Source organism: Rhamphochromis sp. 'chilingali' (assembly GCF_963969265.1).
Source record: "Rhamphochromis sp. 'chilingali' genome assembly, chromosome: 14".
In the NCBI taxonomy this organism is placed as follows: Eukaryota; Metazoa; Chordata; class Actinopteri; order Cichliformes; family Cichlidae; genus Rhamphochromis; species Rhamphochromis sp. 'chilingali'.
Window position 1 is genome coordinate 21,207,887 of NC_137941.1, and position 141,921 is coordinate 21,349,807.

General features: G+C 40.6%; 10 protein-coding genes across 14 annotated transcripts; 7 read left to right on the top strand and 3 right to left on the bottom strand.

Moving 5' to 3' along the window:
• Nucleotides 1–4,546: 4,546 nt before the first annotated feature.
• On the top strand, nt 4,547–7,832 carry creg2 (cellular repressor of E1A-stimulated genes 2). The gene is made up of 4 exons (XM_080903332.1): nt 4,547–5,241; nt 6,040–6,209; nt 7,008–7,121; nt 7,445–7,832. The coding sequence occupies exons 1-4, from the start codon at nt 4,828–4,830 to the stop codon at nt 7,584–7,586; spliced, it is 840 nt and encodes a 279-aa protein (XP_080759458.1). The 5' UTR covers nt 4,547–4,827; the 3' UTR covers nt 7,587–7,832.
• An 860-nt stretch (nt 7,833–8,692) lies between these two features.
• mgat4a (alpha-1,3-mannosyl-glycoprotein 4-beta-N-acetylglucosaminyltransferase A) lies at nt 8,693–39,614 on the top strand. The gene is made up of 16 exons (XM_080902362.1): nt 8,693–9,681; nt 24,532–24,699; nt 25,978–26,118; nt 31,440–31,573; nt 31,688–31,734; nt 31,875–31,988; nt 32,858–32,933; nt 34,169–34,283; nt 34,760–34,890; nt 34,983–35,090; nt 35,168–35,242; nt 35,366–35,484; nt 36,473–36,551; nt 36,873–36,933; nt 37,099–37,211; nt 37,306–39,614. Exons 1-16 carry the CDS (start codon nt 9,588–9,590, stop codon nt 37,330–37,332), a joined length of 1,602 nt encoding a protein of 533 aa, XP_080758488.1. The 5' UTR covers nt 8,693–9,587; the 3' UTR covers nt 37,333–39,614.
• Nucleotides 39,615–39,815: 201 nt separating this feature from the next.
• On the top strand, nt 39,816–42,192 carry coa5 (cytochrome C oxidase assembly factor 5). Its single transcript, XM_080902514.1, has 3 exons — nt 39,816–40,055; nt 41,249–41,332; nt 41,448–42,192. Exons 1-3 carry the CDS (start codon nt 39,954–39,956, stop codon nt 41,487–41,489), a joined length of 228 nt encoding a protein of 75 aa, XP_080758640.1. The 5' UTR covers nt 39,816–39,953; the 3' UTR covers nt 41,490–42,192.
• On the bottom strand, nt 41,783–46,822 carry LOC308409622 (inosine-uridine preferring nucleoside hydrolase). Of its 2 annotated transcripts, XM_080902511.1 has the most exons (8): nt 46,717–46,812; nt 46,523–46,583; nt 46,312–46,391; nt 45,955–46,142; nt 44,068–44,250; nt 43,667–43,778; nt 43,124–43,260; nt 41,783–43,017 (listed from the first exon to the last, which is right to left on the bottom strand). In XM_080902511.1, exons 1-8 carry the CDS (start codon nt 46,739–46,741, stop codon nt 42,670–42,672), a joined length of 1,134 nt encoding a protein of 377 aa, XP_080758637.1. In that variant the 5' UTR covers nt 46,742–46,812; the 3' UTR covers nt 41,783–42,669. The 2 variants fall into 2 exon arrangements, with proteins under 2 accessions (XP_080758637.1, XP_080758638.1); XM_080902512.1 differs by lacking the exon at nt 46,523–46,583 and having other exon boundaries at nt 46,717–46,822.
• A 1,068-nt stretch (nt 46,823–47,890) lies between these two features.
• inpp4aa (inositol polyphosphate-4-phosphatase type I Aa) lies at nt 47,891–72,261 on the bottom strand. Its single transcript, XM_080903667.1, has 24 exons — nt 72,183–72,261; nt 62,831–63,089; nt 62,691–62,735; nt 60,993–61,111; nt 60,792–60,908; nt 60,543–60,622; nt 60,318–60,435; nt 59,903–59,993; nt 59,634–59,781; nt 55,944–56,074; nt 55,554–55,658; nt 55,339–55,447; nt 55,234–55,251; nt 54,945–55,116; nt 53,707–53,985; nt 53,468–53,615; nt 53,163–53,195; nt 52,315–52,487; nt 52,074–52,197; nt 51,410–51,677; nt 50,909–51,006; nt 50,702–50,814; nt 50,457–50,611; nt 47,891–50,366 (listed from the first exon to the last, which is right to left on the bottom strand). Exons 2-24 carry the CDS (start codon nt 62,928–62,930, stop codon nt 50,234–50,236), a joined length of 2,877 nt encoding a protein of 958 aa, XP_080759793.1. The 5' UTR covers nt 62,931–63,089; nt 72,183–72,261; the 3' UTR covers nt 47,891–50,233.
• LOC308410288 (phospholipase A and acyltransferase 2-like) lies at nt 66,341–70,286 on the top strand. The gene is made up of 4 exons (XM_080903530.1): nt 66,341–66,435; nt 67,504–67,624; nt 67,709–68,007; nt 69,476–70,286. The coding sequence occupies exons 1-4, from the start codon at nt 66,418–66,420 to the stop codon at nt 69,557–69,559; spliced, it is 522 nt and encodes a 173-aa protein (XP_080759656.1). The 5' UTR covers nt 66,341–66,417; the 3' UTR covers nt 69,560–70,286.
• Nucleotides 72,262–73,138: 877 nt separating the features above from the next.
• slc9a2 (solute carrier family 9 member 2) lies at nt 73,139–85,104 on the top strand. 2 transcript variants are annotated; one of them, XM_080903062.1, is made up of 13 exons: nt 73,139–73,541; nt 73,624–73,838; nt 73,923–74,171; nt 75,479–75,729; nt 75,836–76,053; nt 76,497–76,696; nt 78,950–79,039; nt 79,117–79,187; nt 79,887–80,054; nt 80,154–80,259; nt 81,998–82,114; nt 82,345–82,432; nt 84,087–85,104. In XM_080903062.1, exons 1-13 carry the CDS (start codon nt 73,214–73,216, stop codon nt 84,503–84,505), a joined length of 2,520 nt encoding a protein of 839 aa, XP_080759188.1. In that variant the 5' UTR covers nt 73,139–73,213; the 3' UTR covers nt 84,506–85,104. The 2 variants fall into 2 exon arrangements, with proteins under 2 accessions (XP_080759188.1, XP_080759189.1); XM_080903063.1 differs by having other exon boundaries at nt 82,733–84,177.
• Nucleotides 85,105–86,125: 1,021 nt separating this feature from the next.
• mfsd9 (major facilitator superfamily domain containing 9) lies at nt 86,126–92,837 on the bottom strand. 3 transcript variants are annotated; one of them, XM_080903281.1, is made up of 6 exons: nt 92,683–92,837; nt 91,495–91,582; nt 90,027–90,070; nt 89,014–89,138; nt 87,557–87,783; nt 86,126–87,471 (listed from the first exon to the last, which is right to left on the bottom strand). In XM_080903281.1, exons 1-6 carry the CDS (start codon nt 92,767–92,769, stop codon nt 86,597–86,599), a joined length of 1,446 nt encoding a protein of 481 aa, XP_080759407.1. In that variant the 5' UTR covers nt 92,770–92,837; the 3' UTR covers nt 86,126–86,596. The 3 variants fall into 3 exon arrangements, with proteins under 3 accessions (XP_080759407.1, XP_080759408.1, XP_080759409.1); XM_080903282.1 differs by having other exon boundaries at nt 87,557–87,766; nt 89,014–89,143; XM_080903283.1 differs by having other exon boundaries at nt 89,014–89,143.
• Nucleotides 92,838–95,041: 2,204 nt separating this feature from the next.
• Nucleotides 95,042–101,958, top strand: tmem182a (transmembrane protein 182a). The gene is made up of 5 exons (XM_080903643.1): nt 95,042–95,578; nt 97,314–97,440; nt 99,195–99,293; nt 99,379–99,516; nt 99,914–101,958. The coding sequence occupies exons 1-5, from the start codon at nt 95,420–95,422 to the stop codon at nt 100,135–100,137; spliced, it is 747 nt and encodes a 248-aa protein (XP_080759769.1). The 5' UTR covers nt 95,042–95,419; the 3' UTR covers nt 100,138–101,958.
• A 34,404-nt stretch (nt 101,959–136,362) lies between these two features.
• Nucleotides 136,363–138,142, top strand: pou3f3a (POU class 3 homeobox 3a). Its single transcript, XM_080903166.1, has one exon. It carries the CDS (start codon nt 136,852–136,854, stop codon nt 138,118–138,120), a length of 1,269 nt encoding a protein of 422 aa, XP_080759292.1. The 5' UTR covers nt 136,363–136,851; the 3' UTR covers nt 138,121–138,142.
• The last annotated feature ends 3,779 nt before the right edge of the window (nt 138,143–141,921 follow it).

The window sequence follows — 141,921 nt, forward strand, 5'->3', positions numbered from 1 at the left end:
CTGGATTAAGGCCATTTAAGTACAATGAGCTCACTGTCTGAGATGATCTAAAACAAAAGCAGCCATTAGAAGATGGGTAAACTGCTCATACAGGGATGGACACAATCAGCAACAATCAGAAGTGCAGCTTGCCACCAGAGGAGGCAGACAACATCTTGGGACCCCAGGTTAGTGGGTTTGACTTTAAACGTCAGCAGTGGCAACATGTAAAGTTTCCAAGGACAGTAGAAAAGACCTTAAGTGGGTTGAACAAAAAGATTGCATAAAAGTGTGAAGAACTAGTTTTGTCTTCAACAAGTGAAATGCATATTCAATTGGGTTAAGATCAGGTGACTGGTCTGGCCATTCAAGAATATTCCACTTTAATAAACTCCTGGGTTGCTTTGGCTGTATGTTTTGGGTCATTGTCAGTCTGTATTATGAAATGGCATCCAGTCAATTTGACTGCATTTAAAAACCTCAGAATTCATCTGGCTGGTTCTGTCCTGTGCCACATCATCATAAATACTAGTGTCTCAGTGCCAGTGGCAGCCATGCATGCCCAAGCCACCACACTGCCTCTGCCATGTTTTACAGATGTTTTGGTATGCCTTGGATCATGAGCTGTTCCATGCATGCTTTTTTCTTGCCATCATTCTGGTAGAGGTTGATCTTGCTTTCATTTGTCCAATGAATTTCTGTTTTCCCATCTTAAGGATGGCTTGTTTCACCTGCATAAAGAACTCCTTTAACCACATTTTTCACAAAATCTTCCAAATGCAAGCACCACACCTCAAATCAACTCCAGGCCATTTAGTTGTTTAATAGATAATGACATACCCTCAAATCAAAGCTGAGAGTCTACACATTATGTCCATTTGTTTTAGCATGTATTTAATGTTTTGGCTGCTCTAGGACAGTAATAATAAGGCATATTTTATTTCATTCATTTATTGTAGTGTGTACCATTTATGCACGCATGTACAGTAGATGATTCTGTGGAAAATTAAGTTGGAAAAAAGTTTGAATTCAATTCCTACTATGCTACATTTCTTTGTACAAACCTCAGTATCTTCAGTTACATTTGGTTAGACAAGTACAACTACAGAGAGCTGAAAGCCACTTCTCTCTGTCATATTTTCAGCAAACCTGCCTATGCATGCCCACAGTGGCCAGGTGTGGATGGGTTTTATGGGCAGGGCAAAGCCAAGTTGTCCCTCGCAGACCACAAATGGGTGTGCCCACACACAGCCCAGGGGTTTGTGTGGTTTTGGAGCCCCTGTGTAGGTTTTCTGTGGGCGCAAGTCAATATAGGCTAGGTCATGTTTTCCTCAATTTATTATGTTAAGATTAAAATGTTGTATTTATGTTAAGACCAACTTAAATTACACTATAACATAAATAATAACTGCAGCCAGATGCCTCTGGAATATTTTTACATTGTTGTAATATGAATGATCTGAGAACTTCTTCCACCACAGGCTTCAGTTTTGATTGAGAACAGTTGAGAAATACAGTGGGGCTTTTCAAAACAGTCCTCTCTGGTGACATCTGGTGGCCAAAAATATGAAGAACCGCTTGAATCCACAAAATAAAACCAACTGCTTCATTAAGATTGCCCGCTGTACAGAGTGGAATTCTATCTGATATTGGGCCGCCGTTGTGTTGCTTTGAACGTGTATTTATTTTTTTTTTTTTTGGTGGTTAAAAAAAAAAAGGTTTATTTGTTTAATAAATAATTTTGACCAGTAAACTCTCCTTGTTTAAACATGCACCATTGTGTGGTCTTTCTTTGCTTGAGACTTCTTGATGTTGGTAAATACAATAATTGAAAAATACCACGTTACATATGATAATGTACAACACATTATGGAGTATGCTTCTGCTGTGAGGTCCTGCCTCCATGCACTTATGCAATTAACCGCTAGACGGGTATATATATAAATAATATTATATTAGGGAAATTTTCCCAGACATATTTTTGACCTGGGGGTAGAATTGATTGTGAAATGGAAATTGCTTATGAACTTGCAAATGAAAAACATGATGCATTTAAAGTAGCCCTTTTTCATTTTTATTTAAGAAGAGAATTTGTTCCACTGTGCGATGGCCGAACCTGTTCCTTTTCGTGGCGATAATTTCTCCTGCCTTAAGGAAAATCCCTTCACATGGCCCAGAGGAGGCTGGAGCGCACAGAAACTGGTAGAGATGCAGTTATACAGTCTAACTGGGCCCCACCAACTATTAGCTAAAGAGAATAAATAAATTCAATCGCTGCACATTTGGCAGACTAACATTTTCAGATTAATTAAACAATAAAATATATATTTTACAACATTACATGTAAAGAGTCAAGTGAAAGTTTTTCTACCGAAGCAGTTAGGTTCTAAATGAAGCTTCGGACGTCACTGATCACATGACTCTGGCCAAACGAAGCAAGCTTCGACACAGTGCTTCTGAAGCAGTGTGCTGATTTTTTTGACACACGCACCGGAGCTTCAAGCGGGCCATCACTACCTCAAACAGTCAGACTCCAAACTCTGCCATGGCCAAGACCAAAGAGCTTTCGAAGGACACCAGGAAAAGTATTGTAGACCTGCACCAGACTGGGAAGAGTGAATCTACAATAGGCAAGCAGCTTGGTGTGAAAAAATCAACTGTGGGAGCAATCATCAGAAAATGGAAGACATACAAGACCACTGATAATCTCCCTCGATCTGGGGCTCCACGCAAGATCTCATCCCGTGGGGTCAAAATGATCATGAGAACGGTGAGCAAAGATCCCAGAACCACACGGGGGGACCTGGTGAATGACCTGCAGAGAGCTGGGACCAAAGTAACAAAGGTCACCATCAGTAACACACTACAACGGCAGGGAATCAAATCCCGCAGTGCCAGACGTGTTCCGCTGCTGAAGCCAGTGCATGTCCAGGCCCGTCCGAAGTTTGCCAGAGAGCACATGGATGATACAGCAGAGGATTGGGAGAATGTCATGTGGTCAGATGAAACCAAAGTAGAACTTTTTGGTATAAACTCAACTCGTCGTGTTTGGAGGAAGAAGAATACTGAGTTGCATCCCAAGAACACCATACCTACTGTGAAGCATGGGGGTGGAAACATCATGCTATGGGGCTGTTTTTCTGCCAAGGGGACAGGACGACTGATCCGTGTTAAGGACAGAATGAATGGGGCCATGTATCGTGAGATTTTGAGCCAAAACCTCCTTCCATCAGTGAGAACTTTGAAGATGAAACGAGGCTGGGTCTTCCAACATGACAATGATCCAAAACACACCGCCCGGGCAACAAAGGAGTGGCTCCGTAAGAAGCATTTGAAAGTCCTGGAGTGGCCTAGCCAGTCTCCAGACCTCAACCCCATAGAAAATCTGTGGTGGGAGTTGAAAGTCCGTGTTGCTCGGCGACAGCCCCAAAACATCACTGCTCTCGAGAAGATCTGCATGGAGGAATGGGCCAAAATACCAGCTACTGTGTGTGCAAACCTGGTAAAGACCTATAGTAAACGTTTGACCTCTGTTATTGCCAACAAAGGTTATGTTACAAAGTATTGAGTTGTATTTTTGTTATTGACCAAATACTTATTTTCCACCCTGATTTACGAATAAATTCTTTACAAATCCTACCATGTGGATTCATGGATTTTTTTTTTCACATTCTGTCTCTCACAGTTGAAGTGTACCTCTGGTGCAAATTACTGACCTCTGTCATCATTTTAGGTGGGGGAACTTGCACAATCGGTGGCTGACTAAATACTTTTTTGCCCCACTGTAGCTTTGCATTTGTTATAAGAAAGGAGGAAGAATAGAAGAATTGTCCGCTCGTTCACCTTGACATAAACAGATCACAATGTTCAGTTTGACTCAGTAACACCTCAACAGCTTCTAGACCAAAATGAACAATCTTGGACGCTATGGACAGGAGACACCTGGAACAGTTAGGGAAATATCCCCACCATCAGACTAGGGATTTTAGATTGCTTCCAGCTTATTAGAACTATTAGTTACAGAGTAAATAACACTGATTCTAAAAATCAACCATATTTGAGCTGACATATATTCTGCAGGACAGCAGCTTGATTTTTTACTTCTTTCACCATGACAACCTTCAAAAAAAATGACAAAAGGTGTTTCAGTGATGAACACATACCAGAAAACATGGATCTGTAGGGCAGAAACTGTTTAATGTATGAGCTATTGAGTTTGACTATAAGTATTGGGACCAATGAATGTACTACTTAAGCCTTTTATTTTTTAGCCAGCTGCTTATACTTTGGTGGAAAAAGTGACTCATATACAATAATGGATGCACAGCAGGAACAGGAAATAACAAGCTTATGGCAAATCTTATAATATTTGTCATTTGTTGTGAGAAGAACAAAAACACCATCTACATATTATTATTATTATTATAAACAGTTTATTGTCTTCTTTTACTAACAAATTGTCATTATTATTGCTTTTAATCATATTTTTTTTGCTATGTGTCCTTATAAGATACTGTATAAATAAAGGTTGTGCTGCATGATCCTTATATGACTTTTACACAGTCTCTGTGGGAATGACAGGCCACACATGAGTGATATCACTACAGTTAAACACAAACATATAGTATGCAGTAGTTACTCGGTTATTTAGCACACGGAGCGTCTTCTCTGCAGTCCCTTCTGCTGAGCGTTGATTGTAAAATTGCCTTATGGTGAATCAGCAGGGGTCGCTGTGGAAATTGCTCTCTGTGGCAAAGTATCCCCGTGTTATGAAAGCACACACGTGAGTTTGTAAACACGAGATAGAGAGAGAGTGGAGGAGGACGGCCATTCTCCCAGCTCAGTAATATGAGGCCTTCTTACTTTCCTTTGGCGCTGTTTGCCAACATCCTGTGTCTGTGTGAGAGCTACACCCTCAGGAGCTCCGTGTCCTGGGTGGTGTCCTCCAACGATGTGGTGGAGGACGGAGACTTGTCGGAGGAGGTCGCCCCGGCGCTGCTGGTGGACAGTGCGGGGCTGTGGAAGCAGGCGTATCCGTCCTCCAACGTCCTCGGAGACAGCGTGGAGACCGGAGAGCTGGTCAAGCCCGAGGGCGACAGTGCCGCACAGCTTTCCTCTCGCCTGTTTTCATATCGGTTAGAGAAGGTGAAGAAGTCCGCCAGCAGCACTCCTCCCCCGCACCAAGACACAGCAAAGACTGCCAGATACATATCTCATTACAGTGACTGGGGGTACCTGGCCACCATTTCCACTCAAGAAAAGGTAACGCACACAGAGGGGATAGTGGTCCCGGTTCAGGATTTCTTTGCGCATTTAAGCGTAATGGGACAAGCTGAGGAACACGCCCATGTTCTCACCATATTATGAAAAAGATACCCCTCTACCTTTGTGCGTGGACCCTTTGATTTTACACGAAACACGATCAGCTTTTTAAATACACTGATGAAGATTTGAAGAAAATTCACCAGTGAAAATCAAACGCATATGCAGGAAATCACACCGAGTGACAAGTACTGAAAATAGCCTTAAAAAAATCTCCTTACGCAAGACCAGAACTGAGATCAGCCCGAAGTGCCCTTGGGATACACCCTGCGTATGTAATGTGAATTTAACTGAGAAATAGCTTCAGTCTAATGGGTGAAGCTCTGCATGGATGGGTGTCCTTCTCGAGCTTCTCCCATCTCAACAAACGAGCTCCATCTGTTTGTTATTTTAAAATGGAGCTCATGAATTTGCTGTTGCACTAAAAACTCTTCCGAGTGATCTCAAATATCAAAGCTGAAGGCATAGCTGTTCTGTTAAGCTTTTGGAAACTGCTGATTTCTGGAACTGATTGGTTGTCATTGGGATATTTCATGTAAAAACTTCATTACATTTTTTAGGATCACGTTTATTTCATTTTAGTGTAATTTTATTGGTTTTATGCGCTAAAATTTACTTACTTAAAACAAGCACAAAGGATCTGTGTTGCTTAAAACCTATGTCTTTATAAATGCATAAAAATATAAGTTTCTATATACTGTAAAAATATAGCACATTTTTTTATGTGTGTGTGTACAGATCAAAGGTCTTCCTTTTGGAAACATCTTCTCAGTGAGTGATGGACCACTGGACAACAGCACTGGAGTCATCTATTTTTATGTGACTCCAATGGACAACACTGTGGCAGACCTGAAAAGCAACCCCTATGCTTCTCTCACCTTCTCAGAGGCTGAGGGGGAATTCTGCAGGTAATCTAAATGTTGTTCTGTGGGGGGGAAAAACACCCATCTATCTGATTATTGAGATTCTCTAGCCAGATGCTCTTAGGTGTTGATTTAGACACAGAGGGGATTGGCCTTTTTTCACTCACAGCCTCTAGACTGGCACTTGATAATCGTACTGCACAGTCTATGCAGTCTTTAAAGTCCCATATTAAAGCTCACATTTTTACCTTGGCTGTTAATTTCAGTTAACTTTGAGTCTCATTAGGTATTCTTGTGTTGTTGCTTCTGTCAGTTTGTTTTTAGTCACATTTTATTGTATTTGTTTTTTTTTATGAGTTATTTTATTGTATTTATTTTATTGATCGCAGTTTTTGTCTCGTTTGCATTTGTAAAGCATGTTGGTCAACCTTGTCGCTTTTAAATGTGCTGTAGAAATAAAATTGACATTATTGCTCATTTAATAAAACACAAAGTGAAATAACAGTTTTAGATATGAAAGAAGCTTTCTTAAAAATATGCCCTAATTACTTCAAGAGAAAGATCATGGATGTAGTGAAGCAGGACATGCAGAGGAGGATGGAGAGGTATAGAGTGGCAACCCTTAAAGAGAGCTGCTGAAAGAAGATGTTTTGAGCTTCAAACAGTTTCCACAAACTAGTTGACACAGTAATCTTGGGGATTTTGGGACAGTTTGCTTGTTTGGTCTAACCTCAGCTAAATCACTGCTGTAGCTTTCTGAAACACTACATACAGCTGTGTGTCTTGCAATGTTGAATGCTCTCCTGTGTGTGTGTGTGTGTGTGTGTGTGTGTTCTTTTTAAGGCAAATGGTGTACGATCCAGAGGATCCCAGATGTGCTCGACTCACGCTCACGGGCAAGATGATCGAGGTGGCCCCGGAGGAGCTTGCGTTTGCGAAGGAGGCAGTGTTCTCAAGGTAACAGAGCATGTAGAACAGGGGTGCCCAATCCCGGTCCTCGAGAGCTACTATCCTGCAGCTTTTAGATGCATCCCTACTCCGACACAGCTGAATCAAATGGTTTGATCTCTTCAGCATGCCATCATGTTTGGCAAAGGCCTGATAACAAGCCATTCATGTGATTCAGGTGTGTGGGAACAAGGATGCATCTAAAAGCTGCAGGACGGTAGCTCTCGAGGACCGGGATTGGGCACCCCTGATGTAGAAGATGTATTTTCCTTAGGGAAACACCATTTGGCATGCGTGACATGTATCCTGATATTTTGCACAATGTTTCAAAGGCATCCTGTTATGGCAAAGTGGCCAGTGGGACACAAGTGGTTCTTCATGAAGCTGGAGTTGATTCAGATCTGGCTGCAAGACTGGGTCGGGGGTACAACGCTCATTCCGCTGGAGGACTACTTTAAAGCTACTCCTTTCTGAGAATATCCCTCACAAATGCTATCTGCCCCACAGATATCACTCCAGTAAGGTGTTCGCAAATTCACAAAGCAGAATGTGCAAAGAATGTTTTACATCTTGTTTAAAATCCTGTTTCAATTCATCTGTAAGGCAGGGGTTGTTCTTCATGCCTACATTTTCTCTTCTTTCATATCTTTGTTTGTCACACAAGATCAGTTACTTGTGTTTGATGCGTGAATGTATTTATAGTCAATAAATGACTTAAACTCCTCACATCTGTGAATGCAGTTTGTATGAAACATAGATTGTTTGTTGATTGCATCTTGGGTTCACACTAAGATGCGTTTTCTTTAAAGAAATAAAATTAATATTGTGCATATTATTTAAAGTAAATATAAATTTGTTGTCTATTGTTAGTATTAACTGATTCACACTCCTAAACCTGTCATTTTCATTTTTAAACAAATATGGTGATTGTGTTATTAACAACAGAACATAGAAAACAAATCTAATGTTTAAATTGAGATATTTTACTGCTGCATGAAAAAAACCAACTCATTTTGAATTTGACAGCAACTTGTTTCAAAAAACATTGGGCAGCTACTTTTTGCACAGTTAAACCCTTTTAAATTTCATATTCGAATATGAATATGCTTCTTGTAGTTTAAGTCTTATTATTTGCTTGCATTATGTTCTGCGTTGAGAGGGTGCCAGCTGAGGTTGCATACAAATACAAGCTAAAGTTTTGGGCACTAGATGGTGCACTTAATGCGTGTTGGGGGGAAAAAATAGCCGGTTGGTGGAAAAAGCACAAGTTTGACATTATAGAGTTTTCTAGTAATTTCACAACAATTCCCACGTCAATAATGCTGGTTTATTTTATGTTTTAGGTTTCATCTACAGTGGGGGGTTTGAAACTTAAAAATGATTGTGTTAAAGTTGGAGTGAGAATTTAACAGATTTTTTTTCCAGGTGCAGCAATGATAGCTTTAAACAAAGATATGAAAATACCAGTCCTTTCAAACGCCTGGAATGACTGCATGCTCGTCCCGTCGTGAGTTGCACCACTGTTGTCGACCACAACAGTGAGTCGAGTGAGTGCTTTATTTTGAAGGTTCTTACCGGAAGCCCAGTTTGCATATACTACCGTATGGGGCACGTTAATTTCCCTAAAAAAGCACCCAAGGTAGACTGGTTTATTTATATAACATGTAAAAAAAAAAATCATTTGCGCTTGGTTAATTTTAGGGGTTGTGTTAATTGAGGTGTGCCGTAGAACTCCTCCGCGACAGTCAGCGCAGAATGAGCCCCCTGTCCGCTTGGCTTTAGTTTACCCGGGTGGTTTCAACTTCGTGTTAGCTCGTCAGCTAAGTAGCTAACAGACGTTCTGTCGCAGTATGCGGGTCGACTAGCAGTGACGGTTAAAACTTGGTTGTTTTGTGGAAGAGGCTCAGTGAGTTAGCCGCACTCTACCGTGTTTATTTGTGTATGTTTTAACCCTGCTCTCCGTTAAAGCGAAATCAACGTGATTCGAGGCGTAGCCTTTAGGACACCGTCAGCGACCCACCAGCCTATCCCGGACGATCAGTAGTCACACTGTTGAGATGACATCTACTTGTAACTTGTAGCTTAACGGCTGGCTTTGAAAACACTATGGATTGTATTGGCAACTAGTTCGTTCTTTTTAAACCCACAATGTAAGCTATATTGTCTCACAAACAAAGCAGCCGACTGATAACCGATAGGCTAGGTTAGCACGTATGTTTTTTTTAGTCCCGCGAACAACGAAAAGAGAAGACGCTCCGACAGGGCTACAGCAGCGCCCTTGTTTCCGTGCGGAGAACTCGGTGTTCACCCTCCCCGTTAAGCGGAGCGTTTTTACGGGTTGAAGCACCCTATGCCCGTGCCTACGCCCGTCTCCACATCCTGAAGCCAGAGAGAGAGAGAGAGACGGAGGGAGGGAGGCAGTGGCAGCTCCGGGGTCCCCGACACTCAGCCGAGGAGAGGCATCGCTGAAATGAGATGAGGCTCAGAAATGGAACTGTGGCCACTGCACTTATCTTCTTCACGTCTTTCCTTAGTCTCTCTTGGTATACAGCGTGGCAGAATGGCAAAGGTAAGTTGGACATTTATGTCATCTCGGTTATCCCCCCCACCCCGTATAAAAAAATGTCAGAAGGATCGACGGTCTCTAGACGAGGCCTGGTTAACAAGCTGGCAGGCAGAAAGCTGAAGCATGACCAGCAAGCAGCATGTCTTAAGACACAGCAGGTGAAGTCACCCATCCCGTGGAACTGGTTTCAACGTGGTAATGCGTAATAACCCGTGTTATTGCTATAATAAATGGATGGAGTTCTTTTGTTTTAAGCTTTATTGTGCCCCATCTCCTGTCCCAGTTAATCATACCCAAAGTGCTGTTTCCAGCCATCCTCACTAACTTAGGGATAATCTAGTTTGCCCCTGCCAGGCAAAACCTCTAGATAACTACGCCATTCACTAACATTAGGTTTCTGCATACACGTCTTTTAATGACTCTCATCTGAGCATTACATGTCAGGCATCTGTGCCTGAGCTTATTACACAAGTGTGGCTGTGTTACAGTACACAGCTTATGGCTGAGTGCTTACTTTCCAGTGTGGTGTGGGCAGGAATATGGGCCTTGGTCTTGTTACCAGCAGGGTGTAAATAATTGCAGCCCGTATATAAATTTCAAACCAGGGATTCAGGTTGTGATTACTGCAGATCGTATCAGCTTGATGAAATGTTTTCTTTTAAATGGAGCAGGCTCAGACTGGTGATTATATGAAAGTGGGCGTATGGGGGGGTAGAGGTTATGAGATGATGCCACCATAAATGTTGCACCTGTTGATACAGTTAGTAAGTCTGTATGGGATAAAGCTATGGCAGGTCAGTCTGTTCAATTTGACAGTTGTCACAAGCCAACAAAATTATAATACTGGCTCCTGGTCTTTATATAAATCCTTAACATGTACTGTTTAATTGTGGCTCACAATGTAGATGATGTGCTCACCTGTACAAATTATAAACCATTAAGGTTGCCATTAAAAATACAGTGCATGTGTCCAACCATGGTTATCCAGTAGCAAGTGTATGAGACAATTTGTTATTTTAAATTTGACTTCACACTTGTCCACAAACCATCTCCACATCTCATCCCTGTGAACACAATAACTCAGCTGCTCTGTGAGGATATTTCCTCAAACTTGGCAGAAATAGTCTTGTATGCATGGATGAAGTGATTGAATATTTGTGCTTTGACAGAATAAAATAATGAAGTCACAACTTTTTATCCCAAAAGGTCACCTTCAATTTGACATAATCATACCCTGTATGAATACGTATCTGGACATTATACAACGGCGTAACTCAGGAAGACAAAGGTTGACTGTAAATAAATGTAGCCTGGGGTGGGCGGTTTAATTTGTTCAAACTTAAAATAAATTTTTTGCTTCTCAATTGGCTAAAATAACAGAAAAATACACAGATTTATTTTAGATAGTTAAAAATAGTTTTAGTTAAAATGACATTTTCCCTTCCCATTATCACCAACTGCGTACATTTAGGTGTTTGTCTGATTGTTGGAGTTTCACTTTTTATTTGTTATTCCAGGATTTTTACTGTACAATGAAAAGCGATTTGAGATGACCGTTGCTGTGATTTGGTGCTATATAAATAATTAAAATCCCAAATAACTATTTTGAACCTGGTAAATCTGTGATTGCTGCCAATAGTCTTCAGTTGTAACACTGAAATTGTGGTAATTGAGTATTTGGTTGCGAGCCAGGTGTGCTTTAGAATTTGTAGCTTCCTTGCAGCAACACTCAAATCTGACATTTTTTATACTGTTATTGCCACAACTAAGTGTTCACACTGGGCTTTATTTGTGAAGCTTGTAAATACCTGCAAGGAATTTGACTTTTGTGTTACTCACAATAAAATCACTCCCTAATTGTAGACATACAATTAGAACAAGAAAAAAAAGCTCAGCAAAGTTATTTCCGGTGATTGTTCCTGTTTCACACATTAAAGTCTTAATATACAGTCAACGTCTGTAATGAAACAGAAAAATACAGATATGAAAATGTGACCTGTCTGGCAAGTTGAGCTGATAGTTCTGTTTTTCCTAGAGTCTTGTGGTAATGAAATCCAAACATTGCTCAGTATGGAGTTATTATAACATAGATTTGATCTTGTCCTAGAAGGAGAAGAACTGGTGTCACTTAAAACACAAACCATTAACTTAAGGGCGATCGTGGCTCAAGAGTTGGGAGTTCGCCTTGTAATCGGAAGGTTGCCGGTTCGAGCCCTGGCTTGGACAGTCTCGGTCGTTGTGTCCTTGGGCGAGACACTTCACCCGTTGCCTACTGGTGGTGGTCAGAGGGCCCGGTGGCGCCAGTGTCCGGCAGCCTCGCCTCTGTCAGTGCGCCCCAGGGTGGCTGTGGCTACAATGTAGCTTACCATCACCAGTGTGTGTGAATGGGTGGATGACTGGATATGTAAAGCGCTTTGGGGTCCTTAGGGACTAGTAAAGCGCTATATAAATACAGGCCATTTACCATTTTATTGTATTCAGCTCGGCCTTCGCAGCGGCAGTTAAAGCTCTATGCTCAAAACAAGGATCCTGAAACTGACCTGAACTCCGCTGTTGTCAGTTTTATTACAGCGCTTGTGACTTTCTTAGTGTGAAAACATCTTTGTAGACGAGGGCTACACAGACAGATGCAGTAATGCTGCTATTTAAAGAAAAATGCTTTGAGCTGAAAGATCTCAACATGCTAGAGCTTAAAGGATCCCTGTGGAGCATTTGACCTCTGTGCTTTTTTTTCTTCTTCTTCTGAGTGGCTCCCTGTTTTTGTTTGTCACATGCACGAGCACGAGTGTGTATGTGCAAGACCTCTCATGCACAGTGTCAAATACAATTCACACAAGTCCACTCATCTATGGTTGCAGGAAGATGCCAGGAATGTGCCAACAAAGGCTGGGAAAAACAAGATTGCCAGCTAATAGACGTGCATGTAAACGGATGTTGGTTTTTAAGCTTTATTTGTGCCGTGGTGGCCTGGGGTTTGTGTGTTTGCTTGCAGTTTTGTATATGAAACAAGCTCTTCTTTATGCTTTGTTGGCAAATTGGCCTTTAATGTGATTGTGCTTTTATTATTTGGAGCATTCCTTTCCTAAATGCCGTCTTTGTGTTGAAGTTTTGTTTATGTCTGCATATGCTAAGCTACAGCGCAATAACATGATCCTGAAATAGGGGGGAAAAAATGCATATTTTAAAGAAAATTAGCCGTGACTTTGTTGTTTGTGTGCATCTGTCTCTCGTGTTCTATCTATTGTTAAAAACACCAAACTGTGGGAGTGGGACAGATAAAAGCTATTTAGTTAGAATTAATAAAAATAAATTGTAATTAAAAGCTATATAGCACTTACATGTACACTTAGATTTTTTATTTTTAGAAAGTGATCTAATCACTCAGGCTGTATAATATTTATCAGATCTGTTCCTATAGTGCATTTCATAGTATTAATTCTCCTGATTAGTGTGTGGCTTTTACACGTGTCTTTAGGTATTTTATCTTGTGTTTCACTGGCTCATGGTCTCTGTCCTTTTTCTTATCTTAACACGTGATGCTTTAGCACAGATTGCTTTTCTGTTTTTAATCATATTTTTTATATCATATTATTTCTTACTGTGGGAATAAATGGCTTTTACTCTTAACTCTGGCCAATGTGAGCACTTCTAGTGTTGAACATGAACTCAGGCAGTGAATAATTTTAAAAATGTAAATGTTCAAAACCTCTTTAAGTACCGGTAAGTGTTTTTCAGTGGACTGGGTTGTATAGATAAATATTTGTAGCTCAAAGAGCAATTTCTTTATTGGAGTAGAAAGATTACCTATCAGTTGTTTTTTTTTTCCCTCTTTTTGTTTTGCATTAACCTTTGCTTCTGATAGCCTGTTCTGTTGCTGGTCACTTGACTGCTGTGAATGAGCACTGTGCCAGTCAGCTGTCCAAACACTCTACGGTGAATGACTCTCCAGAATGTGTACTTCTCTGTCAGTCTCCTTCTTTCCCTAGTGAGAAGCTGCTCTCTACTATCTTTTTGGTTATATCTCAAGTAGATCAAAACAACAAGAACAAGCTAGATAAAGGCGAATAATATAGGTGAGCTTTGAGTTGCTCAAACAGTATGGTGAGGTCCTCTCTTTTTGTGTCAAAGAAGAAATGCGTATCCACATTTCTGTGTATTTCCTCACAATGAGCATGTCATTGTCGTTTGTTATCATAAATGGGTAGGGCTTTGCAAATATATATCATTTCCTTTCCATCCACAGCAAAGTTCACACACATTAATAACAACCTTGTTTGTCATGAACCTTAGATATGATACCATCATTGTGATTGCCCCCACATGTTGCTTTAAACATTTTTTTCCATTTAGTATTTTTTTTCCTTCAGGCATAGTCAAATCAAGGGGCCTTTGTATTCAAAAACTTTACATTTAGGGTGTTTATATAGTTTAATGCAGTTTTAAATACTGTTGGAAGAAAGGAAAATTAAAATCCTACTGATCTCTGTAAATGATTTAATTAATTCTGCTTGGAATATCTATGGAGGGAAAAAAACAAGTGATTTTTATAGTCTTTATAACTTTGTCTTGCATTTCATTCCTATTATTCATTCTTGTAGTATGTGACAGCAGTCTCCTTGTGTTAAGACATCACATGAGGAACTTTAAAAGCCATCTTTCAGAACCATCTGATCAGTGTTGTTCTCTTTGAAGGAAGTTGAGTGTCTTGGCTGCTTTTACACAGTTGAAGTTACAAAAATTATGTGTTGCAGATGTTTTAAAAGCACTCAGTGTTTCATACAGTTGTTTAGGACGTAGTCCGTTATTTTGAGACTAGGATAGTGCCAGTTCTGTGCTTATAGTTTCAGCAGATTCGGTCAATCTTCAGTGTCACGCACAAAACACCCTTTAGTTATGGAAATGTCACTTCCTTCTTGCCTTCCCTGAGTGCATTCCCCTCCCCTCCTCATTGTTTAAAGGCATGACTTCTTCCATCATTGCATCAGTCCAAACACAATGGGACAAAAATAGCTTGTGCTAAAGGAGAAAAAAGCAGGCAGATTCTATAAGGTGGGCTAGCGATGTAGTTTATTAGTTTGATTGGGAGAAGATACGGCTTGCACATTTTGGTTCTTCTTTGTGATATCTGGCTGTGTGTGCAATTGTGTGTGTTTGCTTTTTGGCTTTTGGACTTTGTGAGGTAGGGCTGTCTGCCAGACAAAAGTAGCCTGGAAGGAAGAAGAGTATAAAGACTAAATCTTAAAAGAGGGAATAGAAAAGCCTGAGGTGGGCTCTTATTGTGGAGAGAAAAGGCAGATAGTGCTGACATAGCAGAGAAACAGTAAGATGCTTTTTTTTGTGGAAAGTTGAGTGTTTCTTGGGGGGGGTTGAGCCTACAACTAACTTTCAAGATCACAAAACAGGCCTTTATATTTCTGAGGTACATAGTAGAGCAGGGCGATATGGCCAAAAATATTTATCACGATATATATTTGAAAATTTGCGATAACGATATAACCGACGATATAATTGATGCGAGACAAAATACAACTCCACAACATTACTAGTGCAAAAAGACAACCTTCCATTTATTTTCACTTAAACAAGAAGCTGGTTTTTATGTACATTAAAGCTTTATAAAAATGTAACAGTGCAAATGCAAATTCCTTGCTGAAAGTTTAACCAAAAGGCATTTCCAGTAGAAATGGGCTGACATATCCTGAGCATAACCATGTATAATATCCACTGAAGTTAAAAAGAGGTGCTTTGCAACATTAAACTGCAGTGTGCAGTACACATTTTTCGGACCATAAGGTGCACAGGATTATAAGGCACAATAAGCGAAACAAAGCAGTCAGATAAATCAAACTTTATTAAACTCATTCTTCTTGCTTCCTCCACTTCTGTAACATTGATTCATTAATGTTGAATTCTCTGCAGCTGCTCTATTCCCATGTTGTTGCAGTATATTAATAACTAACCTCGTATTGTGGATGGATTATCTCAGTTGTTCTCCTGACTGAAGTTTGGTCCGTTTACAGCATCCTGCCATGCGATTGCATTTGTCTCTAACCATGAAGAACCTTCACATTAACTTTTAGAAGTGGAAAAGTGTTAGTGTTCGTCCTCCAGCTTCACTGCTTATGTTATGCTAACATAGCTGTGTCGCTAGCGATCACGTAGCACATCATTATATACCAGCTAGCCCAACTTCAGTAACCCTACAAACGTCACTGCTGTTTAGTTTCCTGTCTTCATTTATGTTGGAAGTGATAGCAGAGCTGTACATTTGAATTTTTTCAGAAATCTCTCAGTCAGAACATGCTATATCATGCTTAGGTAACTAGCGAAACTAGCGAGCTAACTTCCGCTAGCTTCCTGCTAACTTCTAACTCCGTTAAATGTAATAACTTTTGTTTTCATGGATGCCTGGAAGTTAAACTTTATAGTTACACCTGGTAAAGCAGCAATGCTGATCGTTTTATTAAAGATGAAAGAATTTAGACAGTTTTTAACTCTAAGTGATGCTGCAGTGTTGTTTGACATGAAGCATACGGAGCTTAGGACCCAGATTACTCCCAGATTTAAGAGCATCTTAGTCCGACAAATACGACAATAACGATGGCCGCTTGCATGTTCTGCAAAAAAATGTGCTTTGTTGTGTATCTGATGGACAAACACCAAACCAGTTCCACTTCACTGAAGTTGCACCATTTTTACAAACCAATTCTGGTTCATCTGTTTCACTCAACGACCGGCCATGTGCGTATGAAAACAAAGGCACTGCGCATGCGCGTTTTACTCCCATTCTATCGCGATATTTCATTTTCCTATCGTTGCCTAACATTATACCGGTATTATCGTGAACGGTATAATATGGCCCAGCCCTAGTACATAGCATTTTATTTTTTAGATATTGCAAATCCCCGATTGTCCTTAACTATAACATACACGTAATTTAAGCGTTGAGCTCACCCTGAAAGCACGACTCACAAGCACGACTGCAGTGTTTGCTACAGTCATCTTGATATCTTTCCACTTCACCCTGTAGTCCACTGATTACTGGTCAGACTACTTTATCAGATGCATTATAATATAAAATACACTATCATTTACCGTTGCCAAAGGCGGTGTTTTCAGACTAAATCTTTTGCAGTGCCAAGCTCGTTCAGTTTATTGTCATGTCGACTGTAGCACTGAATCTTAATAACATTTGAGAAGAGGTTCCAGTAAACATTTGCTTGAAAAATGAATTGATTAGACAGCAGAGTGTTTTATGTTAGTCAACTAATCTGTATATCAACATATTCTTTCAGCCCCCCAAAAAGCTTTTAATTGACTCGAAGCTTCAAGTCCCAATGGATATCATTAAAAAATTGATTGGACACGACTCTGAAAGTGGAGTTTCCAAAAAAGAGCGCTAGCCTTGGCTGAACGTGGCCTTACAGCAGCCAAGAGGAGGCAGAGGAGTGGAAGTGAGCCGAGTAAGGCTGTGCTCTGAGTTCAACGCTGTCAGACAGCACGATCTTCCATTAAGAGAAACGACCGGCTGCCAGAGTTTGTCATGACTTTTAGCACAATGGAGGGAGAATAGTGGGTGGAGGTCAGGAGCAACTATGAGGCCATGGCGAGGAAGCAGAATTGAAAATATGGGTGGGAAAGTTGCCAAGGGGGCAAACATTTGTCTGGCTTTTTCAGATACTAATTCCCTACAACTTTTTTTTTCTTTTAATCCTTCATTTTAGTGAAGTGAAATGGGCTGTGGTATTAAAAAAACACACACACCAAAAGGATTAGAGCTGTGCCTTCTTTTTGTCTTCTAACATTTGAAAACTGCTCAGGTAGTATCACTTGCCTACTCAAGGCTTGACTTGCAATTCTTGTCAGAAAAATACTGCAAAAAATCTATACTACAACTTTGTGTTTGTGTGCCAAGTATTTTTTGTGTGGCTGTGTGTGTGTGTGGATGTGCACAAACTGTTTAACCCAAAGATGTTTTAACTGGTGTTAACTAGTGTCACTTGAAAGTAACATCTGTTTGATCTGTTATTACCCTGGTATATATAAAAACAGAGCAGACCAGCAACCCACATATCATGCCTAATATGAATGTGGTCAAAACCTAAATACTCATAAGTTGTGCCAACATTCGGATCGCGTTTAAGCAAAGCCACAAAATTTTGTAATGTTGCCTCTCATGGCATCTGCCTCAGTGGATTTGAATTAAAGCAATCAAAATGAGATTTAAGTGTCGAGTTTTAACTTTATTTCAATGGGATTGACAGAAGTACTGTATTAAGTGTTTAAAAATGTGCTTTCTGTATTGTCCCCAAGTCCTCAAACTAACATTTTAGTATTAGTACATGGCTTGTTTCCTACACTCGTGAGCAAATTCTTTGCCATCAGTGGCTCATATCTTGAACTTGTGCAAATCACCAGATGTCAGGTTTCCTCCCCTGAGAGTATGCCAGGCATCTTATGCTGCTATGTTTTAGCCTAATGTAGGTAACTATGTAAGTAACTATGTATAATCAACACAAAAACACTCGGTCACCAGATTGATTTGGGTATTCATTTGTTTGTACACAAATCATCTTTTGATCCTGTTGACATGCGTATTTGTCATGTAGAAGGAGAGCCGTTAAGTTTGCTTTGACGATTTATCACACTGCTGTATTATCAGACATAGACTGCGTGTAATTTACAATTTGACCATATTCAGTTACTGATGGCAACAATCATGCCAGGTTTTAGTGACAATCTTTGTCGTGCTTGACAGTTTAGTTTTCCACTACAACTTCAGAATTTATGAACAACTTAAGTGGGCTAATGTTATCTTATTGGATAAAACGGTTGTTGACAGTTTAAATTTTAGAAGGATAATTTGAAGTTGAATAAAAAGTAATAAATTACAGTAATTGTTATTGCAAAACTCACCGAACCGCTAAACGTTAAAAATTGCAGTATTATGGTATTATGAGTAAAGTATTGTGATAATATTGTGTCGTGGGGTGTCTGGTGAGTCCCACCACATCACTGTTCAGATCTGGCTAAGTCCTTTGTCTTGCACACAGCAGCTGCAGTATAGAACCACATGGCTGACAGGTGCACCACTGCAGGGGCTTCATACATGCATAATGCAAGTAGACATGCTTTTCCCAAAGACTCTTCAGTTTGTTATGGTTGTTGGTTGTATAGCAAAATATGAATGAAAGCTAAAGTGCTTTTAAGGTAAATTAGCAACTGTGTAGAGACTGAATGGCCTGTGGGATGCTGCCCTTGGTTTTGTGGCATATGTGGATAGCCTATAATTGTACGCTGCTCTGTGGTTGGTATGGCACTTGTATACTAATGCTATACTGGTTATTCACCATTTTGTATTGCATGTAACTTAATAAGGGCTATACTTTCAAGGGAATTTTTGTTTTTTAGGAAGCAGTTCCAATGAAAACGGTTGATGGATGGATCCGTTTTAACAACTTTGGACAAGGCCAGACATGTTCACAATACTGGCAGCACTCAATGTTTAGACCAGGAAGGTGACTAGATAGAGCATGTTGAAGGCAGCCCATTTCGCCTACTTGCTAGCAATACATGCATCTAACTATTAGCTGTGCTATTTGCACCTCGACACAATCTGTCATCACAGTCTTTGTGCTAGGGAGCTGTCAGTGTTATCCAATCTCAGGAACTGACGTGTCGGGTAAAGGTTGTGATTTTGTATATAAAAATGGTTTCGTTTTGAACATTAGTAGCAGGGAAGCTGCTTTTGTACTTTTGGTCCACAACCATATTTCTTTTTCCATTTCATTGGAAAGGGTTATATCCCTAAACTGCAGAAAATAAATCCAAACCATTACTATAGTGGGATATTGTGATGTGTGTGTGTATGTGTGTGTGTGTGTGTGTGGGGGGGGGGGGGGTCTAACTGCACACACATGTGTAACTGTGTTAAATTACCCTTTAAACACAATTTCCTCTTAACAGCTGTTGTATCATCCTCTAGCTGAGCTTGTTTTGAGCAGAATGATTCACGACAAGCCTTTCAGTATTTCGCAGAGTCAGTTTCCACAGTTTTCCAAAGCTCCTTTTATCAGCACAGAGTTTATCCTGTGTATGGATTTCTTGATTATTCCTTTATAAATGGTAAATGGCCTGTATTTATATAGCGCTTTACTAGTCCCTAAGGACCCCAAAGCGCTTTACATATCCAGTCATCCACCCATTCACACACACATTCACACACTGGTGATGGCACCAGTTTATACATGATTGCTGTTATTAAGTGCTGAACTGGGCTGCTGTGCCTTTCACAGTAAAAATATGCTTTAACAGGTGCATCTACATATAATGCACTGCAGTTCTCGTACTGGTGTGGACATAAACTGGACAGTCTCCTCATCAGCACTCCTGAATTCGCTGTTGGCAGCATACATCAGCAAGGGAAAATCAGGTCAAGGACAGCATCACTGTGAGGGCTTTTGATGAGCTAATAGACAGGCTGATAAAACTCTTTAACACTGCAGTGAGCTCAGGGATGGGTTTTTATGAAGTGTTTCTTAGCACTAAGATCATCCTTGCCCTCACTTAAACTGATATGTGCAGGAGTTCTCTCTCTTCCTCATGAATTTAGTCAGATGCTTAAATTACTGATGGCAAGATAAGTAACAGCACTGTCACAATAAATTCAACAATTATCATGTCATGACTGTGACTCGCTAAGTGCTGCTAAACATTGTTTCCAAAAGAGAGTTTTGAGGGTTTTTTAAAAAAGAAATATAATAAACTGCAACCTTGATGTAACTACTGATATTCCTTCATTAAACTGTAGTTATTCCTACAGAACCAACAGTATGTTCCTCTTTCTTGGTTAAAAATAAAAATTAATAAAGTTTAACATTTTTGCTGCTTGACATTTTCTTTACTTAACTTCTTAAACCCCATGTGGTTTAACGGGATGTTATTTAACCTCCTAGGACCTGGCGTCCACATATGTGGACATCACATTTTGGGTTATTTAGACCAAAATACTCAATTTTGCTCTACAAGGGCCTGATATCCACTTACGAGGACATTATACTGCTACTGTTCTATCAAAATTTTAAGCGAATATCCTCATATGTGGCTCTCATTTTTCTTAGAAACAAAAATTAGGTTAAAAAAATCTGGTAATTCTTTGTTTTTACATTTATCAGGTCCCAATCAGCCGAAATATCAAAGAGAAATGAAAAATACATGCCGTGTAAGAGTTCGGGTCTTAGGAGGTTAAATATAGTTGTCAAAATTTCAGCTTAAAGCTCACAAAAACCATTTCTATGTCCACCAAACACAGCTAAATAAACAATTAAAGTAGCAGGTAAACAAATTGCACAAATGGGTGTAAACACAAAGCACCGATTCCCCTGTTCGCTCAACAGCATGCACGCAGACAAACGATGCCGCTGCTCTCTGAGGTTTCATCACGCTCCAACCAAAACATATTGAACCAACAGCAAAAAGAGACCAACTCTTCACATTTGAAAAAGCGTAACATGAATTCTGTCCTGCCTCAAAATTATTATTATTTTTGCCTTATTTGCTTGTTTACATACTTGAAGCATTACTCACTAGACTACTGTTGTGCATAATGTTGGCCTCCAAAAAGAGAGGCTATTTCTTGTTACCTAAGAAAGTTCAGCTTTCACAGGTGGTGTTAAATTGCAAAATGCCTAGCTACATTATTAAAAAACCTCTGTAATTTTGCTCTGTTTCACTTCAGCAGCATCAGTCTTTCCACAGTAAATGCCCATGTGTTCATTTGTAGTTTTCTTGAGTTTACTTTGTGTTACTTTAACACAATGGCACCTGCTGTGAAGCTTACACGTCTTATGAAGTCTCACAAGTGTTAGCTTTACTTTGATAGCAAGATGGTTTACACACTTTGTAATTGCTGAAAAATACTCAATTTTATGCATATCATTTTCCAGCAGAAAGACCCTTGGGGCTTAAGAGGACAACTCATCACAGAGCATGGCTGTAGAAATTTGCAGCGCTGTCAGTTTTGGCATGAAGTTTGAAGTCTGAACTGTCTTTTCTCTTTTAATTCATTTTAACACAGGGTCCTTTTTGTGTGTCTGTCTGTGAATGTGAGGGCTTGATTGAGTTAGTTTTAAAGAGTAGTTGCCAAATTTACATACACCTATGATTCATCCAGCATTTCTCATTAATAAATAATATAAACCAAGCAAAGGAATCTAGGATGACAAATCAAGACGATATCTCACAGGAAAGGCCATTACAAGATACTGAAATATGAAAAAAATTGTATCAAAACATGAGGCAGGAATAAGAAAACAGAAAAAGGAGATCTTATTTAGTTCTCAGGCAGAGCGTAGCCCTACCCCCACTACCCATGATGCTAGAGAGCAGAGAGGAATAATGAGATTTTATAGCTGTACTCCAGACCCCAGGTAGGTCTAATTATTTAATGCATCTTGTGCACCCGTCCTTCATCCAAAGGCTCTGTAGCATGGCTGTGAAGTATGTCAACCATTAACCCTGTAGACCATTTGACCAGAAAAAAAATTAAAGTCCTTTCTATAGATTAGGCAACATTTTTGAAGCCGGGGCTAAATTTTCTTTAACAGTAATGAGATGTGTAATGAAATGTCAAGAGGGTTGTGTGAAAACTGTCTGGCGTATATATGCGTTACCTACTAGGTAATGTACTTCCAAATAAAAAAAGACCCATAGTTTTACCACCTAATACAACTGTGGATGAATAATCCAGTTAAATAGAAACCTTATCCACACCTTGTCCCCCTTTCTGAGGTATTTGGTGTATCTTTTGTCTGCACTGTGGGATTACAGGTGTGGTTTCACCTCAGCAGACCTGGAGTCCTCCAGTCAAAGAACTGATGTGAAGATGAAAGTCTTGTTTTAGTTTGAAGCTGCCCTATTCAGGAGTATTGGACCAAATGACAGCATCTGTCTGTGTGTCTTAGAGATCAACATTCAGGAGGAACAACATGGTTCTGTGCAACAGAGTAGCCAGGCCAGAGTGGATGGACAATAGCTCAGTGAGAGAGAGAGCGATGGAAAGGGAAAGATAAAGGCAGGGGTTTTCTTTTTTGTTGAAAGGGCACGCTAAACCTATGAGAAGAAGAAGATCAGAGACTAGCCGACGCACGCACGCACGCGCGCGCGCACACACACACACACACACACAAACATGTTGGGTGTTGCTATCCTTTGACATAATGCTTTCCCTAGCCTCTTACCCTAACCATCAAAAATGAATGCCTAACCATAACCCACATTTTGAGTCTGAAAAATGCCTTCAAACTTGTGGGGACCTGGATTTTGGTCACTGTGAGGCACAAATATAGTCAATTTCAGATTTTTGGTCCCCACCAAGAAAGGAAAAACCGGTACACACACACGCCAGATATTTTCTTTGTAGCCTCTCTCTAATCTTATAAATTTTGAAACAAAGTAAAGTCTTTACTGCTGCTTATACCAAACTATAGGACTTGCAATGATTGGCATAAATGTAGATTTTAACCAACCAACAGACAACTAAGGGTGTTCGCAGACTGACTAACTTGGTTAACTCTGTGCTTTAGTCTGATTGCACAATAGGAGGCATTTGAGTTAGAGAGAAACCTGAAAGTCAAGCTGGTGCAGAGTAAGCTTTGCACTGTGACTTCTGTATAATGTGGTCTCAGTGCAGTTTGCGGTGGACTTGGAAGTCTTCCTACACACCACTCAGCTTCATTTGTTTTCTGAAAGCAAATGGACTGTTGTGTGCTGTTTGTGGGCGGCTCAAGAAGGGATCTGATCGATCACTTTCAGAGATGTTGATGCAAATCCTTTGTTACCGGTAGTTCTGAAAAAGCAGATGGCAATGTTATCTAAACCAGAACAGTCCCCATAAAATATAATGTAAAAACAGTAAACCTCGAAATACACACTGTCCTGCTGACAGTCAACCAGAATTAGATTTTCAGACACAGGTCCTGACCGTTTCCTGTTAAAGCAAGGGGTCATCACCACAACAGTCCAAGAGCATTACCTGTCAGTCTACATTACATCATGTCATACATACGTCATCTGTAAAATGTCTTTGTGAATCGGAAATTTACCAGAGGTATGGATCACATGAACACAGATTCTGGTTAAAACTCTGAGGCTTTGTCAGTGTTGTATCAAGAATGTTTCTTACAGCTGTTCCCTTTTTCTTTCCAGCTTCTTGTTTCAAACTCCTACACACACTACTCAAAGTCTGCCCCATGATGAATGATTAGAAAGACAGTTCTGTTCAGTTTTTCGCAGTAAATTACCTCTAAACTTCATGAGTAAGCATGGGGGTATTTCCAGTAATGGCGTGATCATGTGTTGGTCACAGATTTGAAAGCTGGGTTCTTTTGCAAGTTCTTTAGGTCCTTGCACCATCGGAGCAAGCAATTTTTTTCCTGATTTTGTTTTTGCTCTCGTTTTTATTTTTTTTTGTGGTGTCTCTTTTCCTTCCTCTTGAAACTTAAACATTCACCGACCTCTAAACCTGTTTGGTAAACCAATTCAGAAAATGATCAGATTAGATCTGTCTTTGCTGGTCAATTTAAAGGTTTTATGTCTGTAACTATGCACATATTTTCAGTTATTATTAACAAGCTTACCTCCTTGGTATAGGAATTGATGCCTGGGGTCGGCATTTACTCATTTTTAACATCAGTGCAGGTTCTTGCCTAGCTTAGCATTAGCATGTTGTCTGTGCAGATGTTTTCAAAGAGTGGAAGTTGTGTTAGCAAGTTGTGATTAATTCAGTGAAAAATTCATTACATTTCTGTATATTCTCACTTGCTAATGTCTCCTAATTTTTTCCCCTTCATGTAGAGAAGCTGATAGCGTACCAACGGGAGTTCCACGCTTTGAAAGAGCGCCTTCGTGTGGCAGAGCACAGGACGCTGCAGCGTTCGTCGGAGCTCAACAACATTCTCGAGCAGTTCAGACGCGCCATTGCTGAAACTAACAGCAGCAAAGATGCCCTCACAAACTTCTCAGGTAACAGAAGTAACTGTTTTTACTCATCAACATCCGGCTGAGCTTTCAGTCATTTGCGTGCAACAGATGTACGAGTGTTTGTGTGTAAAGTCTGGAAAATTTCAATAAAGCGTCACCTTTTATCTGCTCTGCATCTTCTGCTTATTGCGTTAAGCTTAAAATATCCTGCCCTTTTAGATGTTTTGTGTGATTATTATGACAGTGCTGTGGGAAAGTACCTTTCTTTGTCTAGCTCTAGACTTTTGAATGTCTCCACTCTTCAGGCTAGATTCCTAAAAAAAAAAACAACAACCCCAGAAATAAAAAAACAAAACAAAACTCCTGCTCTTCTTGAGCACCACTAGTGTTAAGCAGGTTGGTGTTGTTCTGGCAACTGAACAAAAATGGGGAACATATTGAATATTTACGTTAGTGCCACTTCACGCCCAAGCAAAACCAGCTTGTTGGAGTGGCTTAGCATCAGTTTCGACCTCAAGTGACTTTAGATTCATGGGCATGTGTTGGTTTCCTGTCATAAGTTAGTGGAAATTTAATTTCCTCACTGATAGAAAGCTGCTAGACTAAAGTAACGTCAGACTTAAAATAGAAACTGAGTACAACATGTGAAATATTCTGAGATCAGGCTGTACATTTTCTAAGACGTACTTCATTTGTGAAATTTTCCTTGATCAATTTCAGATAGACAGACTCATCTCTCAAAACCACCAGGTGGGTTTAAAATCTAGGTGGGTGAAAGACAGCAGTCAGACAGAGAGATCCAATCATGTTGCTTATTTTATTTAGTTAAATAAGTAAGTGAAATTTGTTCTTGAAACACATTTATACATGGAAAAAAATCTGTCCAAAGGTGCTGTACAAAAGAATAAAAAGTGAGTAACGTACAAGATTACAAAAAAACCATGGATTAAATACAAAATAAAACAACATGGTCAACAGATTATGAACCCAAGAATGCCATAAAATACAAGTAGGTCTTTAACCTAGATTTAAAGATGGCAATATTTGGAGAATTTGCAGCTTTGTCAGTAATCCACATCAAAGTCATTTATTCTGAAGAGATGACGCTTCTGTTGCTTTTTTTCAGTCATTAAAGTGATTGTAATGGCAGAGATATGCTATCGAAGACAATCAAAATAAGGGATGACATACTCCCATCTCCCATCAAGAATATCATTGTTACATGATCTGTGTGTAAACAGTTGGGTCATGTCTCTTAAATGTTTCATGAAAATGAGGAAGAGCGCTTCACTTAATGTGTTTCTCTGTGCTTGTTTTCAGATGAGACACAGAAACTCCTGAAGGAGTTAGCAAACAGGAAACCTCTTCAGGTGCCAAATATCTACCACCACCTGCCTCATCTCCTCAACAATGAGGGCAGCCTGCACCCCGCAGTGCAGGTTGGTCTTGGCCGCACTGGAGGTGAGAAGTGCATACCTACACTGCAGATTCAGTTTAATGTTCCTAATTTACAAGGCTTTCTGTTTTGTTTTGTTTTTCTCTGCAATGTGCATTGCATGCTTATCCTGCATAAGCACAGCAAACCCTCCAGAGATCCTCATTACACCAGAGAGAAAATCAAGTCTCAACAAGTTTTCACTCTTTGACTAGTTCACAACAAGTACCCATCTGGACTGAGCTATGCAAAACAATATTTGCACAGTTGGAGATAATTGTAGTCCGTGTTTGATTTTTTTTGTAGTCTAACCGTTTAGATTCAAATAATTTCACTTTCACATTACCCTCCTTTGTTCCTCTGACTTATTTCTTCACTTGCTTACACATTTTTCCTGTTTACTTGTATAAGCCACCCGAGCTACATACATTCTGGGTTCTTATGAAAGAGCTTTAGAACAGTGTGAAGATAGTAATCAATAAACATACCTGTGTGTATCAGCCCTGCCCCCGTGTGTGTCTGTGTGAGTACAAGGCGGATGAGTACCGGTACATCCTGATGAGTAGGAACTGGAGAATTGTTGTTACTTTTTTACTTTCACTTATCTTTTTACTTTGGCTTTGTAAGTGTGATAGTTGGCCTGAGTGCCAAACAGTTCATTTGATGTTTTCACATTGCAGTTAATGGCTGGACAAATTTAGATTTAAGACATTTTAAAGGAAAACAAAACAGGGACAACTCGGAGAAATAGTTTACTTCTCTCTGGCTGCCTGCCAGGTCAGTGGTTAAGTAGCGGAAGGTATGGTGGCTCATAAGCACAAAGCTGATGGAACGCTAAAAGTACATTAAAACTAAAGCCATATGTTCCTTGATGCTAAACTACAGGAGAAAAGTTTAAAGCTGTTTTAATCTGCGTCCTTTGGCTGGTGAGAAGGTGACCCTCAAATTCCAAGTGCTGGTCAAATAAAGCACATGTTACATAATAAGGTACTACATTAAAGAAAAAAGTGCAAATTCTGATGTTGCCATCTCTTGGTTGTTACCACCCCATCTGATGTTTCACAGATTGTATATGTTACCTGCATTTTGGCTTTCTTTTAGACATGAGCCTTCCCACTGATGATGCTGAGTTTGTTGCTGCCTGTTGTCATCCTGTCACCAACTTTCCCCTCTAAAGTGCTGTCAGTTGTTTTCACTGGAATGCACAAATGAGCTGGAGTTGTTGCTGCTGGGAAGTAGTCGCTGATCTGTGCGCTTGGTGGGTCACAGAGACAAATGACTCCACACACGCTTTCTGCCCCTCCACTAACCATGCATGTCATATGGCATACTTGGCTGGCTGCTGAGAAGTTTTGTGTCACGATACCAACAATGCCTTTAATGCCCCTTCTTCTCTTAGTTTGTTATTTTTAATCTATCTTAGCTTTTTTTTTTAACCCTTCCTTTTGTTTCTTTGCTACTCTAAGCATATCTGACATTGGGATAATTATAGCTATGAAAATTAGGACATGACACTGAGCGAGGATAAGAGATGAGGATGAGAGAAAGAAACCGTTGAAGGAACCTCTGAGACCTATATGATTGGAGTGAGACCTGCCTGAAATCCCTTCAGACAAAAGTCAACAAGAGTGTTACTGTAAAAGGAGCCGTGCCGGGTCACACATATGTAGCCTTTAGCAAGTCATCTGCTTGTCATCTTGTGCCGTTACACAATGACTGCTTTGTCCGTTGCTAAGCAACATCAGTTATACACTAGTATTTGCTTCTGCTGACCATCTATTTAACATGTCACAGGCTACACTTGAAGACCTCTTTTCATCCTTTTTTTCCAGAATGAGAAATTTCTTACAGTGATCTCTGTTGCTGCTCGGTTGTTGATCATAGGAAGTTATGTGTTTCTCTTAGCACACACGCTGTTGTTTTCTTCCTCACAACTGGAAAAAACAAAAAAGCAAAGTAAATTACCTCGAGGGCTAAACGTAACTTGCTTCACAGATCTCTCCGATACTGTTTGACGCTGCCCTGCTTGTCTCTGTAAACTAGGCGTGATGCAACAAAATGCTGAACAAACCACATCTTTGCATGTTTTATTCTTTGCTCTTTTGCCTGGATCACATTTTCATATAAACCATGTAAAGCGGTGGTAAATATCAAGTCTGTGTTCAGTGGGATCTTAGCTGGGATCGTAGTTCATTATTGTGGCTCAAGAGTTGGCAGTTTGCCTTGTAATCGGAAGGTTGCCGGTTCGAGCCCCGGCTCGGACAGTCTCGGTCGTTGTGTCCTTGGGCAAGACCACCAGAGGGCCCGGTGGCGCCAGTGTCCGGCAGCCTCGCCTCTGTCAGTGCGCCCCAGGGTGGCTGTAGCTACAATGTAGCTTGCCATCACCAGTGTGTGAATGTGTGGGTGGATGACTGGATGTGTAAAGCGCTTTGGGGTCCTTAGGGACTAGTAAAGCGCTGTACAAAATATAGGCCATTTGCCATTTAACATTTCATTAAACAACACAAAACCAATTAATTTAGTGTTAGCTCTAAAGATTTTTAACATCCTGTCATATCTGCTTCAGTCATATCCACTTTTACACCAAGGACTGGGGTTCAGCCAAAGTCCTTCTAAAGAGCACATCCTGTCACTTGGAACGTCTGCAGGCAGTTATTTTGAAGCATTATCTAAATTAGCTGATGAAAAAAAAAAACAGTTCAGGGCGTGTGCAGATTTTAACCCAAGGCAAGTGTTAAAAAGCTTTTTTTTTTTTTTTTCATCTGTCAGGCTAAGTGGAGACAATGCTATGGCATAGACATGCATGGCTGGCCCCAAAACCGTGCCATTGGTGTTTACTGATCATGCCGATAGAAGCAGCAGGGTGAATTGTGAAGTATACAGGGCTATCCTGTCTGCACAGGTTCTGTCAAATGTTGGAAAAGTGATTGGAAGGCGCTTCTCAGTAAATGGATAATGACCCAGTGCATACTACAAAACCAACCCAAGAGTTTCCATTGCCAAGTCAGTCATCTTATCTCAAACCCAGTACGACATGCTTTTTAGTTACTGAAGCAATAAAAACCTGTAAACAAGCACCAATAAAAGGTGGCTGCAGTAAAGGCCTGGCAGAGGATCTTAAGCGAGGAAACAGAGCACTTGGTGATGTCCATGGAGTCTAGACTTATTTATTATTATATTTGTATTCTATATGTATCCTCTAAATAAAAAAAAATAAAAAAAAGGGGGAAATGACTGAAATCCCTGAATAGGTCAATTAAACATTTTGGGAAGTTCCTTGAATTAAAGCTTGAAGGCTTCACTTTGTCACATATTGATTGGTTGACTTTAAAGTTCACTATGACAGTGAACAGAGGCAAAAGTAGAAAAATTGTGCATTTGTCCAATAAAATATGGCCATAAGTGTACATATACCTTTTGTCCCAGACTTGGAGAGTAATGGAACAAATAATGCCTTATTTGTAGATATAGTTGAAGACCTGCTTTTCTTATATGCATGCTCTGTCATACGCAGTCCTTTCACTGCTGTGCCAGAAGCAGACAGAAATGCTTTTTTTACATGAAGGAGATGAAAGGGTGCCAGAATGATGCGGGCGAGCTGATCAAGGGACATGGGGAGGGGGCGACGCTGGAGTCGGGCCTGTTCGTGCTGCACTCGCATGCATTATCACTCATTCACTGTCTGCCATCCTCTCTTATTCTGCCACTCTCTGTCTCTTTTCCTTCCTCCCACATTCTCCTTTCATCCTCGACCTACTTTCTTGGTAGTGGTGGTGGGTGTCGCTATATGACATGGAGCTCCATGTGAAAAACACAAAGCAGAACTGGGACAGATTCTCCACGCTCTGGAGCAATCTCACTCTGCTCCTCACTTATCCACACCTCAAGTTTGTTTTATGCTTTTGTTGTAGCCCCTCGTGTCCCCACATTGGCTCAGTTAGCATGGTGCTCCCTACAAATACACCCCTGCATACACACAGGTTCATGCACATAACATGACGTGCACTTCAGTCATAATTTTTTCTAAGAGGTCTCTTGTAACTTTCATGAGCACTGTAGCTCTCTGGGAGCTCCCAGAGAGCTCTGGGATGTTTTCCTCTTGGACATCGTTGTACAGCTTATGTAAAATACCCCAAACCTCCTTTATGTGTGAACTTGGGATTTAAATGCAACATATGCAATATAGACATAGAAAGCTGAACATAAAAAAGGGGGCATACAGATGAATAGCCATTTTCGTGCTGCAGGAAAACACAAATTATTTGTCAGATAGCCAGCCTGATTACTTTCACACCAGTGTGGGCTTGCTGTACACTTTCTGCTCACTCATTTTATCATTATCATGTTCGCCAGAAAAGGTGATTCGTGTGTCCTTCAAAGTAAAATAAACTGCTTTCAGTCTGGTGTAGATATCGGCAAATATCTCGATAATAAAAAAATAACCCTGTTCAATATCAGCCATAAAGAGGTCATACAATTAAATTTCCTAATGATCTTAATGTTGTTAAGATATTAATAACAAATGTTAATAAATGTTTTAACGATTTAATTAATGTTGATCAGCTAAATGTAATGTTAGTTGATGTCATTTCTATTGTGGATGTCACGTCTCCTTCTAATTGAGGGCTCACTTAGCTTCATAATTTGTGACTGGTGTTTGTTTCTTTGTTTATTTTTAATCTTCTCCCAGCATATGTAGTAAATTAACTGATGACAGTTTAGGTTGGCTGCCATACATTAACAGACTGGGTTTACCAGCTTATCAAAATGTGAAATTTTGTTTTTATATTACCATAACTATAACTTTTAGATTATTCATATAAAGCAAAACCCTAGAATATATGAGGTTATAAAAGTATATGATTAAATCATCAGCTCTACTTTGTGGCTTTGTTTCCTTATTTCTCTTGGCTTTGCCCTGCCTTACTTTTTTATTTAATGATTATTATTTTAACTTTAAGAGTGTTCTACAGATCCAATGTTGAAATTAATGTCACATAATAGAAGTTTATATATTATTTTAACCTATGTCTAAAGTCCACTAGTTTTTGCCTTCACACAGTAATTTGGGAAACCTTTGCCTTTGAGTTAGTGTTGATTAAAGAGAACATTTCGTTAAGAACACAAAGCATGGTATTGCAGATGCATTACAAGCCGTCTTCATCAGTCATCCTTCCCACTGACATCTGTCATTGTGGGCATGAAGTGCTGTTCATGTGGCTTCAGGCCAGTGTTGGCCTGTTGTCTAACAGCAAACTTTATTTGGTTTTGGATCCACTTGATTAAACCGCCACCTCTGCAGCCCTGGACTCTTCTTGTTTCTCACCTGTCTCCGTCTTCCTCCTAGTTACCATGGTGATGGGGATCCCCACCGTGAAGCGGAAGGTGAAGTCTTATTTGTCAGAGACGCTGCGCTCGCTAATAGACAAGCTGTCACCGGAGGAAAAACTCGACTGTGTCATTATAGTCTTTGTTGGGGAGGTGAGATTTTCGCATTTATAAACCATGAGTCATAGCACCGTGTTCTGCACAGTGAAAGAAAAATTATTCTAAAAGGTCTCTGTCTGATATGTCTTTATGCTACGATCGATCCAGACTGACCTGGAATACGTTCACAGCGTGGTTGCTGGCTTGGAGAAAGAGTGAGTATATTTTTCTTTTTTTTTTTTTTTTTGATGGGTATAAACAAAAAAGTATAAATATTGTTAAGGACTGAAAAGACTGTAAATGCGTGTGTGTGTGTGTCCCATATTTGATGTCACAAATGGACTTCATTCCCCAGGTTTTCTACAGAGCTGAGCTCAGGCTTGCTGGAGGTGATCTCCCCACCAGCTTCCTATTACCCCGATCTCAACAACCTCAAAGAGACTTTTGGAGACTCCAAAGAGAGAGTCAGGTATGGAAGTCAGAGCTGTGACACTGAATGAGGGCAAAAATGTGATGGCAATTATTATGGAAACGGTGGAGAAATCAGCCCTGGGAGAATGAAATAGGGCAGAGCTGTGATGAGGATTGCAGAAAAACTATAAAGGATGAGTCAGGGGAAAGTAGGAGGGGAGAGAGCAGGCGAGAGCTTTTAGGTAGGTTGCGTAGGTACTTAGTATTCCACAGACATTTCTCAAAGTCAGATCAAGGTCATCAGCAGCAGCACCCTCTGCCTCTGTCTCTCTGTAGTGTTCAGCTCTTGTTATCCTCCCTACTCATCTTCGCTTTGTAGTAGGCTAACAACTGGCTTCATTAAAAATCTGTTCAAGCCAACACTTGTGAAGACTTACAATACACACTTGAATAATAGGACTGTGTGTTAGGTTCATTTGTGGGTGTTTGTTAGCACTGATGCTTCTGATGGGGATATAAATAGTACAGTGTGTTGTTGAACATGCTCGCTGTGGTGTGTTGTATATTACACACTTATTTTCTGTGTGAGTGTGCATCCATGCCCTCAGCCTGTATCTTCTCTTGATCTTTTTATTAATAGTATGTGTATGTATATGTGACAGTGCATGTGCACCCTCAGGCACCTCCCACACAAGAACACCTGCTGCCTTCAGTCAATCTGCAACACCATGTAGATCAAACAATTAGTGTGACAGTTTGGTTCATCAATTATTCAGAGTCTGCTGCTGCAACTTTGTGTGTAGCCGAGACTACAGCTTTGCTTTCTGCATGTAAAGCAAAGTGTCTGACATGCTGCGTGCACATATATGATATTCCTGAGAAGAAAATACAATAATCTGTTTGTTTGTTTTTAATATTTTTTTTTAGATGGCGTACGAAGCAGAACCTGGATTATTCTTTCCTCATGATGTATGCTGTAAGCAAAGGAGTTTATTATGTCCAGGTATGTCTTTGGTGCAGTAGCATGTAAAGCTGAGCACACACTTTGTTCAGTTCTGGTATTGGTTTGTTACTGGTTCGGCCCGGGTTCGAACCCAGAACCTTTCGGTACATGTCCCTCTCTACTTTCCTCTCTACTTCATTGTTTTTATTAAACGTTAAAAATAGAAATATTTTTAAAAAAAAGTTCATCAGGAAGAACAGTGCAACATGTTCATATTGACCTTTGATTATCTGTTTTATCCAACAGTCCAGTTTGGGCTTTAGAATCAAAAGTGAGGCTTTACGTGCTCTGAAAGTCATTTAAAATTATTCTATTTTATCGACTTCCAAGACTAAACTTTCTCCTTTTCTCTGCTACGGCAACACTGAGGACACAGTCATCTTGGTTGAATAAACTTTATTGGAATTTCTGTGTAAGCCTTTGACCTCTTTCACTTCCACTCTGAGCTCCACGTCATTGTTGGTTTGTTGCCAGCAGAAAAGACTCCGGCTTTGGCCTTACAGGGAGGCCGATTAAAAGGTGTAGTGCGTAATTAAAATTGGATGGTGTCTGCCCAGATTTAACAGTTAATCCTACTAGCATGCTATAGCTTATAGATAAGAACTGAAGCAGAGCGAATGACAGGGTGTACCAAAACAAACATGTATCACACTGGAAATATACTGTGCTCAACAATTTAGGCTGACTATGCAAAATGTTACACACTCAGTTCCCAGATTTGGATGGACTGCGATGTATTTTTTGCAAATGTGAAAGCCTGTTTTCATGCATAGTAAGGAAACAGGTTTTCTTTTATCAATGAAAACCAGGTCATTTTTCAGAGGCACTATGGTTTATTGTTGTAGCTAGGTTTACTTAGTAGGCTGATCCTCTTAGATTTCTGCAGCCCTGAAGTTAAAGTAGATGTCACATATGGGATTTGATTCTTATACAAGCCATTCAAAACTGAATGTAACTGCTGTGATCTTTTATCTTTCTGTCTTCTTTGTGCGATGTGTCATTTCCATACTGTGCTCTCACCTGAAGGCAAAAGGTACTGCCTAGCATAGCGTCGCGCTACTCTAGTTTAGTGCGCAAACTCAGAAGTGTTTCTTAACTGAGCTCAGAGAGCTGTGCTTGTGTGAAAATAGAAGAGTCTCCCTCCTACTATTCACCCTCTATGCCACAATTAAAGCCCTAAACTTTAAGGGTTTCTTCTGTTTTACAGTCTGATTTTCCTGTGTGTGTTTGTTTAGCTGGAGGATGACATTGTGGCCAAGCCCAACTACTTTGCCACCATGAAGAACTTTGCCCTGCAGCTGTCTTCAGAAGACTGGATGATCCTGGAGTTCTCTCAGCTTGGCTTCATTGGTACTACGCATTAAGCACTGAGCATCCACCAGTGTTCTGTCAAAACAAAGCACAGTCAGCAAAAACACATTTGTGATAAGGCATTTCCATCCTGTAGCACTTGATTATGACAACAGTGAAATGAAATGAAGCACATTGGGAGCAGCCAGTAAAGAAAGAGGAAAGTGATATTGATCACTATGGAAATTAGGTAGTTGCAATAAGCAGGAAAAAACAAAAGTAAATGAGGAGTGGGTACGTCTTTAGCTCATGTTGCATGCCTTTTAAGATTTTTAGAGAATTGAGGTTTCCAAAACAGTATTTTTACTTTCTTGCTGTATTAATTCCTGTTGATTTGCTCTGTTTTTCTCTTGTTTACTCTGTACCAGAAAGTCCCCTGAGCCCTTTTCATGCTTTAATCATCTTGCTGCAGATAATTTGTTGCTAATGAGCTTCTGTGGAGGATCAATGAATGTCTATAAACTTGTTTCCTACAGGAAAAATGTTCCAGGCTCCAGACTTGAACCTTATTGTTGAGTTCATTTTTATGTTCTACAAAGAGAAGCCCATCGACTGGCTGCTGGACCATATTCTGTGGGTCAAAGTCTGCAATCCTGAAAAAGATGCGGTATGCATTCTACTTCTACTACTTGTATGAATGAGAGAAATAGTCTAGCAAAAATAGGTCTTACCATTGTTCTCCTGCCACTTCCCCCCCAGAAACACTGTGAGAGGCAGAAGTCCAGCCTTCGTGTACGGTTTAGACCTTCACTATTTCAGCACGTGGGGCTCCATTCCTCTCTCGCTGGAAAGATTCAGAAACTTACGGTGAGTCACGGGTGTTTATTTTCCACAGCAGTTGAAATGTCTTCCTGTGTAGAAACACTTGTTTCCTCTTTGTGTAGGACAAGGACTTCCTGAAGCCCCTTCTGCACAAGATGCATGTTAACCCACCTGCTGAGGTCTCCACTTCAATGAAGGTATCACTCTGGAGTTTTGGTACCTTTGTATTCATTGTATAGTTACTAGTAATAATTACAGATAAAAATATAATTAGCTATTTGCAAAATGATGTGAGGAATAAAAGAGCGTGTCTCTTTCAGGTTTATCAGGGTCACACGTTGGAGAAGACGTATCTAGGGGAGGATTTCTTCTGGGCCATCACTCCTACTGCTGGAGACTATATCCTGTTCAAATTTGACAGGCCTGTTAGCATAGAGAGGTAAATAAAGAGCTGCTTTATTTGTGTGGTTTTTACCCCTTATTGCCCCAACAGGCAAGCCACGTGGACATCCAAATTTGCAAACAAGGTGTCATACTTTTCAAGTTTCAAATTAATACCATAGGTCCACCTAATAAAAATGACCTTGACCCCAAGGTTAGAGATCAAGTTTAGAGATAGTGTTTATTCAGATTTAGCTTTTGTGCTTTCTGTGCAGTGCAAATCCAAGGAACGGGATGAGCTAATGAGAGTACGAATGGGGGCGATCGTGGCTCAAGAGTTGGGAGTTCGTCTTGTAATCGGAAGGTTGCCGGTTCGAGCCCTGGCTTGGACAGTCTCAGTCGTTGTGTCCTTGGGCGAGACACTTCACCCGTTGCCTACTGGTGGTGGTCAGAGGGCCCGGTGGCGCCAGTGTCCGGCAGCCTCGCCTCTGTCAGTGCGCCCCAGGGTGGCTGTGGCTACAATGTAGCTTGCCATCACCAGTGTGTGAATGTGTGTGTGAATGGGTGGATGACTGGATATGTAAAGCGCTTTGGGGTCCTTAGGGACTAGTAAAGCGCTATATAAATACAGGCCATTTACCATTTACTCTAAATGAAGCATTTTCAGGCCGGCTTCCTACTCTCTGTGGAGTGAGGGTAGAAAGGGAACAAGGAGCTAATAACTATACTGGCAGGTTTAAGCAGAGCAGACAGAAATATTGCATTTTATAGTATTTAAAAATAATAGTAATGGCTTGAATATGAAATCTAAGAAACACCAGCCTGGACATTTTAACCAAGCTGGTGTACCCAGTTGTCTCAGCTCAGATATAGCGTGCAGCGGGTTTGTGTACTTTTGCATACCCAAATTCAGCCGTCTTGGCTCCCAGCTCCAATTTGACAGACTGTGTGCATCTGTGTGGCTGGTACCATTGGGGAGAAAGAAAGTGCAGGGATGCTTATCCATGAATGACGGCGCTAAAACATGTGCTTGATTTGACTGGCAGGTTCCTGTTTCGCAGCGGTAACCAGGAGCACCCAGGGGACAAGATCGAGAACACCACGGTGGAAATACTGCCCGTCTCGGTATGAAAACACCCACACACACAGACTCTTACACACGTCTGCCACCTTTCTCTGGTGCGGTGTGTGAATGGCTCTGATTAGATTATATCGAATGGCTGCTCTGAGGGACGTGGGGTATTGATTATTGACAGGAATGTGAGTGTGACAGAATCGCATACTCTTCCAGAGGTGATTCATTCTGACACTGTGCGCCACGCTTTGAGAACTGTTGCCAACATGTCTTTGAATGCAGCTCAAATGAGAGTCATCATTAAGATTATAAGATGAGTGTTTTATTTCATTTCATTTCGCTGTCCATCTGTTGTTGCCCTCTTATGTTAGGAAAGTGGACTTCAGACCAAAGACAAGTACAAGCGAACTGAAGATCGCTTTTATAGGATCGGTATGTGAATGTAATGAATTGCTACATGCTGTTTAAATACATGTTTTCTAGTTAGCTTTAGCATATTGGTTTAGAAAATATGTGTAAATCAGTTAAGGTTAAGGATCGTTTTTGCCTCTGATCGCTTACAAGTTTTGAGGTGTGCCTGTTTATTTAAACACACAGGTCAGTTTGAAAAGGGTGTGGCCGAAGGGGCTGTAGATCCTTCGCTGAATCCTGTTGTTGCGCTCCGACTTTCGGTTCTCAAGGACTCTGCTGTGTGGGCCATTCTCAGTGAAGTAAGCCAATCACACTTGCCATCTGTTGATGTGTTGCACAATAAACAATGAATATCAATGCACTAACTCCATGGTTGTACCTGTTTCCCCACAGATACATATAAAAAGGGTAACAAGCTGAACGGTCCTGAGGGCCTACGTGAGTGATGGCCCCTGGGGAACAGAGCCCCCCTAGGCTGCTTATGCAGGGCCCCTGGCACCTAGCGACCAGCAGTAAAGTCATTAGGGCTTAGAGTTGCTCGTCCGAGCTTGTCTGACGAATGCCACCTGTTTGTCCCCCGCTCTCCCTAATATACTTTTGCTTCTCATCAGTCTGTTTCTCCCCTTCTTCATTCTTCTCTCCCTCACTCTTTTGCTCTTCGTTTATTTGTGAGAATGTGAATACTACTGTCTGACAAACAACAGCGGAGTGTGTGAGGACTTTTGATCCATGCTCTGTTGTTAAGCAGCTTTTAAAACAATCAGAAAAAAAATACTGGGACAAATTAATCAAGCATCTGAGGGAGAACCGGTCACCTGGCCACTGGTGTAGATGCTGCCAAATCCTTCAGTTACTCAATGCTGCCACCTTTTGGGCGAGCTGGGGCATTGCACTGTCACTAGCGCCTCAGCGAAGCCTGCCATGATCAAGAATGTTGTCATCACTAGTGGCCAGTTGCTCTCTGTTCTCTGCAGAGATGACGGAGCTCCAGATCAACACCAGCCCAAACATTAGAAAAAAATGTTTCCATCTAGAAAGGTGTGGGTTCCATTTAAATGCTCAGCTTATCCTGAAACACACACTCAGGATGAGCTTACCATTAAAAAGATCCTGCCTGTAACCAGACGGTGACACCTTTGACCACATGCCAGTATCAGTGGTAACTACCCTACTCCATGAAGACAATGAATACCAACACCTCTTATCTGACAGGCTGTGTATGACCTCAGTGTCCATTTATAGGAAATCAATCGGACATTGCCTTGGCACCATTTTCCTGAAGGAATATATTGTTATATTGATATATTATTACAGCTACGACTGACGATCTATGAAGGTGATTTAATTTATTTGAAATAAATCTTTAATTTGTACAAGAGGTAAAATATATTTTTATTCTATCAAGAGATGTTTATGGTAGTTCAGAGTCTGTGTCTTTGTGTACTTTTGTGCGTTTTTCTTTTCTTTTCTAAATGCTATTGTACATATTATTTTCATTATAACAGCTACTTTCAGTTGCTTTCTCTGTCAGTACAAATAGCTTGGTTCAGTTTCTTATTGTTTCTCTCCTTTTGACGCAAAATGTCATAACTAATTTATTGGAACTGACAAAAAAAAACTTGATCGTAGGAAATCTGCTGAACAAAGCTGTAGCTGTGTGGGTCGAAATTGGTAATATGTGCCTTATATGTTGGTCCCTTGAAAGTATTTAACGTTATTCCCGCTCACGTTTGCCTACACGTCAATTGCTGGATATACTAATGTTTTGAATATTTTGAACCCACACAGTCCAATTAGTGATTGGATGTCAACGACAATAATTGTGTGTTGTGCTGAAAGTGGTAAATGAGCAGGGTTTGTGCCAGACGACCATCTGAAACGGCGTGATTTGCACTGCTTTCTTTTTTACAATCTTAGCCTTCATCGCTGTACCCAGTTTTCCATTTTTCCCACGTTTTTTTCCTCCACATTGCAATTCGTTTGTCCAGTCATGTGTCAGTTTTTTTTTGATTGGACATAATATTATGACTACTGATAATTGTGGAGAGTGCCACTGATTGTATATATAAATACAGTAACAATTTATGTCTCTCTATTACTTCCTCTTGCCTCTCTGATAGTTTCTAGAAATCAACTTGTATTTGTGGCTGATTTACTGAGTGGAAGCTGTTTTAAAGTGGAACTTCACTCATTTTTACTTGTTAAAAGGGTTTTTTTCAAGGGGGTAGTGAAGTGCCTTTTGGTGGAATCAATATGAATATTTTTTAATTGACTAATCACGCTTGTTCATGTGCATTATTATTATTTGTAATTCATTAAAAAATGCCTTTTGGGTCATAGCAGGCTCCTCTGCCCCCTGATCAAACCTGAGCTGACTAAAGAAAAGTGGTACATTCTTCACATTTACAGAGGAGATGGGAGAAAATGCAACTCAAGTTGCTGTTTTGAGAGTTTGCTGCATCCATATTTAAACAAACGGAATGCATGTAAACGGCATGAAACGGTCATTTGATCCTTAGGACCCCGCTCCTTCCTGCATTTGTAGAAAGTAGAAGGCAAACAGGAAAGGAGTGTTGCTTCACAGCTGCCGCCCACCTCCAAACATCCATCAGTTATGTGCCTTCATCGTGTACATGCGTATGCCTGACTTGCATCATTTTTCATTGGACATCTTCCCAAATAAATGCTAAAGGTTGTTACGAGCCATGGCCATTTTGTGTTGATTTTGTTCTACTTGCATTATTCATGTCATCTGCATCACCGGGTTTAATTAAAGACATTGAAAACTTTGCAAATAAGACCTAAAAGTCCAGCGTGTTAAGTTTTCGCAAGTTGATGAATAAAAAAACATACAAGGAAAACTACAATCGTTCCCAGCATGCATAGCTGAGTACTTCCGTTTTCCCATCATGCCATTTCAGAAAGATGGTAGCTTACAGCTTTCATAATAACGTCGGTTTTAGTGCTGTGAACTAGCTGATTTTTCTCACTTGTTAGTTTACTAGTACGGTGATAACTGGTGTTAAATTGAATTCCGAACAATGCCGAAATATTACGAAGACAAGGAGGAGGATAACAGAGCATGTGCAGGCATCAGAGAAGACTTTAAGGCATGTCTCCTTCAGCACGACTGTGTTGTTAAGGTAAGTTAATGTACCCTAGTTGAGGGTGCTTAGCTTAAAACCAAAGCAATCAATTCTGTTACACCTAAAAGACAATCTGGAGACAGAGCCATAAATAAAGCGCGGGAAAGAAATACTTGTGAAAGATTCCTGAGGTTAGCCATGCTTTGTAGCCTACCCACTGTCCTAGAGTACAGCCCATAGACAGTGCTTTAGTTTAACAGCTGCTAGAAACTATATGAATTACATATTACCCAAGATTATTATTGGTTGTCCTTCTTTCTGTCGATTGGCGACACTTGTTTACCTTAAAACTTACACCTGTCCTACGATCGTCATTTCGCTGGGTTGTCAAATGTTGCCAATAACAAGAATTAGCAGCACCACATTAGCCAAGTCGGCGCAGTCTCCCCAAAATACATGTTTGCTTGTTTTTTTTGTGCCTTTAACTGACCGGAGCTGTGGTCGAATATAATAAATAAATAACAACTACTTCGTCTTTTTCTTGACCTCGATAAAAAACACCATGAGGTCGTGGAATAGCGAAAGACTTGGGTAAACAGGATCAGAAAGCCTGCAGGCTCTGCCTCCCATTCTACTTTTAAAAATACCTGTAATCACAAATTAACAGTCTGAGAGCCAAGCGATTCGTAACTTTCTGTGTTAAAAGGATTTAACGGGGAGCCAATGAAGAGAAGCCAGTATGGGAGGAATATCCTCTCTTTCTAGTCCCTGACAGTACCCTCGCTGCAGCAACTGAAAGCTTTTCAGGGAATTTTTAGGACAGCGTGATAATAATAAATGACAGCAGTCCAGCCTATAAATAATAAATGCACCCTGTGTCACCCTGAGACAGGATATTTTTAATTTTAGAGATATTGTGCAGGTGAAAGAAAGCAGTCCTACATATTTGGTCAGAAATGACTCCAAGAATCCTCACAGGAATCTTTCCCTGAGGCCGGGGTAACTCCTTCCATAGCAAGTATCATCAAAAAAAGAAAGCTCACAAAGTGAAATAAAATGTTTATCACTGTGAGGTTACATGAAAAAAACAGGTGGTGATCCTGTCCACTCTTATATGAGTAAAGAGGATCCAGTGTTTAATGGTATGTCACCGATGCCAGTTATACTTGTGTTTATATACAGTGTGGATATAATGTACATTTTACTAATAGGAAGGGCCCAGTGTATGAAGTGGTTTCTTATTTTTTCAGGAGGGAAAGAAACCCAGTGAGTGTCTAAAGGAAGGCCACTGCAAAGCCCTGCAGACATCCTTCTTTGAGTGCAAGAGGTCAATGGTGAGTTCTAGGAAACAGTCAACTAGTCATTAAAACAGAGAGCTTTCTAATTTCTGATAGGGGCTTATTGTGCAGTTAAAAAAAAAAAAACTTAACCAAGATCATCTGTTTACAGCTGGATGCAAGGTCAAGATTCAGAGGAAGGAAAGGAGAATGAGGAACCAGGCGAAATCTGATGCATCTTTTTAGGGTTCAAGCAGCTCCGAGTATGTGCATTGATGTCCAGGGAATGTTCCAGCGTTACAAATACCTGCTGTGGACATGTGTTGAGAAAGTTGGTGACGCACTGAAAACAGGATTACCGACTAATCAAGCGAAGTGCAGGACTGGGGACAAAACCTGTACAACTCTTCTGATCGATGGGAGTTTTTATTTCTTGGGAGAAAAATGTTGGATGAGTGTGTGTTTAAGGAAATGCAAACACTTGTAATAAATTAATGATTACAATGGACAAGATTTTGTTTCAAAACATTATATTGAACTTCTGATTGATAGCAAACTTGTCTACAGTATAAACATTATACAAATGAGGTGTCCTGCAGAGAGGCAGTGCTATGTCAGTCAGTTCCCAGGTGTAGCTTGCAGTTTCTGCTCTATGCAGGGTGCTGACTTATGACCACCATTGCAAACAGTTTCTTCAGTCACAGAACAAGCAAATCAAGTTCTTCATGTCCTCCCCATGTACCTTCACAGTTGGGTCAATCCACAATTAAAGTCAGTTCAACGCCTTCAGAATTAGACTATAATTAAAAAACTAACAAACAAACAGATGTGGCTCAAAACTCTTCATTTTTGAGTCCATTTAAGAGTGAGCTCAAATTCAGTGTCATTAAATAAAGATAAGTCTGATTTTTATTCAAGACCTTTTTTTTCCTTCTTATTAACTCTGCGCATCGATATCATGGGATGTGTCTGTTTCAGTAGCAAAACTACAACACTTGTCCATCACAGTAATTATGAAGGAAATATAAAGGCTTTCTAAAATCCTAGCGGGAGATTGGCCGATCACAACAGTGATTATAAACTTTCTGTTAAGCAGGGCTCTTTATTTTAGGCTCCGCATTCTTTCACATAATAATGGGTGTTTTACATGCCACGCAACTCTTCCATATGAAGGCATGACTGTAGCTGAGCAAATCATCGACTGATGGAAGACTGGTGGTTTGATCAGAATACAGAATTAGAATACTTTATTAATCCCTAAGGAAATTATGTCAATTTTAATACTCGAACAGGGACTTGGACCCTCAATCATCGCATTCACAAACCTGGACGTCCATATTACCCGCCCCATAAAAACAAACCTGTAAAGGTGCCGCTTCTGGCCGATTTAAATATTATTGTAAAGCTGCCATCATCATCTGCTTGAACTTCTCCAAGTCCACCTTCCTCATGAGACAAACCTCGCGAGCGTCCTTCAGGAAACCCACAGTGTCTACTATCATCATGCCCCTGGTGTGCGTGCCTGACAGCTCCACGCTGACTGGGTATTGGTCGCTTTCTATGATGAACGAATCATCTATGGCGGCAGCCACTGCATACGAGTCGCAGGAAATGAAACCCGAACCCGCGACGCACTCTTTCTGCAAGCGTTCAGTCTGCGCCGCCTGGTAGCTGTGGTGGAAGATCTTCTTCATGAAGCGAGCTTTACTGGTGTTCTGCGCCAACCATTCATCGCAGAACTCCTGTTGAAGTGCGAGCAGAGAAAAGTGTTTTGTTTTGGTCACTTGACGACAAACATGTAGCACGAATCAACTTCTAAACGCTAAAACGTGTAAACACAGGCATTACCCAGGTTAACTTGTTGTAGCAGGTGAACTCCCAGCCGGCCAAGTAGGTGGGACAGCGGTACTCTTTAAGCACGATGTATGCAGCTTCTGGATCCACAGCAAAATTAAACTCCCCACACACTGTGGTGTTCCCCCGAGCTGGATTACACAGGGTAGAGACAATAATGAGAACCCCACACAGACAAAGATTACAATTCTGGTGAAAAAATAATAAATTACCAGTTGATATTTGATGGACTATGTTGTAAACAAAATGTTACTGATAAATCCAATTACCTTGTTTTGTTTTGAGATTAATTTAAACTGAAAGGGTGGAAAGCAATACTTGGAAAACTTCATAAAGTTTGGTAATGAAAAGCAACAGCTAACGACTTAAATGTTCCATCAATTAAATAATTGTTTCTGCTGTTAGAATGGGTCCACTGGTTATTTAGTCACGTCTGTCTGGAAACACCATAGAATTCATTCTAACGTGTATTTCTTCATAAACAGTTTATATCCTCTGGCCCTATGTAGACTTATGAAGCGACAGTGTTTTACTGACATTCAGTGTTGCCTCCCATGATGTAGAGGCCTTTGAGTTTGCTCGGCAGAGATGGATCCATCTTCACAGCCAGAGCCAAGTTGGTGAGGGGTGCCGTGGCAACCAGAGATACCTGGGAGAAGACACACGGATTAAAATTTTGCAAAAAGCGCACTTGTGCAAGCGCAGAGAGCTTTCCCCCAGAACCTTTTACGTGATAAAGAAAATGTCACTGTGATATTAATGACATTTATTGCTGACATAGCGACGTCATGTGTTTACTTTCCCTAGCGCACATGATGAGAGGAGCCCAGACATCTCAGAGAGCGAGACAGACTGTCATATTTGACAGCAACTTACAGGAGAAATATGGAAACTATCACAATCTCATTCTGAGGGTCTATCACTCACACATTCCTCACCTCTCCTGGGTTCTCGTTTACAATCCTGATCATAGCAATCGCAGCGTTTTCCTTCTGAACAAGCTCCAAACCGGGAGCCTTGGAGTCAGGAGCGTCACCCAGGCCATCCTTCCCGTGGAAGTGCCCCGAGCTGATGCCGCTGTCGCCGAGGATCGGCATAGCAGCGCCTTTAAACACTGGAATCTGCAGAAACATGCAAACGCAGAACCGGTTATAATTCATCCCTGCTTTTATTCCATCAGCATTCCCAAACCAACTTCAGCTTTTAGGCAACTGTAACATTCAGACTTCTGTTTCGAGCTAGAACATACTGCCACTAAGCAGCAGTGGCATTTTTATTTATAGAACACATTTCATTATGTTCAAACTCAATGTGCTGAACACAGAGGTTTAAATATAAAAAGCTTTTGAGTCTGTTTCTGTGTGTTGGCACAGATGTAATTGATCTCAGGTCAGCAGCTTGTTACAAAGAGCTGGAACACACTAACTGAAAGCACCTTCAGCACACTTAGATTTCATTCTGGGAACAGTTAAACCATCTGCTGATGACTTGAGAGGTCAGAGTGGCTCGTAAACAAGGTTGTAAACGGGGGAGCAAATCAGATTAGTCAATTATGAAACTTACGTGAATTTCAAGAAGTGTTTAGAGTTTATTACACCTTCTGTGTGCATGTGAATTGGGGTGGCTGTAGCTCGGGTGGTAGAGCAGGTCATCTGCTCATTAGAAGGTTTGTGTGCCAAATATCCTTGGGCAGGATACTAACCCCAATTTGCTAGAATGAATATTACATAGCAAACACTTAGAAAGAAAAAAAATTGTATAAAATCTAATTTTCGGATTCATCCCTCTCAGCAGAGGTAAAACAGTGCTGTGAGTGACTTTCCACCTTCTGACAATGGTCATTCTGTGGTAAACATAATAAGAACAGTATTGGTTTACTTTAGCAGGGAAGCTAGTTAGTGCTGATCGCGAGGAAAAGCCCTCTCAGCTTTGTATATCAATAAAACCAAAATAATTATCTCTGGAGTAACATCTGAATATATTCTGTTCTTCTTTCTCCTAGAAAGAAAAAGCTGAAAGTATTCAGAGTGACCAGAAGCAGATGAGGGAGAGGCGACTACAGAGCTCAACCTAACATAGATAGAAGGATAGATAAAAATCTTTATTTCCTCCAAAGGGAAATTCAAATAAAATTTCAAGGAGCAATAAAAATAAAGGTGGGCTCACCACTGAGAGTACTATGCTCGCCATGCTGTGTGTATTTTAATAACAGATACAGCCTGGTACATCCTCCAGGGTAAAGAGGGTTAATAAAACACCTGATTTATGTTACTCATTTATCCTGAAGCCTTTTTGAAGCGGCCTAAACTGGCAGTCTTCTGTTTTGTATGTTTGGAAAAAAGTAGAAAGGTACATCTCCATGTGGAAGGATTAACTTGAGAAATGGATGAACATAAATCCTGTAACTTTTGTGCTCATTTCTCTTTATTCATGTTATGAATACATGCATAAAAAAAAAACTAAGTAAATGTCAACAATTGACCACTTTGACAAATCTGAATTAACAAAAATATTCCTCTGAGTGAGACGAGGTGCTTTGTGTTTAACTTTGCCCAATTGTTTCCAAGCAGTAGCTGGTTTAATATAATAACTAATATGTGAGATGCTTGATTTCATTTTCAGAGAATTTGGACAAAACTAGAGAACTAAAGCCAACTCCTTCAAACTGTCCACTTTCTGCATCGGGTCATGTGGCATGAGGAACAACTCCTCATTGTTAGACAATTCTATAAAATGCAACCTCGCTTATCACATGAGGCCAGGAAATTCCAACAATGTCACGCTACTTGATTTTAACACGAGTGTGCAACTACAGAGCACCCTACCTCGAGGTGACTGCAGGCTTGCAGGACTCGCAGTGCGTTTTTACACACATTCTCCACTGAGGTGTTTCCATGCACACAGGTAATGCCCAAGATCTGCACATTGGGGGCAGCCAGGGCCATCATGATGGCCTGAGCATCGTCCACGCCACAGTCCACATCCAACAGCAGCTTCTTCCTCATCCTGGACCCTGCGGTAAGAACACAGTTATCCAAGTGTCTGGTTAAACTAAGCTGAAAGAACACGGTCTTTGCACTGTGATAAAGAGGGCAGGAATCAGCTACACCGAGATCAGCTACACCATCTCAGTCAGTGAACCTGATATGAAACAGAAACGTATGCTATTTTCACATCATTACCTGCAGCAGTGTGACAGAAGGATAACCTGCAGTGGGTCACTCTCATAGACGGGAACCGGCCAAATTCAACTGGAAACAACCTTTGAACAGCAATAAAAACACGAAAAGCTGAATGGACAGTGGACCTTGTCCTAGTAGCAAAAGTTAATATTCCATCTACTTTATGGTCTGCTGATTAAAATTCATAATCTGTGACGGAACTACAATCAACCTGTGGAAAGACTGCTTCCTTAAATCCTTCCTACAAAGCGCTTTTTGCAGAAGAAATGTCCCTGAAATGACAGAATAAAGCATCGATGCTGTGTTTTCTAAAACTAAGCAGTCAGTTAAACGCAGTAAAATAAACGTAAACAAGCAAAGCCTGATTTGAGTCCAGCAAGAAAAAGTAACACGTTAATCCCTCACCTTTCCACAGAGGTCGACAAAACATCAGCCACTGCTACAAAGTCCCACAGAAACACAAATTGCTTCTGGGTCCTTATTCTTCGTCTTCTTCTGCCGCTGGTTCTTCTTCGGTGGTTAACACTAACAATCGGGTAGATTACCGCCACCCAGTGAGCTGGAGTGATATTCTGCAGCACGGGATAGGAGGTTCCCAGTTTATCTTTTTATTTATTTCAAATTTTATTTAATTAGTGACAAATTAAATTATTTAATTATGTATTTATTTAATTTATTCTGGCACAGCAGAGAGTTCAATTCAGTCTGCCAGACGGCTGTGGAAAATGTGAAGGAGGGCATAGATTTTTCATGTCTAACTGCAACAAATTTTTTTTTTTTACAGCTTTTCTTGCTGAGAAAGATCTCTCTCGTGGGCTATTCATACCACGCCATAGTAATTACGTAATGAATAAAATATTAAAACAGAAAAATTCAATTTTTTTTCACTGTTTAGAAATAGAAATTTCTTTTTTTTGTACAATGGATCTATGTGAAGGAAAAAGGACATTTACTATGAATGATGTAGATTATACATCTCAGCAGTGAGCTACCAGAACTCTGTAATTTTGTATTTATTCATGCTGGCAGATTTCTTACATTTACTGCAGCAGCAGTTATCATCATTTGACTTCATCAGAGTCTTGAGAATTTAATTTCTCCCTTTCTATCTCATCCAGTTGCTTTTCTTTGCCCCATTTTTCCTGTATATTAAATATACCTTCCCTCTGACCCTTGTCCCACCTCCAATGCTTTTACATTCATTTTACTTAGTGCCAGCTCCACTGTTCCCTGTTTAAGTGCCTGTTTTACCCCAGTGTCCCAAATTAGCTCAGTCACCTTGTCCTTTGTTTTTGACTATAGGTGAAACTAGGTTGCTTCATACAGTAAATTTGGCTGGCTGTTTGAAGTAAACTGATGTAGGCTGGTTAAAGCAAAAGACCTCTTTTTCTTCATATGAGTTTTCTATCAATTTTTAATGGATTTTAATGGATGTCTTTTGACTGTGGGAGGACCAAGAAAGAACTCACCCAGGCACAGGAGCAGGCAACAGTGCTAACCACTGCACCAACATGTCACCGTACCATAAATTAACCATAATGCATAATTCACAGACACACCACTTTGCCATTGACAAGCCTTTATTCATTATCCAGCTTCAGTTCATACCTTTGTGGTGTGCAGGTCGCTGGTACCTGTTCATCCTGTTTGCACATACAACTGGTCAGATCAAAGTCATAACTTACTCGATAACAATGGATGAAACTAGAACAGCATTTGGCAGCACCAGCCATGTGAACATAAATAACATGGTCAAAATAAAACCCCTTTCTCTGCAAGTATTGCACATTATAGAATTTAAGCAAACAGCTAATAAACAGAAAACAAAAGAGGTGTTCGTTATCACAATAATGCAATATGCATTATTTCACTTGAGTCTAAAAACCTTTATCAACTTCTCATTGATAGTCAAAACTGCATATATCCCATACATCACTGCAGAGGTGTACAGCTGCAATAACATATAGCTGAAGATCTTTTCATGCAGGCAAAACGAATAAGATTTCTGATTCTAATCAAGAACTTCTGCATAATTTTTCAGAGAACTGAGAAAAACCAAGACACACATTGCTTTAATCAATAAAAACCTTTTCAAGTTTGAAGGGCTCTCAAACCACCATAGCGCTGCATATGATCCTGCAGAAATGTTTCCTTAGACATGTTAGAGTTGTGGAATAAAGTGATGGACCACTCTGAAGCCCACCATTTGTCCACAAGTTCTCCTTTAATGCTTCCAGTGTAGCATCAGAAGAACATCAGAAGTTAGGTAAGACATCATTTCAATAAAAATGCCAGAGTCGTGTCAGATATATGCCGTACTCGTCAAAGAACTGTGCTTGTATTGGAGTGATGTGGTGCAGAATATTCACGTGTTTGTAGAAAGACAAAGAGATGGCTGCTTAAGGAAAATAAACAAAATAAGCTCTTTGATTTTAACAACTCCTGCAGATTCTGCTGAGCAGCTTATCTCCAGAGAAACATCTCTAACAAGTGACTACGCTTGCTCTGATGAACTTTATTGACCTGTATGTTGCCTAGAGTGGATTTAAAGTTAACAGCAGGAGATAGGTCATTAGCATCCCGTGACATCTTGCTAGCTTCTCTTGTCTTTTAAACTTGTCTTTATATGTTGATCAAAAAGAACAAACCTTAATATCTGTTCCCATATTATTCCCTGTCATTTGCCAAAATAAGTAGGACAGAGGACAAAAATCTATGAGATGGAAATTGTTTTACGTAGTGGATTTATATTGTACCTCAGTGCTTTAGGCTTGGCTTGACGTGAACCACACATGCTGTGTTTGTGGTGAGGCACAGATCAATATGCACATAAATTTAATGCCCCTTTCAGACATGCACTCCTTACAGTCTGGCAACATCTGAACCTTAGGCTTCCTGCCTAAGAAATAGCCAAGACAGAATCCAGAAATCAGCAGACTTCAGTTGTTTTAGGCTTTGGTTCACAACAGTGACTTCAGAAAAGAAGATATCTCCTTTCAGCTGACAACCTAAAACACCACAGCAGCATCTCCACACTGGTACACAAGCTCTGCCATGCAAATCAATTTATAATTTTTTATGAGTTTTTTTCTGGATTTTTGGTTCATATTCTGTCTCTCTCCATTGAGCAAGGGATCAAATGATTATTACCCCCACAGTATGTCTGAGGCTCTGTTAGTGTGGTGGTTTACACATGTGTGCTTGCCAAGCAAAATGTTTCAGATTCACATCCAGCTGGTGATACAAACTCCTCTTTGGAATTGAGTCAGGAAAGAAAACAGATCATACATCCAGAGCTACCTGCTGTGGTGAACCCTTTGGGATAAGGGACCAACCGAAAGAAGTGATTTATGTGATGAACATGAAAAGTAAAATGACTTTTGCGTCAATGACACACTAGGTAAAGCCAGTGGGAATCCAATGTCTGAAAAGGGCTCAATGCGTTTTATGTTTTGTAGATAATCAGCAGTCTCACTTCTTAACTGATGGTGTGATAGCGTCAACAAAAGCTGCTCTGCTGAGTACAAATACATCTGTGTGCCACATCTTTTTTCTTCTAAAACTAAAGGCTTTTGCACGTCTCCTTAAAATAAATCCAGAGAGACTGTACGCTTCCCGATGCTACAACTGGTACAGCAGCAAACACTGTCTGCACACTGGCTACGAAGTAACACAGAACGCCGACTGTGGCTGTGAAGTATGTGTGAAAAGTGTTTGAATCTAATACTACTGAGAGGAGAGGGGAGTCTGCTAGAAAATGATCTACAGTGAGCACTGGCACTTGGACATTTATTATCTTAACAATGACTAAGCACAGAACAAAGGGCTGCTGTTCCAGTTTGTGTTGGTGCTTTTGTTTGTGTGGCGCCATCTTCTTCATCCCCTTACAGTCTTTTGGTTTCTGCCAAATAGCAGAGTCCACTTAGGTTTCGACCTTCCCATATGTCCCCTCTGGAGGGCGGTATTGTTTGGGAAAGGCCTTAAGCTGGAGGGCGTTAAAGGCATATTTACGACATCCCACATTCTTCATGGTGTTCTCTCTCCTGCAGCCCTCGCTGTGAGACAGAAGTCATACTTTTTTTTTTTCTTTTCCCTTTTTTGGCAAATTACTATTTTTCCAGTGTGTTTTAGGTGTAGATACTGACCTGCGCATACAGTCCAAGGCCTGATAGAAGACCTGTGGGGCCAGGGCGTGCTCCTGCTGCAGGATCTGACACTGTTCCAGGGTCACAGACATGGCTGTGCGGTCCTTAGCGCTCTTACAGCTGGTAAAACGCACTCCGTTCAAGCGGCGACACACCTTTGGGGATTCGGAGGAAGAGATTAGAAGAAGGAGACAGAGCTTTTACGCTTCAGGGGCTAGAATTAGAGGCAGTGATGATGAGTCTACCTCAGCTGCTTGCCACAGGATCTCCACGTTCTTGTTCTTCTTGGTGTTCACGTTCTGGCTCAGCAGTTTGAGCAGCTCGGGCACGCTGGTGGTACTATGAGAGCGAGGGAGACCTGAGGAGATGACAGAGGACGAGTGGTGAGCAAAGAACAAAAAAAAGGGGGGAAAATACACTTTTCTCACTAATAAATTATGTATTTCACTCACAGTCTTCTGGAAGGACCTCTTTAAACTGGTCGTAGTACGAGCTGAGGCGAGTCATGCTTTCCATGTTGATGACATCTTGCAGCGATGTGTCTCCGAACCTGCACACACGCATGATTTAAGAGTTAAAAGTTTTCATTAATATAACACATAGCCTGCTGCTGTCTGGCTTTTCTGTACTGAAGGAGGTTCACTTCCAGCACAGCCATTCAAAGTTTAATGCAACAAAAACGAGCGCACATATGTATCAACCCAGTTTTTAAAAGTTAGTAACTTAAAATCTCGTCTTTACAGTCATTTTTTAAGAAAAATCTAAATTTGTTGTCTAGCAAGAGAGAACATTTATGCAGTGACCATGCAGTGAACAAGCCTCATTCAGCCAGAGGTTTAAAAATATGCTTTAAAGCCGAATGTGCTGCTCACTGGCCTTTTTGCGACTGACCTATCAAGCTTGGCATGGGTATCTCTTTCTACCTTTCCTGCCCTCTAGTCTCAGTGACTCACTTCTCAGCCAGAGTCTGCTGTTCGTTAATGCCAACGTTGAACAGGACGGGCTGAACTCGCAGCAGCATCCCGTTTTGGATCTCTCGTGGCAGCATGTCAAACATCGCCCCGGGCATCGGGACCCTGACGTTAAAGCCGCTCCTGTTCCCCGTAATTACCGGCAGCATGTCGGGGCTGAAACCAGAAGTTGCCTGGGTAACTTTAAAGGTGACATTTCTCAGGTCCATCACTCCGACGCTCATGTCCTCCAACATGGCCAGCTCCTCGCCTTCATTTATGTGGCAAAGGAAGAACAAAATCAGGGCATGGACAGGGAGTCAATTCTGATTGACTTTTAATATTAAAAGACATTAAAAACCACAAAACTTAGTTTGCTAAAGGAAGCTTTGTAACCAGTTTTATATTAGTTTTTCAGCAGCTTTTGAATTTTTGTACCTTTAAACAGATCCTAAGTCAACTACTACCTTTAAAAAAATTATACTATAGAAATTATAGTTTTTTCATTCTTATTATTATTTGAAATGCAATGCTTTAAAAATAATTTTACTAAAAATAATACTAATATTTTCTGTGTAATTTCATGGAGATCATTAGTGGAAGATGCACACAGTCTTTTGTGATTTTACATATTTCTATATACACAAACATGCACAAACAAAGTTACCATAAGTGCTGAGCAGGCCCTCATACTGCACCAGCAGGCCGATGGTGTGCAGCTGCCTGAGGAAGCCTGAGTCACAGAGGCAGTTCCTCAGCTTCAAAATGAAGCCGCAGATCAGAGCGGTGAGCTGTAAACGGCACACATCACATCATCACAATCGTTGAGTAAGGACAAACGTCCAAGCCTACACGTGCACGGGTTTCATGCACTGTACATGTAACAGTCATAGCAGTTAGCGGCAGACCGTCTGGCAGAAGACGACGTCGCGGCGGTACTGCAGGGTGAGGCTCATGGCGATGGTGGGGGCGCTGTCCTGCATTAGCAGAAACACCATGGCTTTCTTGGCTTTGTCGCTCATCAGAGACACGCAATCTGTCAGCGTGGTGAGGAGAGGATACAGGGCGTCGCTCCACTCACCTGCAGGGATTTGAGAGGACATTTCTATCAGAAATCCTGAAATAGCCTGAACAAATGGCTGAAGTAATAGCTATACACACAACCCCACAGTGTCTGCAAATTTAAAATGATTTGTGCAGTTTTCATTAAACATCTTTCTTTTTTATGGTTTATTTAAAAATAGCAATAATTTGGAGGACGAACAAAAGAATTACAGAGAAAATTTTTTTTTTTTGCCTGCATCAGTCAAACATCAGTGTAAAAGTGAGAGATCTCTCCTGATTCTATCAGATGTTGCTGCTTTTTGCAGAAACTATCACATCGCTGCTATCCTGGCTCTCTCCACAGTCTCACTATAGGCTTTTATCATTTAATTTAATACTGATCACTCTCAAAGCAGGTCTAGATCTGGGCCCAGGCTATGTAGCAGAAACATTTTATTTAACCAGTTAGCAGCCTCAGGTCCTGCAGCCCTCCTGGCTGTTCCAAAGTTGAGACTGAGAATGTTGAAGACACCGTATTTTTGCCTCCTCTTTTAAAGATCTGCTTACATGTGACATTACATGTGATGTCTTTTTCCTTCTAATTACAGTTGTGTGTGTTTTTTAATCTACTCTGCCTCTTTTTAATCATCGGTTCTTGCACTGTGATACTTTTTCATGTACCTACTGTTCGTAAAGGAAACAGTGCTCCTACCTGGGGATGACTTTTCAACCTCTGGGCTGCTTTCTGCAAATGAGAGAACATAAAAATGTTTGGATACGGACAGATTTCCACTTGGACTTGTATCTTAAAGATTTATTTCAGCTGTTAAACAATAGAGATGATTAACATGACTGAGACAGCATGCCAGGGTCTGCTTCAGGATAGTTGAGAGGGATGATAATGATGATGACGTCTGGAGACTCCTGAAAGTTTATACCTGTACCTTTGTTCGTATTAGACGGCTGAGCTCACTCAGTACGTGGATTCATGCAAAAATCTTGTCTACGTGCGTTTACCTTTCTTAGCGTTACCCGGCTCGTCACTGGCGAGCAGGAAGACGTCCTCAGAGCTGCTGTCACTCTGGAGTTTGTCCCGCTGCAGCAGCCTGTCCACTCTCTGGATCACACACTCCAAGCTTTTATCCACGTTTAGCCAAATCTTCTCCTGCACAAATAACCATCAATCAAATCAAACATATATACATGCATATAAAAAACATTATTAACCAAAAGTGGCAGATGGACTCCTCTCTTACCCACTCCTCTTCATGCAAATCTGCCTGCATGGAAGCGCGCTTGTTTTTAGTCCCTTCACTGCCCTCCAGAGGAGCTGTGTGGCGAGAGGGTGAGGTGGTAGCACGAGAGGGCGAGGTGGGGTGACGAGAGGGGGAGCGGGACGGAGAGCGAGAGGAGGGCGAGAGGGAGGAGGATGGCGACGGGGTGCTTTGCTGAGAGAACTCTGGGCGGGCTGCTGCCAGAGCCACGATGGCTGTGGACAGCAGCTTGGAGTCGCACACGGTCACGAGCTGACGAGTCTACAGGAGCAGCGGTGCAGGACAGACGGAGACGGATAAGTTATACTGAGAAATGTTACACTACAGACATTACATGAAAGCACGTTAACACATTAACATTTATTAACTGGCTCTTAAAGGTAATAAAATGAAACTGAATTAATTTTTCATCCTGGTCAGTCTGTGTTTGTGTGAGTCAGAGGTTGCCTGGCAGTCACAGTGCTGTCAGCATTGTCGTGATATATAGTGCTAGTGCACTGGCTGTAATCTGCAACATCATTCATTTATTATTTTTTCATTTCTCTGTGGTTTCAGTGCCCTCTCCTGTGTGTCTCTTCCAGTCACTTCCTGTTTTATTTTGAAGGTTTTTTCTTTACGTCACCTTTTATGTTTTTACTCTGTGCTTTTCTCTGCTTGGTGTGGATTTAATCTGTGTGAGTTCCCTCAGTCCTTGTTAGTTTGTCAGGTTTTTAGAATCCTTTCCTGTATTTTCTTTTAATTCTAATGAATCTTTAACTCTAATGACCTTTTTATCTTGATGTTGCAATTTTTATTAACTGGTCTTCAAAAATAGTTCTCCAGGCTTTCTGAAAGTCTTTCAAAGTATTTCTTTGGAGACTTTCAGTCCAGTCCTTGTACCTGACTGTTGACAGATGAATGTGTTTTTGGTTGTTAAGCCCATTAACACTGACCTATTAATCATTCAAGCACAAAAAAGGAACATAAATCAAGGGATGAACCGGTGTTGTGTTTACATATAACATAAAACTGAAGAGCTGATTCTAATTCGCAAATTTAGGCACTAATCACAAAACACATAATTTCTTTCCATTACTTTTGTTAAATTTTTCAATATGCCAAATATAACACTGTTTGACAGGCATAAAATAGCACTTTTGAAAATCTTATATGATTATATGATGGCTTAAGACTTTTGCACAGTACTGTACATATTAAGTATCCCTGCAGTTCAGTCTTACCTTCTCTGTTAGGATGGCCAGAGTTCTCTCCAAAGCATTGGCTGAGCGCTCCTTGGCAGCTCGGGACAGACGTTCAGTGTAGTAACACACTTGTGTCTTAAGAGTGTTAATCTGACCAATCAGCTCCTTTGCTTTTACAACATCCTGAGGCTGGTATGCCATTGCTTTAGAGCTGGAACCAGGTGTGCATTGATGCGTGTGCAAGAAAGAAAAAGAGGTTACTTGAGAAACAAGTGTGGTTTGGTTTTATCCACTTTTAAAGCTTGTAATAGGATTTAGAGAACCTTACCCCTCCTCTCCATGGGTTCTGATTGAATTTAAAAAAAAAAGGTTTGTTATAAACTTCAAATGAAAAACAACCACCAAATCCTCACGCAAGCTTCAAACAACTCACTGTTTCCTGGCTTCTTCGAGCTTGTGCAGCAGCTTTCGGAGACCGCAGCCTTTAAAGCCTTGATGATGTGCTGCAGGCGCACCAATAGTTACTACGTCGTACGTCCGGTCTGATTAAAGGTTAGAAAATAAAATTAAGAAGGGAGGAAATCCATGAAAAACGTGAATATTAAGTTACAGAAAGCATGCATTAAACATTTGTGGACAAATTCGTACCGTAACCAGACTCTCCCTGTACTCTCATCCTCTGGATATGTAGGTTAGTGGGGATGAACTCCAACTTCCTCTCAGCTTTCAAGGTGCTAGACTTAAATGACGGACCTGTGGGGCAGCAGAAATGAGAAAAAGCAGTTGTTTGTGATTCTGTGTAAGGAAGATGGAGAAAATAATGATTAAAACCCGCTAACAGCTGTACATGATGTCAGAAAGGCTATATTTTCAATGTTGTAACATTTATCTTATTAGGGGAGTTAATGCTGTTTACTTCCTGACATCAGGAAACATCCCCAATTGTAAAACAATACATTTTGGTCACATTGTGCAAGACTAATTTTGACATTTAAAATCAGTGTGATGGCCCTTTACAATGTATATTATGGAACTAACCCTTATATTCATGCAGGTCACTTATGGTCTCCTGGTAGGTGAGGATGATGGTCTGGTACTGAGTAATGATCTGCCTCCTGAGGTTCTCCCAGCATGGAGACAGCTCACCCAGTTCTTCCAGCTCGCACACCCTGCACATGCAGTAACAATCAGTGCATCCAGCTGACGCACGGAGCAGCTCACAGAGTGCGTTTTGTGCTGCTCATTCAGTTATAAACTGAACGAGCAAATGAACATAACAGTAAAGCAGTTACAGACATTAAAGTCAACCATTAAGGGAAAGCCTGCGGATATCTCTTCAAACCATTTTCTCTAACCTTTGCCATTTTTGGGGTTCGGAGTACTAAGCAGCGTTTTACCCTCAAGCAGTTATTATTTAATCGAAACAATCTGTGAAAAGTACACGCTTGGTTAGATTCCTCATAAGTGTCATTTCTTGACAGGGAAAAAGGTTGTAAAAAAAAAAAAAAAGTAAGATGCATCTAGAAGAGCTTCACAAATCTAACAAAAACACAATAAGAATGCAAAGTTAAAGGAGCAAATAACACCACAAATAAATAAATTACAGTAATTAGTAATTTACATGGACTAATTTATATGGGATGACCTGTGTCACCTTTATTGGCTCAAACACAAGTACCCCGGATCCTACAGTATCAGAGAGAAAACCCCCAACAATCAAATCCCCTTTTAACAGGAAGAAACCTCCAACAAAACCAGGGTCAGGGAGTAGAAGCCATCTGCTGTCACGTCACCAGTTGGGGTTGAGGGGAAAGAAACAAAGAGAGGATACAGCAGTGGCATATTAACATATGGGGAGTCTTGCAGCAGTCTGAGGATACAGCAGTATAACTAAGGGATGACCTTGTGAGGAGAAGGACTTTAAATTCAGTCGTCGGTTTAGAAGGAGCCAACGAAGAGAAGCAAATATAGGAGAAATACGATCTCTCATCCCTGTCAGTACTCTTGCTGCATCACTCTGAGAAAGGATGTTTCTAATTTTAGCAGCATTGCATAGGTGAAAGAAAGCAGCCCTGTATATTTGTGCAATGTGTGCAATGAAGGGCAAATCCTGATATATAAAAATAACTTCAGGATTTCTTACAGTGTTACTGAAGGTCAGGGTAATGTCATCCAGAGTAAGTATCTAGTTAGACGCCATCTTTCTGACTCTTTAGGGTCGAGTACAATCACGTCATTCTTGTCTGAATTTAGCAGAAGAAAATCACAGGATGCATTTATGTCTTTAAGACATGCCTGTAGTTAAATAAGTGATTTGCATCGACTGGCTACTGCATTATCTGCATATCATAGATGATACTTACATATTACTGTGTATCATCTGCAAAATGTGTGCAATGTTTTCTAATAACACTGCCCAAGGGAAACCTGTATCAGATGAAAAGAAAACTACCTGTTTACATGCACAAACTGGAATCTATCAGATTTTTCCCCCCCAAGTGTCTGTATTAAATAGCTTTGTTTCATGTCTTAATATTTATGACCTAAACAAACTGTGATCTTAAAAGACTGCTTTGACTTCAGCATCAAATTACTGCATTTTTAGAGAAGGGGGATAAAAAGAGATGTATTCATATAAATTCATAAAGCTGAAGCCAAATCACTACTTACAGCCTTCAGACGTGCAGAATTTATTTTGTGTGGATGATTACATTTTATATGTGCAGACGATTGTGTCCGCTACATAGCTTTAGGTACTGCTGGCTACATAATATGACCATTAAAAAAAATAAATTACATTAACTTACTTGTACAAGTTTAAGTTTTTCTTACACAGAGCAAACAAACTGGGTTGCTACGACAACTACAGCACTTTGATCCCCTCAATCAAACAGGACATAATAACATTTTGATGTAAAATTGTGAAGAATTCCATCAATTACAGTCTGAAGTCCAAACCAGAATCAAACCATTTGAACAATTACAGAAATAAGACTGAAGAAAATAACCAGGAGAAACACTGAAGCAGTACTCTGACTTCAGCAGGTCTACACTGTCTGTGTTTAGCCAATATGGAGAAAAGCGACAATGCAACAGGCGAAGTAACAGTTTATTGCATCATCTCAGGCCTGAATGCCTTTTTATTTACCTACAGTTTGTATGACACAACCTTGTGACTATTATACAGATGCTTGCTAATATTTGTTCTCAGTGTTGAGTGACTGTATTTACTGAAACAGCTAAAACGGTTCAGTTGTGTGAGTTAAGACCTATATTTTTGAGTGTTTACAGCATTGGGATGGGTCAGTATTTTTACCTGTCACATGTATACTTTGTGTTTTTCAGTCACTTGAAACAAATGAGCCGGATTTTGCTGCCCAGCAACACGCACATGCTCCCAACAGCATGCTGCACAGCCTGCAACAAGCCCTTCTAGACTCAAAGAAGGAAAACCAGGAGGTGGCCGCAGAAAATGCTGCTTTGAGGCAGCAGCTCACCAGAAAAGAGATCAGCTGGGAGAAAGAAAGAAAGAAAGAAGCTGCTTATGTTTGTTAGGGTCCCTGGGTCGTTGACCCAGTGTTTTGTGTTTTTGGTTCTTTGATTTTGTTATTTCATTATATTCTAGCTTTGCTTTATGGGTTTTAGGATCATTCTTAGTTTAGGTTCTCTGGGTGGGGTTGGTTAGAGTTTTAGTGTTCTGGTTTTCTGTCTGTGTTCCATAGTTGCTGTCTTCCCTGTCTGCTGTATCCCCACATCCAGTCAGTGTTTGTGTCTGCCCTGGTCCCACGTCTCTGTTCCCTCTGTAGTGCCTGCATGTGAGTCTGTGTTATGTGTTTCCTGTTTTACTTTGAAGGTCTGTGTCTTATCTCAGTGTGTTCAGTTTACGCTTCTTTGGTCTCGTCAGTTCTGATTTGTCCCAGCTGTGTTTCCCTCCTGTTACTCATTCCCTGATTGCTCCCTCTGTGTATTTAAGCCCTGTGTTTCTCTGTGTCTGTGTCGCGATCTACCGTTTATTTTGCTGTGTGTTTTGCCAGTCCACCGGTGTTAGTTTATTTTCAGTTTTTCCCAGTTATGTTATGTTTGCGTTCAGCATTAAAGCTGTTTTGGTTTACGTTTGTCTCCGGAGTCTGCATCTTGGGTCCTATTCCTGTTTGCACACAGCCGTCACCTAACAATGTTGCTAGGAGGCATTAACAAAGAAATAGCCTCTAAGACTGAGGATATTGGGAGACAAACTAAACCAATCAAGAATCTTCTCAGTCCATGAACAAAATGATTCATTGCAAACAAAGACACTGAAACCAATAAACTGGCTTAAAATCATTCACTGATCAATGCGTGGGTACACAGATGGATGGCAAAACATCTGCTTACTAGGCATCACCTAAGCTAATTTGAATGTGTTTGTGAAGTTGTGGAGTATTTAAAATGTAAAAGCTAACTGTACAAACAAGAAGCATGTGCCAACCAAACATGCTAGTTTCACCTGATAGCTTAGCGATCCAGCCTCCTATCCAAATGTGATCACTTACAGCTTCAAAATGCCAAGAAGGTAAAAACTAAACCAGAGGCTTCAAAATCCACAAACCAACTGGCGACAATACGGAACCACGTCCATCTTTTATATACAGTCTATGGTAGCACGCAGAGAACGCTTTCTTAAAAGGTTCGCATTTATTAGACGTTGACATCACTTCAAAAAGCATCAACACATCTTTCACATTATACCTGACAGCATCCTCCTCCAGCAGCAGTTTGACATACTGTCGAGGAATATGCAGCGAGAGGACGCTCTCTGCCATCTGCTCCAGGATCCGCAGGTGGTTACCATCCGTAGTGGGGAAACGGTACGTCCGTGACATGACGCCGCCAAACACTAAAACAAGGAAAAATATAAATGAGCACTGCCATTGTTACTGCCAGCAAACTACATGTTACTGGTTGTGAAACTTTCCCATAACTCGGAGTAGCAACAGCTCACATAAGAGTTCACTCACCAGCCTTCAGCAGCGGATCTTTACACAAAGAGGACGACTTGGATTTGATGCCCATGGATTCAGTTAGGCTTTCATCCACAGGCAGAACCATCTGATGCACACATAAACAACAATGTTTGCATAAAGAAGGATGTGCTGCTGACCTTTACATTACCAAAAAAGTCAGAAAAAGCAGGAAGTTCAATAAAATTGTTTTATATTGTTTTAATCAATTCAAGCACATTCACAAGCCCGTGGCTGTTATTCCTGGTATGTTTCACGTACTTTGACATCAGGAAAAAATTAAAAGTAAAACAGGAAATTGTCTCAATGTATCAATTAACAAAAAATAATACATTTTCATACTTTAATTTCAAATATTGCCACAAACTATAAAACAAAGTCTCATTCGAAAGTCATTTTTGTGAATTCCTACCCTTCCATTAACAGTATCCCCCCTCTGTAATCTTGTGACAGGAGCTCTCTGCTCACGTTTCTCCTCTATCTGCCAGGCAATGACAGTGATGTTGCCCACGCGCTCGTTCTCCGCTGACCTGACAAATCAAGCGATAACCAAGTGAGTGCAACGTCCCCAAAAACCCAAATGCGACCTGCAGTTCGTAACACAGAAAAGTCACATTGTGCTCTGCGTGCCTCTTACCTGAGAGTCAGGTGCAGTCTGTGGTGCTTGTCCTGCAGCAGCTCCTTCACAGAGAACATGGCAGAGCCGAGCATGTACATCTGTCACATAAAAACACACAAACCGAAAGGATTTAGAGGGTTCTACCCAGATGAGCATCAACTACGAAGGATTTGTTAAAGAAGAGCATTATTTACTTTTGCAATGGAAAATCTAAAGACAGTTTATTGACTTTGTAAGAAATTGTCTTGGCGGGGGTGGGGGGGTTACCGTGCCCTGTGAGCGGTCCTTTACGTCGTAGACTGAAAGCTTGACCTGCGTCTGCTGAGTGATCAGAGAGTCCTGAAAGAAAGCTATACTGCTCAGGAAGATGGGGTTACTGGTGCCCTGAAGACAGAGAGACGAGGGGAAAAGGCTGTGTAAGCATCCAACGGCAGGCAGGAAGTGACAGTGAGGTAGAAGGTAGCATACCTCTATGATTTCAGTCTGAGCGTGTTTAGTCCAGAAGGCCTGGGGCGGAGTGGTGCAGCTGACGGCCACAAAGCTGGTCGGCTTACGGTCCAGTGCAGGAGTCACCAGCTCACTGCAGGCTGCAGGGACATTTAAACACAGGCGATTACAAACTGGGGGATTTAACAGTGGGATGGTCTGTAATCTGTAGCAATGGGAGGATTTAAATATAGTATGTTGGAGTAGTTAGTACTTGACAAGCAGCAGCTGTTGAGTAATTCTTTAGTGGATAAAAAATAAATAGGAGCCAGTAATTATGGGGACACATCATGTTTATGAGTTTTTCTTAAACTGACTGAGAATGAAAAAACAAAAACACAGCATCGCAGTCAAATCATCATGTTTTAAAGTAGAATATTTAAACATTTTTAGCCAGTTAATGGTAGTGAGGCAAAATATTTTTTTAAAACTGCTGAACTATTATCCCCTTAGTTTCTGTTTCTGGCCTCATTTCTCTCTCTGTCTTATTTTTTGCTCTCTTACTGCTTATTAGGGAACTTTCTGGCTCTTCAGATGCGAAACGCTCTTAAATGTTCACTAACTAGCTGACTATCAGCGTTCACTGAAAACAGTGAGCTGAAAACTCACTGCAAAAAAACAAAGATACTATTTTGGATATAGAGTTCTTATTCAAGATGTTCTCCTCCTTGTTGTTTATCATTTTTCACCTTGACTTTCATGTGTATTAAATCTTTGGTTCATAGTTTCAGTTTAATACTGCTCCTCAGTATTTTCCTGTACCATTCTGTGTCAACTCCACTATTTTAAGTTCATTCATGTGTCTATGTTTCACTTCCTGTTTTATTTTGATACTTGTCTCTAGTGTCCCGTGTTTAACTTTATTTCATTTAACTTCCTCGTCTATCTCTTTGTCTATGATGATGTTCACCTGTATCTTGTTATCTTAACTCTGGGTTTCAGCTTCCTCACCATCTTGCAGACTTTGTAATTCTGGCCTCTCAAATCATCCTAAATAAAGGTTTGTTTTTTGTCTATGTCTGCCTCACTGCATCTAGCAATTTATGCTGAGCAGTGGGACAATCTAAAAAAAATGCTTAAATGCTGCACAGAGTTGAGGATAAGCAGCACCTTACTCCAAAGTTTTAATGACAGATTAGTGTAGCTTTGTAGGATGATGCAGCCCTATGTCAAAGGAATCATTTTGAAACACCCAAACAGTGCATTCGAGAAGAGTTAACCAGCTGTGGACTTCAGATAGCTGCAGACATATGATGCATAAATGAGTTTTTGGTTTTGGAGTGTTGGCAGCACTGTGACTTGTTAATATGCTTTAGAGGATTAAGGAACATCAACAGAGACAAAATCCAGAGACAGCAGTGGAAGATGATATGTGGTTTAAGAGTTAAAAAAAGTTTCAATATTTCCTTATTGTGGGGATTTTTATTGTGCTGTGACTAATTAAATTAACTGCCAAATGAAGTGCTTATGGGTGTCTCCAAGATGGCTGCTGAGTGGTGAGTCTTGCTTCTACAGGGACTCTGATATCAAGCATTAGCTGCATAAATGCTCGTGCATTTGTGGATCGATCAAAATAAAATAATTTGAACACTACCATATTAATTCTAGTAGAACATAATAAACAGTCTGGTGCATCAGTAAGGTGCAGCAACAATATCTACAAACACATCCTGAACATACCCACGCTGAACTCCAGCACGGGCTCATCTGGGTCCTGACTGCTGCCTGTGGGGAAGAGAGCGAAACAGAGATGAGCAGAAGCTCTTTACAGTTTTGTTATCAATGAAGTAAGGTTACCATGGTAGCAGTTACTTGGTTACCTGAGAGAGCCAACCCCATCATCTCAGCAGAGAGATCAAACGTATTAGCCCGGTAGACCGACCATGGCCGATGGCGGGGGCTGCGCTCCTTCCCAGACATGGTGGTTTCAGGTCAGGGCTGAGGATTTTGTTTTTGAGTAAAAAAGGCCTGAAGAGCAGAACAATGTCGAGCAGGAACAGAGTCAAAACTCTTGCGTAAGCCTTCTTATGACGTGTGTGCGTGTGGATCTGAGCAGTCACACTTTTGTCACTGCGGAACCTGATAGAAAGAAAGAAAACGAGGCAAATCAGACAGAACTGGACATCTTCAGCTCTTTGATACTGACATCAAACTCATCATCACGACAGCAGCTGAGCTCCGAAAAATAGCAATGTGCTCGCAGTTAGTCACATAAAGGAAGCCACTTTGCAGCACACATGCTCAAAATCTGGTTACATTCCTCTTTTTTTTCACAGGGTTAAAGGATGAATAACTAATAATAGCTCGATGATGTTTCCACAGATGCTTCATTCTGAGGCGAACGGCGCTGTAGGTTTTGCAACTCTGTGTCATTGCTCTAAATATTTTTATCCCCATGTTAACGTGCTAATATAGGCGGCGAGAACATTTTCTGAGAGAAAAAGTGAGACTTCACACAGCTGTAGAAAAAAAACAGCACTGCAGCACACTGAATTGACGTCCTGATGCTATTCGTGCTTTCCTGGTTTTAGACAAACCTAATAACCAACACAGGAACAGGGAGTCAGGTAAAGAAAATCAGAAATGCTCACATAGAAAACAGACGTAACAGAAAAACTCATAATCTCCACAACCCTTCAAACCACGTTCACAAAACTGGCTTGTAGATGTGATGCACTTGTCTAAATCAAGTGATAGGTCTGTACACTGATAATTGCACTATACAATCAGGTTTTAATAGCAACAATGCTGTTTACTTCACTCTAATAGCATTTTATTCATAGTTTAACTGCAAATACAACAATCACCATTTCACTGGGGCTGACAATACAAAAGAAACAGCACGTAGGGTTTGTTGATTTCCTGCTGACGCTGCACCTGCCAAAATTATTCACTACAGCAGGAAACTAAAGCTGTGCCAAGTGTGCCAGCAGAGGAGATCTGGCTCCAGTGCAACATTAACAATCTCCCCCTGACTTCATCTTCTTCCAACTAACAGAAAGAGACAAAAGATTAAACCACTGCTGATCTAGATCTGTTGGAGACGTGGATCTACATTCACGGGTTATTTTTTATTATCAGTTAATCTGGAAATTATTTTCTTAAATGATTAGTAATAAGTTTATTGTTTGGGTTAACTGTTTTCTTTAACTTTCAGTCTGAAAAACAATTTTTATTCAGGCTAAATGCTTAAAGAAATCAGTGAAACCACAAAAATAATAACATATGGTTAAAAAAATAGAGCATTGTCAGTATTTTAAGTTAAGTTTTTTAAGCCATCCCTCATTTCTTTATAGTTTATTCACAAGGATCCAGATTTTATTTTAATATTCAACTTTGCAATTGTTCACCAGGCTTTGAGGAAGCCTTTCAAATTATTTCTTTGGACCTTTTTTCATTCGTTTTCAGTCCGGTCTTTGTACCTGATAATATTTAGAGGAAGATTTCTTTGTTTGTTAAGCAATGTTAAGTCATGTCCTTAAGAAACAGGAAAAAATCCAGCAAAGAATGACACAGGGCCTGAGAGATGCATCTGCCTTCAGTTGATCCATGTGCTGCTCACTGGTAGCAGGAGGAGGGACAGTGAGCGTCCACCGCTACCTGTAAAACACGGTGGAAGCTCTGTCGTGGTTTAGGATCACTTCAAAGGATCTTGTCAAAAGGGATGGATTCAGAAAAATACTGTCTGATTTTGATCAACGCTGCACGTATTTCAGTAAATCACAGCACCTCCTCTTCCTAGAAAAATATTTTAGAAAAGAGGGCTGACACAGTTCTCCATAGTGAGTACACGTCTCTTCTGGTGTGCAAGTAATTAAAGCTGTTTCTATATCTATTTTTGTCCTGTGAGCTGACACACTGTCGCAATATTGTTTTCTGCAGTAAGCGCTCTCCTTTCAGCAAAGACAGAGGAGAAGAGATTTGAAAGCAAAAAGCCTCGGTAAGGAATACTGTATGCCAGAAATGCATGAAGCAAACGTGTAATGTTAAAAGAAATGAAAAGGATTCAGCAAGTGGTCCGATGAGCTGCTTCAAATTCCTGTGAGATGTCAGACTCCGTTAACCTCTCTGGTATATGTTTGCTTACACAACTATACAACCTGCCTTTGCTCAGCGCGATCACTGCCTCCTCATACACAGAGACGAGGGTCGTATCAACGCGTTCATCTGTCTCTGTGTGTTGCTGTTTATTTGATGCTACACTGATGAGGGGAGAACATCTGTGTGTGAGTGTTTCTGTCCATTCATGTGTGAAGACCTCTGCAAAGGAAGTCTATTTTTACACATGAATCCTCTCTGACGTCACACGACACGTGCAAATGAAAACGCGGCGTCCCGGCGACACACACGCACAGCGCTAGAACTCACCTCACACACATACAGTTTAGTCAGCGTGATTCTCCGTGGTAGTTTAATTCCTGTCTTCACACCTTCATGTGAGATCTAAACAAATGACAATTACAGCATGGATGCTCTGCCTCATTAGGCTGTGTAGGAGTCATTGACAGTGGGGTTGGCATTTAGCACGCTGTAATCGCCACTGCCTGGGGCATTGTGGGAAGCTCTCTAGGAAACCAATAGAGGATCTAATGCAAAGCCACAGGGAGCGAAGGATCATCTTCATTTCATCTGTCTGACGGTCATCAGATACACTCAGTTCACATATGTGGGGCTGGAACTAGTGCTGAAACAACCACTTTCCAATCCAATTAAAAGACTTAATCATCATTAGAAGTGATGAATGATAATCACTTACTAAATATTTACGTTTTTACTTTTTCAGCTGCTGTTTTGGCAAAAGATGCTATTTGATGCTGTGAATTTTCCCCATTTTTCCCCACAAATTTCTGCTATATCACACAGAAGGTTCCATTTTCTGAACTTCAGGGTTATATTTTTAAAATGTTTATAAATCCAACCAGCAGTCTAAACCTTCATGTCTGTCACATCTGTCACAGCTCATAGTATAGCTATAGTAGAAAAGTGGGAAGTAGAATAAGTAAGTAAATTGTAAATTGCAAGTAAAGTTTACTAGCAATTTACAATCCATACACACAAAATGAAGTGGGAATTTGGTGGTAAGCTTCACTAAGACTTCCTTTGGATCCTGTTACATTATTTAATTAAACCATTATTTAAGTAGCTTTTCACTCCTTTTCACTCGGTTTGAACTTCAGCAGGTCGCCTCGAGCTAGATCAGCTCATTTATGAAAAGCCACTTGATGTAATGCAGCTGAACCTGTTCACTGACTTGACGGGGAGTGGAACTGGGAGGAGACTTGACAGAAATTGCTTTGTTTTTTACTTTATTGTTAGTTAATTGTTGAATGTAGTAGCGCAGCAAACACACCAGACTGGGAGAGCTGCAGGAGTTCTCATTTTAAACCTAAATAACTGCGAGTCAGCCATGAATTATCAACAGCAGGTAGGTTTCTATCTATCTATACTGACTGGACACTTTTACCTTCAGAGCTGCTTTGATTCTTTAATTCCTCCTGCCATTCAACAAGGTGCTGGGAACATTTCTCAGAGATTTTGGTCCATGTTGACACGATAGCGTCACACAGTTCCCCATCCATGAGGTGTCCCCGAATCCCAAAGATGCTCTTTTGACTGAAATCTCGTAACATTTAGTTCAGAGGACTCAATATCATGTTCATGAAACTAGTTTAAGATGATTTGAGCTTCCAGATTTATTTTCAGTAGTTGGGTACACATGCTGGTTGTGGTGTTTAAACGGTGCTTAGCTGGTGCTTAGGTCCAAAGTGTGCCAGAAAAGATCCACCACACCATTACACCACTAGAAGCCTGAACTGTTGGTTTATGGAGGATGGATCCATGCTTCCATGCTGTTTATGCCAAATTGTGACCCTAATACCCGGATGTTGGAGGAAAAGTTGAAACTCACTGAATCAGGCAACGTTTTGCCCATCTTCTCTTTCTCAGTTTTAGTGAGTCTCTGTGAACTTTAGCCTCAGTTTCTTGTTCTTAGCTGACAGGATTGTTACTCAGTGCGGTCTTCTGCTGCTATAGCCCATCTGCTTTAAGGTTTTATGTGTTGTGCCTTTAGAGGTGCTCTTCTGCATACCTCTGCTGGTATTTGAGTTGCTGTTGCCTTTCTATCAGTTCAAAGTATTTTGACCGCTACTTTGAAACAGGGAACCACCGCTCACACTCTCTGTAAACACTAAAGACAGCTGTATGGAAAAATCCCAGAAAATCCGCATTTTCTGAAAAACTCAAACCAGCCTGTCTGGCAAATAATACAAATACAGTATAATAGTTCTGCAACATTAAATGTATTCAGATGCTGACTGAAACTGGGTAAGTTTTACCTCTGACAAGCAGATTGCCTGTACTAAAAAAACAAATGTGTCAGCCACTTTCTGTAATGTAGCTGAACCTGTTATCTGGGTACACGGGGAGTGGTAGTGGGTGGAGATGTGTCACTACTTGCTTCTTTTATTCTAATTATTAACTGTTATTAACACAGATTGATAACATTGTATCCACTGCAAAATTTGGAGACTTGATTGAGTTTTCCTACCCACTCGGATATTCGCACTGGGCCATCTATGATGACGATGGACATGTAATCCATTTTGCGGTTGCAGGTGAGTAAAACATGTGTGTTCATTGCATTCATTAAACAGGCAAATTATAACACTAACATTTCTTGTTTCCTTTTTTTTTCCAAGATGAGAAGCAACTAATGACAACTGTTCGTACTTATCTGCAAAAAATCATGCCAGTATGTGGGGACCTTCTCCTTGGAGAAACCAAGATTCGCAGAGTCCCTGTTGGTGAGGTCAATGTCCCACATGGAGCCCATGCGTTGGTCAGTAACAATCGCCATGCCTTCACACCTTCAGCACCTGAGGATATGAGGCTACGCCGTGACGCCCTTCTCAATCAATCCCTTCCATATAACCTTTTTACTCTAAACTGCGAGCACTTTGCCACTTTCATACGCTACGGGAAAGCTGTGTGCAACCAGGTAATGCCGTCACTCGAAAAAACTTCTGATTATCATTTAAGATGTGGTAATACACTGGCCTTCATGTGCTTGAAATCATGCATGATAATGTTGGGACATGCTCCTAATGAGAATATGAACGGTTTCCTGGGGGATCTCCTCCTAAATCTGGACCAGAGCATCACAGAGGACAATCTGAGGTGCAACCTGACTGTGTTGGATGGACTGAAGCATATTGTCCCACAGGTGCTCTACTGGATTTAGGTTAGGTGAGCATGGGGGCCAATCAATGGTACCAAAACCTCCTTCCAGGAACTAGCTGCATTCTCTAGCCACATGAACCCAGACACTGTTTGCAGCAGGAGGAACCCAGCACCCACTGCACCAGCAGAGGGTTTTACAGTGGATCCAACGACTCTATCCCGATACCTAATAGCAGTCATGTGCCGTTGCCCAGCCTTTAGAGGTCTGCGTCGCTCCAAGAATATACCTCCCCAGACCACCGCTAACCCACCACTAAACCGTTCATGCTGAACGATGTTACAGGCAGTATAATGTTCTCCACAGCTTCTCCAGACCCTTCTCTCATCTGTTAAAAGCACAGCACACAAGTGGTGGATCTGCCAGTATTATATGGAAAGTACCAATGTGGCTCCACAGTGCTGAGCAGTGAGCACAGGGTACACTAGTGAATGTCAGGCACTCAGATCACCCTCATGAAGTCTGATTGTGATTGTTTAGTCAGAGGCATTCACACTGTGTCCTGTTGGACATCACTTTGTAGCTTTGGCAGTTCTCATTCTGTTCCTCCTTCTACAAAGGAGCAAACAACAGACCTGCTGATAGGTTAACGACTTTCTGCAGCCCTGTCTAGCTCTCCTAGAGTAACTGCCTGTCTTATAGAATCTCTTCCATGTTCTTGAGATTGTGCTGGGAAACATACTGATGTGGACTACCTATGCAACCTCTGTAGGGTCCAGATAGCACTTCATGCTATGAGTAACGACACTGACCCCAGCCAAATGCAAAAACCAGTGAAAAACCAGTCAGAAATAAGGAGGAGGGGAAAAATTCCAGTAGTATACCTGTAAAACCATTCCTGTTTTGGATGTTGTCTCATTGTTGCATCTTTAATGCACCTGTTGTCAATTTCATTAACACCAAACCAGCTGAAACTGATTAACAACGCTGTCTGCTACTTAAATAACCTGATCAGTATCCCAGATGTTAACAGACTTCATGCAGTACTCTGATTAAAAAGTCTTCCTTTAAGTTGTTTGAGCAGCGTACAACATGAGAGAACATCAACAGCTTTGTCATCTGGACTGATTTATGAACTGCACTTCATATATCAGTCGGTACTGGAAATTTTACAAAACCAAATATGTTTTATATTAACAGGAAAATGGTCAGATTATTATTAGCAGTAGTAGAAGTATTGTGAGTATGAGTGCTAATCGTATTAATAACACGGTTATTCTTTCTTTAGATCCCTGCAAAACCCAAGAATGAAGAGTGCACAGGAGCAACTACAGTTTTCAAAGACATTGTCAACTCAAAGCAAACTGATTAGAAACCTTTTCATTTCTACATATATGAACTTGTGCGGTGCCTCGGTTTGGTCTTTCTGAGTCACATCACCGTAAATATCCAACATGTTCTCTTTGTCTGGCCCTTTATGGAGCTTAGCCTGATTATTTTTTTATGAAGCCACTTATGGGATTGGCAGTATGTACTGCAAGGTTTAAACTTACTTGTTTTTTGCCCTTATTTATTCATTTGCAAATGCTTAGTTGAAACCGATAAATATTTTTTCTCAGCAAAATATCTTTAATAATTCCTCCAGAGAAAAAAACAATCTTGGGATTCATAATTTGGCCGAGCAAAAGCCCTGAAGCTATAAGGTTCACCACGACAAACCACACGCTGGCAAGCTGAAAGCACGTGATGATTATAACGCCAAAAGATAACGTGTGATAAAAAAAAAATGTAGATACTGATGTTCTACTGATGTTCTCATATAATATATCAGATATATTTTTCTGTTCAGTCACAAAACATGAACAAATTCACCTAACATTTGTTATTTGTATTTATTTACTTGTTTACTCGTTTACGCTCTGAGGCTGCTTCCAACAGAGAAGCTGCAGGGAGCCCTCTGGTGGATGAACTATGCAACATCAACACTCAGTGTGGTGAAGGGTGTTTCTCCCATCTTTTCTTAACTTTGAAAAAAAAAGAAGGTTCCTTTAACAGCTGTTATAAATACTGATACCAATAAACATATATTGGATTAATGACCCAAGAACACCAATGGGTTGTTTCTGGTCTCAGGGATGACCACAGTGTATAAGTAGCTGATTTCCTCTCTTTGACATAATTTTATGCTGACGTTAAAAGTGTGTGCAGCTTACCTCGCTGTATAGCTGCTGTCAGTAAAGGTGGTTTTATGCATATTTTATCTGAAAGCAAACTACCTGAAACAGTGTATTAAGCAAAAGTCCACTCCAAGATCTCAAACATCCACCAAAGCTGATGACAACAACAATCTTGCAATGTTAATTTGGTTTTACTGGAGTTCAGCTGAAGAAGATGATAATGGTCAAAATGAATGCAAGTTTCTGTCCTGCACCAGAGGGATGAAGTCAGACAGCGCGTCAGCTAATTCTTCATCGTCATCCTAAACTGAGCAAGAGGATAAATCCAGCTGCTGTCCTGAAGGTGACATCTGACCCCAATCACACACTAAACAGACCCTGTTTCTGTTTTCTAGCTGAACAGTGTGGCAACAAACATGGTGAACATGCTGCAGGGAAGCAGGTGAAATGGTGTGTAGTAAGAGTGCGGAGATTCGGGAGCTCCTGAGTCCACTGGGATGCTTTGGAGACAAATGTGTCCCAGTTTGTTGGTCTGGCGGCTCACCCCCTGCAGGTGCTGTCAGCACCGGCTGCACTGCAGCGCTTCCACAGCTTCTCCTCCTTCTCCTCATCCCTTTGTGATCAATCCTGTGTTTTTCTTTTGTTTTTGTTTTCTTTTTGTTATTTAAGCCAACTTCCTTTCCCTTGTCCCTCTGTAACCTCAATGTTCTTCTTCATTTCCATTTATTGATTCAGATTCAGTCCAGAGCTGGCCTGTGCCTCGCTGCTCTCCCTTGAATCTGGTCTACAATCAGCTTACCTGGCATATGGAAATGTCTGTCACAGCCACGTGCACATGGATGCACCAATAATCATGGAAGCTGAGCCGTAAAATGCTCTCTGATCAAACTGATTGAAGAAGACGAGAATATATGAAGAGAACATTTAGAAAGCGGGAAAAAGAAGTCTTCTTCAGAGAACTGAGAATTATAAAGGAAGCTCAACTGAGATGAACTGCTTTAGGTTATGTTTCAACCAAATGGATTCTCGGGAGAATAAGTCATGGATTTCCCTCAACACACTAGGCAGAACGTGGCAAATCTGATTTGTTCAATCAAAAATACTCCTCTGAAACACACATGAGCACAGGACAGAAAGGGCAGACAGAAGTGAATCCCCAAAGAACCCAGTGCCTGCTCTGTTATGAAAAGAGTGGCTCAGAAGATCAAATTTAATCCTTTCCCTGCCCCTTGGGAACATCAGGGAGGACTCTGGCTTCATAAAGCAGTAAATATGACACTGGATGCAACCAGTGCATTATAAAAAAAAAAGCCCCCAACATATAACCTCATAATATCAGATACACACTCTTTCAGGCTTCAGCAGAAAGCTGGGTGTTATTCAGCAGGCAGTCTGCGTGGAAATAAACAACAGGCCGAAGCTTCCCACTACAAATCTATTTATGGAAGGTTTAGCCAATGACAGGCCCATTGACACCATACTTAAAGCGTGGATATATGCTCATTCACCGACACTACCAAATAATAACAAACATTGCGTCATTATGTCTGCTGATGCTCACTGAGGGAGGCAGCAGCACGGCGCTGCGGGTTGTGACCCACAGCTCGTTTAGCACTGCTTTAAATTTAAAACAAATCAGCTGCACACATTTTATTTTATTCATTTGTTTTTTGCTACGACTGTAAAACACGTATTATTGTGATCCCGCTGCGAGGCGGTGCTCTCGCTTTGAGACAGCTTTCATATCCGGGAGCAAAAACCCTCGAGAAACCGTGAAATAATAATACGAGGAATTAGAAACAAACACAAATGTCTAACCTTCAAGAGAAAAGCGATGGTTTCTTGTCATGCTGATGAGCATCCTGCGCGCATCGACGATGTCTGCAGTCGAGACTCGCCCTGACTCCCCCTGACACATCAGAGACGTAATACCTACATAGATGGTAATGCCTCCTCCGTCCACTGGGGGAAGATGTCGGCCAGGATTTATTCTCTCCAGGCTTCGTTAAAAGACATTCAAAGCTCTCTTTTAAACGTTGGCTGCCTTTTCCCTTTTTGTTGTGCGTTCTGTCAGAGTTTCTCTGTGTTTTTCTATCCAGGGACAGTTTTACTCCATTGGCAGTGATCTTGAGATCACTGTCATCCTGAGAAATGAAGCTGCTGCCAGTCAGGACATCCATGAACTGCATCTCACAGCTGTACACAAAACAATCCCAAATAATGTTTTTGATGATTAACTAACAAAAAAATTTTCGTTTTCGCTAAACAATCTTTAAACTATCCCTCTAAATTAAATTCAGTGAGTCCTTCGGTGTCATTCAAATCAGTTTCCTCTGCAGGATATATATATATATATATATATATATATATATATATATATATATATATATATATATATATATATATATATATATATATATATATATATATATATATATATATATGGTGGCACCATTCATTCTTTTTTTAATGATCAAATAATGCAATTAAATGTTAATTTATGGGAAAAAAAACATTTTGCAATAGAAGGAATCATGAGGGGTGTTGTGATCTTTCGCTTGAGTGCACCCATAGACCTTTGTTATTTGTCATTTACACGTGATTTATACGTGAAAGCTGAAACTTCTGTCACCGAAACTCGCCACTGGCCCCTGAATGGCACAGAAACGCCTCGTCCCACCTTTTTTATCTACCTCAGGTGACGCCCAATCAGAGCAGGGCTCGTGGTCTCACCCAATGAGTATCGAAACTCGTGGACTCAGGTAGATCGCAGGTGTGTCGTAGTCCGGCACTGTGAAGAAGACTCGATCATCCGGGCCAACTTTTGTGAAGTTGGTTAGAGTTATTGAATGTTAACAGCGCTGATATTCACGCCAGTTTGGATTACTGTGAGACTATTATTTAATTTTTGCACTATGAATTTAGTTTTTATCAGACAAGCTGGGACTCTGCTGTTTATTTGCATGATTTTAATTCTTCTGCATGGCTCCAGAGGCGAAATACCTTCTAAACCAATTGCAGCCACGATTTTGCCATCGGTTAAGCCTAATGATGGAGTCCAGACTTATGCAGAGGACCAGAAAAATAATTTACCCGTGTTTACAATGAATTATCCAAGAATCCAGATTCCCTTTGAAATTACTCTTTGGGTGCTGCTGGCTTCTTTTGCAAAAATTGGTGAGTAACAGTCCCATATGTGCCAACAGGTGTGGTTTCTCATCTTGCTGCTCCCTGTGACCTTTTTTCCTCCTCTTTTCAGGTTTTCATGTGTACCACAAGATCACCATCTGGGTGCCTGAGTCGTGCCTTCTCATCAGCATCGGCCTGATAGTGGGCGCTATCATGCACTCTGTTCACGAGGAGCCCCCCGCTGTGCTCACCAGTAATGTCTTCTTCCTCTACATGCTGCCCCTAATTGTCCTGGAGTCAGGCTACTTCATGCCCACCAGGCCTTTCTTTGAGAACATTGGCACGGTTCGTTTCAAATCAGGCACTGTTTCTCTAACTCTGGTCAGCTTCCTGCTCAACTTTGACAGTTTTGTTGCTGTTTTCATGCAGGTGTTCTGGTTCGCCGTGGTGGGGACGCTGTGGAACAGCATTGGCATCGGCATCTCTCTGTTCGCCATATGCCAGATTCCGGCCTTTGGCGTGCAAGACATCAACCTCCAGGAGAACCTGCTTTTCTCTGCCATCATCTCGGCCGTGGACCCCGTGGCTGTGCTTAACGTGTTTGAGGACGTGTCTGTGAACGAGCAGCTCTACATCGTAGTGTTCGGAGAGTGCCTCTTCAATGATGCTGTCACTGTGGTGAGTGAGCGGACTGCTATTTGTTATTAAAACACTTGACTGTGAGCAAGGGGCAATTGCAAACTGTTCTTGTGTGTCAATTGTTTTGTTCCAGTGACAAATACACAGCCAGGTACCCAGCACGGCAGTGCAGTTTACTCTTCTGCATGTGCTCCACAAAGAGTATATATTTAGCATTTTACACTGATTTAAGAATATTTTTTGCTATTTCTCTCTATGTCACAGTCTCATACATGTAGTTTCCTGTGGAGACCATTTCAACCACCACCCACCATTTACAGACATGGTTAGGCATTTAATTTCATGACTATTACAATAAGCTCAGGTTTCATGAAATACTGGTCATATTTGTGTTTTCCCTTCTCTTCTCCGGGTTGCATGTACGAGGACAGAATGTGTGGGAGAGAACCGTCTGTGTGCTGGCAAGATTTCTAAACAGAAATTACCCAGGGAGGAAAAACTGAACTAAGGGAATGTTATACACATTAAACAAATGTGTCTATAAAGCACAATTCAGTCCGTTTGCTCAGATGCTGTCAAACCAGTTTCTGGTTGCAGTTACATTTGTTTGTGTGGGTTTGTCCACATGTAGTTTGTCCACAAACTCAGGGATTTAATAAACTCAGAGGAAAGACTCCCACAGCCATAAGAAGCAAACAAAACTTCATTTGCTGTTAATGTTTTCTCCCAAACAGAACAATAGTCTGACCTTGTTAATCTCAGAACTAATCTTTTACAGACAGGCCTCTTTGTTAGTGGTGGCTTTTCTATGTGCAAAGAATCTTTATTGTCTGTGTCTTGAACTGGATCTGATGGTCTAGCAGAACTTTTTCCACTTCATCTTGCATTTAAGTCGTTAATTATCTGCACACGATGATCCCTTTTTATCCAGTTTTGGTACACATCATGCATTTAAAGTTTAAAGTACTCAGTTTTGAGAAATGCAGTGAAATGGTGTGGCTAAATACGCCATCGGGTTCATGCGAGTCGATGTTAGTCATGTGTTTTCATGTAGCAAAAGCTTCATACTGCCCAGGCAGGAATGGTAGATTAAGGAGGAACAAAGCTGGTTACTTTACCTAATGCACCTTTTCCATGACTCAGTCAGTATGTTTGGTGAAAATCTGATTATCAAGTTGCAAACAATGCAGAGTAAATATTTCCAGTAAATCACTCTTATCTGGAAAGGCGTCATTAGAGGCCACAGCGCCTGACACCACACCTGACCTCTGACTAGCATATGTGGGATATGGTGCATAGGTGCAAAAAAGAAAGAAAGTGTGCATATTTATTTATTAATTTTTTAGGTGTTGTACAACATGTTCAGCTTTGTTGCGGAAATGCCGGTGGTGGAGCCGGTGGATGTGTTCATTGGAGTGGCGAGGTTCTTCATTGTGGGGCTCGGTGGGATGGCATTTGGCATCCTGTTTGGCTTTGTGGCAGCCTTCACCACAAGATTCACCTCCAAGGTCCGAGAAATCGAGCCACTCTTCGTATTCATGTACAGCTACCTGGCCTATCTGGTGGCAGAGCTGTTTGCCATCTCATCCATCATGGCGTGAGTAGGTTTTATAACATTTACAGAATTAAAGAAAGAAAGAAGAATAACAAAAAGTTTACCCAAATACTCCCCACAAACCCTCTGTGCCCATGTGCTTCTGCAGCATTATAACCTGTGCCCTCACCATGAAGTACTACGTCGAGGAAAACGTCTCGCAGCGTTCCTGCACGACCATCAGACACGTGATTAAGATGCTTGCCTCTATCTCGGAGACGCTCATCTTCTTCTTCTTAGGGGTCGTCACCATCACAACTGACCATGAGTGGAACTGGGGCTACATCCTCTTCACGCTGCTGTTTGCTTTTGTATGGAGAGGTCTGGGTAAGGAAATGACCGGCGTTATCTGTGTCGTGTTAAAGCTCAGGTTTTTGTTTGACTGCAGTTATCTAGTGGAGCAAAGGCTGAGAGCTACTGCTGCTACATGTGCAAAGAAATGCAAGGAAGACAGAAAGTGCTGCTAAGAAAATAAGCTGTGAATGTAAAACTGACAGGTAATCTTTTAATGTTGAATCTAGCCAACCAATATTGAGCCCAGTATGTCTTCTCAGTCTGTTTTGGTTTCCACCAAAAACCACCAAAACTTTGGTCAAAAACCGAGAGCTTAATGTTGTCAAAATGCTTGTTGAATCTGAAAGGAAATGTCCAGACTTCTCTGCAGATTTATCTCTACAAACAGAGTTTTTGGCAACATAATATAATATGCAGAACAGCTTTAAACTTGTTGATAATGAAACCTCTGATATTTTCTTGCCTCTCCCTCTCAGGTATCTTGGTGTTGACTCAGATCATTAACCCTTTCCGCACCATCCCATTCAACATGAAAGATCAGTTTGGTCTCGCATATGGAGGTCTGCGAGGTGCAGTTTCTTTCGCCCTTGCCTTCACACTTCCTGATACCATTGGCCGCAAGCAGCTCTTTGTCACTGCCACCATTGCAGTTATCCTCTTCACCGTCTTTCTTCAGGTAAGGGAACATCTGTGTAGGTATATTTTTAAGTCTGTATGCTCTGAATAACTTGAATGAAGGTGTTATTTCTTTTGTCCCCGCAGTGGAATGAGATAGAAAACGATTTTTTCTTTAAAATCACATTTAGGAGTGAGACAGAATCTTGGTGAGCTGTTTGGTGTCATTTATTTTTGTCCAGTTAAAAAACAAACAAACTGAGACCCGATTCAAAATTATATGTATTATATACACTGATAAACTCAAGCTTTTAATTTCTAATCATATACACTGTTATCCTTAGAGAAGAAATACAGAACATTTATTGTATGATATATAAAATGCATGTATGCATCTGAACTTTTACCTTCCAAAAAAGACATTTTACAAAGTTCAACCTCATGGCTGCTAAAATGAGGGGAAATTACTTTGGTTCTAAACTGTGTCTCTTATACTTGTAATCAAAAGTTTACACACAGTCATTATGAGCATGAATGCCATTATAATTTTGGGCATTTATTGATTTCTTTGAACTCTTCTTTTTCCAGGGTGGAATGATTGTACAGCATACATCTTTATTGACTTAAACAAATAAACAATAAAAAGGATTGGCTGCACAAGTACATACACCTTCACTAATATTTAAATGCCCATTACAAAGTTGTACGTCGACCACTTTTGGTAGCCATCAACAATTCTAGCTGGATATTTGATCACTCTTCTTGGCAGAGCTGGTAGAGATCATTTAAATTGTTGCACAGACCCGGCTTTTAAGTGTAGTCCACAAACTATCAATAGGGTTGAGGTCTGAGCTTTGAGGAGACTATTCCGGAAAGCCCGTTAGTCTCCTTTATCGATCCATCCAAAACCTGTTTTGATGTCTGTTTGACGTCAAAGGAGCTTGCAAAGAAAAGCGTCTGGACTTCTTTAAGTTACTTGAAGACGTTTCACCTCTCATCCGAGAAGCTTCTTCAGTTCTAAGGTCAAATGGTGGAGAGTCCCAGATATAAACCTAGTGGGAGTAACCCCCCACAGAGGGACAAAAGGACCCCCTGATGATCCTCTAATCGCCTGAGCCAAGGTGTGAAACTGGGTGTGGGTCCCAATCAGCCAGGGTTTCGGGTGAGTTCATTGTGAAACCTGGCCCCACCTTATCATGCGAATTCCTGAGGTCAGATGGCCCAGGATGTGAGTGGGCGTTAAGGCGTCTGGGGAGGGATCTCAAAACTGGATTATAGATGGCAGAGAGTTGGTGTCGTAAACCACCACCTCTGTTCAAAGATGGTCGCTCACAGTGGACATAGATGGCTTCTTTCAGAGGTGAAATTGAGAGGTGAAACGTCTTCAAGTAACTTAAAGAAGTCCAGATGCTTTTCTTTGCAAGCTCCTTTGACTACGATGACCTGGATGACTGAGAACCTTCATAGACATGTTTGTTTGGCATCATTTTCCTGTTATGAAACCCAGTTGTGTCCAAGTTTCAACCATCTGTTGATTTGAGCTGAGGTTGAAGAATTTGGAGGTAGTCCTCCTTTCTTAGTCCAGCCACTTTGTGCAGTGAACCGGAACCACTGGCAGTGAAACAGCCCCAGAGCATGATGCTACCACCACCATGCTTGACAGCTAGTACAGTGTTCCTATGTTTGGAAGCCAGTGCTTTACTTGTCCAAACATGCCTCTTGTCACTGTGGCCAAACACTTGTCCAGGAGCCATTTGGCCTTCTGGAGGGATTTTTAACTATCAGTCAAACTTGAAGGTGTTGATTTTGGAGTAGGGGCTTTTTTTTTATCGGTCAGCACCCTCTCATTGTGTCTCAACGCAAAACTTCCTTCACTGTAGAGAGTGAAGCAGCCATTTTTTTACAGCCATTTTCATTTCGTGGCAAGCTTGAGCCTCAGTGGTTGTTCCTGAACATCCTAAATAATTTCATCTCATCTGAGGATGACAGTTTGGGTCTTCTTCCAGACCTCGTCGAAGCTGTGACACATGTGAATAACTTGACTTAACTTTAATCTGCTGCTTTTTAGAAATGAGAGACGTTTCTAACTTGTAGCTGTAGCTACAACTACAAGTTGTAGTTAATAACTAATTTCTTGTTTTTCAAAGGGTGTGTATCCATGTATGGGTAACCCTGGAAAAAGAAATTATTAAAATCCCCAAATTACCATAACATTCATGTCTATGATGAGTATATGAACTTCTGGCCACAACTGTATCTACAACTCTAGTGTTCGAAGTAATTTGTGTTTTTCTTTTTTCCCTCTTCCCCACAGGGCATCAGTATCCGACCTCTGATTGAGTTCATCAACGTCCGAAGAACAAACCGCAACCTTGAAACCATTAATGCAGAGATTCACTGCAGGGTAAGTCACAGACTGCATGCATGTATCGGACAGTACATTTCTGCGCACGGTGCTGACAGATCGCGCTTTGCTCGCAGCTCATGGAGCATACAATGGCAGGCATAGAGGATCTCTGTGGGCAGTGGAGCCGCTTCTACTGGAAGGACAAGTAAGATTTTTTTGGTGTCGCGGTTTAATCTTTTGTCAGTAAATTAGCAGATATTGCTCATCAGATCTAATGAGTAGTGAATAATACTGTATGATTCACAGTAACAACAATAAAACAAACCCTCACAAACCCTCCTCATTCCTGCTTCTTGTTACCACTGTTCTTTTATGCCACAAACACTGTATGCGAAAGTTTGAGTCCATCTGATTTGCAAAAATTCTATATGTCAACTTGTTTTTACTATTGACTATTTACTATTACTATGCTTTCATGCATACTTAGCAACTGATCAGCAAAAAAGGGCTTTCTGAAGGTTATTCATATTAATACTTTATCTACAGTCTTTCAGGCAGTTCAGCAGGATGCTGATGTCAAACTTAGAATACATAATTAGGCATAATTATCTGCAACTGGCTGAAAATACAGTAACTCAAATGTGTTGATGGGATGCTGGGAAAGTCCAGTAGCACCACATATACAGATAAAACATACCTCATAATTCACAAAAGATTCTTTACATTACATGCCTACACAAATTTAGCGGTTTTGACAGTTTGACTGATATGCAAATTTCAAAGCTGAATGTTTTAAATAATAAAGCCGGTAATGCCTTATTTTTCTTGTTGTCCACAACTTGCATGAAAACACCAAAAACTATATAAAAACCGTCCGTGAAATTCTTCTTTCTCTCAATGTCAGGTTTATGAAGTTTAACAACAGAATCCTGCGTAAGATCCTCATCCGAGACAGCAGAGCAGAGTCCAGTATTGTGGCGCTCTATAAAAAGCTAGAGCTGCAGAATGCCATGGAAATCCTGGACACGGCGTCCGGAGACATCAGCGCTGCTCCTTCCATCGTCTCCCTCTCGTACGTATGACTTTTGCACTGATCACATCACTCTCCCTTCTACCTGTCAAGACCAAATGTAGAGCTACTAATGATTGCTTATTATTTTCTAAAATCAAGCGAGGAAAAGAAAAGCTCTTCTAAACTCCAGAAAAAGTTCCTGGCTGCTGACCTGAGGAACATCCACGACATCCTGTCCAAGAACATGTACAAGATAAGGGAGCGGGTAAGATGAAGAAAGGATCTTTGCTGTATGCTCTTTTTTTGGTTTCTGTTTAGTTTGTCTGTCACTGTGTCAGAAAGTAGCTGCGAATTTTTAATCAAATACTGCACTTAAATAGTTGATTTATGCTTGTGGTAGTTCTTCCACTTTCTTTTCACTTTGGAGCAAATGTTGTGCTTAATCTTTGCAACATTTTATTGAAATGACACTAAAGGCCTATACAATAAAAAAACTATACCTATAGTTAAACAATAAACTCATTAAAACAGCAAACTAGTTGGAAGCACCTGTCATATTTGACATGTTTGAGTGCTGAGCAGAAGGAGGTGAAGAACAGAAGAAGCTGTTTAAATTCCAGACAGGTTAATATAATATATAATGTATAAAAAGCTTCCTTTTTACAATAAAGCAATTTTTGTATCTTTGATTCATTTAATTACTTAATCTGAATTATTACATTTTGCTGATATACTTTTTGCAGTTTGAAATGTTAAGATCTGTACATGTCATTCATTTTTACATCAACGTTTCTTTAGTCTGAAGTTGGTGACGGATCTCTTCAGTAACGATGGAGCAATTTCCAGCTACACTGACATGAATAATACACAAAAACTATCACTACCATAGTTTGATGTTAGCGGGTTTTTTTTGTTTGTTTTTTTTAATATCAATGGTTATTTGTAGAAAATGTAATTTAATGTATAAGTTTGCCATTTGCGTTTTAAGCGTTGTCATTGTCAACTTTTGCCAGATGACGGCACATCTCAGAAGTGTGAAACTCGAACCTTTGTTTGTTTTGCATACATGGTAACGTAGTTCAGCATCAGCTTTGCACATGCTCAACTGCTTAAAAACGATTAAAATCCCCGATAAAGATGACTAAAATAAAGCCACGTGCAGCTGCACCTCTTTGCATTTTACTTGAAAAACATGAAGTTTGAAAAATGTCCGTTAATTTGACACAAACAAGAAAAGCACCCCTCGATGTTGTTCTGTTTCTCATACCGACGATCCCACCAAGTGAAACTCGGTGCTGTTTTGCATAGCCACAGGCAGTGGCCAGCAGTACTTTTCCATTAGTGGCATGACATCGCCCTTTTAACAGACTCTTTGATGCTTTGATGGAGTTTCTTCTGTGGTTTCACAGTTTATCACATAGCTTTATCAATAGCTCCTTGTTTCAAGTCTTTTTTTCACATATTTGTGATTCTTTCACACTAAACTGACGTCACCGTGTCACTATTAATTTATTTTTAAAATGCATTATATTTGATAAAAATGCTAACTGTAAACCGTGTTGGCTTCTGGTGACATCATACAGGCCCATAATATTGTCATGCGACCTCTTTATAAAACACAGTGGTGACCTTTGGAGGGTTTTAAAGGCAGCTGTGTTTGTTTTTGGTTTAACTAATGGCTGCAGGTCAGAACCAGGGGTGGGTTTACTGCATGGAACAGGTTAAGGTAGCAGTCCACATACAGACACCTACCCCTGCCTCAAACAGGTGTTTCCAGTTTTGGTGGCGTAACCTGAGCTTTAAACAATGCAGTCCCCACTAAGAGCGTCTGAACCGTCCATTCGTGGGAACCTCTGTTGTCCCAAGTCCCTGGCATTGACAGTGGTCATGGATTTTGTTTATGGAGTTTTTAAGTCTATGTCTTCACTGTGTGTTTTCCGTGTGTGGTTCTCTGACTTTCTGTTATTTGTAATTAGATAATTAATTTATGTATTTGGACTTAGACGGTGGCATACAGAGGAAAACATGCTCTGCCCAATGACAGCCAGACCAGAGAGATACTGATCAGGCGCCATGCCACCATTCGACGAAGCCTCCGACCTCGTAGTTGTCAGTCATCGGTAAGCTACCTTGCCCAATTTATTTGTATTATTTTAATTAATTATTTATTTTGTTGGGAGCGTGGGTTGGGATTTTCGGTACATCCCCGGGGTCTTAATTAGAAGTACTTTGGGCAAATAACAGTCACAAATGTTCTTTTTGAGCTGATTATCTCACACATGAAATTCAAACACTAGATTAAATGTTCTCACCACTTTTCATCAAGTTTTTTCCCCATTGTTATTCTTAGAACGTGCCCAGGACACACAAGTATTTCTCGCTTCCTGCTGGAAAGAGTCTGGAGTCAAGATTTGATGCTGCGAGGTGGCACTACACAGGTAAACTGAGATTATCTTTGAAATCCCTTAACACAACCTTACCCTTCATATAAATGAGAATAAATGATGAAAACGTCACTTCCTTACAAAGTTTGGAATTTTTCAACCTGATTCGAGCCTTAATTCATCAGAACTGAAATGAATTGTCTTTTCTCAGCAGTGTGCACAGAACAAATGAAGTGCTTTGTCGATAATTCATCTGAATCTTAGGAGCGGGACTCCCTTTACAATTCTGTCTGTATATGAAACCCCTGCACTACAAGCTGTTTTCATTTTCTTGTCCCACTCTTCCTTTTTCAGTTCATCTCACTCTCATTACTACAGAGAGATCTGTCTGGCCCGGAAGCTGCCGCCAGTCCCCCTCCGAGACCTCCCCAAAACCGCTGCCTCGATTCTTGCTTACGCTATCTGCCATTATCTACTAGAAATGGAGTCAAATATAAATGAGGATGTGGTCCAAGCTAGTAAATGATCTCCCTGGTATCAGAAAACCACCCCCAAAACTATTAATAAGACTTTGTCAGTCTCATTAATGTCACAGTATGTGTCTCCTGAAAAAACAGAAACCCCCTCCCCAAAACAGAGCGATGTGCACATATAAGAATGAACCAAAAGGGAGAGCTTGTAGATATCAATCTACATTCAAGACAGCAGCTTGACAACTAGATTTTTATCACAGAAGCGTAACGTTCGTGGTTCAACAGCAGCTTTAAGAGGCTGTTCTTCAAAATGTCGAGTTTTTACCAGCAGGTTATGGCATGAAATTGAAAACAGGTTCAGGTTAGTTTGTTCTTGTGGTTAGATTTGTTCTGCAGCAAGCCATCCATCCTACCATGTACACTCTCAGTGCAAACACAACAGACAACAAATAAGCATAGTACAAAATACTGGAAACAACAACTAATAATAAGCATTGTGTAACCCACACAGTAACAAAGCTATAATTTGTCCATTCGACCAATGGCAGCTAGAACAAAGCACTTGTAATGCTCATTTGAATGATTTGTACCACTTTGTTGGTTTCTTGAGTGGCTGGTTTGTGTATTGCTAGAATTTGTAGGATGGCATCATTTCACCTTCCTTTCATAAAGGTAGGTTCAGTGGATCCTTTGCTAAAGGAAACGATTGAAAAGCACTGAAGCCTTTTTCCTTATGTTAGGGTTCAATTCAAGCAGCAAGGCTTTTTGAGGACTTATCTGTGATCCTAAATTGACTGTAGGAATAGATGTGAGTGTGTGTGGCTGTTTATCCTCATGGGTTAGCTCTATGATGGTCGCAGAATTGGGCTTCAACCAGATGAATGAAAATGGATGAATAATTTACCCACATTATTCGTGGACAACAAAACTTGAACAGTTTTGCCTTCCTCATGAAGCGTATAAACCGGCACTTGTCCAACACCACTATGAGGTCAACATTTATGATGTGAGTGCAAACGCATTGCCATGAAATGTTTAGCTCCACGATCAGGTCAGCATCTGATTTGTGAATCAGCACAGGTAAGGTTTAGGACATTGACTTTACCTGTACTTTGTGATTGAGTCTACTTGACAAGTTGTTGGTATAGTAGTTAAACATAACCATGTTGTCATAGTGAGCGTGTTAGTATGAGTGTACTTTACCATTTTATTTTTTGTTTTCAATCTCATCCCAGATGATCATGAGACCCTATCAGAAGTTGCCTACCCATCTCAACGCTCCCGGTTTGGCAAGCCCGCACGCTCCTCCTCCTCCAAAGCCATGATACCTCTGCACAGGCTGGGCACTCTGGAAGAAGTGCCATCTACTGATGTTCTGAATGAAGAGAGCAGCAGTACGGGGGAGGGTGTGTTCAGGACAAACTCCTCCTACAGTGATTCCCGCGTGCCTCGTCCTCGCCGCTTAAATTCCTCATTTGATGATAACAACAGTTCAGTGGACGACTTAAGAAATGTTCACGAAGAAGACGGCGTAGAGCAGGTGGGGCAGCGTCAGCCTTCGTCTCCAGCGCCAGGCTGGGAGGCTGAGTCCAGAGAGACCACGGCTCGAAACCCTCTGCTCAGGCGGCCTCAGTGGAACCCCAAGAAGAAATAAAAGTGGTGCAGCTGGACTGTCTCCACCTAATCAAGCAGCTGGAAGTTTCTGCTTATGACTGTAAGCTCAAATAACTTTAAAGACATTTAGAATAACATTGAAGGTGTCTTCATTACTCATTAGAGGTAAAACGGTCTTCAAAATGAGCCAAAATGGACTAACGCTTCAGTGTCACACTCCTCAGAAGCACAGTGAACTGTAGCAACTGTACTGTAAATAAACTGTGAGACTTTTTACACATGTACTTATTTTAACTAGTCTTAGAAAATAATTTTAAATGTCTTTTTTTCTTCATGTAGGAGTTTTTAAATGTGGAAGGTGAGGTTAATTAAACTATGTTATTATACATTTGCCCTTTGTGTAAATAGGATAGTTTTTTGTATTTTATTGTCTGTCTTGTGTGATAGTTACATGACTGAAGATGTACATTTTGTGTGTATATAAATGTTTTTTAGTCAAACAAGCTGTTGCTGCGCAGTACAAAGTACTTTTTGAATGCCTGACAATGATAGTCCCTCTGGCCCAGCTGCTTTCCTTTATTCTGTAATAAATTTTCTTTGTTGAAAGTTCTTATAAGTTTTAAGGTTTGTGACACTGAATAAAATGATGTCAGATATTAAAAGTGAATGTTTTTAATATGGTTAAAAAATACAATTCAGGAGACAGACACAAAAGTACAAACTGTTTATTTGCTGTAGCAGTTTTTTGGGCCTTAGTGTGGCAGGTCTAGAGATAAATGAGATAAATGTATAAGAGAGCGTTTCCGATTGTTCCAGAGAGGTGCACTATGAAGGAAGTTCAACACAGCCAGGCTTTCTCTGAGTTAGCTGGCTTGACAAAACCTATGATGGCGGTTATTAACTTTGTCTGCCAAGTCGGACTTTCTGCTTCAGGCTCCGTGTGCAGTTACATAAAAAGGGGTGTTTCACATGTCACATGACACTCATCCCGCACAACAGGATCCCTGTGAGCGCCACCTACTCCAACCAGAAACGACATCAGATGATGACTGACTAGTGATGAACAATCTATAAACAATACCAACATGTAAAAGTGAAAGACAAGACAGGAAATGAATGCTGCAGAAAATCTGCTTATTTAGTGCAGAGAGTGGTAGAGTACACATTTTAATTCAAGTTAATTCTTTTAATATTGAGTGCACTGTCATTTCTAAAGTGATGGCTGCACGTTAGAACTGTGAAACTTTTCAGTTTATTGCTTGAACAGGTAACCTTGTTCTGTGTGCGTGAGAGAGTAAAAGAGGCTAAATAGATTAAAACCAAGTATAAAAAGGTTGACATTTTCTGCATCATGAATGCATGCACAGTGACATCGAGTTATGTGTTTCATCTCACTTCATATTACACCTCTCTGGCTCTGGTGATGCAAGTAAACCGGTGTTGAAAATAATGTTATAAAACTTAAAAATAGTGAATAACAAATATGCATTTAAGCCTCTAATTAGGTAAATTAACAAATCTCTATTCTTTATGATCAGTCAAAGAGGAACATTAGATCAGATACTGCTATAACGACCATTTCGGATACTTTGCATTAGAATAAAAAACAAAAAAACCCATTGAGGTAAAATGTGTAAAAATCAAACTCATACCAAAAATGTAATAGCCTGCCTTTGACAGTCATCTTTTTAATTTTTATTTAATGAATTAAGTATTATTTCAATTAAATCACCCTCCTCTTCGGGCATGTAGTGCAGACCTGCTTTCATCAACTCCAGCTAAATTGCAGTGGTTACAAAACTTCATTAAAAACAAAGTCATAAAAATACAGTCATAATCCAGTAGTTTGTGCCCAAAGGTTGCTGTCAAACGTCAGCATTTTGCAGCAGTGTCTTCATTCCTACAGTGCACGTGACTTTTGATTCACCTGTCCCCGAGACGAAGACTTCAGTGCTGGTGTGATTGAAACGTCACAATATTTCCACCCTGTGATGTCATCGCACCAACAGAAGGGCTATCCTGTTTAAGAATAACACGTTCGAGTTGGCTTCACCGTTCCCTCGAGGAGTCTGCTGTTCATTGTCCCAGCTGGTCTCCTGCAATTAAGAGCACTTCTTTGTGATTTCAAAATTCATTTAGAGTTTCTGAGTTTGGCTGTTTTTGTCATCTCCCTCGCGTCCCATTTGGGAATTCTGATGAGTAGTAAAGCCACAGCTGCGAGGGCCAGCACCACTCCTAGACTTGGGGGGCCGCAAGGGCTGAACTCTTGCGCCAAACCAGACAGGAGAGGAGCCAGGATTCGACCCACAGCTGTAACTGACTGCCCGGCTCCAATCAGAGTCCCGCTGGCCTGGACCCCGCCCCTCTGCAGCTCCAAATCTGTGATACATGTCCGTCCGATAGTGGTAGAAATGGCAAAGAAGGTGGAGGTGAGCAGCACTTGCCAAACATTCGGCGCAGCAGCATAGAGGAAAATAAGCGTACAGGTGAGCACCGTCGAATGGAGCAGTAAAGCGGGCATGTTGTTCTTATACAGCTGCGTGACTGGCCCCACCAGGAACCCAGCCAGGGCCCCTAGAGTGCTGCTGTAGCTGATCAGGTAACCGGTCATTTTTGGTTTGAGTGAAAAGCGCTCCTCCATGGCCAGAGAAAAGTTACTGTAGTAGAGCATGATAGCTATGGCCATCAGAAGACGCACAAGGAAGAGGTCCCACATGTCAGATGAGGCCACTATGTGGATCCTGGAGCCTACTGAGGACAGCTGTTTCCAGACTGGCTGAAGAAAAGACACATCCCTCCACCTGAAACCACCTTGATGCTTTCCAGGAGATGTAGACTCTTGCTGCGTCTCTGCTGTCAGCAATGGGTGGTGGCTATTTGTATGAGAACCATTCTGTACAGATTTACTAAAGTGGTTTTCGTGATACCCTGCACTCGTGTCGTTTCTGCAGACAGTGTCATTACGGTCAGCCAGAGTCTCACTCTGTGGTATCATCCATACGAGGCCTGCAATGACAGACACGCTGTATTGACATACATTTTAATTTTTACCTTCATGAACTCAGTTTATTAATCTCATTTTCCAACTCACCAGCATTAATAATGAAGATGGCTGCACAAGTAAAAGAGGATGTATAAAAGCCTCCTTCACGCTCAGTTAGGTAGCCACCCACCACAGGGCCCAGGATGAAGCCCACGCTGGAGGCGGCATTGAAATGTCCCATCACTAGAGGGCGCTCTGAAGCAGACACCAGGTCAGACAGCAGAGCTCTGCAGATGGAGAGTGAGTGCTTGAACAACCCTGAAACAGAAGACACACTGAGAAGAGGCAGCAAAATAACAGTCTACTTAAAAGGCTCTCAAGCCACACAACTGTTAATATTTAATCTAAGATTAATTTATTAATCGGATTATATCTAATATAGGTAAGTGGACGTGATAAAATGTGCTGAAACCAAGGTGCAGAGAGCCCTGCCGTTTTCTAATGAAACTAAGCAAACAAAAAAAGCTGCTAAGCATTTATATTTCTGAGTATATGGTAGGTTTGAGTTCATAACATGAAGCTTTAAAGCTTGGTCAGTGGAAGGATGCTGATAAATATCCTTCAATGCAGGACACTGGAGATTATATGAAGAAAAAAGCAAAACAAAACCTCAGGCATGTTATGTAGAGCTGTGAAAAAGTACTTCACCCCTTCCTGCCTCCTGCATATTTGTCACACTTACATGTTTCAGATCATCAAACACTAGAGGTGGGAATCACCATACATCCCACGATACGATATTATCACAATACTTAACGCACGATACGATATTATTGCAATTTTTTTTTATATTTTGCGATATTCAGATTCTGTACATAAAGGTAAACTTTATCAATATTCATTTTATCTAATATCAAAGTCTCGCACTCAGTCTTTCTCTCATTTCAGTCAGTTTTATTGTTGACAAACTGAACGGTTTGTATTACAGTCTAGTCCAACTTAACTGAATGCAACCATCTGGTACAATTATAGCTATTCTGAACTATGCAATTTATGAAAACTATGCAGCCCCTTCAGCAACTGAAGAATTTGAAAGTAAAATAAAACAAAATATAATTTTACATTAAATAAAAAAGTTTTAAACTTAATTAAAATAAAACATGTCTTAAATTAAAATAAGTAAACTGACATGTTTATTGCTGCCAAAAAAAAGTTAAACACATTTGGACAGTGAAGGAATGTCAGGATTCTTGCTCAGAAAAAGGATCAACATGCTCTGAAGTCAGAGCACAAAAACCTTTTTTGTAACAAAATATCGATTTCTGCTGTCCCTGTATCGATACGTTATTAGCAAACAAAATATCACGATACTACACAGTATCGATTTTTCCCCCACCCCTATCAAACACAGTTTAATATTAGACAAAGATAACCCCAGTAAATGTGAAATGCAGTTTTTATTCATTGAGGGAAAAAAGGTATGAGATAAATCCTTTTCTAAGGTATGGATATGTGACTTAGCTGATAAACACCAGTGATGCGCCCCTTTGAGGTTTCTGACTTACCCACAGGTATCCGTGCAAGTACAAACAAAGCGATGCTGGTGGACATCCCCAGCAGGCCGTAGCCTAGAGCGCTGAGCTGCAGGCAGGTCAGCAGAGAGTACCTCCGACCCACCACGTCGCTCCAGCTGCCCTGCCAATCACACAGAGGAAATGAAACACAACCACAGAAAAAATGTAAACGTTTATAATTCCCGAACTCATTTTCAGCGGTGAGATGACGGATATTTCCACAGCCCTGCCAAACATCTGAAAAGAGGGAGTTGATGCTAAATTGCTCGAAGATTCATGACAAATACTGAAAAACCGAAACAAACAGAAAGCAGACAAAAATATACCAAATTAAATTCTGTTTCTGATCTGTGAATGTTAGTCTGAAAGATCAGCTGACTCGAGAAATATCCTAAAACGCTGCATTTCCTCCATCGAGGCTGTCACACAAGTCTTTATTAGATTCTCTCTCTCTCTCACACACGCATACAAGCATCTGATGAAATAACACAATTAGGGCCAGTTGAGATGGGTGGGATTATCATAGAGACCCAGCTGTTCACATATCCCTACATTTATCAGGAATCAGCCGGTCTGAATACAGGAACTAACAGATGACTCCTTATCTGTTTAATTTGTCCCATGACCCCTGAGAATTTAAACCAATTTCAAGACCTTTGGATGGGCAGGAAAGTTGCGTGTCCAACTTCAGATACGACGCTTATTGTGTGGCATTTGAATGTGGTTCTGATTTGATTTTTCATCATGGCACCCAAAGGACTGCACAGATAAAACAAAGTCTCTCCCCCAGTATTCAATTAGCAGTGGAGAAAAAGGGTAAAAATCTATTTCTGTGTGTATATAAATTTGTACAACTGGGGCTAAGTAGGAGTGTCTTGTGTGTATGAAGGGATGGAGACTGGGTGCATTGTGTGACCTAAAACAGACAGTGTTTATTGTTTTCATGAAATTCCAGGGATGACAAAGAATGTCTCGACCAAAATGGTTGCAGAGTTAGTACTTACAACTATAGTGCTCGAGAAAAGCTGCAAGATCCCATACGTAGATCCTGCAACAGAAGATTTGCTCAAGTTTACATTTTAAATATAAAAAACACAGAGCAGACATCGCACGCGCTGAGATCCAGTGAGTCTAATGCCACTTTTTGCAGATACTAGACATAACTTCTTTTTTAAAAAACATAAGCAGACAGTGACACATGGGGAAATTTAGAAATATTGTGTCAGAGTTTTCCCCAGCATAGCGACTCTGAATCCAGTGATATCTGCAGCATAAATGGCACAGCGACATCACAGCTGTGCAGAGGAAGGCCCAGAGTCAGGGTAAGTCTTTACAGTAAATCACTCTGTATATACACTACTGCACTGGCAACTTTATTAGGTATGTCTACTTACTAGCAAATATGTAATCAGCCAAACTCATGGCAGCAACTCAAAGGCATGTAGACATGGTCAAGATGACCTGCTGAAGTTCAAACTGAGCACCAGAAAAGGTGATTTAAGTGACTTAGAATGTGGCAACTGTCTTGAGGGTTTACAGAGGATGGGCCGAAAAAGAAAATATCCAGTGAGCGGAAGTTCTTTGGGTGAAAATGTCTTTACACCCTGTCTGTCTGTCAGAGGAGAATAGCCAGACTGGTTCAACCTGATACTAAATAACCACTTGTTATAACCAAGTTATGCTGAAGAGCATTTCTGAAAGTATAAGACTTTAAGCGAACTTGAAGCAGATAGGCTACAGCAGCAGAAGATCACACTAGGTACCACTGCTGTCAGCTAAGAATAGAAAACCAGGGTAACATTTTGCACAGGTTCCTCAAAATTGGACAACAGTTCAGGTGGTGGTGGATAACACACCACGTCATGAAGTTCAAATCATCTAAAACTGGTTTCTTAAACATAGCAATGAGTTCAGTGCTCTCAAATGACCTCCACAGTCACCAGATCTGAATCCAATAGAGCACCTTTGTGGTGGAACGGGACATTCACAGCACAGATGTGCAGATTTTGGTGTATTGTGCCAAGACAGACCAAAATCTCTGAGGAATGTTTTCAGCTGCTGTTGAATCTGTGTCACGAAGAATTAAAGCACTTCTGAAGGGTAGTAGAAAAGTGCACCTAATAAGGGGCCTGATGACTATGGCTATTATTATTCGGCTCATCTTTCAACAACACAAGGTCCTGACATACTGCTAAAAAACTATTATTCAATTGATGTATAACAATAAAAATAATCACAGAACATGGCACTGGGACATTCCCATATTATATTGTGCATACAGTGTGCTGAAGTGAGGATTAAACAATATATTATTGAGAGTGTTTGTTTGATTGTTTTGTCACTTGTAGTCTCCACAGCCTTCCAGTCTGCTGTAGATTTATTCACTTTTGTGTCACTGTAAGGTTGGTGCTTGCAGTACACCAGCTGCATAATTTAAACAAATGTATGTTATGTATTGCGGAAACAACATACCTACAATACCGGCCACAGTGGGACTTGCTCCAAGAGCCTTCACGTGATGGCTCAGCAGTGGGATGATCATGCTCACCCCAAACAAGTCCTGTAAAGAAATATGGAGGAACAAAGGTGGAGTGAGGCCGACAGGAACATGCAAATCAAACATGGTGTCCAGCATACAGCAGTCTGTGGCCGGATTCAGCAGCCACATAGAGTTGTTGCTCATCCTGTTTTTCCTGCACCGCTGAGATCAGAGCAGCTCTCCGAGCCAAAATCTTGATTGAAGTCACACAGCAGCTCATACAGTGTTCCTGACCCAGTCCATTACAGAAATTACTTAACCTTCAGTAGCTTTACTGTGCCAGTGCTGCACAGTGCCAAATAAATCTGAGCTGACTGGATCCCTCTAGTCATCTCTAATTGGATGCTTGTTTAGCCAGGTATGACAAAGTTATTTCTCTAAGGCACGACTACAGGCGAGCTCTTAAAATAACACCTTTAGAATGATCTAGACTTGTAGATCAACTTTGCATTACAGTACTGACAGCGATGCTTTGAAGAGGTAACGCCAAAAACATTAGGAAATACCTTCATCTTAATTTCTTTTAGTAGCCAAGCATTACAATGGTTATTATAAAAGGTCTTGTAGATACATGACAGCTGTCTCCAGCAAGGATTTCCAAGAGCACCACAGTCGTGCTGAGTCTAATGCTCTATAAACAGACTTTGGACCGACACTGTGCTTAATACATTCACATCCAGTCAAAGCAACTGAGTGCAGAAGCTCTAGAGTTTCCTTTCTTTGGGCTTCAAAAATTATAAACGTGGTGCAGAAGTTAATTTTTCAGTACGGGACAATTATGACGCGTAATAAGGGCTATTGTGAGAGTTTGATTCAGGTTAAAGAGCTCAGGTTTATTATTTGCATGTTGGAAAACTCATTTTAGCTTGCAACTTCCTTGAACTTTTCCCCCTTTATTATTTGTATAAATAATAAATGTCTTAATGTATTCTATTTTTTTGCTAAAATAACAAAAAACAACAAGTAGACATTATACAGAGTTTTAAATATGAAAAGGAAGGGATTAAAAAGCCCCAGCATGTTTTACACCATCATACCTGAGTTACGAAAGCATGACTAGGAAACAGCACACCTAAAAAAACACCGAACTGAGTGGGGTCATCTCTCAGTGAGGCACTCACCATGAAGCCCACCACATAGATACATTTTATAATCCTCTTCCGTCTTCTGTCTTTCAGTAATAAAGTGCTACATTTCTGGTTGATCATCCTCCCGCTTTGACAGCACGGCTACAGCCAAGGCGGAAGCGCTCATCCGCTCTAACTATCCAAACAGAAGCGGTGGTCTCATAAGGACGGGGTGATCGCAAGCTTCCGGGTTTTATCTGCGTGAGAAAACGTGTCCGATGTGTAAGCTGGTTGTCTGTAAATAAGACTATCGAGTTTTCGACCTACGATAAACTTGACTTTTTAAGTCTGGGTTCATTTAAGAGTTGCTGAACCGACGCGTTGGCTGGTCTGAAACACCTATAGATGGTATAACCCACTGACGTCACAAAATATGAGCTTTCCCCGTCATTTTCCCCAATAATTTGTGGAAAATCATAAAGCGTTTTTATTTATACCTGTTTAGAAAAAAGGTTTAGCCTTTATCTTAAATTATTTTAATTTGTTTTGCATTTGTTATGTTATATATTTGTTATAGCTACTAAAAAACGGCAGATATTTTCAGCACTGTAGATTGTAGTCTAACCCACCTAATGTTGTTACTTAACTCACAGCAACACTGCGTCTCGTATCGGATAGATAGTATTAACAGTGTCGTAGAGTTTTGTTGAAAGATGTTTAGACTTTATCAGAGAGGGAGGTTTACTTGTACGCCACCTGCTGGGGTTTCCAAAACATTGCAACAGACACTTCAGCAGAATTTAAATTAACGTTTAAAAAAATGTGAACGAGAGACCTATTGACCTATTAGACAACGTCTGGCCAGAATGAAGAAGCTAGCTGGTAAAGTATGCAATTCACTATATGTAGTCATTAAATTCAATAATGATTGAAACTTGACTATAACTTATTCAAGTTTCCTGTAATATTTGTAAGTGTGCTTGGATATTACTTTGGTAATTAAGCATTGTTAGTTGCTATATTTCCATATAACAGCCTTGCTCCCACCTTATTACCTTATTATTAGAGTGCCACCAAAAAAAATCCCTATAGATCCATGTATATATAAATGCCACTTGTTTTGCACATATTCAACTCTGTATATTTTATATATTTTATTATTATTATTATTATTATTATTATTATTATTATTTTTTTTTTTTTTTTTTTTTTACTATTTAATTTGTAAAAATGTGTATACACACACACACACACACACACACACACACACACACACACACACACACACACGTAGGAAAATATTTAGTATACACATCCAGAAATGCATACACTATTATATATTGTACATATATTTATTAGTTTCAGGTTGGCCATTCTTGTATTTTGCTCGTTTGTGTTGTTGTGTTTGCACATCTCTGTTGCTTGTGGGGCTCGCACACAAGAATTTCACTCGCATGTGCTGTGCCAGTGTGCCTGCACATGTGATGTGACAATAAAAAAGTGATTTGATTTGATTTGATTTGATTTGATTTGTACAGATAGATCTATATACATGTACATGGTTACATAACCTACAAACTTTTCTAGCACATTGTGCAAACATAGACTGGAAATTGTGCTCAGAGGCTTCCAAAACGTCAAAAAACACCCCCAAACCAAAACCAGTACATATATATCTATATATTTAGGTTTCAGACAAGAAATAATGATATCTGATAAAACTCTGATTTGAACTTTTGATCTTTTTGATGCTAACACACATACCGAACCTTTGAGTGAGTGTGGCCTGGATCACATCAGTGTGTAAATTAGACAGAGTCCCCTTATAGTTTTACTGCTAAATATTCCCCCCAGATGCTAAACCGGCACTTCCTCTCAACTCACACTGAGCATGAATACAACAAAATTATATTTCCGAAAACATCAGTGGAAGATACATTTTAACTTACATTTTAGCACAGTTAAAAGAAGTAACCGTGTTATTTACTTTTACATTATTAAAGGCTGCATATACTTTTTATAATTCCAGTGTAATAGAAAAAATGAGATCTGTATCAAAATGTCTAAAACGATGAAAAAAATAGTTGCTTTAAAGAGTTTGTGTGACCTCCTTTGTGTGATCGCTTCAATTTGTATAAAGTAATTTTTAACTTCCTATTGTGTCTTATTGCATGAGGTCTGGTTAGTAAAAGTCATTTTTATATAGATTATACTTGTATGAATCAACTGAAAATCAGCAAAGAAGTTGCATGAAAGGCTTCATTTACAGTAATTTGTAACACTCTGTTGGCGTTAGTCACTGTTGTGTGTGTTTATGTGTGTGTGAGTGTTGGGGGAGACTTTACTCCTCTTCTGTCCTTTCGGTCTCACCCTGCCCTGACATTCCTGTGCAGAGACTGGGTGTCCAGTTGCCACCGGTTATTTTGGTGTTAATTCCTTCCCTTCATACTCTCCAAATGCTGCACACACTCTGCTCCATAGTAGAGTGAAGCAGCCGCTTAGAGCCAGAAACCAAAAATAGCACAGGGGTAGGGGGGTTCAGACCCCAGTGGAGGATCTAAAGGTGTCACATGGACAACTTTGTCGCCCCATAACACAGACAGAGAGACGGGAGTGGTGTTAAGGTCCAGCAGCCCAACAAAACCTAGCTGAACTTATCTCACTCGCTGGATATAACACATAACAAGAGGAGTGACTGGATCTGACTCAGCTTGTCACATGCACTAGTTGGAGGGGAAAGTCAGACTGAGTGTGGGCATCCTGTAACTAAGTGGCTGATCAGTCCTGGACCATGAAGCTTAGAGTGGCGTTGTTCTTCGCAGGGCTCTTTGGGGCGTTGGCAACTGTGTTCATCCTTCTCTCTTTTGGAACCGATTACTGGCTGCTGGTTTCAGAGAGCTGCCAGTTAAGGCCTAATGAATCTGCTGGCCCAGGTGGCGTGACCATAAAGGTGAGTTTTTGACCTTAGAAGAGAGTCCGGTATAGTTTATTTTAAGCTGAAGATCAGGTATGTGTTCATAGCTTTTACTGTTTACATGTGAAGTCTGTGGAACCAAAGAGAAAAGAGTTGTTCTTCCTTTAAGACAAGAAATAAATCCAGCAGATTGTTGTTTTGCACCATATTTAACCTCTTAAAGGTGAACTGTGTATTTCCAGTCTATACAGGTTAATGGTGGATCTTTAAATTCAAATTTGATCAGTTGTTTCAATAAGTCTTTCAGTAGTAGGATTGCAGGGTGGAAAGGCATCCCCGTAGGACCTACTTGTGTAATAAGACACTGTTTAATGTGGCGTGTGTGCAGCTATGTAGTGATTGAGTCACCGAGTGTAACATTTGGCCCCCTATGATTGAAATACAAATACCAGCAGTCTCAGTTAGTGTATTAAATATCACCGACTAACAGCATACTTAAGTTTTCAGGGTTGGCACTGTTGCTGGAATCAAGACATGATGGCAACACAATAAAACCAACATGTTTATATATACAGATATAGCTGCCCTGTATGTCAGCTATTTGGCCTTCTGGCAACTCCAACCTTTCAGCCTGGATCACTTTCCTTATTTTTGCAATCATTTGGCCACACACTTACTCTGCATGACATCCCTATGTCCTTGCTTTAGAGCCTGGTGAGTTGGATCAGTGAGTCATTATCTCACTCATTCATGGCATATCCAGCTTGATGTCATCCATGTTGAGGAGGTGGTTCGTGGTTATATTCGTATCCACTCTGGCGGTGAGCTGGTTCAGGGGGTAGAGTCCAGTGAGTTTTTCTCACTCGTTAGACTTGTTTGTGCGGTATCACACACCTTATTTTGTGTGACAGTTTGTGTCAGTGTGCTTGTGATAGCGTCTGATGCCTATAATTGTATTTTGACACCTCTGATTTATCATCACCTGCCTGTGGAAACTTAAAGCTTTGAGTGAGAACCATCTGCTTTCCTTTAAAAATTGCAGAAAAATAAAATGTTTCAAATGTTTTGTAAGGCTAATTTTAAAGCCTGGCTGGATACGGCTGATGTCATGAAGCCTGAAGCCTCAAGATTCTTCCCAGCTCCACTTTCATTTCCCTGAGAGCCATTCAGTGAGCATCAGTGAAGAGCTTGGTCTGTTGGCCTCTACACACATTTGGCACCAATTCAGTTTTATTTATATAACCCCAAATCACAATAACAGTCACCTTAAGCAGCTTCATATTGTACAGTAAAGACCCTAGACCCTAGAAGCCCAGCTAAGTGCGCTTGCTGGGCTTGACCCTTGATCCTTGACCCTAAATATATTAACCACTCTGTAACACTTTGGCAGCAGTCTGAGCACCTGCCTCACATAATTTTGACACATCTCTTATATACTTTAATCCATCAGCTAACAAAATGGCGTGCATACATATCTGTCCCATATTTGTAAAAACCAAATGGTAAAATGGATGATAGCTTTTCTACTCTTATTGAGCACTCAAAGCATATTTTATTACCCAGTCACACACATATTCATCAAGCACTTCTTTATTCCATGCCTAAACTCCATGGAGCGATTCAGGGTTTGGTATCTTGCCCAAGAATACTTTAATATGCAGGCCGGAGGAGCTGGGGATCAAACCACCGACCTTCTCACTGGCAGCCCTCCCACTCTACCTGCTGAGCCTCAGTCATCCACTCCGCACTTTATTGTTCTTCTCCATTTCAGCCTGGAGATGTGGTGCTGGAGGGCAAGGGCAGTAGTGATGTCACTCTATACCACGAGGGTTTTTTCTGGAGGTGTTCCTTTAAAGGCGACATGGAGGATGACGACCTGCTGAAGAGACTCTGGTTCAGTAAGTAAGACTTTATATTGCTTTATTTTGAATTTGATTAAAGTTCATGTCTAATGTGCTATATGCACTATTTGTAAAACCTTTTAACATCCAACAGTTTCCCTGTGACCAGTTTAGGGGTTTAGGGTTACAGTGACATCCACACACTTTTTTGTGGTGCGTTTTGCCTCTTCGGTACACAGAGATTTGATCTGAAAACTTCTTGCTTAATAAATTTCGGCCGCTCTTCCACTTTCTTCACTCCCAAAAATGAATTCATAGACAGAAATGTCCAGTAATTTAATGCCTTTGTTTATGTTGTTTTTGTTTTTCATATTTAGAATTATTTTGACCCCCAAAAAAGTCTGACCTTGTGAATGTGAACTGGGTAGTTGTGCGTAAAAATGACTAGAAATACGAGAGAGGAGATTTCAATTGTATTTCTATTGTTATTTTAAAATTATGAATAGGGCTAGTGAGCCTGTCACATCCATGACACCAAACAGAACCCTGGGCTTTAATTAGTCCTGCTGAGACAATCCTTTGCAGGTAAAAGGCAAAATGTAAAGACAATGTGAGCACAAAAAAGAAAAACCAAAAGCTTCAGGTAAAACAGAGAATACACTGGGGGAAAACACACACTGTAAATGGGGACCCCCCCCCCTCCCAAAATGGTAACAATTCACATGACTAAATAAGCATTAAAAGAATAATAACCCAAGACATCGGCTCGAATGAAACCAACACAAGTGTTCAAAACACAAGAATCTGAACTTTAGAAATTAGACTAGGATACAGAAAAAGCATGAGCAGTTCCACGGATCATGACAGCAGAGTGAAAAAAATGAGGACACACAAACAAGAAAGATATTCTTGCATTTTTCTTCTGAAACTGATGCTTGTTTAAGTGCAGTAAATTGCTCCCCTCAGATGTTCTGCTGCCACCATCACATGACAGCTCTACGACCGCACAGTTTTTAACATGCTGCTGCTATGGCTGTTAATATTGTATGACAGCATAGCCGTAGAAGCCCTTTCATGTGACTGTTTTAAGGCCATGCCATGTGATGTTATTCGGTTGTTTTGTCAGGTGATTTTGTGTCATCTTTTTTTTTCCAATGGCGACTTTGAATGGTGAGCCATTGTCAGGAATAGCCTCCAGAAAGAAAAGGGCCTCGTGACGATCTGTGGAATTTCATATGTTGGGAGCAAAGAGCAAGAAAAGAGAGACAAAAGCACTTGCATTGTACTTTTGTAGCATAATTGCTGAAAAATATACATGTAATTAAATTAGATAAAGTCACAATTTTGGGCAAAAATTATTTTTTAATGTTGTTTTGTCTGTTTAGTTCCAGTGCTGAAGATTATGTGCAAAATCTGCAAATTAGAGCATTTTCCCAGAATTTACATGAAAATATTCAAAACAAATTCCAAAATGTAACTCTCTCTGTATTTTCTGCAATACACAGGATGCATTTGTATCTAATTGCTAAATAATTCAGTTAATTTGTTTATGCGGGTCTAGTGTGGCATTAGGTCAGGTATGCCACAAGCCATCCTCAGCTCAGCTTGATACATTTGTGTGAGTTGGCGAGTTACATAAAAAGCTTCAGCTACTTCAGCCTGCCTGCAGTTGCTGCTCTCACTGCAAGCCACTTTGCAACCCACCGCCAACTGCTCACTCTGGCTTTTCCATATATGCTCGTATAGACAAATAGAAATGATTTCTCTGCAGATGTAAATAAAAATCAGTATTTTTCTCTTTCTGTTTGTAGCCAATCAGCCTGACTCAAAAGTATGTATGCCTGCCTACCTCTTCCCATTCCCTGTGTCTCGTCAGACCCACAATGCCACAGAGTACGAGTCTTCCATAAGTAAGTATTTATTCACATCTGTGTTTTTTATGTAGTGATTTCATTGTTTAGTGTCACAGAGCTGATTAACATCCCTCTTGTTCAGCTTACAGAGGTTTCTGGAGCGTCTTTATGCTCATTGCTGTAGCAGCTGTGGTGATTGGCGGCTTCATCATCATCTGCGCTGCTCCGTTTGCCGGCCACCGCTTGTATAAAGCAGGGGGTGGCCTCTTTCTGATAGCTGGTAAGTAAAAACCAGGTGACACTGTGTTTGTTTGTTTTTTTACACTGCCAGCATTTAAAAAAAGAATTCTGACTAAAGCAATGACATGAAATGTACAACTCTTTTATTTTTTCCATGGTTAAATAAAGTTTAAATAAATAAATAAAATAAAACTAATCAAAGAGCTCTAGCTACAGGTGGATCTTCAGATGCAGATGTTTTTTTTAAAAACAAATAATAGGCTAATGACATTGAGATTTAAAATGAAACCTGTACAATTCTGCTTCCCCACAAATGCAAACATAATTTACTATAGAACATGTACATGTCTCTCCCACAGACGGTTAGATTGTTGATCTTATTAATCTGATTTGAAGCACATGTTGTCAAATCTCACTACCCCTCTCCACACCTCTAGGTTTTTTCCTGCTGTGTGTGGTGGTGATGTACGTACTGTGGATGCAGGTGTTGGATGTGATAGACCTTTACATAGACCACCAGCGTGCTCTGTGTTCAGACTTCCGTCTGACCTTCAGCTACGGTCTCTCCTTCATGTTTGCCCCAATCGGCATCTTCTTCTGCCTCCTGGCCGGCCTTCTTTTCCTCCTCATCGGCCGAACCATCCAGATTCACTCCCAGTGACTTACCAGCAGTAGAAGAAGAGCCCGAATGTCGGGATTGTATGAGGGTTTTATACTTTTCTCAGTCTTTCTGTCGTGTAAAAGCTGGAATCGGTTTGGCAATTATGTGGCACATGCTTGAATATTTTCAGCTGTTGTTGAGCTCGTCATGCTCACTCAAACCTGAGTCATTTTCAGCTCAGCTAAGATAGCACGGAGACTGCGGAGGACCAAAAACATTTAAAATGAAAAATAAACAAGAAATTTAAAAAATGCACGAAAATGAATATTAAAAATAAACCGAGGCGCTAATTTCTGAAATGTGCCATAAATTAATATTTCTGCTGGTCTTCTATTTATTTACCCTTCTGTTAATTTGTCTGCTTTCATATTTAATATTTATTACTTATTTAATTTCTCTTGTATTTCTCATATCTATTAATAATGAATATAAAAGATTTTAAATGTATATATAAATTAATTTAATTATCCCCTAGTTTTTTCCCTGAAACTTCCCCCAAAATTCACATTTTCTTTATCAAAGAAAAAAATAAATACAGAAGCAAATGAAAATAGAAATATAATATAAATTGATCCGTGTTTATTTTGATGTAATTCTTAATGCATTTAATGGCACATTAATGCATTCATGACGACATTTAATTATGCTTTTATTTATTTTTTTCATTCTTGAAGTTTTGGTCCTCTGCTGTATGAAACATTCACAAGAACAATGATTATGCTGAAGTATCTGTGGAGCACAGCTTTATTAGAGTCTCGTGTGTCTGTGATATTTTGAGGTATTTTCTGAGTATTTTCATGAAATTCAGGCACCAGCAGTGATATGTTAGTATGGAAGAGTGCTGTTGGAAATATTAAAGGATTGTGTATGGGTTGAAAATGTAATTAAAAAATATAAAAGAGTTTGTAAAATTATCTACAAAAAGCTTCTAAGGTGGCATCGTGATCTGTGTGTATAGTAATGGGAATCAGTACTGGGAAATAACTTCTGCCAGCTCATTGCTTTAAAGGTTAAAGCTGGTAATTCTTGATATTTGTTATCCTCCATTAAACACATGTAAGCACCAAAACCATCAGTATTTTCTCAAACTGCTGTTCTCTGACTGTAACCTGACTGTGAGGACAAAAAAATAAGTTTAACTGATCCTTAATTATTCCAGTGATTTTAGTTTTTATTCAAATATGACTCGAAGAAGAAAAAAAGTTGAATTTTATTCTGTTCAGAGCTGAATATAAATACACTGGTGAGTATTTACACAAGCAGGTCAGCAGATGTGCATCAACTCAAATGAACCGTTCACGTCAGTGCAAAAGGTATCCCTAATTTCTGTGTTTTAAATAGTTTCTGGATAACAGTGGAGCTCATGGTATAGATTCATAAGCTACTGAGCCTCAGATTGTGGGTGAACATTTTTATTGTTGGTTTTGGTGCTTTTTGATCATCAGGTGATTGCAGGATCATATTAATGCATCTCATTGTGTTATCAGATATTTATTTGTCACTGTGTGTCAACATTTGCTTATTTGTCACCTAAAAGTGTGCATTTTTAGCTTTGACCACATTATTGGCTCGGCACAGGCAACAGTTTTATGTTAACGCTGTTCACAGTTCCCTTTCTTTTTGTGCTGTTCTGAGTGCGTTGCGAGATATAACGTCATGTCTGTCAAATATATGTACATATATATATATTCTGTGATCTGCTTTTGCTGCCAATTAAAATCCTTTTACCATTGTTACAAAGCAATGTTGATTGTGCATTGTGTCAGATGCATGTAAATAAAACTAATAATAAAACAGTCCTTCTTTATAATAAAAGAAAAATGGGAGAAAAAAGGAAAGAATTTTAATTTGCAAAAACAATCAGTTTATTTCACGTGCATGAGGCGGCAGAAATTGTAAAAATGTGTAAAATAGGACCGATGTAGCGCAACTTACAGATTTGTGACACCAGTGGCATGAATAAGCTAGGGAACTAACAACAATAATCAAACAGGATTCACTGATTCTTTAAGCATCTCTTAAGCACTGCACTAAAACCATAAATATATGTATAAACTAAATGACCACAAGATGGCACTGCTGCCTCACTTGAATCACACACCAACCGCCACCTTGAGAGACAGAAATCCCATTTTGCTTATCTTGACTCTATGTGGAGTGTATGTCGCGTTATGCATTTAATCACAACTTCAGAGGCAGAATCTGTAGATGAAAGAATTCACACCTTGGCTGACAGACGGATGGTAATTTCACTCATGAATGGAGCATTTGATCAGGATCTGAATGGACTCCTGTGTTGATTCTCGTGTGTCTGCATCAACTCTGCGCCTTTCGAGACTCATAATGTACTTATCATACATAGGGAAATGCATCTGCGCTTTGCCTCAGAATGCAGGAGAGAGTGACACAATGTAAGGCATTGATTATTTGCGAGACTGACTTGGGCTTCACAGAAGGCTCTAATGATGGAGTTTCACACTTCCAAATTCCTGAAATTTCAAATGACTATCCCCACACAGAGTCCATCAAATTTGGCTCAGATTTATGAGAAGCCGCACTGAGGGAAAGCCCCCCTGCAGGTCATGAAAGGAGGCCCAGCATTGGTGGGCAAATGCTAATAAATTATGAGATAAGATCACAGGATTTGTCCTGTTTGAGGTTGCAGCAGTCTTTTCAGCCAAGTCTCCCCTAAGAAAGACATTTCTTATCTGGTGGACTTCCTGGTTTAAATGAAATCCTAATAAGATTAAAAAAAAAAAGAAACTTTAATCATTTCTCTATCCATATCCAGGAGAGAGTGTGTGACGAAGAGAGAGAGAGGGAGGTGTAATGCAGGTGTGGAGCAGGCTACCTCCAGCAGTAGCAGGGCCTTGCAGTCAGTAATGTCATCAGAGTGGGAGTCCCAGCTGAATTCAGCGCTGTTCTGCATGATTGCCCATGATAATTGTGTGTTGATAGGGAGCGCCGGAGATGGAGTATAATTTCCACCGAGAGATTCCTAAACAAATACCTGTGCTCAGCAGAGGGATGGAGTGCAGCAGGAGGTGAGGAGGAGAATAGTGGATGAGGGGAGATAGAGGATGAGAGGGTAACACTTTCAGAGAAGGGGGAGGAAGAGGAGGAGGAAGCAGTCACGCTGGAAAGGGTGGACAAAGTCCCTGGTTTTAAGCCAGGGCCAGAGAATACGCTTTAAACTTAAAAAAAGAATTAGACCCAAATCTGTGAATTCCTGACAGAACAGAACAGAAAAGCACAAAGAAAACATACAAACCTCTTTCAGACAGGCTTTAAAACATATAAACACTTTTTTTCTACTTTAAATATTAATCCGTGTGATAGTTTTTCCACCTCGTTAAAAATTTGTAAAATTGTATTACATCAACGCCGTATATAGTTTAACCCCTATGTCCTGACTATTATCAGCAAAATGTGAGTATAACTCGGTATAATTTACTTTCTCAGTGTACTCTGTGCACTGTAGGCAAGCTGCATATGGACGCAACTTTGATTGTATACTGGTTGAGTTTTTACACTCTTTCTAATGATCAGATACTATTTGTATGCATATACGTATGGGCAAATGTCTCAAAACTTTCAACACAATAACCCTGAAACTGTAAAACAAACCCACAAAAACATTACACACTTCTTACAAAGCGGTTTTTACAGAGTCTTGTAAAATATAGTTTTTGATTTATCATGTTATCTCATGAGACCTTTAATTTCTCCTAGATGCCTGGTATTAGTTGGACCTAATAGCTAAAACTGAAACTAAACATGATCTTTGAGTAATTTCTGCTTTAAAATGTGCCTTATATGGGGACGAGGATAAAAGAATACATATACCCGTTAAGAAATAAGGTCACTCTCAGGTGACGGTTTCCTCGTGGCTGCATGCAGCGGGGCTAGGGGAGGGTCTGTGCTGACGGACGTGGGTTACTGACCTGGTAGCCTGGCTGCCCCTGGGTGGGTCTGGGATGGGCGTGAGGTTCTGGGGGTGCTCTGTCTCTGGGCTGGGGCCCTGGCCGGGCCTCGGGGGCTTGGGTCCTGGTTGGTGTGTTGCCGGGGTTGTGGGCGGGTGGGTGCATGGGGGCCCAGCCCTGGCGCAGGGTGCCGCCGGTGCGTCGAGCCACCTGGGGGGGCTCTTCAACTGGTGAGGGAGGTTGTCACATCTTGCAGGAGCTTTCCTCTCTTCAGGAACTCTCTCTGCAGGAGGGGGAGATACAGGAGAGGTGGAGGAAGATCTCAGCCTGGGCGTCTATTGTCTTATGTAGTCTGGAAGATGAGTGGATGGTGGGGTAGGTGCAGTTTTCTCTGTGGTGGGGTTGGGTGGACTGTCCCGGGCTCTGTGGGGCCGGGCGGCCTGGCGGGTCGCGGAGTATGGGGGTGCCTACTGGGGTCAGCGGGGGAGCTGGCCCCAGGGAGGGGTCACTTGCCCCTCCCTTCCTTCCCTCCCCATCTCCAGCTGCCTCCCTCTTCCCGCTCCACCACAACCACCCACACATGCAGGGCCTTGGAGTAGGGGTATGTCACCAGGGTGCAGAGGAGGCTACCCCCCCCCGTCCCCCCCGTCCCCTTATGGCTGCCTCCGCCTCAATTTTATCCCACAACTTAGACATTCACATTACCGGTACTCACACTCTCATTACACATACATATAGGATCTTGGGGGTGGGCACGCTACACGGATTCCAAAAGACCATCAGGGTGCACACCTCACCCCTGGCGTCGTTGTCCACCTCTCAATTTTAAATACACGTAGACATTGAGGGCTAGCAGGAGGGACTATGCGCTTACCTGCTTCTCTCTGGCAGGTAGCTCCATGCCCTCCTGGGTTTTAAATGCACCTTAGAACACACATGCATCAACACTACAGTGAGCGGGTGGAGGGAGGTTTGGAGTCTTCTCTCACCCCCGTTCTCTGCGGCCTGCTGGAGCAGGGGGGCTAGGAGGAGGAGTTGGCCGTCCGACTGCGGTCTGGAGTGTGGGGCCTCCCTGCTGCTGCGGAGTCGGGGCGGTCTGCCTCTCCGCATCGCAGGGAAAAGGGAAACACCACCTGGGTCTGGGTGCAGTTCCCCCCTCCAGGGGCAAGGGTACCTAGACCCGGTTCGTAGAGTACACTTGGGGAGTGTGATTGTGTGTACAGCGTCTCTTTATGTTTGTCTCCACGTTGGTTGAATGTGGAGTAAGTGCATATGAGAGCATGAGGGTGGGAATGGATGTTTGTGTCTGTGTGTGCCTGTATGTCTGTGTCTATATGTCAGGTTGGGTATCAGACGCCACCTCTCTGGGGACATCTCAGGCCCTCCAAGGTTTGGAGGCCTATCTCCCCCTACCACCACTTCCCCTGCCTGGGGCTCGCTCGGGCCACTTCGGAGGTGGGGTGCCCCCAGCCTCTCGGCCTGGGGCTCGGTCACTCAAAATCAAATCAAAATCAAATCACTTTTATTGTCACATCACATGTGCAGATACGTTGGTACAGTACATGTGAGTGAAATTCTTGTGTGCGAGCTTCACAAGCAACAGAGTTGTGCAAAATACAATAACATAAACAGGCAAAATATACGAATGGCTAAATCTGAAACTAATAAATATATGTACAATATATCAGAATCAGAATCAGAATCAGAAAGGGGTTTATTGCCAAATGTTGAGCAGGTTTACAACATTAGGAAATTGCTGCGGTATATAATAGTATATGCAAAAAAAATAAGAATTTCTTTTGGATGTGTATACTAAATGTTTTTCTATGTGTGTGTGTGTGTGTGTGTGTGTACACATATTTTACAAATTAAATAGAGTCAACAATAAATAAAATATATAAAAATATACAGAGTTGAGACATGTGCAAAACAGTGGCATTACTGTACAGTATGGAGTGCATAATGTTAAAGTTCCAGTAGTGGAGGTGAGGTGTCTATGACGTGTTCAGCAGTCTGATGGCCTGGTGGAAGAAGCTGTCTCTCAGTCTGCTGGTACGGGACCGGATGCTGCAGAACCTCCTTCCTGATGGAAGCAGTCTGAACAGTTTATGGCTGGGGTGACTGGAGTCCTTGATGATCCTCCCCGCTTTCCTCAGGCACCGCTTCCTGTAGATGTCTTGGAGGGAGGGAAGCTCACCTCCAATTATCCGTTCAGAGCACCGCACTACTCGCTGGAGAGCTTTGCGGTTGTAGGCGGTGCTGTTGCCATACCAGGTGGTGATGCATCCAGTGAGGATGCTCTCAATGGCACAGTGATAGAAGGTCCTGAGGATGCGGGGGCTCATGCCAAATCTTTTCAGTCTCCTGAGAAAGAAGAGGCGCTGCTGCGCCTTCTTCACTGTTTTGTTCATGTGTACTGACCACGTAAGATCCTCAGCCAGATGTACACCAAGGAACCGGAAGCTGCTCACTCTCTCCACAGCAGCGCCGTTGATGGTGATGGGGGCGTGTACTTCTCTGCACCTCCGGAAGTCCACTATCAACTCCTTTGTCTTTGCGACGTTGAGGGTGAGATGGTTGTCTTGACACCAGTGGGTCAGGGCGCTGACCTCCTCCCTGTAGGCTGTCTCATCACCGTTGGTGATAAGACCCACCACTGTAGTGTCGTCCGCAAACTTCACAATGATGTTGGAGTTGTTAGTGGCTGTGCAGTCGTAGGTGTAGAGTGAGTACAGGAGAGGGCTCAGTACACACCCCTGTGGAGCAGTCAAGTCTGTCCCATATTCAGCAAGTGAAAATAAAATAAACAATAAAAGGTGAATCAAATGGACCATTACGGCAAGGCTGGGATGGTCAATTTGGTAAAGTAAATCCGTTGGGCATCTTTCTTTGCCTTTAGACAACAATTCTGATGGCAAAAGAGCCAGACGGGACAGGTGCAAAAAAAAAAAAGAAAAAAAAGAAATAAGGTCACTTTCATTAAGCAGAATGAAGTATAAGGTGAAGAAAAACGAAAATATAATGTTCCTCTATGAGGATGCAGGGTCTGCAATGATTACTTTAATTACAATACTTGTGTAAATAGCATATAATACTACTATTATAAACGTTTAGTACTTTATGAAATGAAAAACACTGCTTAACTCTTTCCCCCATTAAGACTTGGTGGCCTCCCCTGAACCCTTCATAACGAGATTTGACATCTCAGTTTATATGAATAAAAATGTGTTTTGGCGACCATTAAAACAGGTTCCAGGTTGTTGCAAGAGTAGACATAGTAACCACTGAGTTCAGAAGAGAGAAACAAGGGTTACGCCTAGTTGTTGGAATAGCTGTTAAGCTTGGTCATACATGTAATAAATATTCAAATTTGCAATGTGTTATATATAAAATATAAGATACTATCAATACAAATAAGTGGAGAAAATATATATTTTTATTGTATTTCTAAATCCAACACCCTAAACACCCCTCGCACAAAGCACAGTACAGACAGAGGTCTCGCCTTCTTTCATGAGATGATGTTTTGGAACATTTCCAGCATGGATGTTAATTCCTGGACCGTCTTACACGAGTCTAAGTAGTTGCTAAGTATAACAATTTTTATTTAAAGTTTTGCTTTAAAATTAGTGTAAAGCAGAGAAGGTGCATTCACTGTAATGTCAATCCTCAGCGCAGTGGAGGAAAGCTGTATCCACAGGATTTTGGAAACATGTAATTAGTATGTACTGATTTAGGGTGAGAGCACAGACAAATTTCCATGCCTGCGTGTTCTACACAGCAAAGCTCCAATATCACAGGGAACAGTAAGGAACACACTGGTGAGACGAGGAGGACTTTAAGAGAAGAGAAAGGGTAATAATTGTAAAAATCAAAAAAAGAAAAAACCAATGGTTATGAATAAAAAACTTGTTCAACATTTTCAGGGTCCTGGAGTCTACTCTGATAGTAATTTTTGTTGGGTTTGTGTTTCATTGGTGCAGATTTTCCAGCAAATTCTGGATCCGATGGCCTCTGTGTTAGATTGTTATACATTTGCGTTTGCACTGGGATCTGAAAAGAAAATCTGCAGAGAGACATTACGAGACAGGTCCTCTTCTCGTCTGGTCAAGAAAAGAAGATGAGTTCGACTCTGAGTCAACATTTGTATATTTAACCTTGAGGGAGGTTTAAGTTAATTGGAAAACACTCTTTGCCTGAGTGCTCTCACCTAACGGCGCGTAAGTAGAGTTATCATAGCTTATCTTCCAAATGTATCATAATCCCACATGACATGCAAGTCAGATTTCATTTAAATCTGATTACTTTCAACTCTCAGAAAAAGCAAAGTATTTGAATTGCATGAACAATATGGCAAGTCATATTACACGCTGCTTTCCTCTTTAGAGATAGTTTTACATAATTTCCCATTCGTTTTGAAATAATGAATAGACAATGGGCTGTATAATTGTGAGAATTTACAATTCAGAGGACTACGTCGCATAATCACCATGCATAATTCAGTGGGCTGAGCGCATAGGTCACCGGTGGCGGTGGCGCAAAAAGTAACTCGGGTCGTCAAACAAACAGTTGGAAATCTACACATTTATCCGTGTGCGACTTGAAACGTTGAGCAGAAATCTCTGTGATGAGGCAACATATACCTTAAAGATCACACAGCAGATACAAGAAAGCGCACGCACAGCATCCAATTATCTACACACCTCTGATGTGACTTTATTCAGCGGTGAGATTGTTTCAATAGAGACTGTAACTTCAGAGGAACTCGGCGATGTGTAAAGAGGCCCTGGCAGTATAAAAACGGTTATTACATTGTTGGCCAGTGAAAGCTACACCTGTATTGAGTGGATCCCTTCTGCCCCTCCAACGTCCTCTGGCCTCACACCTCAGTTTGTGCATATAAATTACATTCCAAAGTGTGTATGGATAGCCCTTGTTCATACCCAAGGTCTCTTGTTTCAAAGGCATGCTAATGTCTTTCACAGTGAAACTCCTCTCAGCGGCTCTCTTCTAACTGCCAGAGCAACTGTGTAGGAGATGATTGGATGATCTTTAGTCATCTTTGCACATGAATATTCAGACATTTTTAATGGCACATATGTAACCACACATCCTAAACAAAGAAGGATTCGGTTCACAGTGTTCCCTTTTTTTCCTCCTTTTACTTCCTTTTACTTAAAACATTGTATGCTTGTGTTAATTGCTAAATGAATCTTTCAGTACACTCCTGCGCTATTTGAAAGATTCACAATGTGTTAGCGCTCGCTAGTTACGCACTTATCGCTTTCTTGTTCTTTGGGCGTCCTGTGTTTCAGCATCGAGGAGTTCAGCTCTGTATTTGGGTTTAGCGTCCCCTCAAGCAATTAATTAATGCTACAGTGGAAACAGCCGATGGATTTGGTCATGAATATTCAATTCTACTTCTTGCATATCATTTCTCATGCAGCGTTGTAACACTGCACTTTGGTGAGGCAGCCATCAGGGCTTCAAAGTCAGTGGAGACAGGGAGTTTGTATGGTTCATATCTGCCCCTGTGTGAACAGTATAGCTGTTTCCTGCTGTGCACGACAAACCCAGAGTTAACACGATGTCAGTGTGAAATATTATTGCGTTCTAATGTGACTAATTTTATACTTTATTAGTGAAGCTAGTTTTTCCTTTGTTATTAAATGCACCTTCCTTTGCTTTATACTTAACATCACATAATTATTTAAATTATATATTTACTTTCCTTAAGAAAAGATCAACTGAGACAAGCTTCATTCCACTTTAAAATGTATTCTTAACATTTAAGTTATTTTTTTCTTAAATTGCTTCTACAACAGCAAATAAATAAAGTATTTGTTTAAAGTTTAAGATCTGTTTGTTTTTTTTTTGACTCAGTATTGCTCTACACATTCTCGCTACTATGGACTGTGGAGCATAATGTGAAATGCATTAAGAACTGAAAAAAGAAAATACAGAAATTGAGACATAGAGAGAAACTAATAGAAAACAGGAAAAAGAGTTTGGAAAATTAAAGGTAAAGTGAACACATTTTGGAATTATTGCAACAACTGAAAACAGCTTCATCATTTTATGAATAGTTACATAAAATAACATAAAAGTCTATACATTTTATGATTTTGGGTATTTATTTATTCCAAACATTTATATATTTCCTACTTTTAATTTTGTCAGTTTTAACCCTCCATACACACTCGGCTTTAAAATGTTTTGAACTATAATCCCAGAGACTGTTTTAATGTTACACATGTTTATTAATGGCATGTTTCCAGAGGGGGTGCTGTCATATCTGTTAGGCTTACGCATGTCACAATGTGGTTAAATACATTCAGGAAATAGCAGGCACAAGCACTGTTTACCATATCTAATAGAAAATAAATATACAATTATAATGTAACTATTCAAATGACTTCTACCTTCTTTGTTCCCCTCTTCATGTGCATTCATGTGTGTTGCATTGGTAGGCAACCTCATTTCATTAGTGTAGCATTTATGAAAATGATATAATGAAATCACTGAAATGCCAACACGGGCCTGTTAATAACGCTTGAACTGCATCTGTACAGACATTCGAGTCACGTCGCGAATGAAGTTACAGCAGATCGACTTGACGAACTGACAAAAGCAGGAAATCCTTCTATTGCTGGAGGTGTGTATGGCTTTGATTAGGAAAAGAAATGGTTTTTAAAAAGTCTGAAACCTGTGAATGTGGCTTTTTAAACTCTGTAAAGAGGTAAGTTTAAGCAGCATTACTGAAAATATTGTTGTAGTTTAACAGCAGTAGAGTAGACAGTGAATGAATCAAAAAGGCATACAGAGCACACCACAGTAAAGGAAACAAATGAAAAGTAAACAAACCTGACAAGCCAGTAAGAAATACTGAGTTTGGATTGAAGCTGATTAACTTACCTGCAGATTTGCTATTTTGTAGCCACCTAGTTTGACTCGCCTGAAACACAATCCTTTCTCGGCTGACGTTTCAAATCCTTGTAAGCGAGAGTAAGAGTTACAGTCCTCTTACTTTACCGCTGCAACCAACAGGCTTCACGTGTTGTCGTCATCCCGCGGCTGCTGCTGTGCTTTTATACCGGTTTCAACTTGCAAAATTATACCTTTGACCTCAAGTAAGCCTGACATTCCTTGAAAGTAAAATCTTGTATGTGGAGAGCAGTGCTTTGATTTTGCAATGGTAAAAGAAGACTTTGTATTAATAAAAGTTTAATGGAATCCCTAGCATGGATGTTGAGGGAGGGGAAGAAGAAAGCAGTGAATAATGTATCTCCATGCAGAAGATTAATGAATATGTTCATATATTCATTTATTAATTTATACACGTGATTTACAATTTAACTTGCCCTTATACTTGCCATTACTTAAAGCATATCTCTTTTAGCCCGTCATTAAATCTGTAACATTAAATCTCTGCACAACTTTCTCAGCTGTAGGATTGTGATTGTTTAAGCTTTTGCAGCATAATAAGTAGTTTACGTTATTTCTGTCATAGTGAAACCTTTAAAAGTAGATCTTTATAGTCTAGTTTTTTAACAGTTTGAATCACCTTATGTAGCCTCCTTCCTTTATCTCCACCTCTGTATTCCTATGTCTCATTCACATCTGAAGATGAACCAGGGGGAAGCCGGATAAACAGAGCAAAAAAGTTCTGCAAAGTTTCGCAAGACAAAGGAGAAAAAAAGAAATGCCAGTTGAGGAGCTACTGCTCGTGCTTCAGGCAGTTGGGGTCACATGCCAGAGGGACTAAACGTGGGCTGAAAAATGTTACCGGTGATAAATAAACATTATTTAAAAGATCTGTCAGCTCCTGTTAGAACGTAGCCGTGGTTCATTTGTTTCGCTGCTCTGAGGGTATAAGGAATATTTAATCACTCTTCTGAATGACATGAATAATCACAGATACCGTTCTCTGGGAGCCACACACACACACGGTGATGACTCGTGCACTGGTGTTTAAAATTTGCATGCTAACTATTTAAATTTGTGTGCATTTGAAAAACAATGTGAAGTTTAAATGTTACATACTCTTACTTGAGAATAATTGCACATAGCACAACAGTTATATTTTAATAATAATGACCAAGTGAAAGGACATTTGCAGAATCCTCAGTGGCCTATTAATCTACGTAGATAGTTGTGGTATCAATATTGTTTTTCTGTCACATATAAATAATACTTCTACAAACAACTTTATACTCCATGAGTCTAAATGTTAAGACTCGGCATGCTAATTTGTTGCGATAAAAGCACTGAAAGCAGGACTATAACTAACAAAACAGGAAATAAAAGCATGCAGCCACTCCGCTCCATATTGATTTGGATGCGCATCGTAAACAAATCTCTAACAATAACAGCAAAGTGAAGCTAATGAGCTGAAATATCATAAGGATTAATATAATTCACATATGTTCCAAACCATAATATCTGGAAATCTCTAATAACTTTAAAGACACTTATGATACTAGTTGTCGACACTTCTTCTTACTGTCACCGGTGATCTGACAAATCTCGGATTTCCTTTTGCTGCCAGTCTGTTCAAGTTTTGGTGGAAATGTTAGTACTCCCAGCGAGTGAAGAAGGTGTTCAGGCAACAAAGACTAAAGTGAACATACTGTACCTTAGGCTGATTACACCAGTGCATGTTTGCGCTGCAGCTGCAGTAGGTTAAAGTAAGGACTGCTAGTGACAGCGATCCTGTGGCAGGAAAAGGAGCCATGTTGTAATGTGAACCCCCTAAGATTCGACTTAGACTTAAGCACATGATTCTGGAGAGCAGGTAAAAGTTCTCGAGTCTTTACTTGAAAAAAGAAAGGTTCAGTACACTGACTCTAAATTGAACAGGTCAAACAAAACCACAGGGAGCAGGCGGAGGCAAAGACCAGGAGAACAGTTAGAGCGAGTGAGAATCGGAGACTAAAACGAGAGAAGAAATGCTGGAATGCTTGACATGTGGGAAGAAGACGGTGTGGCGACTGGAAAATTGGAAGGAGAACTAAATTAAGGTGCAGCACAGCAATCACAAAAGTAGGAAATACAAGAACAGGAAGTGAAGGACCTGAAATAAGAAAGTAGTACTGCCTTCAGCCCAAATACAATGTAGCAAAGCTTTTTAAAGCAGAAAAGATGGTGAATCAGAGACTTTGTTATGACACCGATGTGCATCATACAGCTCATTTACTGCATGCACTGCCTTTTTAATAAAGCCGTGTTTATATATACGCCAGTGTTGATGGGTTAATGGGCTGGCATTACATAGTGCTTTTCTACTCTTAGTGACGCTTTAATCTAAAAGATTTATTCAATTGCACATTCATTCAGTGCTTCAGAGAGTTTATCCACCTCTCATCCAGAGCTGATTTAGAATCGCCAATTAACCTAACATGCATGTCTTTGGACATAACACACAGACAAACCCGATACGGAAAAAAATAATACAAAAAGAACAACACACGACATCGGCTCCCACGTGAGCGGGCAACGCATTTTTGCTTTCTTTGCACTAACTTTCGTCCTCGTTGCATTAGCCTGAGTGTAAACCCAGTCCAGTCCCCGCTGTGCTCCTCCACACTCAGCAAAAGATGTCATGCCAGTCTCTTGCCCATTGGCACACACGACACCTGCTAGTTGGCATGGTGACATCTGAGCCTCTGGGACGACCAAAGGGGCATCTGTTCAGCAGACAGAGGGGCTGAACGGGTTGCCCTTGACAACAGCCTTCTGAGAAGGCCTTGGCATCTGGACACAAACTGGAAAAATGAGAAGGGTTTTCACAGTATGACTGGGAAATGATTTGCTGGTGTAATCCTACAATAGTCTGTGTTATGTAACATTCTATCTATCTATCTATCTATCTATCTATCTATCTATCTATCTATCTATCTATCTATCTATCTATCTATCTATCTATCTATCTATCTATCTATCTATCTATCTATCTATCTATCTATCTATCTATCTAGTCATGCACTCACAAAAACTCTCACAGGGCTGGACTTCAGTTTCTTCTCTTACAGACTTGTAAGACTGGGGACTACTATGATAAACTCTGATTAATCTAATTTGCAGTACATCATGTTCTCCCATAACCTCAGTTGCAAAATAATGGATTTAAGTTTATTCTCCAGCAGTTAAATTATTAGTGACCAGTGGAAAATCAGAATCTGAAATCATCTTCGCTGCTGTTGGTTTAAAGAGAAGGAACCAAAATAATTTATAATCATGCTGTCGTAAGTGCAAACACACCAACAAGGATTTTGAGTATTTGCTTCGAGGACACAGCGTGCCCACTTAACTCTTTCTTTGCTTCACTCGCACCTGGTCCTACAGATTTCCTATTGATCCATTGATTTAGCAGCCTTGTACTTTGTAGAACACATTATCCTGATGTATCGCTGGATTTTACTTAATTTTATGATAACTGCAGAAAGATTTCATCAGTTAGTTTGATGATTTCAACATTGAGTTATAAGTTAATTACTTTCTCCTAATTTGTTACAGCAGGAGTTTGTTCTTAAAAATATTTATACGCGATCATTTTCAGTAAAATAAGCATCAGGTTCTGATTAAATCAATATTACAGATGTCTATATATAAGAGAATAAATGTGTTGTAGTTTTAAGTGTTGCACATGCAGTCTTCTCCTTTTTTTAACCTTCACCAAGTGCTTAAACAGCATTTTATTCTTATTTCAGTCCCCGGGAATCCATTCACAGTGAGTTTAATATCTTTTTTTGCAATATGTGGCACAGTGATGGATTATCTTGATTGTAGATTCAAGCGTTGACAAGAATAAGAGTGGGGGTGAGAAACAGGATAAACCATCTTCTGGTGGCGTTTGTCCAACTTCCCAGAGCTACTAAAGCAGGACAATAAATCTTCTGAATGCATATTTAACACTGAATCAATGTACAGTGTAGCTTGAAGGTAACCTGCTTTTTGTTTAAATTTGTTATTCAAATGCAGGCTGGTGTGGCAGCATTTGTCCATCCACGACTCTTTTTTATGGTTCACTGGTGATCTGTGAGCTATGGTAAAAAGAGGAGAACAAACACAACTGTGTTCCTATATAAAGGTCATCGCTTTAAAGCAAATTAGTTATCACAAAAATGTCATCAAAGTACAAAGCTCAGCTGATCTTAAGGTGTTAAAGTCTTTTAACCTTCAAACTCAAAATGAAAGTTTCCAGGCCTAAGCAATATTTTACAAAAAGCAGAAAAAATTAGTAAGCGTATTATTATTTTTTCATTAAGATGCCAAATTAAAGCAATTTACTTGCGTTCCTCTATAGAAAAAAGAGTTGAGGTGGTTAAATGTTATGCTTGATAACCCTCTGGAGTTAATAGATGGCCGATGCATCCAAATCACATACCTGATTTGTCTAGCTGTGTCTCTAGCGACAAAGCTAGAGAGGCTAAAGAAGTGATAGCGGATGTATTCGACAAAGGATGGGGAACATGGAGCTGCCTGGCAAGAGGAAAAGAGGAAGATAATAGGAAGAACTGATGGGAGATCAGTGTGTGAGGCAAGCTGCTTTTGGTCTACTTTCGCTGCTCTGAGATCAGTTACTGTGGTGGTATGAAAATGCAGCTAGCATTAGCAAGTAAACAGGTTCAGTAATTTAGCATCGCAACAGATGAGTTTCCTCTTGCTAATCACTTATGTGACGTAGAGGAGATGGAATGTGAAAACTTGTTCATTAAATGCACCCCAGTTACACTTGTTGATCCCTAATTATGCGATAAATAAAACTAAAGTTTCCATCATTGTTATTTTATTGACTTTGGATTGAATTCAGACCTGTTGCTCAGGGTTATCTTTCTAGGGATTTTCTTAAAAATGCAAATCAAAAACCATCTATACCTTGAAGCGTTGGGTTTCACACTTTCACACTTAGCAACCTACATCCCAGAAGACTGCTGCTCATAGAGGAAGACGTGTGAAACATGCACACTGCACACAGAAAGGCTCCAGCTGAAGATGCCTGCAAAATTAAGAGATAAAACGTTTAAAACCTGAATTGATACGAAAAGAATCTTTTGGGGATAGAATATGTGAAGGGCCGTATATATTTCTTGTATTCATTTCCATTTTATTTTCTGTGGATGATCAACACAGAGGTTTTGCACATACAGTGTATAAATGATGAGCTGATATAAATGACACATGATCAGTAATTTATAATCGGTAAGTCCTAGGAGTACTGCACCCCCTGGACAAATCCCTTGATGAGACATTTTCTGATGTTCTTTTGTCTCAAAACATGCTTGGGTTCAAATAAAGAGAAGAACCAGCTAGTTTCAATTTAACAACTGCTACCCAATAAATACGAATGTTTAGTTGAGTCACTGAAATTCTAATTTGTTTTATTAGATGTGCATCATATAATGCACATGCACACACTGTAAAATTAACAATGCGGAAACATGAATATTTTTTGCACTACAGTAATTTGATAAAAGACTCCGGGAGGAATTTCTTTCCACCCGAGCATGGTGTTGCGGGATTATGATGACCTGCTCTGTTAACAAGGTGGTGTGGCGACAAATCAGAGCTGCTAATGACTTAAGGAGCATATCAGCTATGGCTCGTTTGCTGAACGGTAAAGAGCGCAGTGCCTGGAATTTCTGCTTTAATTAGAGGTCGGCTAAAACACCGGTCCCCCTGGTACTGACACATTACCACTGCTCGTATGCTTGGGTCTATTAGTGCTTAAAACACCTCCACACGGGCTGCAGGTTATCCCACAGCTGTCTGGTAAATGATGTATATTAGAGCAATGTTTTTGAAGTATTCTAATGACATGGCCTGTCCGTGTACATGACAGCTGAGGAGTGTAATGCACGTCCTGCACTTTGCAATCGCTCTATGAAGGTGTAGGCTGAGATCTGCGTGTAGGTCATAAGTTCACCTTCATTTGTGAGCAGATGTTCACATTTTTACACGGGGGGGAAAAAAGGCAGTCAGAGATCCTCTCAATCAAGCTCTGATCAAGCACAAAGTCGGATTCGACTGTAAATAATACATGACTTGCCTTCTAACATACATTCCCCACTGGGACACTGAAGAGAGGGAGCAGGTTCAAACATCTTTCCTCGCCTTCAAAAGTCCTGCCTTCATCTTAGCTACTGCCAGAGTTTCTGACACTACTTGGAAATATCAGGAAGGAGTGACTGTTAAAGGGCAATGTCACTCATTTCAAAGCAAGTTTTTCTCTCCTCTGGAGACCATTAAATAAGGATTTTCTATACATTACATGGAATATAGGCTAAAGGACTGCTGAACCATATTTAGAGAATTTTAATGAATGGTTTTATTATCAAATTCATGCTTCTGACACAGGACCGCCAACTTAACATAAAAGCACATCTTTACAATGACCCTTGGACTATTGTGTTTATTAAGATTATCTATAAGCACCATTTCCAGTTAGTCTCAGACAATCTCGATTGATGCGGCATGGTAAACGGTGTAATAGATGGCAGTTTATGTAAGAATATGGTTAGTAAAGCCTGTGAATGGTCCCAGAAAGGATGATAAACGGTTGGGTGAAATGGTGTGCTAATTTACAAACGCTAGTGAAGCAAAGGGCCGACCCAGTGATGCTGAGAAGACTTGGTTTGGAAATTGTCCTTCTGTTACTGCTCTTCTGTAAGATGATGTTATTGAACCTAACCAACTGAGCAGTGGTGAAAAATGATTTCTTCCCTGCCAGTGTAGTAACTTTGCAAAGAATGCAAAATGCTAATTGAAGTCTATGTTAACTTTTTTTTCTGCAAATCCCGGTCATTTGATTAGAATAACATAATATCCCCTCTTCTTTGACTGTGAATGGAGTCACAAGCACAGAAAGCAGGCGGCACAGTAGAAGTCACAGCGCTGCTGCTCTTTGGCTGGTGATAAAGATTCAGCCTGTTCCTTTAGCTCCAAGTGTAGCCATGTGTATAATTGCTCTGGGACTGGAAATGCACCATGCGTGAATATAAAGGAAGGGCCATTTAATAGGAAACACTGTCCAAACAACATAGCTCCGGTTTGTCTAAATGTCCCATGTCACCGAGAAGCTGCAGAGGACGGAGAAAGGTTCATGATAGCAGAAGCAAATGGTGAGCGTGATGGGAGAAGGCAGAGAAGAACAACAGGCAACGTGAAAAGTGATGGAGGAAATCTAATCAACACAGACTGTTAAAAACAAATAATATGTTGGTAGATTTAAAGTATGCACTGTGCTCAGTGTTTAACTCATTGTTCTCCTTTGCTGATATGAACATTTTCTTGCTCCCCAACATTGACTCTCATTTTAGCCATGCTGTAGGCGTCGCTAAACCCTCTTAGGAAATAGGTTTGTAACTGCTCAATATTATACTGACTGAACACTTTATTAGGTACACCTTGGATCACTGGCCCCCTTTTGCCTGCCTAATTATTCATACCATAGATTCAGCAAAGCGCTTGAACCATTACTCAGAGATTCTAGTTGTTTAGTTGACATGATAACATCACGTAGTCGGTGCAGATTTGTTGGCTGCACATCCATGATGTGAATCTACAGTTCTACGACTGTGGAGGCCACTTGAGTAAAGTGAACGCACTGTAGAGCCAGTTTGAGCTCTGTGTGCCATCCTGCCGAAAGCAGCCCTCAGAGGACCATTACCAATAACAGTATTTTATAGGCAGTCACTATCTATTGTGAGTATAAATAGTAGGTCGGTGAATGCAATTAGCCATCACAGAGAATGACAAACATTATACTACCTATAGATGCTTAATATAGCATTATATCTGTCATCATCATATTTTAGAGATGTTACTTGGTTGACATTTTCAGCAGCATTAGAATAATTTCAAACATTTCATATTAGTTTCTTCCTGAAAACCCACTCATATCCCAGCCTTTAACCTGAGGAGGGCAGTGCATCAAACTGTTGATCTCTAAAAATGTAAATAAATTAAACCTCACCTGAAAAGAACAAATACAAAATAAACAGGAGAGATGAATGACAGCGAGTACAGGCAGTGGATTGTAGGAGTGGGAAACGTGGGCTTAGTACGATTTGTGTCGAGTGGCTGAATGTAAATGTGTCATCGATCGTTTGATCCAGGCAAACGGAGAATCTGCTCATATTGATCTGCACAAGGCCAAGGGCAGGATGAGGTTAAACCTAAGACACTGACCTCTGCCACCTTGACCTTGGCCCAAAGCCAGAAAACTGCCCTTTAACCTGTATCGCGTGACCTTTGACCAGCCCAGATGTGACCTGAACACAATGTTTTGGTGGGTGGCTTTGCTGCCTTTCTCCCTGACGCCGCTACCTGAGCCGAAAGGAACATCTTCCGAAAACCCGGGAGGAACGAGGGGGTGTTAAAATAGGCAAAGAGGTTTAACTTGAGTGCAACTTCCCCCACAAGATGTGATCACAGTCTCAGAGCCGAGAGACAATGAGAGAGAAAGGGTGAGAGCACAAAGAGGTAAGAATCTCTTCTCCACACTTAAGAGGCACTTGTAAGGTTACTAGCTGCTCAGTGCTATTGATTTGGTAATTTAATTACAAGACCATGCATTAAACAGACATACACAAGCACCGACATGGTGATGGATCACAGCATCAAGCGGCTTTCACATCCTTAGTTAGCGCACTTCAGAGGACGATTCTTCAGCAAATTGCTCTCACTCAGTTGCGCTTTGCTGAGTCCTTCAGCTCTCACACTACAGCGAGTCGTGTGATTACTTGTTTGAGACATTTTGAGACTTTAACCTGACCCAGTATGAGAGTGTGGATGAGGCTGTTTAGGGGTACTTGATTATAGTTCACTTTCTGTTTATATCGTGCTGTGTTTTGAGTTTTGTGTCTCTTATTTTGAAGATTGTTCATATTGTTGTTTTGTTTCTGTGTATATCTAAAAAAGTCCAACTCTTAACTCTGTTAAGGGAGAACGGGAGAGGCTCGACATTCTGTTAAATATCTAGACAACAATAACCGATAAATATAATGGTACTTACTGTAAATGGCATCCTTCTATTCAATTTGAGCACTTTCTACTACAAGACAAGGCAAGTTTCTTTATATTGCATGTTTCAAATGCTACAGTCAGTCACTGTGTTTTACAAGATAAAACACCCAACCAAACAAAAGAATAGTAATAATAACAGGAACAACCATAAAATGAATAATTAAAACAACAGCAACACTGGTGGTTAATTAAAAGCAGCTGTAAAAGCTTCGTTTTAAAAATAGCTAGGTTTGGAGATGATCTGTGAAGGTGATCATGAAGACCTTGGAGACCTTTAGTCTCATCTTCCTCCCCTCTCTCCAAACCAGTCACAGCAGATGGCTGCTCATCCCAGAACTTGGTTCTGTTTGAGGTTTCTTCCTGTTAAAAGGGAGTTTTTCCTTCCCGCTGTCGCCAGGTGATCTCACAGGAGGTCGTCTGATTGTTTTACTCTACTGTAAGGTCTTTATTAAAATAAAACTATTTGGAGCTATGTAAATAAAACTGAAACTGAATTAAATTAAACATCTCAGATAACTATGACTATAAACAATTACCTATACTTTTAATTCATTTCTGTATTTTACTGGAAGCCAATGCATGGAGGTGGGAATATGCTTTTCAATTCAATTCAATTCAATTTTATTTATATAGCGCCAAATCACAACATAAGTCGCCTCAAGGCGCTTCATAGATACAGAGAAAAACCCAACAATCATATGACCCCCTATGAGCAAGCACTTTGGCAACAGTGGGAAGGAAAAACTCCCTTTTAACAGGAAGAAACCTCCGGCAGAACCAGGCTCAGGGAGGGGCGGCCATCTGCTGCGACCGGTTGGGGTGAGAGAAGGAAGACAGGATAAAAGACATGCTGTGGAAGAGAGACAGAGGTTAATAACAGATATGATTCAATGCAGAGAGGTCTATTAATACATAGTGAGTGAGAAAGGTGACTGGAAAGGAAAAACTCAATGCATCATGGGAATCCCCCGGCAGCCTATGTCTATTGCAGCATAACTAAGGGAGGATTCAGGGTCACCTGGTCCAGCCCTAACTATATGCTTTAGCAAAAAGGAAAGTTTTAAGCCTAATCTTGAAAGTAGAGATAGTGTCTGTCTCCCGAATCCAAACTGGAAGCTGGTTCCACAGAAGAGGGGCCTGAAAACTGAAGGCTCTCCCTCCCATTCTACTTTTAAATACTCTACTGTAGGAACAGCAAGTAGGCCTGCAGAGCGAGAGCGAAGTGCTCTAATAGGGTGATATGGTACTACAAGATCATTAAGATAAGATGGGGACTGATTATTTAAGACCTTGTATGTGAGGAGCAGGATTTTGAATTCAATTCTGGATTTAACAGGAAGCCAATGAAGGGAAGCCAAAACAGGAGAAATATGCTCTCTCTTTCTAGTCCCTGTCAGTACTCTTGCTGCAGCATTTTGGATTAGCTGAAGGCTTTTCAGTGAGTTTTTTGGACATCCTGATAATAATGAATTACAGTAGTCCAGCCTGGAAGTAATAAATGCATGAACTAGTTTTTCAGCGTCACTCTGAGACAGGATATTTCTAATTTTAGAGATGTTGCGCAAATGGAAGAACGCAGTCTTACATATTTGTTTAATATGTGCATTGAAGGACATGTCCTGGTCAAAAATGACTCCAAGGTTCCTCACAGCGTTACTGGATGCCAAGGTAATGCCATCCAGAGTAAGAATCTGGTTAGATACCATATTTCTAGGCTTTTCAGGGCCGAGTACAATAACCTCAGTTTTATCTGAATTAAGAAGCAGAAAGTTAGCGGCCATCCAGGTCTTTATGTCTTTAAGACATTCCTGCAGTTTAACTAATTGGTGTGTGTTATCTGGCTTCATGGACAGATAGAGCTGGGTGTCATCTGCATAGCAGTGAAAATGTATGCTATGTCTTCTAATGATGCTGCTTTCTCTTCATGTTTTTTTTTTTAAAATTCTAGCAAGTCTCATTTACCCAACATCACACACACACACACACACACACACACACACACACACACACACACACACACACACACACACACACACACACACACACACACACGCACCACATTTATGGAGCGTTTTCTTCTATGCTGAGTGGAGGAAATACCAACTGATCATCTGACCTCCTGATTGTCTACCATCTGAGCCACATTTAAGAAAGTTTACATCAGCAGAAATCCAGAACTTTATAGTTTGTTTATATTTATATTATTTTCATTCTAATCACCCTTTGCGTATCGGGACAGGTTGTAAGGTAAATGTAGGTGAGGCTGACATTAATTTTTCTTAAATGTTGTTTTATTTATTTATTTTTTTATGAAGTTTAAACTCTATAGGGTTTAATAGGTATATTATGTTTAATCAAGTGTTAAAAAATAACAAATTTCTTCACCTCCTTCTGCCTAAAGACATGCTTCTTTAATATCTATTTTTACAGCTCACTGGTGCCAGAAAACAGCATCTGTCTCTAATGTGGGGTCACATCACTATACCAAAAGACACAAGACTGGTATCAATCTTGTCAGTGCCTTTTGTTAAGAAAGCACGTTTACTAAAACTTGAAACTGTTCTTTTATGTTGGGGCAAATGTTCGCCTTTAAAACAAAATGGCAGTTAGACAGACACCATAGACCGTGAGATCCAGTAAAGCGAGAAGGACCTTCTCATTGCCTCTGTCCAAGTATACGTGCAGTACGTGTTATGTGATCGTGCAAGACAATCTTCTTACCTGCATGAATTCAGCGTGAATGTGTTTTTTTCCAAGAAAGCTTTAGGTTGCTCTGTGTAGGTGTGTGTAGGTGGTGGGTTATTGATTGCTACCACCACCACCAACCTTAGCCAAGGGAAGGAAACGCCTGAGTCTTTAATAAATGACAGTAATAGTAAATTAATTTGTTAGGTAAGAACAGATGATGACCACATTAAAAGGGAAAATTTGTTTCAGTTAGTGAAATTACGCACTCACAGGCTGCACTTTGATTATGCTAAGGCTCGCTGCATGTGGTATAAGGCAGTAATGACTAAGGCAATTAACTCAACTGATCTTTTCAGTAACACCTGCAGCACAGGGGGCTCAATCACATTTTTTTCTGTACAAAACAAGGAACAATTTCCATGCTACTAATTGTCTAGTTAGGAGGTCCCGGTGTGCTCAAGTCTTCGTATTGTAAGTTCACAGCCCCGTCCCATCTCCAGTCGTTCCACATTGTGTGCTTATTGCCTTTATCAATCTACAGGAGCCCAGAACAAAGACCTTCGTGTTCAAACAGCAATTACTCGCTCATCTCCCGAGGCATCAGCACAGGCCTAATTGGATTTAAATGAACCCCCAAATTTCCCTTTGTTACAGAAAATAATATGCAAGGCTTTTTAATTAAGATCCGATACAAGCCCACGTGGAGGGCCAGCAGTTGCTTTCATGTCCTGCTCTTCAAATAGAAGCCTAGGCTCGGCATGGTGGACAGTTTGGTGCAGGATATGTCTCAGTGGGAGGTTGCATGAAGTTTGTGTGTGATGTATATGTGTGTGTTGTTTGGTCTTGTGAGAGAGGTGGATAAGTTAATTAAAAGAGCCCTAATTTGATTGATCAAGTTCTTACAGAACTGTGAAGATAAGTTGTTCTGTATCAGACCAAAACTTTGGATTTGAGCTTCTTAGAGGAAGCTGTTCTGGATGTGGCATGAAGAAAGATTTAATTATGACACACAATTGTTGAAAATGACTTTGATATAATAAAACTGGCTTTTATTTGCAAAAGGAGTACTATCGGTCAGTAGCAAGAATGTTCTACATGCTGGATATTTTTTTTAAGTGTTTTATTTCTTTGTTTGTTTGTTTCTGTCAGAAACAACTGTTGTACATGTGTACACATAGGAGTTTTTCCACTTTAAGCAGGCTGACAAATGAGGTTAGGGAGGAGTGTCCGTGGACTGATGTTTGCAGATGATGTCATGATCCGTAGTGAGAGTAGGAAGCAGGCGGAGACGTGGAGGTATAGATAAGAGGAAAGTAGGTAGAAGGATGTGTGTGAATGAGAGGGAGACAAGTGTAACAGTGGAGCTACAAGGAGCAGAGGTTGTGAAGGTGGATAAGTTTAAACACCTGAGGTCAACACACACAAGGAAGGACAGCAGACAATCCGACAAAGCACAAGGGAAAGAAAGCACTATTTATACTCACACGGACACACAAAGGGCTAATCAGTAAAATATGACACAGCTGGGAGGATGATGAGACACAATTGCACACAATATACATGATCAGAGGGGAGGAAATAAAACTAGATACAAAACATACAAGACAAAAGAGTACCAAAATAAAAGAGGAAGCAACTAATAAAATAGGGTTAAGACACACACCTGCACACACCAACTTAACACTAAGGGAAACACCGGGAGAGGCGAGAAAGCTTGTATCATGACCCAAATCACGAGTGGTGGTGGTGGTGGTGTCCATCTCTTCTGTGCTTGATTATTTAAGTTCCAGGTGGCAGCTGATAATTGGTTGGAGACTGAATGAGACTGATGGTGAACCTGAAAAACTGAGAATACCCTCCCTACTTCCTGTTTCCAACAAGGCTGTGTTATGTGTGTAAGTGCATATTGTTACATGGTGTTCTGTATCTAGAATAGCTAGATTAGTTATTTTTGTGCATATGGTAAATATCCTTCTTTACAAAGCAGACCTGGTAGTTGTAGGTGTGGGAAGCTTTGAAGCCTCTTGAATCTTATTTCCTTTCTGGAACATTTACTTTGTTGTTTTGGTCACACTGATGTTTTCCACCCCTACAGATAAGTAAATTACTCTGTTTTGGAGGGCATACCTGCAACACTTGGTCCGTCCTTGGGACGAGGTGAGCTGTGATTGTGTTGTGCTCAAACACAAGGCTGGGGAGTAACCCAAGAAACTCAGAAACTAAAAGCATGAAAATAAATGACAGAAAGGATCTAAATAGTCACAAATTCCAAAGCCTAATAATAAACAAAGGCACAAAATCCCTGGAATCATGAGAACCAGGGCACATGGATTTATGCACAGTGGTCCAACAGAGCTTATTAAACTTTGAAACACCAGTCTAGGTAATAATAACAGCTTGTGGGTTTAAACCTGTTTGCCCTTACAGCAACTAGACACAGGACACGACTCCCTCTGTTTCTGGAATGGCATGGCTCATTTTCTGTATATGTTTTTAAATGTTCTTGGACACAGTTTTAATCGAAGGATAAGGTTTACCAGGCTTTAGTGACACAGACATTGTTGCCTTTGAAACATGACACAGAAATAGTGAATTAAACACATCTAAAAGGAGTTACGTTGTAAGTTGTAATATCTGTACAGTCTCAATAATGCATCCCCTGCTCATTTTTTAGGACCAGCTAAAAGAGCGCTCAGCCTTGCTGCTATGTGTACCTCAGGCAGGATCTGAAGTTGTCACATGTGTTGAACAGATGCTCTGGCACACAAAAACCCCTTTGCCTTTGGCATAGGTGTAGAAACGGGGCGAAAATGTGCTGAGTCTGAATAGAGCTGTCAGCTTTTACTCTTAGACTCCAGGATGACAGTGATCATTTGCTGCTTCAAAAGTAATTAGATTGCAGCTCAAGAATGTTCTCAGAGGATCTCCATACTCAGGCGGGATATGATTGATTGATTTATTGATCTCCTGCTTGTGTCCTCTTACAACATAGAGCTTCAGCAGCAAAACACAGCATTTTAAGTCCGTTGCTTTCAGTCCATCGCTTCATTCTTCATCCATCTTTGACCAGGAACAATGGAAGATCAAGTGAAAATCTGATATTCTTACTTTTCCTGTTAATATTGTATATAGCGCTCTATAGCGCTACTATGAAACCAGCAAATTTCACTCACTCTCACAACTGAGGGAAATTATTAAATTCTCCCGTGCACCTGTGAGCTAGCAGAGGAAATACTCGATTACTGAAGAAGAGGGAAATCATCTTTTTCCTTCCCTGATAGCAGAACCTCCTTCCTCAGTAACTCTGCACACATTTAGGTCATTTCCATTACCTCAGCAGAGATAATGATAAAGTACTGAATGGAAAACATATTCACACTCCACTTTCCCAAATGTTTAATTCTTCCGATTCGGAAAGAAAAGTTGAGTTAATTATATGTGCAATCAAATTTATATTCACAGTTCAAAGGTGTGTTAACATTATAGATTTGAAATGCAAACCCAATTACAAGCATTACTCTGTGATCACGGACCGTGAATTTGTTTTTTCTAAAAGTTTTTTTTTCTTCTTTTGGAGGAGAAAAGGATGGATCCTTAGGTTTGTGATAGCAGAGCTGCAGCAAAGAAGAAAGTGGAGTTGGAGACACAGCTGAAACTGTGTATCGAGAAGCTGATCAAGAGTGATTGGAGCTGAATAGTTCTCATTTCTCTCTCTTTTCAAGTCCGGAGGACTCTCTTCCCCCCACAAGGTAAAAGCAGCCAGTTCCATGAGGTTTGTGAGTGAATTAATCATGATGATTAATTGGCTTTCAAGTTAAATATCCAGTGAGCGATGTCAGGCTGCCAGACATCAGGGTTAAATTGACAGGCCTTTAAGAAGAAGCAGATTGATTTACACAGCAGCTAATGAATCCCCCTCCACCCAGAAGGGGAGGAAAGGTAAACAAGTCTTTTCTTTCCCTTCCTGCCATCTGCTTTGTTCAGGTACACGTTGCTCTCAGCACTGAACTCTAACCTGGCTGTAGGTATCTGAGCCTATTGATGAGTTCCTTTTTTATTGCTTTTCCACCGTGATAACAAGACTGCTGGAAGAGACAGAGAACACGTATTTGTCAGTGTTAAAGCTGCACCATGCTAGTAAAAACACCAGTAATTGTAAAGGTGCATATTTCTAAAAGCCTTTTCAGTTTAGTATGCACAAACCAGATTAGAGTAACACACTGAAGATCTTTATTGTGGTAATCTGGATGTCTAGAGCCTTAATTCAGTGCGGAATCACTGGATTAAGCTCTGGAGCTCAACCCTCTGCTGAACCTTGTGTGCCACAGCTGGGGGACTAACTACCAACTAAATGCTACCAACACAGGAGCACCTTAAATCAGTCACTACCATCCTTCTTTTTTCCATCCGAGTTTTTTTCTTTCCAGGTTGGGCCATCATTTGTTCCACAGAGTAATTAGAAGCACTAACTTTGCTAACTTGACACACATATTTATCCAGAAGTTGTTTATATTACTTCAAATCCTATCTCATAATTAACTAAGTGCTCTTTTTTTTTTTGTGTGACTGATTTTTGTGAGATGATGTTGGCAAAGAGATGTCGTCCACTGATTTATGGAATATTTGAAATCTTTGGCTATCACGTCTTGTTTTTTTGGAGCCAAGGGTGACCACATTTAGACTAGACTGTGATGTGCTACATCATCAGCTAACAGCTGCAGTCTATGGCTAATGCCAGCTCCCAGAGGTGGGACCAAGTCATTGTTTTGCAAGTCTCAAGTAAGTCTCAAGTCTTTATCCTCAAGTCTCAAGTCAAGTCTCAAGTAATGTCAGGCAAGTCAGAGTCGAATCTCAAGTCACTGGTGTAAAAGTCCGAGTCAAGTCACAAGTCTGAAACTTTGAATTTCAAGTCCTTTCGAGTCTTCAAAAAAAAAAAAAGAAAAAATAATGTTGCAGTTATATGCTAAATGTAAATATTAGACCATGTAATTTTAAAATCTGTGTTTTTCTCAACACATGACAAAATAGTGAACTTAGAAAATATACACAAATTGTGAAATTGCACCTCTTTAAAATGCAGCTCAATTAAACCTAGCTCCAAGAATAATTTTCACCGACAGTTCTGAGATAAGCTGCATGTTATTCTTGGATGCGGTTGTAGGACCGGCTTTAAAATCGCATGACAAAAATATCATACACATTAAAAAAAACTGTATCACCAACGTAGCCTGGACAACATTTGCTAGTTAGATGAAGTCAGCTATCTCATCTTAGCATATTTATATATTTATAATCATATGGTTCTTGGAGTGAGTGCACACACTCATGAAGTTTAGTAACTTCAGGTCACTGCAACAAGCCCAGGTACAGTTTACCGCCGGATGGGTGCAGGACCTTGAAATACACCGTGTAGAACGAAAGACCATCGTACGTATCATAAGTTTACCAGTCTCACAAATCGTCATCATAAATACACATTCGTTAACCGTTTATTAATAGGACCTTTGAGCTCAACGGTAATTAATTAGTAGTGGAAATAATTTCTGGTAGCATCACAGAAATGTAGCAGTGACAATAATATTGTATGCTGTAATCGTACTGGGCAATTAGTGATACAAAACAACTGTTTTATCCTGTGAATAAAAGTATGTTTTTGTCAATGTACCATAATAACAGAAGCGAAACGCAATATTGTGTCAGGACAATTCACTATTTATGCACAATAAATAAAGGAGCATAGCGCGACCATTTCTGTTCAGCGCCAGACTTGCTTGTAACCTATATCACTAATTATGTTATGAAAATGACGTATTAACTACTAAAAAACACTGACCTTCGTGTAAATGCTTGGAGCAGACTAACCTGTGAGCTGGAGGGTTCTGGGATGTTATATTTGATCTTTGAATGGCTGCAATCCAGGCCATCCGTCGCGTCTTTGTTACTTCGGAAACATGGCTTGAACAATTTCTCTTCAACGACGTAATCCGATAACAACCGATCTCTTTACCCGTCGGCTTCCCGTGGCTGTCATGCGACCGGCTATTGCAGTTAATAATACAACAGCTTCTTGACATTTTTGTGTTTCTTTTTATCGCTGTATAACTGATTTTAATTGAAAGCCTGCGTGCGCTAGTACCGCTTGCCACGAGTTCCCAGAATCCTTTGCGGTTCTACCCGTGAATGACGTCACATTTTCAATCTCTATATAATATGCATGTTAAATTTTATATTTGGGGTAAAATATCAAGTCTTTTCAAGTAAACCGGTTCAAGTCCAATTCAAGTCCCAAGTCATTGGTGTAAAAGTCCAAGTCAAGTCACAAGTCTTAGAACATTTTTTCAAGTCAAGTCTAAAGTCATAAAATTAATGACTCGAGTCTGACTCGAGTCCAAGTCATGTGACTCGAGTCCACACCTCTGCCAGCTCCCTTAGCAAGGTGCATTTATAGACTGAATCCGTGCACTGAACAGACACAGAGATAGACGTGTTAAATTCTATTAAAAAAAAAAGAGAAACTCTGTTTGTTGTCCAGACAAAGCAGCCACTCCTCTATTAATGCAAACTTTAAGCCTTATTGCAATTTAAATAGGTTACTTATATAGAAAATGGCCACTTGTGCAGTTGTCATTGAGGTGGAAATTAAATCATTTTTTGTATGTTTTAACATGAAAACCTGCAAGACCTGACATCTGAAGGAAGCCTCAAGTGCCCATTAATGAAACTGCAGCTTTAGCACACAGCTAGTCTTCACTTGGACTGCAGTTCAAAGGTTAGCAGTGTCGCTAAAATGGCTTGTGGCGAGTGGAAATGTGAGCTTGCCAAAGTAAAACTGTGTTTTAAACTTTTATTCACTCTCAGATATGAAGCACTAACTGTGTGAAATTTTAATTTGTTTGGGTCCTGGTGTACTTTTCCACTATTTCTCAGTCCTTTCTTTTTATTTCAGATATTAGCAGTGATTAGATTATAGGTAACAGTAGCCTCAGTAAATAATACTTTGTCTTACATTTATCTTTTTTATTATTTTATAGTCATTCACCAAGGTAAATCTTTTGCACCACTAAACATAACATCCGTGTTAGATCTCTAAGCTGCACGGAAAGGTCATGGCTACTGAAAAGCAGAAGCTGGAGTACTTGCTGTGTTTTGATGTTCAGTGCTACACCTATTCCCTCTCTCTAACCCCCCTGAGCCCCTCTGATCTACACTGCAGCTCATTAAAACACCCTCTCCACCTCCACATTAGCATCAGAGTCATGGTCAGACTGCTTTGTGCTATAAGGGTGGAAAACAATATCAATAACAACAACAAAACACAATAGTAGCCTTTGGTCCGGGGAGGAGAGGAGGAGAAAGGTCTTTGATAATGTACATCAAAGACAGACGCTGAAGTAGGCTGTGTTTTCATTGCATGCGTGCCAAGGTCGTCTCTGATCCTGCACGCGTGGTGTTAGTGCTCGGGGCCAGTTTGATGGCACAAGGTGAGTAGCTGGGTCCTCGGGACATGCCTTCAAAAAAGAGAAGTCAAACACTGCAGCCAACAAGCTCCCTAACAGGTTAACTCGTGTGGCCCTGGTGTGGCTTTTATTTCCTTCTGTTGTGAGTGTTTGAAAGTGCTGTGAAATAGAAACGTCTGTTAGTCACCCCACCACCACCACCACCAGTGAAGTTACTATATTTGAATCTTTATAAAACCTCACCCCCATCCCTGAGCAGGTTTCTTCCTGTTAAAAAGGGAGTTTTTTCTCTCCACTGTCGCCAAGTGCTTGCCCTTAGTGGATTTACTAACTGCTAGGGTTTTCTCACTATCCCTGTAGGGTCTTATTCACGTTAGCACCTTAAAGCACTCCGAATATAAAACTGAGTTGAACTGAATTAAACCTGATACCTTCTTGCTCTGCTCTTAAGATGGACCAGCTTCGACTGAGTTTGTGTAAAATTAACCGATGCTTTTAATTCAGTACAAGTTCACAGCCTTCAACCTGATGATCCACTTTTTCACTCATAAAGCAGAAATAAACTTCCCCCTTTCTGATAATGAATTATTAATAAGAGTTATTAACCTTTGAAGTAAACAAACAATACAAAAAACGGTAAACTTACTGTCATAGTCTATGTTTTTTGCTATATTGATTTGTATGTATTAGTTAAACATTGAGTAATTGGTTCATGTCTTAAAGTCATCTATAATGCACGATATAATAACCATTAACTCACAGCAATAGCAGCTACATGTTTCCAGTACCACCAAACAAAAACAAACAAACAGTATTACAGGTTAATTTTATGACATGAAAAAAGACACACAACAAATTGCCTTTCATGTCCTAAACCTTCAACTTAAAGCTGCGTATTGCCCTTCAGTGAAAAGTTAAGTGTTATTGCTTGCGAGAGGTTCAAAGTTTTTCACAAAACTGAAAATACCTCTTTCTTTTCTCCCAGAAGGAGTGCGTGATGAGAACTCTGGAGTGTTAATGTGAAATCGTCATTCACTGCGCAGTGAGTACATGTTAATTTGAAAGCTGCGTGACATCATTAACCCGCTGGGTCTGGAGGTATTCATTACATTTATTTAATTACGTTCCTGTGTAAGGTGTCTTGATTGATGTCTCAGCTGATCTGCACGCCACCGCTTAGTGCTGATGTATTCAATAAAACACAGGCATGTTCAACAGTGTTCTTAGGTGATACTGTTCCAGATAATTGTTGTTATAAATCTGCTACTTTCTCAGTTAGTGGAATAATCACAATCTGGGATTTATTCTTAGTTAATTGATGCCTCAGTCATCCATAATTGGATTTAACTACCTGTTTAACTACTAAACCCGCTGATCCGTGAACTACCAGAGTGCAGAACTGTGAATCAAAAATGCCACAAACCATCCGGCCGCTGCTCGGTATTAAAAGTCACTTCTTTTCCCCTAAACCCACCTGAGAAATCATCTTAACTACAGAGAGCCTTTATAATCACGTGGATCATGGTGGGAGCTTCAGAGAGAAATCTGTCCATTCATGAAAGGCGGAGGCCGGGCCAGACTCGACCAGGCTGGGCCTTCAGGGACACCGGCTGTTTGACTTGGCTCGCTGCTCGGCCTGGGTACAGGGCCACAGTTGTCTGTAGCCACAGGCTGCAGAGTCGCAGGTATTTCCTGACTAAATTTCTCTGTCATACATTTTTGCAGTTGTATCTGAAGAGACAGAACACGGCTAAAAACGAGATGCATGTGTTGGAAGACACAAAAATAACCACAAAGGCAGCAACGCTGTGATTCTTTAAATTTCCATGTGGGCTCATGAGCCTTACTAAAAGCTAAAAGGAAATTAAAAACTTTAAAGCTTCCTTTTATCTAACCCAGTTTACATGTTTTTACTTTTTTCTTTTCTTTCTTTTTTGCAGCAATATAAACACCACATTTTTCCTATAGGCTGTGCCTTTATCAGAGTATGCTAAACCCCAAAAGTCTCATGCTTTCTCAATTTCCTCCATTTTTCTTTAGTGACAGCACAGATGTTGCTGTTCTCCCCACATTTGGTTTAGCGCAAGCACTAATCATTGACTTCTGTGATGTCATTCCAAGAACACCTTTCACCATTATGTTAATGCATTAAGACATTTAGAAAGAGGTAAATGCCCACCTCTGCGCACACCTGCAAGCACCTTGGTGCACACACACACTCCCATTAAAGAGGACTGACTGATGTCTTTGTACTATTTCCCTGCTCTATTCTCTCTGCTCTTCCTTGTCACTTTGGCCCCTTTCAAATTATCTGCTGGGATTAATGAATGTAATTTTCACACATTAACTTCCCCCGATTCATGCATAATGGCCGAGCCCATAACAGTGTTTAACCAGTACATCTGTTCATTGGGTGTCATCATTTAAGCCTCAGCAGGGGTTTGTAATTGACAATAATTCCAGTGCTGTAAACACGACTGCTCTCCTTCTTTTCTTGCCTTCTAGCTTCTCTCTGCTGTAATTCCACCACATCAAATGCAGTAAGGAAACAGACAGCTGTCCCAGCAAACTTCTCATCCCCCGGTGAATCATGTTTGTTTAAAACATCACATCACAGCGCATTAAGACATGTGCCCAAAACTTAGACACATCTGCTTTTAAATTTGAGCATCATTGGCTGTGTTTATCCTCATATTTGCACGTCTCTGCGAATGAGGACTTTGCAGATGAATGCACTTTGATCATTTCCCCTCTAGATCCTTCCCCGACTACACTACTTTGTCTCTACTTCTTCCCTTCTCTCGCTTTCCGTGGCTGCTTCTGCTTCTGATTTAAACACACAGCGGGGGGTTGTGGGTAGAGTCTCATGCTGTGAAGGATCTCTCTGACTCAGGGAGAGCTGAAAGTCAAACACACTCATGATCAGAACCACTGAAGACACTGAAGAGGTGGAATGAAAAAGAGTACATGGAAGATAAGTTCTGTCTCTCTCACACAACAGCAGCAGCAGCAGCAGCGTTCAGCACAGTTCCATCTGTAAATACCACAGTAGGTCTCACAGCAGAAAAAAACAACGGTCTGCCTGCTCTTGTAGTTTCAACAAGCCGCGCACGTGTACAACAAATTATTAAAAATAAACTTCAAGTGCTGGGTATCATCTAAAAACAACCAAAGCACATGAACAGGAGAATCTTGCTATAGTCTCTGCAGAAAATATTAAGTTCAATAAATGTGGCAACAGCATCCCATCCTTGGAAATGAGTTTTTCTTTTGTCTGCATGGCGTCTTTTTCTTTTTTGTCTTAATTAGACAGACACTTAAGTGATAAAGCAAACAAAACAAAAACAAAGAGTATGAATGAGAGAAAATCATCTGTTTCTTTGAGTGGAAAACTCCTGGAGCCCAGATGAAGGCTTTTCCTTTTCTCTTTCTTTCGCAATTTTTGTTGGAAGCATTAGCATATTTCAAAAGTCTACCAAAGAAAATAGCCCGGGGACAGAAATGGCCGATCTGCATATTGAAGACTCAACAGAGGGCGAGGAGCAGGAGAGGGGAGAGAGAGAGAGAGAGAGAGAAAATGGGAGGAAGAGAGAGAAATTCTCCATCTTCGTGATTTGAGGATGATCTTAAAGAAACAATAATGTCAATTAGCTGACGGTGTCACGCTCATTATGCTGGATTAATTGCGGTGTTCGCTGCAACTAAAACAGATTATTTTCCTACTTGTCAAACAGCTCCATGGAGAGGGAGGGAGCGAGGGAGGGAGGGAGAGGGAACAGAGAGAAAAAATGTACATCATAAGAAGGCCTCTTCACCCAGCTTCCTTCATGAATAACAAATAGAGGACCCAGTGCTGTGACCAGGCAGCACAACACATGAAAAACATTACTGCCTTGCCTGAGTCGTCTGGTTTTCTCTACATTATGCTGGTGGGCTCAAAACACGTGAAGCAGTGTGGTGCTTTTGCACGGCTTCTCTTGTTTTCCTGTTTTACCAAATACGAGACAACAATAAACTGATTTTAAAAGCTCTGACTGAAGAAGAACCTTATAATTAAGTGCAAGCATGTGTTTTTGTTTGGTACTCTCACTGCTTTTTTCTGAATCTTCTATTGTTTATCGTTTTATTTTTATTACAAATTCCTGAAAGCACATGCAAACATGTGATGGAAGTAAAGCTTGGAAAAAAGTCCAACTGGGCAAAACATTTTGGGTATCAGGGATTTGCACAATTTTTGGCTTTATTTTTTAAGTATCTCTTAAGTTATTCGGAAAGGCCAGAAAAACACTTTCACCTCTACTATCTATCAAAAAAGTAAACATTCACAACTTGGATTATTATGAGGACTCATTCTTACATTTGCATTTTCTAGTGCTTTTTTTTTTTTTTTTTTTAAAGTTTAGCAACTTGAAAAGTGCAAACCGGGCTGCAAGGAAACATCTATGAAGATCAAACAGGTTATTTTGCAACTATTAACAGTTCTTACCTAACCCCCCCGAATAGATAGATAATTACAAAACTGTACTCTGATTACTCTTGAATGCTGTGATTCAAACTAGCTACTTTATTAATATATCAACAAAAACACACAGGTTTAAGAGAAAAACTGCTCAATCTGGCATTCAAATACATCTGATTATTTATGGTCTTGAAAATACTTTGTTAAGAAAATTGCTCTGATATAGAAAGTTGGGTTATTGCCTGAATAAGTGTGTTATTGTGCTTTCTCTGCCACTAAATAGGAGGTTGCTGGAGTCTTAAAGGCTTGTTGCCCACCTACACCGTTTTACCAGTTTTGGTGCTAATTTTGTGAAATGATGCACAATTTAACAAAATAATTACATTTTTCTTAAATGTTTATATGATCCTATATGTGCATCACTCAGTCAGTTTATGATAAGCAGAATCTGCCTTGTTTTAATTCTCCTTTCAGAACTTCTGTGCACAACAGCCTAATCAGTATATAATCTTCTACCCATATTTACTTTAGCTGATAAAGTTTTTACTATCCTTTTTATACTGCTATGCGTGATTTTTTTTTAACGATTTAGTATATCCTGAAATCAGAAAAGTTTGGCACATGACTGCTGAACATAAGGCGAATTTAAATATTGTAACTCAGTTTATGTTGCTGCTTTGGGAATGGGGTCCTGTGAATACTTGTCGTTTACCTTTTGGACAAAATCCAAGATAAATCTGCTGAAAAACACAAATTAGCCGGAGGTTCACTGGCCCGCACCTGGCTCTTCTACCAGTCACAAACCACCATGTGTCTCAGTGGATGCCTTTCTCTCTCAAGGCCCGTAAATGTGAAGAAGGAAGCCCGTGGTAGAAAATCCCAAACGACACCTTCATTTAACAGCCCATCCATAAACTGACTCGGCATGGAAACGTCCCACTGAAACCGGATTGTTTTTTTGTCTTCGTTTTGGAACTGCTGGCAGGTTTTGTGCAGCTTTAGCGCTCGCCAGTGCGGAGCGTCACGCCACTGTGGCCTTCGCTTTACCATGTGAAAGGGAGAACGCATTAAGATGCAAGTGGCGTCCAAACCCCCTGTGTTCCCAAAGCCGACTTGAGTATCCTTGATTCAAGCCTCGACTGCTCTGTGTGATACTCGGAGATAAACGTGACGGATATTATTTTGTCAACTTAAGTGACTCAGAGCTGCTTAAATAATAATAATAATAATAATAATAATAATAATAATAATAATAATAATAATAATAATAATAATAATAATAATAATAACGTTAAGCATAATTATTTTCGCTTTTATTTTGTTAGTTCTAGGAAGAGGTTTGTTTTGTTGGATGACTTCCCAGCCTGTTTTTCTTCACATGCTTCACAGGCTATACTTTAGCGCGCAGTCAAACCATGTTTGGTCTATTTTTTTCGGCTTGATTGTAATTTTCTAGTAAATTGATGCTTTTTTTCTCCCTCAGGAAGAACTCTGTGCACCCGAGGCTCAACTGTGAGACACACCAACTCCTCGCTGCCTGTGCGTCCAATCAGCGGGAGCTCTGGAGAGCCTTTCTGTTGTAATTGGATGGAAATCGAGAGGAATACGCAGGCTTGGCACAACGTAAACACACGCTCGTCTCCTTCGCTCTGTAGAGGACGCACCGGGTTGAGCAGATGCAGTGAACTAAACAACCGATAGGACAGCAGACGCTTTAAAGGTTTTTTTTTAGTCATTTAGTCTAACCCGAAGCGTTTATATCAGAGATGTGAATAGGCAAGCAGACTGCGTATCAACTCTTCAGTTTTCACGGTGCAAAGAAGGCTGTGTTTTTTTCATAGGCGACCATTAAGTCTGTGGATTACGCACGCCGGAGCTCCCGGGACAGAGAAAAGTTGTGAAACTATCGTTTTGCCGCACAGGAATACGTAAGAGAGCATGTTCTGCCACAATGGTTACAGCAAGCGCACGCTGCTTAACTGAAAATATAATGTACGTCTCAATGGAGTGATTTGGCACTTTCCCCCCACTAATTGGGCAAAAAAGAAAAAGAAAAGAAAACTCGTTTAGAGTGAAATAGACAGAATTTATTTATGGATTAGAGCAAAGACTATTTTAATTTTTTTTTACTCAAACACAAGAAAAGAGAAATAAAAGATATATGATTTGGGGGATGGCAACTGCCACTTCAAGCCCATACCTAGCCAGCAGCAGGATTTTATCCAGCCCGGTCCTTCACTCTGACCGGAGGGGTGGTGGTATGCAGTCTGGCGGCACCGCTGTGACCACAGTGTCTAGTGGATACAGAGGGGACCCTTCAGTGAAGATGGTGCAGAGCGACTTCATGCACGGAGCCATGGTAGCAAGCAACGGGGGGCACATGCTAAGCCATGCCCACCAGTGGGTGACATCGTTGCCTCATGCAGCAGCCGCAGCGGCCGCCGCTGCAGCGGCAGTAGCGGAGACCGGCTCTCCGTGGCCCCCGAGTTCCCAGCCACAGGATGTAAAGAGAAACGCCGGCAGGGACGACCTCCACTCGGGTTCTTCCCTTCACCACAGGTCTCCGCATCTAGGACCTCACCAGGCGCACACGGGAAGTTGGGGAGGCACCTCCACTGCGCACATCAGCATCACTGAGGGGGAGCAGCAGCAGCAACAGTCCCTCATTTACTCCCAGCCAGGAGGATTTACAGTCAACGGGATGCTGAGCTCACACACCGGGCAAAGCCTCATGCACTCGGGGCTGGTGCGCGGAGAATCACCTCGGCTGGACCACGGCAGCCACCATCACCACCAACACCATCATAATCATCACACGCACCATCACCAGCAACACGGTCTGGGCCACGAATCGCATTCAGACGAGGACACCCCTACGTCCGATGACTTGGAGCATTTCGCCAAACAGTTCAAACAGCGACGGATCAAGCTTGGTTTCACCCAGGCAGACGTGGGCTTAGCTCTGGGCACTCTGTACGGCAACGTGTTCTCACAGACCACCATCTGCAGATTTGAGGCGCTTCAGCTGAGCTTTAAGAACATGTGCAAGCTGAAACCTCTGCTGAACAAATGGCTGGAAGAGGCTGATTCCACCACTGGGAGCTCGACCAGCATCGATAAGATCGCCACCCAGGGCAGGAAGAGGAAAAAGCGCACTTCCATCGAGGTGAGCGTAAAAGGCGCACTGGAGAGCCACTTCCTCAAGTGTCCCAAACCTTCCGCACAGGAGATCAACTCTTTGGCGGACACTCTGCAGCTGGAGAAAGAGGTGGTCAGGGTCTGGTTCTGCAACCGCAGGCAGAAAGAGAAGCGCATGACGCCGCCGGGACTTCCGCGCACTCCAGAGGACGCATATTCACAAGTGGGTAGCATTGGACCTGACACACCGTCTCCCTCCATAGAGTGCAAGAGGTTGTTCAGCGATACGTGAAAGAGCCCCCAAATAACAGGGATGAAACACAAACAACAGCCTCTGTTTTATAAACATGGGTCTCAATGAAACCTTTGATTAACTTTTTATTCGCTACCATTGATCCAAAAAGTAGAATTGTTATCCAATGTTCATATCAGGACTGGACACATCACAACCGCCCTTTAGCCATCGTTATTTGGCATTTTTCTGCTCCCTGAAACAGCCTCTGGGACAAAAAATTATATTTCGGTCTAAATTAAATCTGAACAAAAAACAACTGAAAATTATTTAAAGGAAATGTTTGGTCACCAAAACCGGAGATATTCGAGCAGAAACAAGTTATTTCCATATCTTTGTACTGTAAAAATAATAGTTCCCTTGTGATGCTGCAGAAACTGATGTCCCACATGCTAGACTGAACTATAATCTACGTTTTTAATCAAACACACCGCTTTATCCAGTGTTGAGTTGTTTCTAATGAGCAATAATTTCTCTTCATTCAAACCTGTTTCTCACTTTGTGTTGTGTGTCGGTGGATTTTTTACATTTTTTTTTATTTTTTTGTGGCACAGTTTAAGGTTTCAACAAGCGATTTACAGTTATTCCAATATTTGTACTTTCCTTTAATCCTTTTCCATTTAGCAAACGGTCTCTTAAGGTTATGTACAAGTTTGCTGTGTATTGTGGTGATATGGACTATTTATTTATTTTTTGCCACTGTGTTTATTTTCATGGAATAGACCAATTATTTAATAAATTTGACATAAACCTTGTGTTAGATACCGGAGCGTTATTCTTAAGGGCCATGTGGACACACACACGCACAAAGAGAGACATGCATATATATATAAACACACAGAATCTCTTCATCAGAGTCATTTGAATTTGATATAATATACAATATATCCCATAAGAGATACAAAGAAGTCATAAAGGCAAAAAAAAATTTACATAGTCAGTCCATTTTGCTCAGGCGTCTCGTTATCATTGTTTTCATGTCTGTTTGGTAAATCATCTGTGCAAACTTCTGCCATTTTTCCCTGTTTATGACAATCTATAGAAAAGTGGCTTAATTGGTTCACTAAGAAATTATTTACCTGATGGACTAATAGTGAAAAAATAACCACACATCGCACCATAGCAGCTTAATTATTCTGTTGTTATTTAATTAATTCTTACATTGAGCATAAAACCTCCCAAAAATCTACCACATCATTTTGTTAAAGTGATGTTGATCCTGCAAATACCTGCTGAACCGATCACATAAGCCTGGTTTTAACATTTACGTGTGATTTTCTGCATATCAGTCCAGCCACAAACATCCTGTTGCAGCGCTGTGGACTGCAGCTCGATGGAACGCAGCCAATGGAGGTCGACTACCCCAGCTGGCAGTTCACCTCAGCAGCAGTTGCCAAGGTGACAGCGAGATGGAGTGACACAAGGCAGTGGATCTTTTGCCACAGATGATGGGTTTGGCAGATAGGCAGCAAGAAGCGCAGTACGCTGGCTGTGAAAAGCAATCTGTGTCTCTTCTGTCTGCTTCTGATCCACATAAGAATGACACACAGTACACACACACACACACACACAGACACTCACACACAAGCTGATGTTACATCAGTAATAAAGATAATCGGTACTCCTAGAAAAAGTGACCAAGAAGTGCAGTTGCAGTGAAACTTGGAGGAAGGTCAAAGGTCAGCTGCTGCAGTAGCTGTTGATAAACCAAGCAGAACTGTGAGAAATAAATGCAAACCTAGGAGTTAACGGATTACTATGAATGTTACACTTATTACAATGTGAATGTGTGCTCTGGTCCTCTCCACACCGGACACCCTGTCTTAAGAGAGCATGTACAAAGACATTTTTGGGACCTTTGTCACTCTTTGCGTCCTCACTGCATATTTGGCAGGATTTAAGGCACACTCTGACTTTGCTATTTGAAAAAACAAGAACTAGAAATGATTGGTTTGAATAACTTTTTCCAGGTCCGCCTATACAGCGATTGTCAAACTAGGTTAATTTTCAATCTTCAAAGAAGCTTAAGGAAAACAATAAGAGATGAATGGGATATTTTGGCTGTTTCACTTCCTGAGAAAGTTTTTATGAACACACATGAACCGTTCTGTTTTTACAGCAGTGTGTGAAAGTTTGTGAAACCTTGTGAAGTTTTTCTATAATTCAACACAAATAAAACCTAAAACATCTCAAAGTTTCTACTCAAGGGCCATGCAAGTGTCATATTAATGCCTCATATGTTTGAAATCTCGCGTTTCAAAGAAGTCTAAAACCTTCAAACAACATTTCTAAACATTTTCCCTTTTAATGCAATACTTTATTCTTATCAGAAGGTGGTGTAATGGATAAAAATGGCATTTATTGAACCAGGCAGGTTATCCAAGAAAACACTCTTATTTGCAGTAGTTACCCAGTAAAAGGTAAAGCGTGTTGATGAAATTGCGATTATGCCGAAAAAGAAATATTAAAAAAGGAAGCGTGTCTTCGGAAACAATACCCCAACTGGCGAAATGCCGCCCCCTTGTGGTGAAAGTAGTTTTTTTTTTTCATTTGGCAGAGGGCAATTCCAAAAAGTCCCTTTTACATTTGTCTCCTTTATATAACTTGATAGTCTTGTGTAAACATCAGGTAACATATTAGTGGATATTTTTACAGAAATACAGAAAACATACTTTTATGCATCACCCCAACTGCTGTATTTTTGTGTATTTGCACTGTATATACAGCTTTTTGTACCATTTAAAAATATTGAACTATCATTATTTGTTTCATTAAATTATAATTATTTCCTATGGACTGTTTGTCAGCATCACGTCAGTAGAATACAACAGTTTAAAATATGCATACTGTTCTGCTACAAAAACCAATTACACCAAGGAAGTGCTTTTTATCCTTTCAGTTGCCACAGTAATATCACAAAAGCCACACATAAAGGTGGACAGGTGGTACCCTGCTTGCTCTTCGTATGGTTTTTAACATGATGTATCCCCACTGAGCTGCAAGCTCTCAGATGAAAATAGAGGTAGAATATAAGCTTCCAGGATTGCCGCGTGATCCCCTCAAAGCTTAGCGATGTAAAGATGGGAGATAAGGCTGGAATTGGGGGATAAAAAGCCCTTTAAAGGGTTTGTCATCACACAGTGCTAGGTGTCTACACTGAATATCAATGCTTGGATCTGAAGGTACATGCTGATGATGTTACAGTATCCTGACAGAACCCCAAACTCCTGAATCCACAGCTCAGCTCACACAAAAGTGCATCATTTACTTGCATTTGTGAGGGCATTATTCATCATTATAGCATTGTTTCCTGCATCTCTGAGCCATGGGCTGTGTGCAGTTGCAAGCTAAAGATGTTATTACCTCCCTCCAATAATAACAAGTAATATAATTGCTCATAATTGCTCTTAAAGCCTTGTCGGAGGTGCTTTACATGAAGCAATTACCATGAGATAATCCCCTCCTGTAATGGCTGTTGTTTGTGGCTCACAGTTTGGGCACAGTCACATACAGAATGCACACACCTGCTCATATCCAACAAAGTTTTAACCATTTTACTGTGGTCTACACATTCTCAGTCTCCCAGTGCTTAGTGTTAGCTATTTTAACAACGCAGCGATCAGTTACTGATTAAAGTCTAACACTGATTAACATGTAACTGGTGAAACACATGTAACACTTTCCTGGAATCAGGAGCAGCAGCGTGCCTGAATGAGAGGTGGCAAAATAAAAGAAGCACATTTTAGGTGTTTTGTTTGCATGAGAGTGTATTAAAAGTCTGGCTGCTTCCCCTCTAAATGG

Excerpts from the sequence above, each read along its gene's own strand:
- creg2 (XM_080903332.1), top strand. The coding sequence starts at position 4,828 with ATGAGGCCTTCTTACTTTCCTTTGGCGCTGTTTGCCAACATCCTGTGT. Across the intron at positions 5,242-6,039 it reads CCATTTCCACTCAAGAAAAG|ATCAAAGGTCTTCCTTTTGG; the intron begins GTAACGCACACA and ends GTGTGTGTACAG. Across the intron at positions 7,122-7,444 it reads AAGGAGGCAGTGTTCTCAAG|GCATCCTGTTATGGCAAAGT; the intron begins GTAACAGAGCAT and ends AATGTTTCAAAG.
- mgat4a (XM_080902362.1), top strand. The coding sequence starts at position 9,588 with ATGAGGCTCAGAAATGGAACTGTGGCCACTGCACTTATCTTCTTCACG. Across the intron at positions 24,700-25,977 it reads TGCCCTCACAAACTTCTCAG|ATGAGACACAGAAACTCCTG; the intron begins GTAACAGAAGTA and ends GCTTGTTTTCAG. Across the intron at positions 35,091-35,167 it reads GAAAGATTCAGAAACTTACG|GACAAGGACTTCCTGAAGCC; the intron begins GTGAGTCACGGG and ends CTCTTTGTGTAG.
- coa5 (XM_080902514.1), top strand. The coding sequence starts at position 39,954 with ATGCCGAAATATTACGAAGACAAGGAGGAGGATAACAGAGCATGTGCA. Across the intron at positions 40,056-41,248 it reads AGCACGACTGTGTTGTTAAG|GAGGGAAAGAAACCCAGTGA; the intron begins GTAAGTTAATGT and ends TTATTTTTTCAG. Across the intron at positions 41,333-41,447 it reads TTGAGTGCAAGAGGTCAATG|CTGGATGCAAGGTCAAGATT; the intron begins GTGAGTTCTAGG and ends ATCTGTTTACAG.
- LOC308409622 (XM_080902511.1), bottom strand. The coding sequence starts at position 46,741 with ATGTTTTGTCGACCTCTGTGGAAAG. Across the intron at positions 46,584-46,716 it reads TTGTCGACCTCTGTGGAAAG|GGACATTTCTTCTGCAAAAA; the intron begins GTGAGGGATTAA and ends CTGTCATTTCAG. Across the intron at positions 43,261-43,666 it reads CATGGGAGGCAACACTGAAT|CTCGGGGGAACACCACAGTG; the intron begins GTCAGTAAAACA and ends TGTGTAATCCAG.
- inpp4aa (XM_080903667.1), bottom strand. The coding sequence starts at position 62,930 with ATGTCTGGGAAGGAGCGCAGCCCCCGCCATCGGCCATGGTCGGTCTAC. Across the intron at positions 53,986-54,944 it reads TGGCCATCCTAACAGAGAAG|ACTCGTCAGCTCGTGACCGT; the intron begins GTAAGACTGAAC and ends CTGCTCCTGTAG. Across the intron at positions 50,815-50,908 it reads AGAGGTCCTTCCAGAAGACT|GTCTCCCTCGCTCTCATAGT; the intron begins GTGAGTGAAATA and ends TCATCTCCTCAG.
- LOC308410288 (XM_080903530.1), top strand. Across the intron at positions 67,625-67,708 it reads AATCCATTTTGCGGTTGCAG|ATGAGAAGCAACTAATGACA; the intron begins GTGAGTAAAACA and ends TTTTTTTCCAAG. Across the intron at positions 68,008-69,475 it reads GGAAAGCTGTGTGCAACCAG|ATCCCTGCAAAACCCAAGAA; the intron begins GTAATGCCGTCA and ends TTCTTTCTTTAG.
- slc9a2 (XM_080903062.1), top strand. The coding sequence starts at position 73,214 with ATGTTAACAGCGCTGATATTCACGCCAGTTTGGATTACTGTGAGACTA. Across the intron at positions 76,054-76,496 it reads TTTTGTATGGAGAGGTCTGG|GTATCTTGGTGTTGACTCAG; the intron begins GTAAGGAAATGA and ends TCTCCCTCTCAG. Across the intron at positions 79,040-79,116 it reads ATGCAGAGATTCACTGCAGG|CTCATGGAGCATACAATGGC; the intron begins GTAAGTCACAGA and ends CTTTGCTCGCAG.
- mfsd9 (XM_080903281.1), bottom strand. The coding sequence starts at position 92,769 with ATGATCAACCAGAAATGTAGCACTTTATTACTGAAAGACAGAAGACGG. Across the intron at positions 89,139-90,026 it reads TTTTCTCGAGCACTATAGTT|CTGGAGCGACGTGGTGGGTC; the intron begins GTAAGTACTAAC and ends TTGGCAGGGCAG. Across the intron at positions 87,472-87,556 it reads CATCTTCATTATTAATGCTG|GCCTCGTATGGATGATACCA; the intron begins GTGAGTTGGAAA and ends CTGTCATTGCAG.
- tmem182a (XM_080903643.1), top strand. The coding sequence starts at position 95,420 with ATGAAGCTTAGAGTGGCGTTGTTCTTCGCAGGGCTCTTTGGGGCGTTG. Across the intron at positions 95,579-97,313 it reads CAGGTGGCGTGACCATAAAG|CCTGGAGATGTGGTGCTGGA; the intron begins GTGAGTTTTTGA and ends TCTCCATTTCAG. Across the intron at positions 99,517-99,913 it reads TGGCCTCTTTCTGATAGCTG|GTTTTTTCCTGCTGTGTGTG; the intron begins GTAAGTAAAAAC and ends CCACACCTCTAG.
- pou3f3a (XM_080903166.1), top strand. The coding sequence starts at position 136,852 with ATGATTTGGGGGATGGCAACTGCCACTTCAAGCCCATACCTAGCCAGC.